Raw genomic sequence first — 144,179 nt, 5'->3', positions numbered from 1 at the left:
AGTAAATAAGAAAACCAAACAATTGTGAAATTGCACTTTTTTGCACTAATAATATTGGGCAGAGTGAATAGTGTCATTCAAAAGTACAACTCATGTGGGATCACTTCAAAGGTCCGAATGGAAAAGAACCCAGAAAGTCAGAGATGGTGAAAGCAAGTATGGAATCCTATGAGATGATCCACCAGGAGGGAGGATGTGAAAGGAGAAAAGAAGAATTACCATAGACATAATGGAGAACTTTTAGTTAATAAATAAATAAGAAGAAGAAATGCATATAGAAACGTGAAAAAAACCAAAACATTAGAATAATAAAATATATATTTGTTCGAAAATTATATATTACTGTGAAATAATAAAAAGGTAAATGTATGGTGGGAAATTATCAAATTTATTGAAAATAATGAATGAGGGATAAATAAATGAGGGATTCCCACCACCACAAAAGAGTACTATATATTGTAGAGAAGTCATGCATGCTCCATTGAATCTTACAAGTACCAAACACCATCTGAATACGTTGGAGCTCTGGTTTAACCACACATTAACCTTTTTATTATTTCACAATAGTATACCATTTGCAAACAAAATATATTGTATTATTCAAATAGTTGTTTTTTTCACATTTCTAATATGCATTTCTTATTATTATTAATGTGAATTAACTAAAAGTTCTCCATTATGTCTATGGTACTTCTTCTTTTCATCTTTCACATCCTCCCTGGTGGATCATCTCATAGGGTTCCACACGTTCCTCCTGTGACTGTCTGGTTTCATTTCCCATTCAGACCTTTGTAGTGATCACATGTACTATATAAATATTTTTTAACGCTCACTCTTCACTAAGTACACTGATGTTTTTGTTTGATTTTAAACAGTGAACTCTATCGTTGTGACAATACACACACGCACACACGCACACACGCACGCACGCACACACACACACACTATTAATTACCCTGGATGTATACACCATGTGCAGAATTATTGGGCAAGTTGTATGTTAGAGGGTTTTTTATTATTGATCAATAACTATGTTCTCAATCAACCCAAAAGTCTCATAAATATCAAAGCTTAATATTTTTGGAAGTTGGAGTGGGGTTTTTTAGATTTGGCTATCTTAGGAGGATATCTGTTTGTGCAGGTAACTATTACTGTACAGAATTATTAGGCAACTTAATAAAAATCAAATATATTCCCATCTCACTTGTTTATTTTGACCAGGTAAACCAATATAACTGCACAAAATTTGGAAATGAACATTTCTGACATGCAAAAACAAAACCCCAAAAAATTAGTGACCATTAGCCACCTTTCTTTATGATGACATTGAACAGCATACCGTCCATAGATTCTGTCAGTTGCTTGATCTGTTTATGATCAACATTGCATGCAGCAGCCACCACAGCCTTCCAGACACTGTTCCAAGAGGTGTACTGTTTTTCCTCCCTGTAGATCTCCCATTTTATGTGGTACCACAGGTTCTCTATGGGGTTCAGATCAGGTGAACAAGGGGGCCATATCATTATTTTTTCATCTTTTACTGGCCAGCCACGCTGTGGAGTAGGTGGATGCATGTGATGGAGCATTGTCCTGCATGAAAATCATGTTTTTTCTTGAACGATACTGACTTCTTCCTGTACCACTTCTTGAAGAAGTTGTCTTCCAGAAACTGGCAGTAGGTCTGGGAGTTGAGCTTCACTCCATCCTCAACCCGAAAAGGTCCCACAAGTTCATCTTTGGTGATACCAGCCCATATCAGTACCCACCTCCACCTCCACCTTGCTGGCGTCTGAATCGAAGTGGAGCTCTCTGCCCTTTACTGATTCAGCCTCTAGCCCATCCATCTGGCCCATCAAGAGTCACTCTCATTTCATCAGTCCATAAAACCTTTGAAAAATCAGTCTTAAGATATTTCTTGGCCTAGTCTTGACGTTTTATCTTATGTTTCTTGTTCAAGGTGGTTGTTTCTCAGCCTTCCTTACCTTGGCCATGTCCCTGAGTATGACACACCTTGTGCTTTTTGATACTCCAGTAACGTTGCAGCTCTGAAATATGGCCAAACTGGTGGCAAATGGCATCTTGGCAGCTTCACGCTTGATTTTCCTCAATTCATGGGCAGTTATTTTGCACCTTTTTTTGCCCAACACGCTTCTTGCGACCCTGTTGGCTATTTGCCATGAAACGCTTGATTGTTCAGTGATCATGCTTTAAAAGTTTGGCAATTTCAAGACTGCTGTATCCCTCTGCAAGACATCTCACAATATTGGACTTTTCAGAGCCCGTCAAATCTCTCTTCTGTCCCATTTTGCCAAAGGAAAGGAAGTTGCCTAATAATTAAGCATACGTTATATAGGGTGTTGATGTCATTACACCACACCTCTCCTCATTACAGAGATGCACAGCACCTGATTTACTTAATTGGTAGTTGGCTCACAAGCCTATACAGCTTGGAGTAGGACAACATGTATAAAAAGTATCATGTGATCAAAATACTCATTTGCCTAATAATTCTGCACACGGTGTATATACCCTCTCTGTTTGTGCCTGTATCCCAATGTGTTTTTTGGTCCTAAAGAAGGAGAATAATCTCTGAAACGTGTAGACAAATAAAGATCATGATTCCTATCCATTTGGTTTTGGATTTTCTTCAATGGCAGCACGGAGTTTAACCCTTTCTTTGATTTGCATCTATCATCTTCCACCAGTAGCTGCTGCCGGTACACATTTTAACAGTGTTTGTGACTTTACAACTACTACAAGTGAGCCTTCCTGATCCCTTCATATCCACTACTGTTCTCGGGTAAGACTCTGTCTGCACTTTTTGTCTCCCTCAATTTGTTTTCATGGTATGGCTCTTGGAAGGGGAGGAATAACAAAACAAAAAATGGAAAATCATCGAGAGCTGAAGGGGTTAATTATGCAAGTGTAGGAATACTTCTCAAGCGTCCTAGTTCTTGCTTTCACCTTTCTTATCCACTACTATTACTACAGGTGCATCTTCCCCTGGTGGAATTAGAAACTACTACCGGTATATTCCAGGACTGGGGCTATCATGGTACCTTTGTAGCCCACTCTTTCTACCTGCCTTTGGAAAATATGCCTCCCACAGCTCTGTAATGATACTGTGGCACCCCTGAGGCTTCAGTCGCCACAGGGTACTGCACCCCACTTAAGGTGCGGTACTCATCTTGGATCCAGAGGAGGTCAGTACCCGTTCCACAACACACAAACTCACACACCAATATGTTGCCCTCCCAATGGAGACTGGGCTAGGGTTGGGTCTTAATGCAATCACCAAACATGGGGGGCTGCCACCCACTAGTGACAGGGAACTGAGGGAGGAGCAGCCATCAGGGGGAGTGAGGAGCAAAACAACAGTTAGAGAGTTCTCCAGCTAGAGAGGAAGAGAGCATATGGGTTTACCGATGTCTCTGGTGGGACGCAGGAGTTAAAACGGTCGCCAAGGGGAGAGCTTCATTGCGCCCTCGGAACCGGCGCAGAGCAGGGTGCAGAATCCTAGGGTGGAACAGACTTCAAGTTGTATCACCAGAATCTGCAGAACAGGTGGATTGTATGTCCTTCTAGCCACCACAGTTCCTGGAGCACAGTGCTATATAGGGTCCGGAGTCGTGATCTAAGTCAGGCCCCACCACTGACCCGCGGCTCCTGCATATGGGACAGGAGTTAAGTTTTCAAGAACCAGATTCCCCAAGTAGCTAGGCCATGGGGATTCATCTCTAAAGGCGCAAGGAGAAGGGCCTACCATCCACTATACCGGTTCTGACCTCCAACAGATCCGAGATCGACTGGGGCCCATCACGGCGATGACCAGTATCTCCCGGGCAAGTTAGAACTGTGAGTAAAGAAACCTTGAACCCGCAGAGATTGTGTCTGCCTGTCCTTGCCGGCACTGTCACCCCGTGCTTTGGCGCCAACGGCCACTACTCCCCTCATCATCCTCTCCGGGGCCTGCTCCACCTGTAGGGAGCAGAAACATATTAGCTGCTACAACCATTTGCCCCTGGAGGACAGTGACAGCAGCAGCGGCTGATCCCTGGCCGCGTACAGCAGGTTGCGTCACGAGGCAAACTATCCCCTTCATCTCCACCATCAACCCCCCCCCCCCTTTTTTATTGTATGCATTGGGGCCACGAAGCCGGGCAGGGCCACCTGTGACATCCCCAGACCTGACATCACCAGGCCCGGTGATGAGTAAATATTTAACCCCTTGCCCCGTGGGTGCTACAACTTGGCGTCACAAACAGCATAACGTGCCCAGGCTAAATGGGTACTGTGCTCCTTATAGACTGAATGCTTAAAGACTATTTAATTAAAAAGGTTGCACACGGTGGCCATTGCAGTACAACTCACAGCAAGTTGGGCTGTAGTGTGTACATCGCCCAGGCCAAAAGCTAATGCTCTACCAGGATACAGCTAAACCCCCACTAATGTGGAAGCGTCACAGGTGCAGGAGAAGCAGATCACACACACACACCTCCATGGAATGGAGGGGAGGCGAATGCTAGATGATAAAACTGCACACAAGTGGCTTGCATAGAGCGCTGTTCACATGCAGATGGCACAGTCACAAACCCGCAGCCTATTAGGTGACGCCCTTCTATTAGATCAGGCGGGCTGCCAAGCCGTACCCCACTGTGTATCATGCACGGACAGACACTCTACAATGCAAGGCCCAACAGAAAGGGGCCTGGCTGTATCCTGTAAAAACAAAAAAATTTGAGGTTTTTGTTGGTATTTATGGCCATAAAACGTAAGCCTACACCCTCGTCACGGGACCTCATGTCTGTAGGTCCCTACACTAAATATAAAAATAGCAACAAAAAGAGGACAATGTCCTCCAAAAATTAAGTATTACTCACAGCAAGTTGGGCTGTAGTGTGTACATCGCCCAGGCCAAAAGCTAATGCTCTACCAGGATACAGCTAAACCCCCACTAATGTGGAAGCGTCACAGGTGTAGGAGAAGCAGATCACACACACACCTCCATGGAATGGAGGGGAGGCGAATGCTAGATGATAAAACTGCACACAAGTGGCTTACATAGAGCGCTGTTCACATGCAGATGGCACAGTCACAAACCCGCAGCCTATTAGGTGACGCCCTTCTATTAGATCAGGCGGGCTGCCAAGCCGTACCCCACTGTGTATCATGCACGGACAGACACTCTACAATGCAAGGCCCAACAGAAAGGGGCCTGGCTGTATCCTGTAAAAACAAAAAAATATGAGGTTTTTGTTGTTATTTATGGCCATAAAACGTAAGCCTACACCCTCGTCACGGGACCTCATGTCTGTAGGTCCCTACACTAAATATAAAAATAGCAACAAAAAGAGGACAATGTCCTCCAAAAATTAAGTATTACTCACAGCAAGTTGGGCTGTAGTGTGTACATCGCCCAGGCCAAAAGCTAATGCTCTACCAGGATACAGCTAAACCCCCACTAATGTGGAAGCGTCACAGGTGCAGGAGAAGCAGATCACACACACACCTCCATGGAATGGAGGGGAGGCGAATGCTAGATGATAAAACTGCACACAAGTGGCTTGCATAGAGCGCTGTTCACATGCAGATGGCACAGTCACAAACCCGCAGCCTATTAGGTGACGCCCTTCTATTAGATCAGGCGGGCTGCCAAGCCGTACCCCACTGTGTATCATGCACGGACAGACACTCTACAATGCAAGGCCCAACAGAAAGGGGCCTGGCTGTATCCTGTAAAAACAAAAAAATATGAGGTTTTTGTTGGTATTTATGGCCATAAAACGTAAGCCTACACCCTCGTCACGGGACCTCATGTCTGTAGGTCCCTACACTAAATATAAAAATAGCAACAAAAAGAGGACAATGTCCTCCAAAAATTAAGTATTACTCACAGCAAGTTGGGCTGTAGTGTGTACATCGCCCAGGCCAAAAGCTAATGCTCTACCAGGATACAGCTAAACCCCCACTAATGTGGAAGCGTCACAGGTGCAGGAGAAGCAGATCACACACACACCTCCATGGAATGGAGAGGAGGCGAATGCTAGATGATAAAACTGCACACAAGTGGCTTGCATAGAGCGCTGTTCACATGCAGATGGCACAGTCACAAACCCGCAGCCTATTAGGTGACGCCCTTCTATTAGATCAGGCGGGCTGCCAAGCCGTACCCCACTGTGTATCATGCACGGACAGACACTCTACAATGCAAGGCCCAACAGAAAGGGGCCTGGCTGTATCCTGTAAAAACAAAAAAAATGAGGTTTTTGTTGGTATTTATGGCCATAAAACGTAAGCCTACACCCTCGTCACGGGACCTCATGTCTGTAGGTCCCTACACTAAATATAAAAATAGCAACAAAAAGAGGACAATGTCCTCCAAAAATTAAGTATTACTCACAGCAAGTTGGGCTGTAGTGTGTACATCGCCCAGGCCAAAAGCTAATGCTCTACCAGGATACAGCTAAACCCCCACTAATGTGGAAGCGTCACAGGTGCAGGAGAAGCAGATCAGAGACGCTTCCACATTAGTGGGGGTTTAGCTGTATCCTGGTAGAGCATTAGCTTTTGGCCATTGCAGTACAACAAGCAGTTGAGGAATTCCCGCCCTTCGTGGGTTGGCGGGGAGACTGGCGCGAAAGTCGAGGCCCGCCCCCTCCCATGCAAGGGGAAGGAAAAAACGAAACTAACAGAAGGAGAGTCAGATTGCAAAGCCCAAGCAGTGCAGACATACCGGGACCACCTGAGGCGCGGGGTGTCAATCATGGCAAACCCTGCCCGTCACAGGGCAACATCGGTGCGCCCTCTATTCTGGATCTCCAGAGAGATGGAGTTGGAGGTGGCTTGAATGAGTCAGATGCTGGGGAGGATGCAGTTGAACGCCATCCATGACTGGGAGGCATCCATGATGGGGATGGTGGGAGCCATGCAAACTCACGAACAACGGGAGCCACCAATCCTGGAGGAGGAAGAACCTGTGATGGATGAAGCAGGGATCCTGGTCACCCCCTCCATCGGTGACATCCTCCAGGCCCCACCAAGCTGTCAACAACCCCCGGTGGCAGATCCACCTGACTTGGACTCAGACCAAACTAGAGGCAAAGAGGCTACCGACTCACAGGCAGCCAAAGACCCGGCTACCAATCCCCAGGCAGCCGAAGACCCAGCTACCGACTCCCAGGTAGCCAAAGACCCTACCGACCACAAGCAGCTGAAGACCCAACCGCCATCACGCAGGCAGCCAATGTACCAGCCGACTGTGCACCGACAGTGGAGGATCCAGCTGCCCTTAACCTGGCTGCCTCTGACCTGGAACCAGGGACTGAACTCAGACCAGTGAGCTGGAAGACACCCTCCCAGGGATAACCTGGGGGAGTGCCATGCTGTCCTTGAGTTCCCCTCCGCCATGCCAAGTGGTACGAGGGACAACTGTGTGCCAGGCCACTATTGCCCAGCTGGCTGCCGAGGATCGGCAGCACCAGACACGAATGGCGGAAGTGGAGGCCCGTAACCTGGCGGCTAAACAGCCGCTCTAGAAGGCCAACCCATCGGACAGGGGACCGCTATGGGTGGGCATCGTCACCCGATTTGATTTGGAGCAGGGGTGGGGCTTCATCTCGGAGGATGGACTGGCCAAGGAGGTCTTCGTGTCCCGCTGAGATGTAGAGTCCCACCTCCGTAAGGGTCATCCTGGACGGAACTTGTATCCCGGGGACAAGGTGACATACACCCGGCACAAGGGAGAACGGGGCTGGTATGGTCTGGACATGGGACTGTGTCGCCTGGAGGTGGCTGTTGCAGTACCAGAACCCACTTTAGAGATATGTCCTTAGCCAGTTCCCGTTTCCCGCCAAAACTTATTCCACCGGGAAAGCAGGATAAATGTACACAAACCTTGGGGGACAACTATCTGAGACCAGCCAGTCAGGAGTTCTCTTACCCCCAGTAACTGTGTTGTGCCTGCTGTTCTTTTTCTTCGGTTGATTTTTGCATTTGATGGACAAGCGGACCATGGAACTGTGAGTGGTCGAAACTGAATTGTAAATAGTTGTACCTGTTGTGCACCCTACCAGAAGTAGGTTGACTTGTGATCTTATAGTACTAAGGAGGATGTCTGTTAACCGGGAGTGGTGCACCGATGGGTGGCACAAAAGGACTCCGTCGTTAAACATCCTTATATCGTGTAATAGTAAGAATGTTTTGCATGTTTGATATTTGAACAAATTTCATAATGTTGACAAGATGGTTTTATGTGTTTGTTAATCGAACAAGTTTTATAATGTCGGTGATCTTTTGCTGCTAATGACCAGTACTTGAAAAATGCTTTGATTACCATGTTGAAACATTGAACTGTACAGAGTTAACATGTTTGCAACATTAATGTGATGATGCCTCCCATAAAGGGAAGAATGTTTACCTGTTTATTGCATACTAAAAATATTGCGGTGTTCTAACTTTGTTTGGTTGCAGCCCGGGAGTACTGCCACTTGCTGTGGGGGAATGTGGCACCCCTGAGGATTCAGTCGCCACAGGGTACTGCACCTCACTTAAGGTGCGATACTCATATTGGATCCAGAGGAGGTCGGTAACGGTTCCACAGCACACAAACTCACACACACCAATAGGTTGCCCTCCCCAAGAGGGACCGGGCTAGGGTTGGGTCTTAAGGCAATCACCAAACATGGGGGGCTACCACACACTAGTGATAGGGAACCGAGGGAGGAGCAGCCACCAGAGGTAGTGAGGAGTAACACAACAGTTAAAGAGTTCTTCAGCAGGAGAGGAAGAGAGCAGACGGGTTTAACGGTGGCTCTGTTGGGACGCAGGAGTTAAAACGGTCGCCGAGGGGAAAGCTTCATTGCATCCCTCAGAACTGGCGCAGAGCAGGGTGCAGAATCGGGTTGGTTACCCAATACTTACCTTAGTTACCAAGCGCAGCATCGCTTCCACGCCTCGCTGCTGGCTGGGGGCTGGTCACTGGTTGCTGGTGAGATCTGCCTGTTTGACAGCTCACCAGCAACCCATGTAGCGATGCTCCAGCGATCCCTGCCAGGTCAGGTTGCTGGTGGGATCGCTGGAGCGTTGCTTAGTGTGACGGTACCTTAAGTGTTACAACACAGATAATGTAAAACCTCATATAAAACAGGTCAATGCATTACATTCAAGTAAATGTTTTTCAGAAGGGGTGATTACAGGTCGTCCACTTCTTTACAAGTCATTACACTGTCTCACACTGGTAACACCCCCTCAATCTGGCCCGCAGATCTTAATAACATATTTGCATATAAGAAAAACATGGATTTGCCTGGAATAAGTAATTGGATCACGAACATCAAGGTATCATTTTTTTCAGCTTCCTATGACCTACATGCCCATGTAGAGGGCTTAGGAGGGGTTGATCCTACTGATGGATTAACTTTAATAGTGCTTTTCGACTTACAAACCAACACCCTAAGGCTACTTTCACACATCAGTTTTTTCCCATCAGGTACAATCCGGAAAAAAACAGGTAAACCGGATCCGGTATCGCATCCGGTTTATCCCCATAGACTTGCATTGTAACCGGATTGTACCTGATGGCTTTGCGGTGCATCCGTTTTTTTCCAGATGCGGCAAAATTAATAAATGCGGCGGCCGGATAGAACGTTCCCTGCAACGTTTTTTGCTCCGGCAAAAAAAAACCGCATCGCGCCGCATCCGGCTGCTGCGGCGCATTTTCAATGCATGCCTATGGATGCCGGATGCGGCGCGATGCGGAAAAAACCGCATCCGGCCGCCGCATGCGGTTTTTTCCACTGCGCATGCTCAGTAGCGTGCCGCAACCGGAAAAAAACGGACCGGCCGCATGTAAAAACTTATGCAAAGGATGCGGTGTTTTCACCGCATCCGTTGCATAGGTTTCACAGCCGGATTGAGCAGCACGGCTCAAACCGGATGTGTGAAAGTAGCCTAAGATCACTTGATTCCTGACAGACGATCCAATCTCTGTTACAGTTATTACAACACATGGACCATTCATGTGACATCCGTTTTTTACTGGTTCATTTACATTCTGTAGCATAAGACACCGCAAATGTTCCTGTAAATGATTGTAGAATAATAGTTTCTAAGAAAAATAATGCATTACGTACAGATGACATACGAATCTCATATAAATGGTAGTTGAGAAAAAATTCCCACACTTGCATAGTACTTATATGATAAAAGGATAGCCATATGGATTCCACCCATTCAACATTTCAGGAGCAGTATCGAACCAGATTTTTACATGCCAATGTGAGAGTACCCTTAGAGATAATTGTCTCCGGAAACTGCCAGACAGGCTGTCATCTGGGTGTGGTGCACGGACTATGAACTGCTCCGACTTCACTGTAAAATAGCTCTTATTGGTACAAAAGGGGAATTTCTCCAGCACCAAAGGAAAGTAGGTAAACCTTAGCCTTTATTCATATAGGATAAAAGAAATTGGCAGAATGTGTAAAGATTTTTTAAAAATCCCATAATGCTTAAGCGTTTCTCGAAGACAAACCTTACATTTAATTTTCCCCAAACCACTAGCCGATACGTACAACAATCTATATGTATGGATGTCTGAGGGTTTCAGTGAGGTTTTTCAGATACTATATCTCATGCTATTGTTGCGGGTTGGGAGGACGTCGCTGCTGCGCGCTCGCTAACGCTCGGGTCCGGCGCTGCTGCGGCTGCTCGGTGGCTCAAGCGGTGGGCCGGATCCGGGGACTCGAGCGGCGCTCCTCGCCCATGAGTGAAAAGGGTGGTTGGTTTGGGGGATTAGGCCGTGACGCCACCCACGGGTCGTGGTAAAGATTGGCACCACCGCTGCTGGTGACGGGGATCCCGGGAGCGATGGTAGGGAGCAGCTGTGATGTTGTTTTCCCCCTCCGTGGGTAGGGGTCGATGGTCCCGGGGCCCGGTGATGTGACGGGGAGGCTGGGTTGGTGAGGTGCAGGGTTGCAGGGACAGCGCGACGCGGTGCCGGATGGCACGGGTGCACTCACAGTAAGAGATGCACAAAGTCCTCGGTAAACCAAACGGCTGGATGGATGGGTCCAGCAGCCGGCTACAGTGTCTCTCCCCGGACAGGTGATGACGGCTGTCTTTCCCTGCACCTTGATGTACTTAGTTGACTACTATGGATCCCCAACGGTAGTCTGCTCCCCGGTGTATGGATGCCGGAGGAGCCCGTTTGCCTGCAGGCGCTGGCCCTTGGGTCTCTAGCCTTAGGCGGTAGCTGTATACCCTCACGGTGTGGGCGGTTGCCTTCTATCGGGTCTTTGGCTGTTAGGAAACCCCTGGGGTTCCGGTCACACTTGGATATGACTATTGTCGGCGGCTCCAAGCCTGGTCGGGGTCCGATGGCCCTGCCTGTGTGTGCTGGCTTCACTTCGCTCCCCGGTTGGTAACGGCAGGCCAACACCCGACCCCGGTCCTACGGTTCCATGTTGCTTCACCACTCCTGCAGACGGCCACCACCGTCTGCCAACCTTGCTGTCAGTGCCTGGGCCACAAACCCAGACACCCAAGTGCTTGCTCCTCTCACTTCAACCTCCTAAACTGTTCTGTCACTTTTCCCGCCTCCAGGCCTGTGAACTCCTCGGTGGGTGGGGCCAACCGCTTGGCTCCGCCCTACCTGGTGTGGACATCAGACCCTGGAGGGAGGCAACAAGGGTTTTGTGTTTGGCTGGTGTTACTGTCTAGTGGGGGTGGGGGTGTGTGAGTGTTATCTGTGACGACCTGGCTAGTCCAGGGCGCCACATTCCCCCTTGGTGAAATGCAGACCATCCGCGGGCTGCCCGTCCATCACCGGTTTTATTTTTTTTCAAAAACTGTAAAACATAAATAACATGTAAACATTTCAAACATATAAGCATTTTTGTTAGGTCACTTAAACGTTGCACATATAAAAACATTTTTAATACTGACGGACAGATGTCTTCCGCTCTCCCACCCAAGCAACCTAGCCCTGATGCTGCCCCTAAGAAGTGGGCAGCATCCCTTGACCCCAGTTCAGGTTCAGGCTGCCCGAGCGGGAACGGGTATGGTAACTTGCACTCGGCTGTCACTTCAGGGGACCCCACGTCCAAGGGGGACCCCTGACTCCCGGAAGATGGCCACCGGTCCTGGTGGTGGCCGGGCCCCAGCCTGCTCTGCTGCGGGCCCTTCTTCCAATCTGCCTCTCCGGAGGCGGCAACGGTTTCCATCCCACAAAACTATTTACAAGCCCACCAGTTCGTGGGTGGCCTGCCAGTTCTCGGCCATGTTCATGAGTAGTTCCTCATGTGGGTGGTGAAAACACAGAGAGTCCTTCCGGGGACAACTTGCTGGCAACGGCCGGAGTAATCAGGTAGACAATCAGATGATCTTCTCGGTTGATTTTTGTCATTCATTTAAACTGCTGGGGGTCCCAACGGGGGACAACTTGCTTGCAACGGAGGACCGCTGCCTATTCCACCTCTTCCTCTGAGGTGGCCTCGCCCTCCGCTGTTAATATTGCAAACATCCGGTGGCAGGCCTGGTGGGAGAGGGCCGCCCGGTATCCGTTCCCTCCACCGCGCGGGACATAGAAAGCTACTGGCGCATTGCCATTGGGAAGGCTCTCACCCGCTTCCTCGGACTCCGAGACCGGCTCCGTGTCAGCCCCCGAGCTGCTGTCATCTGACTCCAGGGAACTAATGGTGGGACTTGGCAGGTCGGTAACGGTTTCCAGCTGAGCCCAGGCTCGTGGCTCCTCCATGGCAAGTGATCCGTCATTGGCCGGTGTATGGAGGTCTGCAATCGGTTCTTCTAAGTCACCCGCTCCAGCTATTGGTGGGTGGGCGTCCTCTCGGGCCTCCGGGCCCCGACGGGGCAACACGGACTCCGCCACCCCATCGGGGATGGCGGCCTGAGCGGGGTTGTACGGGCGGTCAGCACAGGCGATGGAGCGGGCCCTGCTGGGGCCAGGGGTAGACCGAGTCCTTCAGCCGCAGCGGCCAGTCCTTCAGGGACACAAGGGCGTGGGTCACTCACCAGCTCCTCTAGCATGGCCTCTATTTCATGCACCCGCACGACCGCAGCCAGCTCCTCCATCTCAGTGGTCCAGCAATCCAGCAGGTCCCATACTTGGGCCCGGTTACCACAGCACAATAGCATCACTTGGGTATTCAGCCAAGCCGCAATCCCGGGGGCAGGCTCCGGAGACTCAGGCCTCTCAGGTGGTGCGGACATGTTGCAAGCTGCTTCCAGGAACCGGGTATCGTTGCAGAGTCCTGGCGTCCCCGCTTTTATAGCCTCGGCTACATTAGGCAGACCTACACCCGCCCCCCCTTGGTTCTCTTCAGCACTTCCGCTTGTTGGGGGCTTGTTGGGGGCGGGGCTTCGCTTTCGCGCCTTCACTGTTCGGAGAAGACGCTTGAGCGGGAGATTTTCGCGCCAAGATGGTGGCGCTTCGAAATTTTCGGCCGGACACCGCCGGCGGAGATCACAAGGCACACTTCTACTGGTAAGTAGAGGGGTTCAATCCTGTTCGTGACGCCAAGTTGTCGTCACTGCTCGGTGGCTCAAGCGGTGGGCCGGATCCGGGCACTCGAGCGGCGCTCCTCGCCCGTGAGTGAAAAGGGTGGTTGGTTTGGGGGATTTAGTCCGTGACGCCACCCACGGGTCGTGGTGAGGATGGGCACCACCGCTGCTGGTGACGGGGATCCCGGGAGTGATCGTAGGGAGCAGCTGGGATGTTGTTTTCCCCCTCCGTGGGTAGGGGTCGGTGGTCCCGGGGCCCGGTGATGTGATCGGGAGGCTGGGTTTGTGAGGTGCAGGGTTGCAGGGACAGCACGGCACGGTGCCGGATGGCACTGGTGTACTCACTCAGTAAGAGATGCACAAAGTCCTCGGTAAACCAAACGGCTGGATGGATGGGTCCCGCAGGCGGCTGCAGTGTCTCTCCCCGGACAGGTGATGGCAGCTGTCTTTCCCTGCACCTTGATGTACTTAGTTGACTACTATGGATCCCCAACGGTAGTCCGCTCCCCGGTGTATGGATGCCAGAGGAGCCCGTTTGCCCACAGGCGCTGGCCCTTGGGTCTCTAGCCTTAGGCGGTAGCTGTATACCCTCACGGTGTGGGCGGTTGCCTTCTATCGGGTCTTTGGCTGTTAGGAAACCCCTGGGGTTCCGGTCACACTTGGATTTGACTATTGTCGGCAGCTCCAAGCCTGGTCGGGGTCCGATGGCCCTGCCTGTGTGTGCTGGCTTCACTTCGCTCCCCGGTCGGTAACGGCAGGCCAACACCCGACCCCGGTCCTACGGTTCCGCGTTGCTTCACCACTCCTGCAGACGGCCACCACCGTCTGCCAACCTTGCTGTCAGTGCCTGGGCCACAAACCCAGACACCCAAGTGCTTGCTCCTCTCACTTCAACCTCCTAAACTGTTCTGTCACTTTTCCCGCCTCCAGGCCTGTGAACTCCTCGGTGGGTGAGGCCAACCGCTTGGCTCCGCCCCACCTGGTGTGGACATCAGACCCTGGAGGGAGGCAACAAGGGTTTTGTGTTTGGCTGGTGTTACTGTCTAGTGGGGGTGGGGGTGTGTGAGTGTTATCTGTGACAACCTGGCTACTCCAGGGCGCCACACTATCATTCTGTTGGTATATCCCACACAGACTACCCACAGAGGGATCACTAATATCTCTGCAGCACGAGGACGTCCACCCCCACCGGTGCACACTAAGAGATTGATTTTATTTCATTATTTTATTCTGAAGCCACAAATGCAATAGGACCCAGTGTAGATGTGTTATCATTCCTACTCATTAACCATTCATACACTCCTTTAGCTCAACCTAGCAACCCCCCCTTTAACTCTTTGTTTTCTGCAGCTTCCGTTTGGACAGGGATACAAATCCTAATTATTAGATTCCACTTGTAGATGGTGAACCAGCTTTGCAACCATGCCTCCAACAATATACTCTATCCAACTATATACTCTATTCCCTTACAGTGATACACCACATTGGACCGGCAACACTAAAGCCCTTATAGGAATGAATCATATTCTACTTACAGTGGGTACGGAAAGTATTCAGACCCCTTTAAATTTTCCACTCTTTGTTTCATTGCAGCCATTTGGTAAATTCAAAAAAGTTCATCTTTTTTTCTCATTAATGTACACTCTGCACCACATCTTGATGGAAGAAAACAGAATTGTTGAAATGTTTGCAAATTTATTAAACAAGAAAAACTGAAATATTACATGGTCAGAAATATTCAGACCCTTTGCTCAGACTCTCATATTTAAGTCACATGCTGTCCATTTCCTTGTAATCCTCCTTGAGATAATTCTACTCCTTCATTGGAGCTCAGCTGTGTTTAATTAAACTGATAGGACTTGATTTGGAGAGGCACATACCTGTCTATATAAAACTTCACAACTTACAGTGCATGTCAGACCAAATGAGAATCATAAGGTCAAAGGAACTGCCCAAGGAGCTCAGAGACATAATTCTGTCAAGACACAGATCTGGCCAAGGTTACAAAAGAATTTTTGCAGTACTCAAGGTTCCTAAGAGTACAGTGGCCTCCATAATCCTTAAATGGAAGAGGTTTGAGACCACCAGAACTCTTGCTAGACCTGGCCCTCCAGCCAAACTGAGCTATCGAGGAAGAAGAGCCTTGGTGAGAGAGGTAAAGAAGGACCCCAAGATCACTGTGGCTGAGCTCCAGAGATCCAGTAGGGGAGAGAGTTCCACAAAGTCAGCTATCACTGCAGCCCTCCACCAGTTGGGCCTTCATGGCAGAGTGGCCCAACGGAAGCCTCTCCTCAGTGATAGATATATGAAAGCCCGCATAGAGTTTGAAAAAAAAACACATAAAGGACTTCCAGACTATGAGAAATAAGATTCTCTGATCTGATGAGATGAAGATAGAACTTTTTAGTGATAATTCTAAGCAGTATGTGTGGAGAAAATCAGGAACTGCTCATTACCTGCCCAACACAATCCCAAGAGTGAAACGTGGTGGTGACAGCATCATGCTATGGGGTGTTTTTCAGCTGCAGGGACAGGACAATTGGTTGCAATTGAAGGAAAGATGAATGTGGCGAAGTACGGAGATACCCTGGAAGAAAACCTCTTCCAGAGTGCTCTGGACCTCAGACTTGGCCGAAGGTTCACCTTCCAACAAGACAATGATCCAGAGCACACAACTAACATAAGAAAGGAGTGGCTTCAGGACAACTCTGTGACCATTCTTGAATGGCCCAGCCAAAGCCCTGACCTAAACCCAATTGAGTATCTCTGGAGAGACCTGAAAATGGCTGCCACCAACGTTCACCATCCAACCTGACGCAACAGGAGAGGATCTGCAAGGAAGAATGGCAGAGGATCCCCAAATCCAGGTGTGAAAAACTTGTTGCATCATTCCCAAGAAGACTCATTGCTGTACTAGCGCCAAAGGATGCTTCTACTCAATACTGACCAACGGGTCTGAATACTTATGACCATGTGATAGTTCAGGTTTTCTTGTTTAATAAATTTGAAAAAATGTCTACATATCTGTTTTTTTCTGTCAAGATGGGGTGCAGAGTGTACATTAATGAGAAAAAAAATAAACTTTTTTTGAATTTACCAAATGGCTGGAATGAAACAAAGAGTGAAAAATGAAAAGGGGTTTGAATACTTTCCGTACCAACTGTATGTCAGATGTATGCTCCCCATCTTGAATACTCCCCTTCAGACCATTTGAGACATGCAATAGAGGTATACTGCACTATTTTGTGAGACTAATCTAGTTTTCAACTATATCCTCAGGCGATTACAGACTTTTATATCTTTCATGGTAACATCTACTGCCCATTGTACTCTCTTAGGTATGTGCTCTCTAATTCTTCCTCTTCCCCAGGAAATTATCTGAACTTACCTGAACTTATTATTGACAACTCTTGTACATTGTATGAAGTCACCCAATGTCCTTTGGAAATTACCTACTTCAACACCATAAACTATCTCCATTTATGCATATGTTGTTAACAAATCAATATGTGTTAACATGTAAAGGACTTTGCATTGTATATATTTTCACCTCACTGATGTCACTTATTTTTGTATTCCAACATGCAGATAATTAATCCTTGATAAAGGCCTATTTACAGGCCAACACGTTGGATGGACTATGAGGGGCTGCTGATAAGTCTTTGGCTTTGTGATATTTTTTGTTTCTATGGTAATGAATGTTACATCACATGAAAGCCTTATGTGTCTAATATATGTTTTCAAAATTTTGTGTTTGTTGCTAATGGTAACAGTGTCCTACACATGCTGGAAAACAAAATGGCCGTGTCTGATGCAATATTCACACCAACTGAGAGCAGAGGAGTGATAAAATTCTTGTTTCTGCAAGGAAAGTCCACGAAGGATATTCATGGTGATATGTCGCAGACATTGGGGGATCAATGCCCTTCATATTCCACTATTAAGAACAGTGGGGGCACAGTGGTTCTCCTTGTCCAAAGAAGTTCAGGGTGCAAAAATCAGCCACTATGGTGCTGGCGTCTGTGTTCTGTGTTCTGGGATAAGGAGGATGTGTTGCTAGTGGACTACCTTCAAAAGGGTTCCACCATCAATGCAAGGTATTACATTGAACTTTTGGACCAATTGAAGGCAGCTCTGAACGCCAAAAGGCGTGCCAAGCTGTCCATAGGAATCTTGTTCCTGCAAGACAAGTCTCCGCTCACACTGCCCAAGCGACCACGGCTAAACTGGCAGAGCTGGGCTTCCAGCTGGTTGACTACCCACCTTATTCACCAGATCTAGCTTCTTCCGACTATCATCTGTTTCCAAACCTAAAGAAACACCTCAAGGATACCAAATTTCACATCATTTCTGATGCCATGGCTGCTATGGATGCCTGGATTGAGGAACAACCGAAATCCTTCTTTTTGATAGGCTTACAGAACTTGGAATACCGATGTAAGAAGTGTGTTGACATCAGTGAAGAGTACGTGGAATAAATGTAAAGTTTAATTACCCTATCTAATTTCTTTCTGAGTAAAGCCAAAGACTTGTACAAAGCAATATTTGATTTTTGATTTGATTCTGTTTGATTCTGTTTTTATAAAAAATGTCTTCTTTTTCTCATATTTTGAGTGCCGAAGACTTATGCTATTATTAGTGGCATCCAATAACAGAGACTCTGCTGCCCTAACTGCAAGCTTGAAAAAAGTCTCTGCAGATTCCACAATGTAGTTTTATTCAGAATGAAGCCATTCTGGTCTGTATGCATTTTCCAATAATTCATCATTGTCATATTTAGAAACTAGATAAGTCTATGGGATTCCATCACCTTAGTATCACTGCCTTTGTTAAGAATCAAACTAATGATACCCTCTAACACTAAACAAGGCAGATTCACTTTCTTGATCGTGGACTTCTCTAGTCTTAATTCCAGTTCATCGCTACGTTGATTTAGTAGTGACCCAGTGGTACGGCCATTCTTCCAGTGTCCACGAAGTCATTTTTTACCCAACACCATGTGTTAAAGGAATCTGCATGGCCTAAACCTGCTACCATGGCCTACAGGGTCACTGGACTTGTCTCCCATTGAGCCCTTTTCTGACATCATTGTTGGTAATTGCCGTGAAAGCTGCCAGCAGTGGATCAGGGCAGATAAAAGTGCGCCTGCGCAGGACCTCAATGTCACCTAGTGTAGATGACGTAGAACATGTAATCAACACTAGCTTCAGAAGGAGGACAAAGATGTCTGAAAGAGGAGGCACGGGACCTGGAGAACGGAGATGCCCATCCAACTAGTCTGCTCCGCACCAACCGTTAGGTATTATGAACATTCGGTGACAGGTTCCCTTTAAAATAGTATTTTGCATCACCACGCTTTGATTCACATTTATATATTCCCAAATAACACTTGAAGGCTTAAAGCACTACTCCAGCATTTTTTTTTTTATTTCAGTGCTGGAGTGGAATTATAAATGTAAGTCCCCTGCCTCAGTTTTGTACTGATCTGTTTCTGTCTTCATCTGTTTCCAGCATGGCTCAAGTTGGTCTCTGGAAGTTTGTGACCTGCCATTAGCTTCAAGTCTATGAGAGCCTCATTTTGGCTCTCATAGAGTTGCATTGAGCACTTTTGAAATAACTTCTGATTTCCTTGCCAGGCAAACGTTACGGGCACAAGATGGCTCCGCGGGAGCAGATCGGTGTTGAAAAAGGATGAAGCAACCGGAGGGTAAGTATAAGAATGGAGGTAAAGGACTTAAATTTAAAGCAAAAAAATAACACTGGAGTGGTGCTTTAAAACACAAGAAGTATTATAAGGGGTTACAAGCCTCAGCCAATTGATGCTGTTTGCGGCATTAAGCAGCAGAACCTGTCTTCCTACATTTAGAGGCACAGAATTTCTGAGAGCATGTGAGTTTATATTGGGGAGGGGTAGCAAATAAGTTAATTGTTCTCAGCGGTGCACCATCTGGTGTAAACAAGACTCCCGCTGCGGAGAAAACTGGCAACCTAAAAGCCCTGAACGATCTATTGATGATCGTTCAGTGTGTATCGTTAACCAAGGTCTGCCTGCGTCATCTGGCCTGGGATCAGCAATGAAGTTGCTGCTCTTGATCTGTGATCGTTCAGTGCCACCGGTCGCTCAGATTAAACACACCATCAGATTTTATAGGGCATAGCTGTACAAGGCATGACATAAGAGGAAACATACATATTACACATTATTCAATTTTCCCATCATCATTACTGGTATGTTAACTCAACAAATCTTATTTTTTAACAACAGAACACAAGAGTATATTATACCAAATATTTTAACATTTTATTGTTTAAAAAAAATCAAATACACAAACTTACATATATTTTTAGAAAATCAAAGACAATGTCACACCAAAAAGTGAAAAACGTGAAAAAATGTGGGGGATTTCCTGATTAAAGTATGTTACAAAATTTTATCAGGGTGGGACTAATTATTTCTTGTGGTACTTTCATATCATCATTTATTTGTGAAATATTAATTGATAAATGACTACAAAACCACATCAGGAGATTCCCACTTACTTCTCTGTGCTGGCACAAAAATCCATTATAACCGGCATAGTTTATATAAATACACATTGCTTCATCTTTTCACCATAAATAGCCCATAACATATATAAAAAATTGTTTGTCCAAAAATATATATCTTTTTTTGATTAGCATAAATTTGTGAAAAAATAGGATGGAGCAATGTGTAAAAATCAAAAATATATATATACTTTTATTTAACCTATTATCTACCAATGTCCTTTTTTTGGGACGCCTAATCTTTTGCTTCTAGCAACTAAGATTTTATAATTAGGTCCAATTTTTTGTGTTGTATTTGTAAAAAGAATGTTTGCAAAACAGGAAATAATTTCATTGACATTTTTAATTGAATATTCTTCCACCCAGAGAGCTTTCAAAACACCTATTTTGGAGGTTTTTTCAAAGTTTGGCAAATTATGTTTCTGATTCATTAGGACATAAATCATTAAAAATCTGTCATTTAATAAAAAAAATGAAAATTGCTAATTTGGCAAGTAATGGGTTAAGAATTAATAGAGGTTTAATATATTGCACAAGCGGCCCTAGAAATATAAAGTAAATCGCTGCTGAAATACCAACTATATTAAAGTGCAAAAAACCACAAAGCAATATATTATTTAATTACACCAGTCCAGCTTTTTGGTCAAACGGCCAGAGTGCCAATAGATTTATACCATGGGGTTTAATACATTGCTCAAGCGGCTTTAATACAAATAAATTATATCACCGCTAAAATACCAATTCCATGAAAAATACAAATAACCATAAAATGATATATTATATTATTCAATTATCCTGATCTGAACTATTGCACAAATGGCCATAGTGCAAGATGAATATAGCTGCCCTAGAAGTAACAATAGCATTTTAAAGGGCACTTATTCACAGAGTTAATAATAAACTTACAAATCCACAAAATCAGGAAAGCCCTCCACCGCCTCGACGCACGTTTCAAGTAAAACCTTTTCTTCAGGAGGCTACATCCTGATATAGTTTTGTAACATACTTTAATCAGGAAATCCCCCACATTTTTTCATGTTTTTCAATTTTTGGTGTGACAATTTCTTTGATTTTATAAAAATATATGTAAGCTTGTGTATTTGATTTTTTTGAAACAATAAAATATTAAAATATTTGGTATAATATACTCTTGTGTTCTGTTGTTAAAAAATAAGAGGAGACATGCACAGCAGTGTAGTTTTGACATGGCTGTATTAAGTTTATCTCAGGGGGCACTTTTTTTAGGTGAATTCTGGATGGAATTAGCCTGAAAAGAAGGCTGTGTGCACACATCATAAAGGCAGCAGGTGTACCCAAGCATACATGGCACATGGTAGGTAGCGGGCCCTGTTGTTTTTTTATTTTGCATTGTTATATAGTAACAAACTTTATTGTAAAATCCAAAAGCAATATATTATAGGTGTAGACAAGGTTTTGTTACTGACAACACTAGGAGAGGTATTGTGTTAGTTTTTCCAAATTGTAATTGCTTTTGACAGGGACATCGTTAAAAGTACAAGTAGGAGGAGGAAATTATAAAAAAGAAAATAAGTTAGAAATAACTGACTTACAGTATATTACAAAAGTGAGTACATGCCTCACATTTTTGTAAATATTTTAGTATATCTCTTCATGGGACAATGTAAAGTTGTCAGTGTACAGCTTGTATAACAGCGTAAAGTTGGTGTGCCCTCAACTCAACACACAGCCAGTAATGTCTAAACCACTGGCAAAAAAGTGAATACACCCTAACAGAAATTGGCTAAATTGTGCCCTATTAGCCATATGCCCTCTGGGGAACAAAAGTAAGTACATCCCAAATTATGCCCAAAGTGTCAATATTTTCTGTGGCCATCATAATTTTTCAAGCACTGCCCTGTCTTAGGCATGGCCTTCACAAGAGCTTCACAGGAGTCACTGGAATTATCTTCCATCCTCAATGATGATATCATCGAGCTGTTGGATGTTAGAGACTTATGCTTCTACACCTTCCATTTGACGATGCTCCACATATACTCAATAGGGTTTAGGTCTGGAGACGCTGGGCCAGTCTAGCACCTTTACCTTCAGTTTCTTTAGCAAGGCAGTGTATGTTTTGGAGGTGTGTATGGTGTCATTATGTCGAAATTCTGCCCTACAGCCCAGTTTCCAATGGGAGGGGATCATGTTCTGCTTTAGTATGTCATAGTACATGTTGGCATTCATGGTTCCCTTAATGAACTGTACTGTAGCTGCCCACAGTTGACAGCACTCATGCAGCCCTAAACCATGACAATCCCACCACCATGCTTGACTTTTAGTAAGACACACTTCTCTTTGTGCTCCTCATCTGGTTTCCACCACACACGCTTGACACCATCTGAAACAAATAAGTTTATCTTGGTCTCAACACACCACAGCAAATTGTTTGCGGGCTTTCTGGTGCATTATCTTTAGAAGAGGCTTCCTTCTGGGACAACTGCCATGCAGACCAATTTGATGCCGTGTGCAGTGTAGCGGGCGGCGGGGCGCTGCGCTCACCACGCTCGGGTCCGGCGCTACTGCTTCTGCTGCTCGGTGGCTCAAGCGGTTGGCCGGATCCGGGGACTCGAGCGGCGCTCCTCGCCCGTGAGTGAAAGGGGGTGGTTGGTTGGTGTTTGGAATGTCGGTTTGTGACGCTACCCACGGTGTGTGGTGAGGTTGGGGCACCACCGCTGCTCTGTACAGGGATCCCAGGAGCGATGACAGGGAGCAGCTGGGATGTTTTCCTCCCCTCCGTGGGTAGGGGGATTTTGGTAGTCCCGGGGCCCGAAGTTGTTGTCTGTAAGGTGGATTGCGGGGCTTGGCCAGGTGCAGGGTCGCGGGGCAGCGCAGTGCCAGACTTCACGGTGGTACTTACTCAGCCAGTAACGTACACGGAGTCTCTGGTAAAACAAACGGCTGGATGGACGAGTCCCACAGACTGCTGCGACGGTCACTCCCGGTAGGTTGGCGGTAACTGTCTCTCCCTGCACCGGTGTTATGTTCTCGGCCCCGATGGCTTCCCACCGGTAACCCGCTCCCCAGCGGTATGTTTGCCGGAGGAGCCCCTTTTGCCGGCAGGCGCTGGCCCTGGGAACTCTAGCTGTGGCGGTAGCTGTATTTCCCTTCACGGTTGAGCGGTTGCCTTTAGTCGGGTCTTTACTGCAGGGAAACCCCAGAGGTTCCCGTCGCTGACGGATTTGACCGGTTTTAACAGCGACTCCAAGCCTGGTCAGGGTCCATAGGCCCTGCCGGATGGTGCTGGCTCCTCTTCGCTCCCCGATCCGGTACCGGCGGGCCACCGCCCGTCCCCGGTCCTTACGGTTGTGCGTCAATCGGCCTCTCCTGCAGACGGTCACCACTGTCTGCCAACCTTGCTCTCAGGTGCCTGGGCCACGTATCCGGACACGGTCAGTCTGCTCCTCTACTACCACTTCCCTCCTTCCTTTCTCAACTCCACTTCACTCTCTTTTTCCCGCCTCCAGGACTGTGAACTCCTCGGTGGGTGGAGTCAACCGCCTGGCTCCGCCCCACCTGGTGTGGACATCAGCCCCTGGAGGGAGGCAACAAGGATTTGTGTCTGACTTAGATGTTCCTAACCGGGGTGTGGGGTGTGTTGTTGCAGTACCTGTGACGTCCTGGCTTGCCCAGGGCACCACAGCAGCATATGGTGTACCGGCGCTGTTCAGGGTGCAGAGCCCTAGGGTGGAACATACTCCACTTTGGACCACCAGAATCTGCAGGACAGAGGGATTCCACGTCCCTCTAGCCACCACCGGAGCACAGTGGCACATAGGGTCCGGAGTTGTGATTGCAGTCACGCTCCACAGCAGACCCGCCCCACCTGCATAAGGGACAGGAACTTTAACAGTACACCGGGGTCCCCAAGCACTTAAGGTCACAGGGATCTACACTAAAAAGCGCAAGAAGGAAGGGCCCACAGACTACTGCGCCGGTTCTGCCCATTGACTTACCCGGGATCAGCTGGAGTCCATTGCAGCGGAGACGGTGCCTCTGGGCAGCCTATGAACTGTAAGTAAAGAGACCTGGAACTGCAGCAGCTGACTCTGCCTCTTATTGCCGGCGCCGGCACCCCACTCTTCAGCGCCAATGGCCACCGTCTCCCCCATCAACCCTCACAGGCCCACTCCACCTGTGGGGAGCAGAACCACCCTTGGTGCGACACCATCAGCCCCGGAGGACATCACCCGCAGTGGCGGCAAATCCCTGGCCGCGCACAACAGGTGGCGTCACGAGGCACACTTTCATCCGACATCGCCATCCATCCCCTTTTATTGTACATCTCGGGGCCATGAAGTCGGGCAAGGGCCATCTGTGACATCCCCAGACCCGACATCACCGGTCCGGCGACAGGTAAAGTTAACCTCCTTCCCCGTGGGTGTTACACTCTCACAAAACACTCAAAATATTTGGTCTTATTAAATTCTATGGAAAGAAACTAATTGTTATTCAGAGTTTTAGGCTTTTGAGTGTACAGTGGGTACAGAAAGTATTCAAACCCCTTTAAATTTTTCACTCTTTCTTTCATTGCAGCCATTTGGTAAATTCAAAAAAGTTTATTTTTTTTCTCATTAATGTACACTCTGCACCCAAACTTGTCAGAAAAAAATAGAAATGTAGAAATGTTTGCAAGTTTATTAAACAAGAAAAACTGAAATATCACATGGTCATAAATATTCTAACCTTTTGCTCAGTATTGAGTAGAAGCACCCTCCTTTTGATCTAGTACAGCCATGAGTCTTGAGAATGATGCAACTATTTTTTCACACCTGGATTTGAGGATCCTCTGCCATTCTTCCTCGCAGATCCTCTCCAGTTCCATCAGGGTAGATGGTGAGCGTTGGTGGACAGCCATTTTCACATCTCTCCAGAGATACTCAATTTAGTTTAGGACAGGGCTCTTGCTGGGCCAGTCAAGAATGGTCATAGAGGTGTTCTGAAGCCACTCCTTTGTTATGTTAGCTGTGTGCTTAGGGTCATTGTCTTGTTGGAAGGTGAACCATCAGCTAAGTCTGAGGTCCAGAGCACTCTGGTAGAGGTTTCCTCCCAGGATATCTATGTACTTGGCTGCATTAATCTTTCCTTCAGTTGCAATCACTCATCCTGTCCCTGCAGCTGAAAAACAACCCCATAGCATGATGCTGCCACCACAGTGTTTCACTGCTGGCATTTTATTGCGCAGGTGATGAGTAGTGCCTGGTTTTCTCCACACATACCGCTTAGAATTATCACCAAAAAGTTCTATCTTCATCTCATCAAACCAGAGAATCTTATTTCTCATAGTCTGGGAGTCCGTCATGTGGTTTTTGCAAACTTTATGCGGGCTTTCATATGTCTTGCACTGAGGAGGGGCTTCCGTTGAGTCATTCTGCCATAAAGACCGACTGCTGGAGGGCCGCAGTGTTAGTTGACTTTGTGTAACGTTCTCCCATCTCCATACTGCATCTCTGGAGCTCAGCCACAGTGATCTTTGGGTTCTTCTTTACCTCTCTCACCAAGGCTCTTCACCCACTATAGCTCAGTGTGGTTGGATGGCCAGGTTTAGGAAGAGTTCTGGTAGTACTAAACTTCTTCCATTTAAAGATTATGGAGGCCACTGTGCTCTTAGGAACCTTGAGTACTGCAGAAATGTTTTTGTAACCTTGGCCAGATCTGTGCCTTTCCACAATTCTGTCTCTGAGCTCCTTGGGCAGTTCCTTTGACCTCATGATTCTCATTTGGTCTGACATGCACTGTGAGCTGTGAGGTGTTATATAGATAGGTGTGTGCCTTTCCAAATCAAGTCCTATCAGTTTAGTTAAACACAGCTGTACTCCAATGAAGGAGTAGAACTATCTCAAGCAGGATCACACGGAAATAGCAGCATGTGACTTAAATATTAATGTCTGAGCAAAGGGTCTGAATACTTATGACCAAGTGATATTTCAGTTTTCTTGTTTAATAAATTTGCAAACATTTCTACATTTTTGTTTTTTTCTATCAAGATGGGGTGCAGAGTTTACATTAATGAGAAAAAAATGAACTCTTTTGAATTTACCAAATGGCTGCAATGAAACAAAGAGTGAAAAATGTAAAGGGGTCTGAATACTTTCCATACCCACTGTACTTTAAGTGCTTCAGGTTTTCATAACCGCCAAGTGTTTAAAATCTAAATGTGTCCAATTTTCAGGTGCTTTCTGCTAGGAAGAAACAAATTGCAGTCTATGGGAAGGCTAGGTAAGTGCCTGGGACCGGGTGTCTATTTTTAAGAGGTTTTCCAGGACGCCTCATGACAGCACGGTAGGAGTTGCTCCTTTGACCTTTACAAGGACAGGAAACGCAAGAGGTTAAAAGCCCCTCCCCATCCCCCTCTCCTTAGTGTTTTTCCTGTCCCTGTACAGGACGGACGCAAGTCTTACCGTCGGGATGTACGGGGTCCAGGCGGATCGGGGGGGCTTGCTCTCTCGTTCCGGCCTGTCAAGCAGCCCCTGGCCGACACCTCTAAAGGAGAGGTCCCTCAGCCGGCCGGTGGAGCAGGAGTTCCCGGCAAAAGCCGCTTCCCTCAGGTGAGGGCTCTCGGCATCCCGCTGTCTGCCGCGGCCATGTGGCGCTTCCGGGTGTGCGCACGCCATGCGTTCCAGCCTGACACGCACGCTGACACATGTGCAGTGCAAAGACTTCTGCATTTCCTGGTCGGAATATGGCGGCGCCCTGGAAGGCGGCGTGTGATCCGGGACGGAACACTGGAGGCGGGAACGGGCCCTGACGTCGCCCAAACAGGTATAAAACCTTGGGAACAGGGAAATGTGCACACTATTTTCTGTATAACGACCTACTCACTGCTTATTACAATGGATGAAGGTGACAGGTCAGATGCTAGCCCCCCTGACAAAAAAAAAAAAAAAAAGTTCAGAGGAAGTCGGGCAGAATAAAAAAAGTGCGCAGTCCGTCATTCACATCTGTCAGAGTCCTGCACTAAAATTAGAAATTTAGCCTTGGAACTTTCTAAGTAGATTATGCTGCATGGTGAGGTTGCTGCCTCATGTTTTGCTGGGATCAGCAGACCTCATGTTTAAGTTCAGAATTTACCTGTTGATGGAACCTTATGTGGATCCTCCTGTTGTGGTTTAATAACACATTTGATTCCACTATTCTCTCACCAGACTTGGTTCTGTCTGATTTACTCCTTCTATAGGAGGGAAAATTGTGGATATAACACATTATCTCGCATTTGGAACTTGCCCTCCAGCTGAACCTCAAGGTGTGTTAATTGGTTCAGGTGTGACTAATTTGGCATTTAGGATACCACTCATGCAGTAGGTGTATCCTGATGTTCACAGGTGAATTACACTCTTAGGGGTAACTCTGATGGGGCCTCACAACTCTGGCCTCGCGCCTCAGGGTTCTGGCCTCGTGATGACTCTGGCTCACGCCTCACTGCTCCGGCCTCCTGGCTCCGGCCTCCTGGCTCCAGCCTCACGGCTCCTGGCTCCGGCCTCGCGCCTCCTGGGGCCTCGCGCCTCCTGGCTCGTGCCTCACAACTTGGGGCTCCGGCATCGCGCCTCACGGCTTTGGCCTCGGCCCACACGCCACACAGCTCTGACCACACGCTGGCTTGGCACCTTGGGACTGTCAAGGCCTCACTGCTTGACGTCTCTGGTCTTACTGTTTCTCAGCCTTGCCCTTCATGGCTTGGCTTCACTGGCTTTTGGGCCTCTGGGCTTGTGCCTTGGGCCTCTGGGCTTGGGCCTTGTGCCTCTAGGCTTGTGCCTCTGGGCTTGTGGCTTGTGCCTCTAGGCTTGTGCCTCTGGGCTTGTGCCTTGTGCCTCTAGGCTTGTGCCTTTGGGCTTGTGGCTTGTGCCTCTAGGCTTGTGCCTCTGGCCTTGTGCCTTGTGCCTCAAGGCTTGTGCCTCTGGGCTTCTACCTTGTGCCTCTGGGCTTGTGCCTCTGGGCTTGTGCCTTGTGTCTCTAGGCTTGTGCCTCTGGGCTTGTGCCTTGTGTCTCTAGGCTTGTGCCTCTGGGCTTGTGCCTTGTGTCTCTAGGCTTGTGCCTCTGGGCTTGTGCCTTGTGTCTCTAGGCTTGTGCCTCTGGGCTTGTGCCTTGTGTCTCTAGGCTTGTGCCTCTGGGCTTGTGCCTCTGGGCTTGTGCCTTGTGTCTCTAGGCTTGTGCCTCTGGGCTTGTGCCTTGTGTCTCTAGGCTTGTGCCTCTGGGCTTGTGCCTTGTGTCTCTAGGCTTGTGCCTCTGGGCTTGTGCCTTGTGTCTCTGGGCTTGTGCCTCTGGGCTTGTGCCTTGTGTCTCTAGGCTTGTGCATCTGGGCTTGTGCCTTGTGCCTCTGGGCTTGTGCCTTGTGCCTCTGGGCTTGTGCCTTGTGCCTCTAGGCTTGTGCCTCTGGGCTTGTGCCTTGTGCCTCAAGGCTTGTGCCTCCGGGCTTGTGCCTTGTGCCTCTGGGCTTGTGCCTTGTTCCTCAGGGATTGTGCCTTGTGCCTCCGGGCTTGTGCCTCCGGGCTTGCGCATTACGCTTCATGCTTCTGACCTTGTGCGTCTGGCATTGCGCCTTGTGCCTCTGGCCTTGCGCCTCTGGCATTGCGCCTTGTGCCTCTGGCCTTGCGCCTCTGGCATTGCGCCTTGTGCCTCTGGCCTTGCACCTCTGGCATTGCGCCTTGTGCCTCTGGCCTTTTGCCTCTGGCCTTGCGCCTCTGGCATTGTGCCTCTGGCCTTGGGCCTCTGGCATTGCGCCACTGGCCTTGCGCCTCTGGCATTGCACCTTGCGCCTCTGGCATTGTGCCTTGCGCCTCTGGCATTGTGCCTTGCGCCTCTGGGCTTGCGCCTTGCGCTTTATGTTTCCGGCCTTGCGTGTCTGGCATTGCGCCTTGTGCATCTGGCATTATGCCTTGTGCCTCTGACATTGCGCCTCTGGCATTGTGCCTTGCGCCTCTGGCCTCTGGCCTTGTGCCTTGCGCCTCTGGCCTTGTGCCTTGCGCCTCTGGCCTTGCGCCTCTGGCCTTGCGCCTCCGGGCTTGCGCCTTGCGCTTCATGTTTCTGGCCTTGCGCGTCTGACATTGGGCCTTGCGCCTCTGTGCCTTGGGCCTTATGCCTCTGCGCCTTTAGCCTTGCGCCTCTGCGCCTTGGCCTTGCAGTGGCCTCGTCCCTTGCGCCTCAGGCTGCATACTTCGCATCTTGGGTCTCTAGCATCGGTTTTGGTTAGAGGGGCCTTACGCTTCTGGACATGCACTTGGCTTAGCGTGATAGGCAGCCATGTTTGAGTTGGCCTAGTAATTCTCCTTATTACGGCTTCAGAACAGGAATCTGAGTTCAGCTACGGTCCTTCCTTTCTAATCAGTAGTATTCAGCTGTGCTTAGTTGCTTTGCTCTGGTCTCTCAATTATAACTTATGGTTAAAGAGAAATGTTTATCGAGTTCATCCTATAATAGAAAGAACGGAATTTAGCCGATTATGGTAATAGCCCCGTTTTACTGTGACGGGGCCTTTGATGGCAATCGGACTAGTTTTCTGGACCATTATTCAACATCCAGAATCTCGTAAATAACCTGTGAGGTTTTCCAACATCTTGTGGCAGGGAGCTCCATAGTCTCCCTCATAGGCTCACTGCTCTCACGAGGTAAAATCCAGGGTTCACCGCTGTCAAATGAAATATCACTCTGTGATTATTAGAGGCCCTCATTCCTCTAGAAGATGTTCCCTGGTCACTATGGAAGACTGTGTGGTATGTTTACGCTAGTGTACGATATAGTGGTAATTACATGCTAATGGAGTATAGTGCATTTCTAGTTGGGTAGTCTGCCCCAGGTGGTAGTGGTTTCTTTACACCAGCTCAGGGCAACACTAGACTCCTGTATTAGCTGCCACGGATATGACAAACCACTTCTTTAAATTCCAATATATATACTGTATACAATGTATCTATGAGGTTTGGCCACCTACATTTCTGGGACACTTTCATCACATCCAGATTCCATACCCCGCTGTCCTTGGCATCTGCATCTTGGGAACAATGCTTCTTTCAAGTGGTCGGATGATGTACTTGGCTTGATACTTTCGGGAGACGTGCCTTCCAGACTCCAACTCTTCATGTCTTTAGTTTTCATGACGGTCCGTCTCATTACTCGAGATCCAGTAGTTTATGCATTGACATCTTGGGCTTCTGGAGCCAGAATGTGAACTCTGGTGCTACGGTGGGCTGGTCTGTGACCAGGGGTAGTCGTTTGAGCCTAGGAGAGCTGATGACAGTACTGACCTGGTTTATTATGCACGGACAAGTTTATTCTTGATCCAAGACGGTGGTCATTCTATCGGGCTGTGGTTTATTCATTCCTTGATAGGCTGTTAAGGACTTTAACATCTAATCTATAGTTGCAGTGTTAAGACTGTTCATTTAACCCATTTTTCGGGTATATCTCTCTATATCTGGTCTCTGTAGTATAAGCTGTCTATCTCATTTATTCTCATTCCCAACATGAAGAGCACCTTCACTCTCTGGACGTCAGACGAGCGGTTCTGGCATATTTGGAGGCTACCCGGAGCTGGCGCATAGATTCTACCCTCTTTGTGCAATTTGCGGGAACGAACCGAGGGAAGACGGTGTCTAAGACACCTCTGTCTCGGTGGGTTCGGTCCACTATTTCAGCTACTTACCAGTCCGCGGGTCGGGACCCCCCAACTCGCATCAGGGCCCACTCCACCAGGACTCTGTCCACTTCTTGGGCGGAGAGGGCGGGGGTTTCCTTGGAACAGATTTGTCGTACGGCAACGTGGTCGGGTCCCCACACGTTTTGTAAGCATTATAACCTGGGCCTTCTCAACGATCAGCACACGTTGTTCGGTAGGAGGGTTTTACAGGCTGTGGTCCCCTCCTCATAGGGATTACTTTGGCATTCTCCTACCGTGCTGTCATGAGGCGTCCTGGAAAATAGGAATTACTACTTACTGGTAATGATGTTTCCAGGAGCCATCATGACAGCACTCTTGTTTCCCTCCCTTCTTGTTATGTGTCTATTGTAAGATTATGCATTAATAAAATGGTGTTATCTCCCATCCTGGTGTGGTACTTGAAAAATCACTGAGGAGAGGGGGATGGGGAGGGGCTTTTAACCTCTTGCGTTTCCTGTCCCTGTAAAGGTCAAAGGAGCAACTCCTACCGTGCTGTCATGATGGCTCCTGGAAACATCATTACCGGTAAGTAGTAATTCCTATTTTTTAAGCCTTTCCATAAAAAGGTGCTAGTATTTTAGTCACTGGATATCAAAAAAATCCATAAATTGCCCCTAAAAATCACTATAAATTACAGAAAACAGTATAAAAGTATCAATGAAATTACTGAAACGTCTTCTACTTGAAAGGCGAATGTTCTAAACCCCTGAAAAATAATGTAGTATGAACATACTCTAAGGGGTACTTTACACGCTGCGACATCACTACCGATATATTGTCGCGGTCATGTCGTTAGTGACGCACATCCGGCGCCGGTAGCGATGTCGCAGCGTGTAACACAAATGAGCGACGATCAACGAGCGCAAAAGCATGCAAAATCATTGCTCGTTGACATGTCATTCATTTCCATAATATCGCTGCTGCTGCAGGTACGATGTTTGTCGTTCCTGCGGCAGCACACATCGCTATGTGTGACGCCGCTGGAACGACAAACATCTCCTTACCTCCGTCCACTGGAAAAGGAGGAAGGAAGGAGGTGGGCGGCATGTTTCGGCCGCTCATCTCCGCCCCTCCTTTTATATTGGGCATCCACACCCATTCAGCACAAACACGCAGGCAGCCGGCGGGCCTCCAGCACGGACACGCAGGCAGCCGGCGGGCCTCCAGCACGGACACGCAGGCAGCCGGCGGGCCTCCAGCACGGACACGCAGGCAGCCGGCGGGCCTCCAGCACGGACACGCAGGCAGCCGGCGGGCCTCCAGCACGGACACGCAGGCAGCCGGCGGGCCTCCAGCACGGACACGCAGGCAGCCGGCGGGCCTCCAGCACGGACACGCAGGCAGCCGGCGGGCCTCCAGCACGGACACGCAGGCAGCCGGCGGGCCTCCAGCACGGACACGCAGGCAGCCGGCGGGCCTCCAGCACGGACACGCAGGCAGCCACAGTGAGGCGGCCGGTCGCCTTCACAGACAGGCGGCCGGCCGCCAGCACGGACACGCAGGCAGCCACAGTGAGGCGGCCGGTCGCCTTCACAGACAGGCGGCCGGCCGCCTTCACAGACAGGCGGCGGGCCGCCCGCACAGAGAGGCGGCCAGCCGCCCGCAGAGAGAGGCGGCCGGCCGCCCACACAATGAGGCGGCGGGCCGCCCGCACAGACAGGCGGCGGGGGGCGCCCGCACAGACAGGCGGCAGGGGGGCGCCCGCACAGACAGGCGGCAGGGGGGCGCCCGCACAGACAGGCGGCGGGGGGCGCCCGCACAGACAGGCGGCAGGGGGGCGCCCGCACAGACAGGCGGCAGGGGGGCGCCCGCACAGACAGGCAGCAGGGGGGCGCCCGCACAGACAGGCGGCAGGGGGGCGCCCGCACAGACAGGCGGCAGTGGGGCGCCCGCACAGACAGGCGACAGGGGGGCGCCCGCACAGACAGGCGGCGGGGGGCGCCCGCACAGACAGGCGGCGGGGGGCGCCCGCACAGACAGGTGGCGGGCCGACCGCACAGACAGGCGGCCGGCCGACCGCACAGACAGGCTCCGGCCGGGGGTGAGGGGGGAGGGAGGGAAATCAGCGCTGGGGAGATTAGTTTACTGTACCAGCAGCAGCACAGGCAGCGCTCCTCTCTATGCCACGTCTACTAGGATGGTAGGAGGGAAAAGCAGGGAGGCGGAGAGAGAGTGGGTGGGCGGAGCCCGGGAGCCGGCCGTCCCGCCCGTGGCAACGGGACAAACAACGTAAAGCGTGAAAGTCCCGCTGTATCCGGGACGGTTGGGAGGTATGCAGCATGTTAGAATGTGTACATAAGATCCCGCTGGTGGTGGCCGCAGCTTATAGGCCCCAAATCTGGTGACAGGTTCCCTTTAAAGTGAACCTGTCAGGTGCAATATGCACTCAGAGCCAGGAGCAGTTCTGAGTGCATATTGCTAATCCCTGCCTAACCGTCCCTGTATACACTAGCATAGATAAAGAGATCAAGAACAAATATTTTTAAAGATCTTATATCTTATGCTAATGAGCGCGGAGACTAGTCACAAGGGCGTTACTTCACTTGGCTAGTCGGCTCGCATAGCATGTTAGCATGTTATTACGCCCCTGTGTGAGTACGAACACGCTATATGAGCCGACTAGCCAAGTGAAGTAACGCCCTTGGGACTAGTCCCCGCGCTAATTAGCATAAGATATAAGCTCTTTAAAAATACTTTTTCTATAGATGCCTTTATCTATGCTGGTGTATACAGGGACAGTTAGGGAGGGATTAGCAATATACACCCAGAACTGCTCCTGGCTCTGAGTGCAGATTGCACCTGATAGGTTCCCTTTAAAGGGAACCTGTCACCAGAAATTTAGCAAAAAAAATAAAAGATTCCCCTCTGCAGCTCCTGGGCTGCATTCTGGAAAGGTTCCTGTTGCTATTGTGCCCCCTTTGAGACCTAAAATAATACTTTATGAAGTCTTACCTTTTTGTATGCAAATCTGTTTTTATGGTCACGGGGGCGGGCTGCCTGGCGTCCGTTATTCCCCCTCCTGCCGCTGTACGCCGTCCCCCATTGCTCATTTCCATACATGAGGACGCCTTCCTCATGTAACTGTCCTCCTGAAGTTTTGTGCATGCCCAGTGCCACTCTCGCGGGAGTAAGCACTGTGCAAAGTGTGAACGCTTTTGAGGTGATTGCGCAGGCGCGAGATTATGGGCGGGTACTTGGTTAACGCTGCTGATGACAATCACAGCGCCGCCCATAATCTCGTGCCTGCGCAATCACCTGAAAAAGCGTTCACATGCGCAAAACTTCGGGAGGACAGTTACATGAGGAAGGCGTCCTTGTGTATGTAAATGAGCAATGGGGGACTGCGTAAAGCGGCAGGAGGGGGAATAACGGACGCCAGACAGCCCGCCCCCGTGACCATAAAAACACATTTGCATACAAAAAGGTAAGACTTCATAAAGTATTTTTGTAGGTCTCAAAGGGGGCACAATAACAACAGGAACCTTTCTAGAAGCAGCCCAGGAGCTGCAGAGGGGAATCTTTTACTTGTATTGTGAAATTTCTGCTGACAGTTTCCCTTTAACTGGTAGGGGAGCCAGGATAAAGCAGAGCTGAAGCTGTTGGGAAGCTAGGACCCAGCAGCTCTGCTCCACAGGCAGGAGACCACTGATCGGTAATAGAAGCCTGCAGATGTCACTCTGCATAGGTTATTGTCACTGCTATCTGCAGGAGATAAGTGCTGATTGCACGGTCTCCTCAGCGTCCTGACTCCCCGCGTGTCTGCAGCAGTGAGAAGCCGCACACGGGGGAATCAGAGAACAGCTGCAGACAAACGCAGGCTCCGGGACTGGGGGGGGTCGGCTCTGGTGCAGGGGGGGGGGGGGCTCTGCTGCAGGGGGGGGGTCGCTCTGCTGCAGGGGGGGGGTCGCTCTGCTGCAGGGGGGGTCGCTCTGCTGCAGGGGGTGATTCATACCTCAGCAGCAGTCACAGGAGTAGGTGCGCGCTCGGCTCTGTAATGAATAGTAGAAGGGAGAAACAGCGAGGCGGGGCTACAGTGGGTGGGTGGAGCCGGGATAAACAGCCTCACGGGCGGGACCCGGGATCAAAGGCTCAGAAGAGGGACTGTCCCGCTGTATCCGGGACGGTTGGGAGGTATGCGCAGCTGATGTATGCTGCGTCCAAACCGCTGCAAATACTGATTGTGGGCACGTACCCTAACGCTTGCTCAGAGCTTTACCCCCACATATTCCTGATGGTAGCAGCAGTAATCCACAGCATAAGGATTAGGGTTACAAATCTGCGGAGTCTAATATGTTCATGGTTACTTATTGGTGCATAGTTTATGAATTTGGAGGATGTTGACTATTACCAGGGTCAGTTATTCATGCATTAATGAGATTGATATTTGATATCCTGGTAAAACATTGCCTGGTATGGCTGCTATTGTAGAGGAGACTTCCTACTTTAAAAACCCCTCCCTGTTATGAAAGTCTGGTGTTTACAGCAGCCACCAGCAGAACAGACCTGTCTGGTGGGAATCAGAGGCTAAGAAATACTGACTGCGTGTGAGCTGAGCGAGGAGGGTAAGTGCCTGCGTGTAGCGACTGGACAATGGAGCCTTATGAGAGAACACACATAGGCGTATTCTCAGATAACATGCAAATCTGCAAGAAAAAACAAAATGATGGTATATTGTATTATAATGCAGGTATATGGAGCGATAATCACGATGAATGTTCTTATTCCCGATTATCAGCCATGTAGTCACAACGGTGATCATCCGATAAATTAGCAGAACGCTCCTGTGTCCGGTGATTGGATTGTTTATTCCAGCAAAAAAAAATCATTGTTATGTTTAGAACATCTCCGAAGAGCCGCAAAAAAATTAAAGGGATATTTACATGATCCAAGTTTTGAGTATTTTAGGCTATGTGCGCATGCTGCGGACGCTGCGGATTTGTTGCAGAAAATGTGTCTAACATTTCTGCAGTCATTCCCCAGCAAAACCTATGGGTATAAAAAAATGCTGTGCGCACACTGCGTTTTTTTATACCTGCGGATTTACCTGCTGCAGAATGAATGTGTATGTCACTTCTTTTCTGCAGGTTCCTGCGATTTTGCCATTAATTATTGGTAAAAACCCGCAGGGACCAACCTGCGGAAAAATCACAGAAATTCCGCACCAAAACTGCACCAAACAGCGGCAAAACCGCATGCGGATTTCGTTACAGTTTTGGTGCGGGATTCTTTCAGAGTCCGGTTTTTCCTTAAGAAAAAGTCAGTTTCTAGTGCGCACATGGTCTAGGAAGGATTTTGAGTGTTTCTGCTGCAAAATATATGTGAACACACAAACTTAAACAGAGTTTTTGGAAACTCAATTAAATCCTCTTTTTTCAATTTTCATTTTTCAATTTTCATTTTTCAATGTTAACATGAAGCACGTTATGGATTGATACATGACCAGAACTACCGTCAGTACAGGAATACATCGCCAAGGTTAGTACAGTGATTAACTGCAGTTCCAGATCAGCCCCATGATACACTTGTCTCACAAAAACGTACGACTCCCAGTATACCCTTAACAATGGTAAGGAGATACTGGGAGTTGTTGTTACCAGCCATGACCAGTCTGCGAAATATGCAGGAATGAGAGTATTGATAAGATGGAGTTAGTATCACAAATAAACATTTATATCCTGGTGCCTTATAGGTGACATCTTCTTTGATCATTCCCAACCGTTTTGTCTCCACGTAGCACAGATGCCATGATGAAACTTCATACCCAGAGCTCATTTCTGGAAACTTCCCTTATCTCCAGCCCTCAGCAGCACATCCCAACACTGTGCCTTTAAAAATAAAAGTATCATTATACTGCCCCATAAATAAAGATATCTCCCATGCTGCAACCTTGTATAAATAATTGCCCCTTACTGTGCTTCCCACACAAAATATCCCTCCCACACTGCCTCTCTCCATCACCTCCTCCCCACACTGCCCCTCTCCATAATGTCTCTCTCCGTAATGTCCCCCCACTCTGCTGGTTTACATAATGCCTTCCCCCCACAACTCCTCTGTGTAGTATTCCCATCCACACCGCTTCTCTCCATAATGTTGACCCACACAGCTCCTCTCCAAAATATTACCCCCACATAGCTCTTCTCCGTAATATCCCTCCACAGCTCCTCTCTAATATTCCTCCCCACCCAGCACTGCTCTGTAATATTACACCCCACCCAGCTCTTCTTTGTAATATTACCCCCACACAGCTCCTCTCTGTAATAGTTCCCTATATACACAGCTACTCTCCATAATATTCCATCCCGCACACAACTCCTCTTCGTAATTCCCCCATAGAGCTCCTGTCCATATTATTCCCCCCACACAGCTCCTCATCATAATAATCCACCCCACACAGCTCCTCTCTCCATAATGTGGCCTCATAGTAACAGCAACCCCCTCCTCCTACAACATAATGTTTAATCTTCGGCTCCTCCTGGAGAGCTTACTGTTTCTGACGCATCCTTGCCCGCTCTGTGCTGCAGCACCAGCAGCACTGGGATGAGGTCACAGTATGGTGTAATGACCTCATCACCCTGCGGCGAGAGCAGCAGTGTGATGAGGTCACAACATGGCGTGATGATCTCATCCCGCCTGCTGCTGAACATCTGGGTGGGGGTTGAGGAACACTGCTCTGCTCTACCCCAGTCCCAATGCCAAAGTGTTTAACTGTATTTGCGTCTGAAAGACGCAAATACAGTTGAATATAAGGGGGGTGGCAGCCATAGTCTCCCGGTTCTCAACGGGCTGAATAACATCCATTTATGCCATACTCAGCCAACTGCAGTAGCTTCTTTAAAAGTGTACAGAGCTAAACTGAGAGGGCTTGTGATGCCCCCCAAAATTCTTCATAATATGCACCTTAAAATCGGCGTAAATTATGTCAGAAATGTTCTCCAAAATCTGACTGTATACATTTTTTGGAGTGGCGCTGAAGAAAATGCTCAAAGTTCAGTAAATGACCACAGCTCTTAAAGTGGTCAACTACTTTCTCTTATTAGTGCAGCTTGCCTCACAAACTGATTAGCACGTCTGTCTATAAAATGCTGAAGGACCATGTGACCAAACCAGTCAGTCTCCTCCAATAGAAAAACAGCTTCCCATGTGAGGTATTTTGTTTCTGGAGGAGGCTGATGGACAGGTTTGGTCACATGACCCTCCACCAGTCAGTTTGTGAAGAAGGTTTACTAACAAATACTGGCCAATCTCTTTTAAGAATTTGGCTCATTTTACTGTACTGCTTTCTTCATTAAAGGCAATCTGTCTGCAGGTTTTTGCTATAAAATCTTTAGACAGCACACTGTAAAGGGTGCTTTACACGCTGCGACATCGCTACCGATATATCGTCGGGGGTCACGTCGTTAGTGACGCACATCCGGCGCCGGTAGCGACATTGCAGCGTGTGACACCAAGGAGCGACGATCAACGAGCGCAAAATCGTTGAAAAATGGTGATCGTTGACACGTCGCTCCTTTTCATAATATCGCTGCTGCCACAGGTACGATGTTGTTTGTCGTTCCTGCGGCATGACACATTGCTATATGTGACACCGCAGGAACGATGAACATCTCCTTACCTGCGGCCACCGGCAATGTGGAAGGAAGGAGGTGGGCGGGATGTTACGTCCCGCTCATCTCCGCTCCTCCGCTTCTATTGGCCGGCCGCTTAGTGAGGGAGGGATTGTTCGGCGGTCACAGCGACTTCGCTGCCAAGGTATGTGCGTGTGACGCTGCCGTAGCGATAATATTCGCTACGGCAGCGATCACCAAATGTCGCACGAGCGACGGGGGCGGGTGCTATCGCTAGCAATGTTTCAGCGTGTAAAGCACCCTTTAGAGTTATCACAGACATTTCAAAGAAGCTGTCTTATTAGACTATGTGCAGTTGTGTACCTGCAATGTTTTTTTTTAGCTTCAGGATATTATAAAGGCCTTACTAGGTCAGCTAGTCTGGCATCCTCCTGCTGTAATCAGCTCAATGTCTATAGACATTGTATACAGAGAGCCTGTTGTGGGGAGAGTCAGCTTTCTGTGTTCTTCTACATGCTAAATCTAAAAACTCTGCTTGTTTCAGAATAACAGCACCCAGTAATCTAAGTGATGTATTGTTAGATTCAGAATCTCTTTGCCTTCATCATGCTGCTCTCAGATGAGGTAGTAAAATCCAGCTGACAGATTCCCTTTGAGTATAAAATGGCAGTCTGCTTGAAGCGGGCCTATATTATTGACGCTGTACTACAAATCTGGCACATGCTCATTTTGTGTTGACAATACCTTGGATTTTAACATCAAATGTCACAGTTTACAATGCATCAATTCTTGGCAAAAATACCTTCCAGTGCGTGGATATGGTGTAAGCCTCAATAGTAAGGAGCTGCACTGGCGTGTTTTTAATGTCGCACTTAATAGTTGTTTTTTTTAACTCTGTGAAGAGGACATCACTGTACTGTCGTAAAATCAGCAAATGGTATCGACTCATCCCCTTGCATGGTCTCCGTTACTGACTAGGCCTCAGTAAAGCTCCAAGAAAAGAGGAATAAGTCCAGCATCTGAGGGGTAAAATGGCGTCTCTTGTCCTATCTTAAGAAAAGCCATCGCGCACTGTGAATTTCAAGAGCTGCCCCATAAAAAAAGCAGCACAAGGGTTAAAAACCAGTACGCCTCTGCTATTTGTGTGTATTTTCTTAGGGATGACATCCTGCTCAACAACATATTCTCTGATTAAAAATGCAGCTGCCCTAAGAATAACCTGCTGACGCACACTGCGGCTTTACTGAAGGTGGATTACTGATTTCTCTTTTTAACCCTTCCATACTGGATCTATTCCTATTTATCTGAAGCCTCACATTACTATACATGCAGACAGCCAATTTTATAGGAAGTTTTTCTTTTTTTTAATAAAGCGTATTTTTGTTTTTCTGATCCATTTTAGGAACAGAGATATGAAAATAATGGCAGTGTTTGTACACAAGCAATCTTTGATAGATCCCATTGACTTTAATGGGGTCAGTCGGGTTTCAATCATGGTAACCAGCATTTTACTAGAAGAAATACGACTGTATGCTGCTCTGTTTGTTCCAAATACAAAACTGACACCCACTTATATGGTGAGCAGTAGTGAGAATGCCACGATTCAGCAGTCTAATAGAATGACTGTCAATTTTCCTCTAAAGCGGGCTTTACACGCTGCGACATCGCTAATGCGGAGTCGTTGGGGTCACGGAATTGGTGACGCACATCCGGCCGCATTAGCGATGCCGTTGCGTGTGACACCGATAAGCTATTTTGCATCGTTGCAAAAACGTGCAAAATCGCTAATCGGCAACATGGGGGTCCATTCTAAATAATCGTTACTGCAGCAGTAACGAAGTTGTTCCTCGTTCCTGCGGCAGCACACATCGCTGCGTGTGACGCCGCAGGAATGAGGAAGCTCTCCTTACCTGCCTCCCGGCCGCTATGCGGAAGGAAGGAGGTGGGCGGGATGTTACGTCCCGCTCATCTCCGCCCCTCCGCTGCTATTGGGCGGCGGTTCAGTGACGCTTCAGTGACGTCGCTGTGACGCCGCACGGACCGCCCCCTTAGAAAGGAGGCGGTTCGCCCGTCACAGCGACGTCACCAGACAGGTAAGTATGTGTGACGGCTGTTGTGCGACACGGGCAGCGATTTGCCCGTGTCGCGCAACAGATGGGGGCGGGTACCCACACTAGCGATATCGGGACCGATATCGCAGTGTGTAAAGTAGCCTTAAGGCTGAAAAAAAACATTTAAGTGGAACCTGTCTGAAGCTTTAAAACCCCTAAATTATTTATATGACTGTGTATCCCTTTAAAAAGATAAGCCACTTGATCTCTGATTTATCTGAAAGCACTGGTCCAGCAGCCAGAAATAGCATTTTGAAGTTATCTGGAAGTGTATTGAGGTGTGAGGATGCACTTACAGCTTCTCAGCCTCATGCTGTATGCTTACCCAGCATCACCCTTCCCTGGCTGATTGTTAGGTTAATGGACACTTACAGCTTCTCAGCCTCATGCTGTATGCTTACCCAGCATCACCCTTCCCTGGCTGACTTTTAGGTTAGTGGCCACACACTAGAGTAAACAACCTATCAATCAACCAGGGGAGGCTGCCACTAGGTAGTGAATACAGTGTGAAGTTGAGAAGCTGTAAGTGCATTGTCACGCTCCAGTGCACTTCCAGACAGACACAACTTTAAAATTCTGATTTCTCACTACTGGAGCAGTGGTTTGCGGTTATAATGGGATCAACTGGCTTATCTTTTAAAGTACTACACAATCACAATCATATTAATATGTAAATGTTTCATTTAAATATTTAGCAATTCCATTAATATGTTATGGGACAAACAGAATACCAAACAGACAAGCATATTAAAGACCTGATGATCCAATAATGGAAAGTCTGGGAGGAGAAGCTGACATTACCTATCTTACAAGGAAGTGGTCCTTCAGGAAAACATACAGTGTATACTTCTGACCAATCCCTGTAGTCCATCATTCCAGGAATAACAAGCCGCTAAAGGACCCAATGTCCACTGTGGACTTGATTGTATCTATATGGCTCTAAGTGCGGAATATAACAATAGACCCACATTTCCTGTAAAACAGCACCTTTTATTGTATATTTTCCCCCCAAAGTCCTGTTTTCACATTACATCTGACGTCGACGTTTGGCTTCATTCACTCATTATTTTCTTGCTCCATGTACCTCAAAAGTAAAACCCCAAAAGATCACCACACAGAGCCCCCAGAGATTATTAGAAGGGAATTTCTGTATTCACCTGATACCTGTGATCTGTCAGAAGAACGGAGGTGACGCATGCTGATGAGGTCACTCTGCAAGGTATCTGGAAACAGCTGAGTGGTCACCTCCATGAAATTATCTCCCTTTCTAAAGGGGGTGTTACACGCAACGATATCGCTAGCGATATCGCTGGAGAAAGCATCCGCCCCCGTCGTTTGTGTGTCACGGGCAAATCGCTGCCCGTGGAGCACAAAATCGTTTGGAGCCGTCACACGTACTTACCTGCCTATCGACGTCGCTGTTGACGGCAAACCGCCTCCTTTCTAAGGGGGTAGTCCGTGCTGCGTCACAGCGAGGTCACTAAGCGGCCGCCCAATAGAAGCGGCGAGGCGGAGATGAGCGGGATGTAACATCCCGCCCACCTCCTTCCTTCCGCATTGCCAGCGGCCGCATTGAGCCTGTGTGCTCAACAATTAACGATTTTTTAAAAAGGAACGACGTGTCAACGATGGACGATAAGGTGAGTATTTTCCATCGTTAACGCTCGTTCCTTGCTGTCACACGCAATGACGTCGCTAACGATGCCGGATGTGCATCACGGAATCCGTGACCCCGGCGATATATCGTTAGATCTGTCGTTGCGTGTAACGGGGCCTTAAGTCCTTTTCAGTGTGTGGGTCAAGTGTACAGTCACGTCATGAAAGTAGCAAAATCGTTCAAATGAGTTGTTAAAAATACAGTTTAATTATTAATAGATACATGACTGAGCAGAAACCACTATGTGGGAATGTACTATACCCTAAAGTGATAACTAAAATTACTGTTTACACTGCAATACAAAACTGGTCTGCAGTCAAGTGATCAGTTACCAGGTCCCTAAGGGGCACACAAAAAATATGTATTTTCAAAAGATATATTCAAATAGCTTTAATGTAACATGGCTCGGGGCGGTAGCCGTGGGCGAGGTGCGTCCCTGCACTCTACAGAAAAATAGAATCTTCTAAAGGAAATCGGGGATCATCGCCGCGCTTGTCACCATTCAATCCAAAAGTTAATATTCCATGTCATTTATAAAAGGAGCATGAACAAGTCTACGTGTTTCAGGGGTCTCTGCCCCCTTCCTCAGGACAATATAATAATGACACAGAAGATATCTACAGAAAAATAGGAATTCTTGGTTTCCTTGTGTGACAACTTCGCATTTTGCTTCTTGTGTGGGGTGTGAACTGTTCTTAATTAGACCAAATGCATAGGTCTTTTGTTATATCAAGAGAAATTAACCTGTCACGCTAGGTATGAGGAAATACCAAGTGCATGGCGAAAGGGAAGGGAAACACTGTGTCTAGGGAAGTGGGAGATGGTGACCCCTGACCAAACCTACTGCTGGTCGCGGGGGTCTCTCACTATCCTAGGTAGGTCCAGCACCTATGTGCCGAGCTGGATACCCGACCCTAGGTATCCCTAGTGCTGGACCCTAAATAGGGAATGTGTGGGATGAGCTTTTGTCAACCCTGCTAAACAGTAGAGAAGATACAAGGAGGCCACACAGGGGCAGAATGCATGAACTACTTTATCCACAGTTGACTCAGGTAGAGAAGTTCAGCAAAGTTTCAGAAATAATTCTACAGATGACTACAAGCCACCTGCTTGCAACCAGAGCTTGAATGAACTGAATAATATCGCCAGCACAAGTCCAGGGAAGATGGGACTATTTAAGAACAAGGGGAATACTGATAATCCGCAGCTGGATGGAATGAGGGCTCTGATGGGTTCTAAAAGGGAAGAGATGAAACCCAGTAGGAAAGCTACCTAGTACAATGAATACTAACAGCAGGACCAATAGAAAGTGAGGGAGCATTTTGCGCAACCAAACGCTGTCACCTTCTATCTCCAGAAACCACATGACTGTCTGTCACCGGAGAAACACCCATGACAGTACCCCGCCTTCAACGAGTGGTCTCTGGATACTCAGTACCAGGCCTATCTGGATGGGCAGCAGGAAAGGAATATACCAATTTTGTGGCATTCACATCCGATGCTGGGACTCACATTCTCTCCTTTGGTCCGTAGAAAACAAGAGTCAACAATTTTAGCTATTTGAAACTTCAAATTACCATCAACCACAATCGGGGCCAATGACAAGGGGGATGGCTGCAAAGGTTCCACATACTTTTTGAGTAGTGCCCTGTGGAACACATTGTGGATCCTAATATCCTGAGGTAACTCCAGACAAAATGCTACTGGGTCAATGACAGCGGTTATTTCATAGGGACCAATAAACCTAGGCCCCAGCTTCCAGTTAGGAATCTTCAACTTTATGTTCTTATTGTGAACCCCTTGCCATACAGAAGAGAGCGATGAGGCAAAACGCTCCTCTTTAGGAGCTCCCGAAGCACCCCTACCACTAAAGTCACCAAAGTGCGGATGAAAACCATATGCACCAAAAAATGCACCAAAAAATGGTGACTTGCCAGTAGACTCCTGGTGACCATTATTTAAAGCAAATTCAGCCAATGATAAATAAGATGCCCAATCTTCTTGGTTCTCGGAGACAAAGTACCTAAGGTAAGTTTCCAAATTTTGATTTACGCGCTCGGTCTTCTCATTCGACTCAGGATGGAAGGCAGAAGAGAAAGACAACTGCACCCCCAATCGAGCACAAAATGCTCTCCAAAATTTGGAAACAAACTGGGTTCCCCAATCTGAGACCACATTGGAAAGAACCCCATGAAGCTTCACAATCTGATTGATGAACACCTGAACCAGTGTGTTGCCGTCAATGTGATGAAATACGTCATCTTATTGAACCTATCCACAAACACCAAAATCACAGTCTTTCCCGAATATGAAGGCAGGTCATTAATGAAATCCATGTATATATGCGTCCATGGTCTATTCGGAATAGCCAATGGCAGGAGAGATCCCGAATGATGAGTATGCGTTACCTTGAAACGTGCACAAATACTGCATGCAGACACATAGTTAACCACATCCTGATGCAACCTAGGCCACCTAAAATGATGAGAAAGGAGGTCCAAGGTTGCTTTACTATCTGAATGACGCGCAAGTACAGAATTGTGATATTCCCCAATTAGTTTACGGTGCAAATTGCGTGGCACGAACAACCTCCCTAAAGGGCAAGAGGCTGGGGTGTCCCCCTGAGTCTCCATCATTTTCCCCTCCGGGTCTGGTCACAAGGCCGAGATGACCACCTCCTTCTGCAGAATGGGTACCGGTATCACATGATCATTATCATCAGGGAAGCTCCAGGATAAAGCATCTGCCTTGGTGTTTTAAATCCCTGGACGGTAAGTGACTGTAAAATTAAACCTGGTAAAAAACAAAGACCATTTAGCCTACTTGGGATTGAGATGTTTCACGGACTCAAGATATGACAGGTTTTTACGGCCTGTAATTTTGGTTTATAATTATTATATATATAGCACCAAGTATAGTGCAGTGATCAAATATTGTGTCGTGTCAGCTCCATAACATGGATTGCTTGAATCTACAATTCCCAGTATATCTTTAACAATGGTAAGGAGATGCTGAGGTTTTTTGTTACAAGTCATCATCAGACTGCGGACCATACAGGAACCACAATACTGAGGAGAAAAAGTCAGTATCATAAAAAAATGTACACCCAGGTGCTTTATAAGTGACATTTTCCATGTCATTGTCATCACTTTTGTCTCCATATACTAAAAACGCTGTGATAAGATTTCATGTCCACAGCTCTTCTCCATAGACTTCCCTCCTCTCTGACTTCATCATCACTTGACGACATGGAGCCCTTAAAAATAAAAGCATCATTATACTGCCCCATAAAAATAAATATCCCCCATGCTACACCCCTGAAAAAATAAATGCCCCTCACTGCTTCCTGAACAAAATGTCCCTCACACTGCCCTTCTCCATAATGTCCCCCCCACACAGCTCTTCTCCATAATATTCCTCCCACACTGCCCCTCTTCATACTGCTGCCACACACTGAGCTCTCTATAATATCACCCTCCCCCAGTGCATTTCTACATAATCCCCTCAAGATTACCACCATCCATACTATTTCCCCACAAACTGAACCTCTCCATTATATCCCCCCACACACTGAGCCTCTTTATAATATACACCACACGTATACATCCACACCCTCTGGCAGAATACCGCACTCGCGGCAAAAACCGCGGTAAAACCGCACCCGCGTTTTTGCCACGGTTTTGCCGCGTTTTTTTCCGCGGGTTGGTCCCTGCGGTTTTTTACCATTATTTATGGCAAAAACCACAGATACCTGCAGAAAAGAAGTGACATGCACATTCTTTTTGCTGCAGAAATTCTGCAGCAAAACCTGTAGGGGAAAAAAAACGCAGTGTGCGCACACCATTTTTTTTTTACCATAGATTTTGCTGGGGAAGGACTGCAGAAAGGTTATGAACATTTTTTGCAGCAATTCATGCAGTAAAACCGCGGCACGTCCGTGGCAAAAACCGCAGTGTGCCCACAGGGCCTAAGGCCTCATGCACACATTGAGTATTTGGTGAGGGTTTTTTTACCTCCAGTATGTGTAATCCAAAACTAGAAGTGATAAAAAATGCAAAAGTGGTTCACGTGTTTCTATTACACTTTTCCTTTAATTGTTCCTCTCCTGGTTTTAGCTAGAAATAATGAGGATAAAAAGTCAAACCAGAAACTTCATTTGTAGACATGTGTTTCAGGGATGTTTTCCCCTCTTCAATGAAAAGCAGGAGATATGATTTTGCTAGGTAAGAGCACTGGGGGTTTAAAGGGAACCTGTCTGGTGAAATATGCACCCTGAACCACGAGCAGTTCTGGGTGCATATTACTAATCCCTGTATCTACTAGCATAGATAAAGTGTTCTTTAGAAAAAATATTTCTAAAGATTCTTTATAATATGCTAATGAAGCCAGGGACTAGTCGCAAGGGCATTACTTCCCCCGACTAGTCCGCCCTCTTAGGATGACAGCCCGCCCACAGGGGCATGCTAACATGCTACTCAATGTGTCACGCTCCCCGGGTCCTCGGCTCCCCTTCCCGGGTCCTCTGTTCCGCTCCCCGGGTCCTCAGCCCCGCTCCCCGGCTCACCTGCCACGCTCCCCGCTCTCCAGCCTCCGGTGCCCGTCCTTCCCAGGTCCCCTGGTCTCCGATCCCGGCGCCCGACGGCTTCCCAGGCCCTGGCCGGCTCCCCTGCGTCCTCCTCTCAGCTTCCTTCCCTGGCTTCTGGCACCCGGGCCGCGCTCATGCGCATTAGGGCGCGCGCGCGGTCACTGACCCTTTCTTAAAGGGCCAGCGTCCATTAACAGGAAATGAGGCTAAACAGGTACAGGGTATAAAGGGGTTTATTGTCCAAGGGGCGGGGCCTGATCTTCGTGTTTCCTAAGCTAGGAGTCAGGTCTCCTGGTGTCTCTGTGCATATACTCACCTATCTCTCTTGTAGAGCCGTGCCTGCCTCGCCATCCAGTCCTGCCGTATCCTGAACCCCGAACGCTGTCCATCTGCCATCCTGACAGTCCGCACCATCTCGGATCCCTGCGGTGACCCGTCATCTCGCTCCAAATGTTCCGGACCCCGCCTGACATCATCTCGGCTTCCGAACCTGAGCTGCGTCACCCGGACTACCACCCTTGACTCCGTGGTCCCAGGGACTTCTCCGCTATACTCGTGTGCACGGACTGTTCTGCTGTTTATAGTGTTCCAGCTACCGGACTCTTTACTACCATCTAGGAGTTCGGCCCAATGGATCCACCTCCTGGGTCTGCCCGTCCACCTGGCCGTGACAGTAAGATCAGGCCATGGATCCCGCTGCAGCACTAGCAGCCGTACAGGAGGAACTCCAACGCCAGCGTGAGACTCAGACCCGCATGCTGCAATTCATGTCTTCTGTGGACGCCCGCCTGAACACGCTACAAGCGGCAGTCACGTCTTCAGCATCTCGGGCTTCCACTACTCAATCCACGGATCCAGCTCCTGTGGCGACTTCTTCAGATACCACCAGACTTCGGTTGGCTTCACCACCCCGGTACGCCGGAGACCCCAAGACCTGCAGGGGATTCTTAAACCAATGCTCCCTCCATTTCACGCAGCTGCCGCATTTGTTTGCCTCCGACCAAGCCAAGGTCGCCTTCATCATGTCCCATCTAGGGGGTGAGGCACTGGCGTGGATGAACCACTTGTGGGAGAAGGGGGATCCTGTGACCACGAACATCCAGGACTTCCTGCAGGCATTCCGTGGTACCTTTGATGAGCCCGGACGCGCCTCCGCGTCTGCTTCGTCTCTTCTCCGGTTACGTCAGGGGACTCTGACGGTGGGTCAATACGCGATCCGGTTTCGCACCCTGGCCTCAGAACTCGGGTGGAACAACGAGGCCCTAACCGCCGCCTTCTGGGAAGGACTCTCAGGGCGAATTAAAGACGAGCTGGCGGGTCGTGACGTACTGACCACCCTGGATGCCCTGATTGCCCTAGCGACTCGAGTGGACATTCGCTTTCAGGAGCGATCCAAGGAAGTGTCCCGTGAGAGACGTCCGGTACGGCATTCCTCTCCTCCGCAGAAACCCTCCGTACTTCAGTCATCGACAGCTGGGGCTCCCGTCCACGAGCCCATGCAGATCGACCGAGTGCGTCAGTCTGAACAACGTCGAGCAGAGCGGCTCGCCAAGGGTCTCTGCTTTTACTGCGGTGAGGGCACACACCTGCTACGCTCCTGTCCAGAGAGGCCGGGAAACTCCAAAGCCTAGGGTTGGTAGGAGAGGCCACCCTAGGTGCTGGGAATCTCTCTGACCCGGTTACATGGACAGTGCAAGTGACAACGGGAGAGACGCGGTTCACGGCTGATGCCTACCTCGATTCCGGGGCAGCAGGCAATTTCATCCAGCAGGCCACGGTGGACAAGTACCGGGTGCCTGTTATTCCACTCGACAAGCCCCTAGTGATTGCCTCGGTGGATGGGAGACCCCTCTCTGACACCATCTCCTGGATCACCAGGCCGGTCGAACTGCGTATCGGTGCCCTTCACACCGAGAACATCGCTTTCTACGTCCTCCCACACATGTCCCACCCGATCCTGCTGGGACTTCCATGGTTGCGGACACACGAACCCTCAGTTAGCTGGGGCACTGGCGAAATCACCCGATGGGGCTCTTCGTGTCATGAGAGGTGCCTAAAGTCCATACAACCCATCCGACGACCTCCGGTTCCAGAGAACCTACCGGGGCTGCCCTCGGCCTATTGGTCCTTTGCAGATGTCTTTGATAAAAAGGAATCCAAGGTACTGCCGCCACATCGTCCATACGATTGTGCCATCGATCTGCTCCCAGGAACAACACCACCACGAGGACGGATATATCCTTTATCTCCAGCCGAAACAAGGGCCATGTCTGCTTACATCTCAGAGAGCCTGGCAAGGGGGTTCATTCGGAGATCCTCCTCTCCTGCTGGAGCAGGTTTCTTCTTTGTCAAGAAGAAAGAGGGCGACTTACGCCCATGCATAGACTACCGGGGTTTGAATCAAATCACCGTAAAAAACAAGTACCCTCTGCCGCTCATTCCCGAATTGTTTGACCGGCTTAGAGGAGCTCGTGTGTTCACCAAGCTGGATCTTCGGGGTGCTTACAATCTGGTACGCATCCGCTCTGGTGACGAATGGAAAACCGCGTTCAATACGCGCGATGGACATTATGAATACTGCGTGATGCCCTTCGGCCTGTGTAACGCTCCTGCCGTCTTTCAAGAACTGGTGAACGACGTGTTCCGGGACCTTCTCTACATCTGTGTGGTAGTGTATCTAGATGACATCCTTGTCTTCTCTCCGGACCTCCAAACCCACAGAGAAAACGTACAGCTGGTTCTACAAAGACTGAGAGAGAATCGTCTGTACGCAAAGCATGAGAAGTGTGTCTTTGAGCAGTCTTCTCTCCCCTTTCTGGGGTACATCATCTCTGATACTGGCCTGCAGATGGATCCCAAGAAGGTCTCCGCCATTCTCAACTGGCCTCCTCCTTCTGGACTGAAGGCAATCCAACGCTTCCTGGGATTCGCCAACTACTACCGCCAGTTTATCCCTCACTTCTCTGCCTTGACTGCTCCTCTCTCCGCTTTGACTAAGAAGGAGGCTAATCCAAAGGACTGGTCACCTGCGGCTGACGCCGCGTTTGGCTCTCTGAAGCGGGCTTTTGCTTCCTCTCCTGTACTTCACCGTCCGGAGTTAAACCGCCAGTTCACCTTGGAGGTGGATGCCTCCTCCTCAGGAGCCGGAGCAGTGCTCATGCAAAAGTCCTCCTCCGGGAAGATGGTGACTTGCGGATTCTTCTCCAAGGGCTTCTCAGCGCCTGAACGCAACTACACCATCGGTGACCGAGAGCTCTTGGCAGTCAAACTGGCTTTGGAGGAATGGCGCTACCTCCTGGAAGGTGCAGTGTACCCCGTGATTATTTACACGGACCACAAGAACTTGGAATACCTACGGTCCGCTCAGCGTCTGAACCCACGGCAAGCCAGGTGGTCCCTATTCTTTGCCAGGTTTGATTTCCAGCTTCACTTCCGACCCGCGGACAAGAATGTACGCGCTGATGCCTTGTCCAGGTCTTTCATGCCCATGGAGCAGGAGGAAGAGACTACCCAACCCATCATTTGTCCTAGTAAAATCATTCCGGTGGCCCCTGTCACCCTGGCCCAGATACCGCCCGGGAAGACCTATGTCTCCGAGGTAGACAGGAAAAAAGTGTTACACTGGGGTCATGCCTCGAAAACAGCCGGTCATGCTGGTCAGAAAAAGACATGGGGTGCGATTGTACGTCATTATTGGTGGCCATCCCTTCGCACGGACGTCGCTGCTTTTGTATCCGCCTGTTCCTCTTGTGCCAGGAACAAGACGCCCAAACACCTCCCATATGGCCGTCTTCTGCCTCTGCCGATACCCTCAGTTCCGTGGCAACACATAGCAATGGACTTTATTACGGACTTGCCATTGTCCTCCGGACACACAGTCATATGGGTCGTGGTGGACCGGTTCTCTAAAATGGCCCATTTCGTCCCTATGGCTGGACTGCCCTCTGCTCAGGAACTCGCGGACGCCTATATACAACACATCTTCCGCTTGCATGGCTTTCCATTACACATCGTATCCGACAGAGGAACTCAGTTCACCTCCCGCTTCTGGAGGGCTCTCTGTAAACATCTGGGAGTGACTCTGGACTTTTCATCTGCATACCATCCTCAGTCTAATGGCCAGGTAGAGAGGGTCAATCAAATCTTGACCTCTTTCTTACGTCACTATGTTAACGCCCATCACGACGACTGGTCCGCTCTTCTTCCTTGGGCTGAATTCTCCCACAACCACCACATCAGTGAGTCGTCCTCCAGCTCCCCCTTCCATGTCGTTTACGGACTTCAGCCTTCCATCCCATTGCCTGTATCCCCTTCTTCGGATGTCCCTGCTGCAGATACAGTAGCCCGTGACTTTGCAACCATTTGGGACTCTGTCAAAGCGTCCCTTGGGCGTGCTTCCCTGCGGATGAAAAGACACGCAGACAAGAAACGTCTGGACCCTCCGTGTTTCTCTCCTGGAGATCTCGTCTGGCTTGCTTCCCAGTACGTCCGCCTGAAGATACCATCATACAAGCTGGGTCCTCGCTACATTGGGCCGTTTAAAGTCCTCAACAAGATCAATGAGGTCTCCTACAAGCTACAGCTCCCGGCCACGATGAGGATACCCAACTCATTCCACGTCTCCCTGCTCAAGCCGGTTGTCCTTGGTCCCTTCTCCGCTGCTGCCAGTCCGGCTCCTCCACCTATTGCCGATGACGACATCTATGCGGTAAGGGATATCGTGGCCATGAAGACCGTACGAGGTCGACAGTTCTTCCTGGTGGACTGGGAAGGGTATGGTCCTGAGGATAGGTCCTGGGAGCCCAGGGAGAACGTAGGCACTCCTCTGATCCGTGCCTTCATGTCCCGGTTGCGGGGAGGGGGGCGTGGGGGGGGGGGGTACTGTCACGCTCCCCGGGTCCTCGGCTCCCCTTCCCGGGTCCTCTGTTCCGCTCCCCGGGTCCTCAGCCCCGCTCCCCGGCTCACCTGCCACGCTCCCCGCTCTCCAGCCTCCGGTGCCCGTCCTTCCCAGGTCCCCTGGTCTCCGATCCCGGCGCCCGACGGCTTCCCAGGCCCTGGCCGGCTCCCCTGCGTCCTCCTCTCAGCTTCCTTCCCTGGCTTCTGGCACCCGGGCCGCGCGCATGCGCATTAGGGCGCGCGCGCGGTCACTGACCCTTTCTTAAAGGGCCAGCGTCCATTAACAGGAAATGAGGCTAAACAGGTACAGGGTATAAAGGGGTTTATTGTCCAAGGGGGCGGGGCCTGATCTTCGTGTTTCCTAAGCTAGGAGTCAGGTCTCCTGGTGTCTCTGTGCATATACTCACCTATCTCTCTTGTAGAGCCGTGCCTGCCTCGCCATCCAGTCCTGCCGTATCCTGAACCCCGAACGCTGTCCATCTGCCATCCTGACAGTCCGCACCATCTCGGATCCCTGCGGTGACCCGTCATCTCGCTCCAAAGGTTCCGGACCCCGCCTGACATCATCTCGGCTTCCGAACCTGAGCTGCGTCACCCGGACTACCACCCTTGACTCCGTGGTCCCAGGGACTTCTCCGCTATACTCGTGTGCACGGTGTTACGGTTGCTGCGAGCACTGGAGACTATGTCCAGATTTCTTGCTACTGCACATGTGCGAGCGCTGGAGACTAAGTCCAGATTTCTTGCTACTGCACATGTGCGAGCGCTGGAGACTAAGTCCAGATTTCTTGCTACTGCACATGTGCGAGCGCCGGAGACTAAGTCCAATCTTGGAGCCATTGCACATGTGCGGGTGACATCATCGCTGACACGAGGTCACATGTCTCTGACACCTTCTATGCCGATTGGTCGCTGGTCATGTGCTTGTGACGTCTTGCTCGGTGATAGGCCAGCATGACGTCACTCCTGTCGTTCTGGCAGCGGATTGGCTCTGGTGTCCTCCATCTTGGATGAGGCACAGAGTCTATATAAGACCCTGACACACGCCGCATGGTGCTCAGTCCTCTTGGTTCATGCATATGAGTAGACGCTCTGTGCGCGTTCCTCTAGGCATTCCTCTGTCTATGCTAGGTGAGCGCTACCGGCAGGGTAGCGTTCTTATACCTTACAGCTTCGGCTGCTGTCCGTATCCTTACCTCTTAGGGGAGCGGACATAGGCAGGTGCCTGAGGCACATGGTCTGGCTGGGCCTTGTGATTCTACTCGTAGGTGGACGTTGCCGCTAGGGTAACGTTCCTTATACTGCGTCTGGCAGTTGTTCGTATCCTCGCACACTAGGGGAGCGAACAGAGGTAGGAGCTTTGTGCGGCTTACGCTGCTGTTCGTCTCTTTTGCACCACTAGAAGAGCGGACCTAGGCAGGTGCCATATCTAGTGGTTCGTGTCCTCGCACACTAGTGGAGCGAACGCAGGTAGGAGCTTTGTGCGGCTTATGCTGCTGTTCGTCTCTTTTGCACCACTAGAAGAGCGGACCTAGGTAGGTGCCATTTCGCACACATTGCCTTTGTCTCTGTGATTATTAACAGAGATCATTCCACACACCCTCCAAGTAAGGGAGGAATTGCTTTACTTACTTATTATATTTACTTACTTATTATATCCTTCTGTGAGTTAACAGAGGTATTGCACTCTGCCATAGTCTGCAGCAAAGTCTTTGCACGGTGGACCCTGACTGTCTGATACTCCTTTCGGTTATTATCAGACAGCCCCCCGTAACATTAGGACTGAGCCAAGGGTCTGGCAGTTATGGCAGAATATCAGCAGTTACACCGTTACATACAAGTACTTGAGTCACGGCTCAAGAGTATAGAGGATAAACCTCAGACCATGGTGACATCTGCACATGATCCTCGACTTGCTCTGCCAAACAGATATTCTGGCGATGCCAGATCATGTCGTGGTTTCATTAGTCAGTGTCAGATACACCTAGAGGTCAACTCTTCTCGCTTCTCTACGGAGAGGTCCAGAGTAGGCTTTATCATCTCCTTACTTCAGGACAAAGCCTTAGAATGGGCGACTCCCCTATGGGAGCGCTCTGATGTGGTTACTCTGAGACATCAAGACTTTCTTGATGCTCTTAAGGCGGTATTCATGGGTCCGCAGGTTACCCATGATGCGGCCCTGAGACTGTTAGATCTATCTCAGGGTTCGTTATCCACTAGTTCTTATGCCATTGCTTTTAGAACTCTGGTGGCAGAACTAGATTGGCCAGAGAAGGTGTTGATTCCTATCTTCTGGAGAGGGTTGGCAGGCTATGTCAAGGATGCCCTTGCTACTCGTGAGGTCCCTGCTTCTCTGGAGGACTTGATCACAGTAGCAACGAGGATCGATGTACGCCATAAGGAACGTAGACTCGAGGTCTCTTCCTCACGCCCTAAGCATCGGGCTATTCCAGTTGTTGAGGGTCCACTACCATCTTCCTCAGCATCTGAAACATCTCCCACTCCTATGGAGTTAGGTCATACGTTCTCCAGACTACGCAAGTCTGGTCCTCCTATATGTTACGTATGTCGTCAGGCTGGGCACTATGCCAACAAGTGTCCTAGTCGTCAGGGAAACTCCCTGGCCTAGTAACCATTAGAGGGGGGTTACTAGAGACGTCTTCTGCACCCTCTAAGTGTTGTATCCCAGGTCAGCTCTCGTTATCTGAGAATACATGGCCTATTATGGCTTTTGTGGATTCCGGAGCTGACGGGATTTTTGTGTCCTCAGCATTTGTAAAGGGACACAATATTCCCTCTATCATGTTAGAGGCGCATATTCCTGTCCGTGTTGTTAATGGAACTATGTTGTCTGACTCCATTACATTGAGGACAGTTCCCTTGCGCCTTTCCCTGTCTCAGGGTCACATAGAGGAGATTTCTTTTCTTGTTTTGCCTGAGGGTATAGACGACGTCCTTCTGGGTCTTCCATGGCTTCGGACTCATGCTCCTCACATTGACTGGGAGTCTGACAGCATTATTAGTTGGGGTTCAAAATGTCAGTCCCGATGTCTTCCCTTACCACCTAAGGTCGTTGCGGTTGCATCAACTGATCTCTCTCCCATACCTACACCCTATTTGGATTTCGCTGACGTGTTCTCCAAACAGGGTGCTGAGGTTCTTCCACCCCATAGGCCGTATGACTGTGCCATAGACCTTATCCCAGGTTCGGTTCCACCTAAAGGCAGGGTTTACCCCCTGTCGATACCTGAGTCGGAGGCCATGTCGACCTATATAAGAGAGAGTTTAGAGAAGGGGTTCATTCGTAAGTCTGTCTCTCCCGCGGGAGCTGGGTTTTTCTTTGTTCGGAAGAAAGAGGGTGATTTGCGTCCCTGCATAGATTACAGGGGTCTCAACGCAATCACAATAAAGAACAAATACCCATTACCTTTAATTTCGGAGCTCTTTGACAGACTGAGAGGAGCTCAAGTTTTTACGAAGTTGGATCTGCGGGGTGCGTATAACTTGGTACGAATTCGAAAGGGTGACAAATGGAAGACCGCTTTTAACACCCGAGACGGTCACTATGAATACCTCGTCATGCCTTTTGGGTTATGTAATGCACCCGCAGTATTTCAGGACTTCGTAAACGATGTGTTCAGGAATTTACTGTTATCCTCAGTAGTGGTGTATCTAGACGACATCCTGATTTTTTCTCCTGATCTGTAGACTCATCGTCAGGATGTCGTTCGTGTCCTTTCCCGTTTAAGGGAGCACTCATTGTTTGCTAAACTCGAGAAATGTGTATTCGAGCAGTCCTCATTGCCTTTTTTGGGTTACATTATCTCACAAGAGGGTCTGGCTATGGATCCTGCGAAGCTCTCTGCTGTCCTGCAATGGTCCGAACCTCATTCCTTGAAGGCGGTGCAACGCTTCTTAGGATTCATAAATTATTACAGGCAGTTCATACCCCATTTTTCTACTTTGGTGGCCCCTTTGGTGGCCTTGACTAAGAAAGGTGCTAATCCCAAAGCCTGGTCTACTGAGACATCTCAGGCTTTTGAGGCAGTAAAAAGACACTTTTCAACTGCTCCCGTTCTTCAAAGACCCGATGAGAATAAGCCCTTCCTCTTAGAGGTTGATGCCTCTTCAGTGGGTGCTGGTGCGGTCTTGTATCAAAAGAACGGTGCAGGTAGAAAAAGGCCGTGTTTCTTCTTTGCTAAAACCTTTTCACCGGCAGAGAGAAACTATACCATTGGGGATAGGGAACTGCTCGCCTTGAGATTAGCCTTGGAGGAGTGGCGTCACTTGCTGGAAGGAGCGAAACATCCTTTCCAGGTCTATACAGACCATAAGAATCTGACGTACTTACAAACCGCTCAGCGTCTGAATCCTCGCCAAGCCCGCTGGTCCTTGTTTTTCTCCCGCTTTCACTTCTCCATCAACTATCTGTCTGGGAGTAAGAATAACAAGGCAGACGCCCTGTCTCGCTCTATGCTTTCTACCCAGGAAGAGATTGACGAACCTCGTCTTCTCCTTCCCTCCAGGGTTTTTCATACGCTCTCCCCTGTGACGTTAGACCAAATCCCACCGGGCAAGACCTTTGTTCCGCCTGATCGACAGAATGATATACTGTCATGGGCCCACACCTCAAAGGTGGGTGGGCATTTTGGTATTAGGCGGACACGAGAGTTACTGGAGAGGTGGTATTGGTGGCCACACTTAGCCAGCCACGTCAAGAGATATGTCGGTTCCTGCTACTCGTGTGCTCGCAACCGTCCATTACGGCAGAGACCGGCTGGGCTCTTGCATCCTTTACCAGTGCCAGATAGACCATGGGAGGTGGTAGGCATGGACTTTGTGGGTGATCTTCCATGTTCACAGGGACATAGATTTGTGTGGGTCATTACGGACCATTTCTCCCGGATGGTTCATCTCGTACCGTTATCGAGAATCCCATCTTCCAGGGTACTAGCCAAACTATTCCTCAAGCATGTCTTTAGGCTTCACGGGATGCCAGATCGTATCATTTGTGATAGAGGCCCGCAATTTACTTCCCGTTTCTGGCGAGATCTTTGTAGCCTTCTGCAAATTGAGTTGAATCTCTCTTCGGCATACCATCCGGAGACTAATGGTTTGGTTGAACGTACCAATCAATCTATGATTATATACCTTCGACACTTTGTTGCTAAGAACCACGATAACTGGTCCTCCCTCCTACCCTGGGCAGAATTTGCCCTTAACAATTCGCTGGCTGAGGCCACTGGGCAGACACCGTTCGTACTCAATAATGGGCAACACCCTAGGGTACCGGTACCGTTTCCCGCTGCTGCACCTCCTCCTCTTGTGGCCGACTGGGCAACTAATGCCAGAGAGGTTTGGGATCGGACTCAAGAGTCGATCCAAGCAGCTAAGGACCGTATGAAGACGGTGTCCGATCGGTTTCGTCGCCCGGCTCCTGTCTTTTCTCCAGGGGACTTTGTGTGGCTCTCTGCAAAACACGTGAGACTTAGAGTGAGCTCTGTCAAATTTGCTCCTCACTTCCTGGGTCCTTATGAGGTTCTTCGACAGGTAAATCCTGTAGTCTATCAATTGAAGTTACCTGTCCATCTTAGGATTCATGACAAATTCCATGTCTCACTGCTAAAGCCGGCTATTTTACCTCACGCTCGTGAAGTGCACTCTCCTGCCTCTGATTCCTCTCGCTCTAGCTATGAGGTCCGAGCCATAGTTGGTTCTAAGATGGTTAGAGGGCGCAGGTTCTTCTTGATAGATTGGGAGGGCTATGGCCCGGAACATCGCTCTTGGGAGCCTGAGGAGGCTGTCCATGCTCCCGACTTAGTTGCCGATTACCTGCGTCGCCGGGAGGGGGGCCCTTGAGGGGGAGGTACTGTTACGGTTGCTGCGAGCACTGGAGACTATGTCCAGATTTCTTGCTACTGCACATGTGCGAGCGCTGGAGACTAAGTCCAGATTTCTTGCTACTGCACATGTGCGAGCGCTGGAGACTAAGTCCAGATTTCTTGCTACTGCACATGTGCGAGCGCTGGAGACTAAGTCCAGATTTCTTGCTACTGCACATGTGCGAGCGCCGGAGACTAAGTCCAATCTTGGAGCCATTGCACATGTGCGGGTGACATCATCGCTGACACGAGGTCACATGTCTCTGACACCTTCTATGCCGATTGGTCGCTGGTCATGTGCTTGTGACGTCTTGCTCGGTGATAGGCCAGCATGACGTCACTCCTGTCGTTCTGGCAGCGGATTGGCTCTGGTGTCCTCCATCTTGGATGAGGCACAGAGTCTATATAAGACCCTGACACACGCCGCATGGTGCTCAGTCCTCTTGGTTCATGCATATGAGTAGACGCTCTGTGCGCGTTCCTCTAGGCATTCCTCTGTCTATGCTAGGTGAGCGCTACCGGCAGGGTAGCGTTCTTATACCTTACAGCTTCGGCTGCTGTCCGTATCCTTACCTCTTAGGGGAGCGGACATAGGCAGGTGCCTGAGGCACATGGTCTGGCTGGGCCTTGTGATTCTACTCGTAGGTGGACGTTGCCGCTAGGGTAACGTTCCTTATACTGCGTCTGGCAGTTGTTCGTATCCTCGCACACTAGGGGAGCGAACAGAGGTAGGAGCTTTGTGCGGCTTACGCTGCTGTTCGTCTCTTTTGCACCACTAGAAGAGCGGACCTAGGCAGGTGCCATATCTAGTGGTTCGTGTCCTCGCACACTAGTGGAGCGAACGCAGGTAGGAGCTTTGTGCGGCTTATGCTGCTGTTCGTCTCTTTTGCACCACTAGAAGAGCGGACCTAGGTAGGTGCCATTTCGCACACATTGCCTTTGTCTCTGTGATTATTAACAGAGATCATTCCACACACCCTCCAAGTAAGGGAGGAATTGCTTTACTTATTATATTTACTTACTTATTATATCCTTCTGTGAGTTAACAGAGGTATTGCACTCTGCCATAGTCTGCAGCAAAGTCTTTGCACGGTGGACCCTGACTGTCTGATACTCCTTTCGGTTATTATCAGACAGCCCCCCGTAACACACGGACTGTTCTGCTGTTTATAGTGTTCCAGCTACCGGACTCTTTACTACCATCTAGGAGTTCGGCCCAGTGGATCCACCTCCTGGGTCTGCCCGTCCACCTGGCCGTGACACAATGCAGCATCACCAGTGGTGACGTGCGTACCTGTGTCTGTTGTCACCGTTGTTCAGAAGTTCCTGGCACTTCCGGTCATACGCAATATTAAGACAGGTGTATGCATCACGACTTCAGTAATGTCTAGTGCGCATGACCGGAAGTGCCGTGAACTTCTGAACAGTGGAGACGGCAAACACAGGAACGCACGCCACCGTTGCCGCTGGCCTCATCAACATATGATAAAATAACTTTAGAAATACTTTTTCTAAAGATCTCTTTATTTATGCTTCTATCGGCTGGGACGGTTAGGCAGGGATTAGTAATATGCATCTAGAATTGCTCTTGGTTCTGGGTGCATATAGCACCTAACAGGTTCCCTTTAAGCGGTAAAGTTTTTCCTTGTGGAGAGTGCCATAAAGTGGTGTGGGAAGGCTTATAAGCTATGCAATGATCCCCTGTGAGTTTAAATATGCAAATAGCCTCTTTAGAGATGAAGAGACAGGAACTCTAGTGCCATGGATATGTGAATGTGCCCCACTATTATGGGTATGTGCTCTATCTGTGAAAAACATACATAGAAGAGGTACATCTGCATGAGACCTTATGAGGCCTTGGGAGACCATCCACCATGATACTAAAAAAGGACCATAGATTTCTACCTGGTGGCCTCTCTTTGCCTTTGCCTGTCTCCTCCACTGAATTTGGCACTATGGTTTCTCGGATGGCCACCAAAGTTGCATAGGGAACTATAAGTCTAAACCACACATTCACAGCAATAGAAAGGCAGGAAAGGCATGATTCTAGCTTACCAATACACTCCCCATGCCACTGAGGTAGCCATCTTGAATGCATGAAGACCAAAATACCAGTTTAAGCAGAGCAGGTAGCAGTAACCAGCAGAAGGCAACCCCTTCCATGTTTTTTTTTCTCACCACCTACAAAGTCCTATCATTTTTTAACTTCAGTCCCCCATTTCCCTCTCTACAGGATGCTGCTGCTGAGTATATAATTAAGTAACTAATGAACTTTCCTTTAATTATTGCTTTAATGTTGAAAAAAAATTCAGGCAACTTTGATACATTGGCTTTTCTCTTAATTGTATTTCCCATAAGTCTGACAAAATGACCACCAGCACAGTAAAGAGTGAAAATGGCAACGTCTCCTGTGAGACCCCTGAGGGAACTGTGGTGCACATTAATATCAACCAGCGTTCTGCCTTGGACTGCTGTCTGGATACTTTCCGTTTCTTCCGGGACATGAAGAAAAGTGGGCAAAAGGCAAATCCCTCCCCAACGCCTGGTTCGGCAGCATTTCTAGGATTTGGGGTATGCTTTATTCTTACTCTTCTCATAATAATATAGTCATTACATTTACATGGAAGAAGTATATTAGCAGCCATAGATATATTATAAATAGAGAGACCAGAAGAAACATTTCATATGGTCTACAGAACGTATGAGGCCTTCAGATTTCTTGATTGTAGTATACTGTGTGTATGAGTATGTATAAACAAATATGTATATTTATATCATGTGTTCTCTTTAATATAGGTCGCTTTTATCTCCTTGGGTTTGGTCTCTGTCATGCTGGCCATTATCTTAACCATAATAAGCCCAAGCTTGATCATCTTCTATACAGGGGTCCACTTCTGGGTAGGATTTCCGGTAAGTGCCACTAAATTATATCCTTCTGGGCCTTTGTTTCCTGGATATCATCTGATCTATAATCCAGGTTGATGCTTTTTAATGTTGAAGCACACTCAACCTATACTGCCCCAGTAGGTCACACAGAAAATCACAGATCATCTGTGAGAACTCTACCCTTTATTAGTGATGAGCGAGCACTACCATGCTTGGATGCTTAGTACTCATAACGAGCAATAGGACACTCGGAAGGGCTCATCTCATGTATCAAGTATAATGGAAGTCAAGGGGAACTCAAGCATTTTTCCAGAAGATTTTCCTACTCTGTATTTCTTTTTTGTCAGTTTTGAAAGGAAAGGAAAGACCTAAGGACTAGTAGTTAAATAAACTACCTTTAAGCACTTGTAAAGCGCCATGCAATAAATGGCGCTATAATAATAAATAACAATAATAATAATAATAATAATAATAAGAGAACCTAGGGGTATATTTTAGAGATTTTATGTAACTAACGTAGAGTTAAAATTGATTTGCTGGGGTTTTTGTGCAGAATTTTTGCTTAATAAACATACCGTATATCTTAAAATTGCCAAAAATATCTGGCGGGGGCAAGAGAGGAGGAACCATTATAAATAGCAACCAGTCAAACTGTAGCCATCATTACCTAAACATAATCTGTTGCTAGAGTAAGTTTTCCCTTAAGCCTCATTCAGATAGGCATTGTACACCCAGACCAATGAAAAGGTTTTAAATAATGCTCTTGTGTTACATGTATGTAAAAAAACAAATTGGCATATTTTTTTTTTGTTACCAAAAAAATTGCATTTTTGAAATCTTCATGTCATCCACTGGGGCTTTTTTGGATTCATAATTCTTCCAGAAAAAAAACAGGAAGTATCAGTCAGTTCAATATTATAAGTGCTAGATTAAGATGACACCTAACACCTCCATACACACAAGATAACACAAGATCCAGCAATCACAATTGGTGATATCACAGCTGACCCTGCTCCCCTTGCCTTTATAATGACCTTTCTACAGGCTGATTAGATGCTTCAATACAAAAGACAGAGCCAGGATCAGATCATTGTGACTATGTACATGTGTTATTTCCTGAAACGATAATGACTAAATAAGCCCTATTGGCCAGTGTGAAAATTGCAAGACTTCTTTTTTTATTTTAAATATGGGGGGGAAATTTATGCGAAGAATATTTAAAGAAAATACATCTAACATAAAAATCTGATTTAACCAGCTCAGGACCTGACCATTTACCCCCATTCCTGACCAGACACCAGGATATTGATGTAATTTTTGTGTCTTTATTTGATGATCCATGGGGTTTATTTTTATATCACTGTCATAGTCTCTTTTTTTTGTTGATATTGGACTACATCAGTGGGAAAATAGGAGAGATAAGTGCCTGTTTTCCCCATTTTTTTTAACTTATGAACATAAAGAACTACCAAAATACATTTAAACATGTGTTCCCCATTCTATAACTTTTTTATATACAGTGGATACTTTTTATATTTGATCTCCTATTTTTCATGTATTAATTTATATATTTTTCATTTATTTTTACGCATTGTGACTTCACCTTCATCTTATTTCCCTTTTTACTGGGGCTGGTATATAAGCCCAAGTTTCAAGTTTAATGTAGCCATCTGGATGCATAGGAAATCTGATTGGGTCTCCTATGACCCAGCATCTCCTGCCCTCTTCCTATACACAGCAATCATATGACCCACTGTGTATGAAGCAGGAAGAAGCTTTGTCAGAGCTTCCTATTAGGCTGGGACCACACGGGGACTACTGCGATCCTCGCATGACACTCATTTCACGCTGGCAGCACAGCAGGAGCCGAGTGTCATGCGAGTGTCATTGCAACTGAGGTCTGATCATGCCAGCACTGAGGAAGGGCAGGCCAGCGCTGAGAAGGGGAAGGCCGGCGCAGAGGGAGGTATTTTGCTCCCTATCTCCTCCGTTGCCGGCTATTGCGATTCTCGCACTGCAATCGCATTACACCGGTATAATGTGAGTGCAGTGTGATTCGCCCCATAGACTTGAATGGGTGCGAGATAAAAAGGATTGCATTGCACCCGCAGCATGCTGCGACTGTTTTCTCGGTCTGATTAGTGCTGAAAAAATAATCGCTCATGGGTACTGGCACATAGAGTAATATTGGTCCGAGTGCAATGCAATGTTTTATCGCATTCCACTCGCTCTGATTTTTACGCCGTGTGTCTTAACGTCTACGTCATACACACTCGTGCCGGCATTGAGGTCCTGCGCAAGCGGACTACAATGCTTTGATCTGCCCTGAACTTGCCTGCGCAAGACCTCAATGCCGGCGAGTGTGAATGATGTAGACGCGTCATGCACCCAGGCTTCAGAAAAAGGAAGACCAAGATGGCCGAAAGGGGAGGCGCCGGTCCCGGAGAACGGCGCCACCCATCCGACTGTTGTAGACCGGAGCGACCTTCTAGGTGAGTATTATAAAGTGTTTTTTACGTTCTCCGCAGTGGCATGGGCTCTTATATACAGCATGTTAGAATGCTGTATTATAAGAGCCCAGTGGTGAAGGCCGCAGCTTATAGGCATAAAAAGTGGTGTCAGGTTCCCTTTAACAGCTCTGGCTTCATAGAGGGAAAACAAGTTGGTGGGAAGTTACACTTAAAGGTTTGGCCCTGCCATGATGCACCGAGCGCCTGGACTTCTTTTGAATAGTCATCCTGTGCTGACAATCTGATAATCTTCAGCTTAACCACAGTCTTAAGACTGCTGAGACCCTGAACCCCCAACCAACACGTCCCATGTCCGATTAAACACCGACACCAATGTAACCAAAATATAAAACTTTATTGGAGAGCTTTATCAAAAAACACTCATATACTCTCATCTTTTTTTATGGAGGTAGGTCGGTCACAGCAAAGATAACCATAACTATTAGCAACTTCCAAAACGAAGCGTTGTGCCAGGCCGGACTCCCGGCGCACTTCAGCTTAACAAACATACCAGTTTTGGATAAATACCGCTGTGACTTGTAAAATTCACAAACATTAGGGAGGGAGGGTGGGACAGCTTAATCCGGTTCTCACGCAGTGAGGAGAAGCCGGAATCAGGAAGAGAGGGACTTTATATATGGGAAAAACTATGGAACTCTGGGAACGATCCCATTGGGCAAAATCTATAAGGGGAGAGGCAAAATCTATAAGGGGAGGGTGTGTTAAATCGGACATGGGAAGAATGCTTAACCCTGTACTGCCTGGGCACAGCAGTCAGGGTGCATCCAGTTAATTACTGACATGCCCTATAGACTGCTGAGACCCTGAACCCCCAACCAACACGTCCCATGTCCGATTAAACACACCGACACCAATGTAACCAAAATATAAAACTTTATTGGAGAGCTTTATCAAAAAACACTCATATACTCTCATCTTTTTTTGTGGAGGTAGGTCGGTCACAGCAAAGATAACCATAACTATTAGCAACTTCCAAAACGAAGCGTTGTGCCAGGCCGGACTCCCGGCGCACTTCAGCTTAACAAACATACCAGTTTTGGATAAATACCGCCACGGAGGAGCAAAGACTTTAGACTGTGCTCCGACCCCCACCCATCAAACACAGCGCTTGCTCTACGCCGTCTTGTAGGCCAGACAAGAATATGTCTAAGCCAATTTCGTTCAAATGAACGCCATCCGTAATCATGAGGGGCGAATTGTCCCCTTCTAATTGCCGATGTCGAACCACAATTCCCGCTTTAAAACGCACAAATCGCGATATACGCGAATTGAGCGTACGGCGAGAGCGCTCGAGCGCTGCAGCCCCCTAGGCCCTCCGCCATACAACCCGAGAAACGACCTCGGACCACACGATGACCAGCTCTGGAAAAAATGCATGAAACTTATTCAAGTCCGATCGCATGGTAGTAATGAGCTCCGCCAAACGACGAGAACCGAGGTCATTTCCTCCGGCATGGATGACAAGGACCACTGGTGACGGGGCTGACCTAGCGATCCCGACTACCTCAGGGAGAACCTGAGGCCAGATCAGACCTCTAATTCCTCTCCAGTTGACCTCAAAGCCACGGAATCCAAGGGCCCGTCCGCCAGGTCGATTCTCAGCTCGCTGTCCATCCCAGAAAATATAGGAATGGCCGAGCAGCCAAATCACCGGTTTAGCAGCGCCTAAAAGTAAAAAACCGTTAGTGCGGGAACAGCAACTGGCATTTTAACAGACAACCTGCAAAGGAAATTATCAATGAAGCAGTAGTTCCGGTCTGATATAGCGCGCAAAACAAGCCGAACGCCAGCGGCCAATACGCTGAATAATTTCATTGGGAAATCCCGCCCGGGCTGCCTCCGTTGCAGCCCTGATCCTAAAAGAATGAGTGCCAAACTCCAATGGAGAAAAACCCAAGGACCTGAGGCATTTCCGAAAAACCGACAGGAACTGGAATCTCGTCATAGGGGAACCATCTTCATGAACTAGGAAGGAAAATTCCCCATGGCGGACCGCCATATAATTATGAACTAATCTAACGGGGCACACTGGTCCGGATATGGAAAATAAGGGAATCCAGCAGCCCTTACCGGATTGGTCAGTCTTGGATTTACGTATGCGAATACGTAAACCCACATTAGTCAAAATAACATCATCATGCCAGAGGCCACCATGGGTGCCTTTAGAAGAAGACACCAACTCACCGATGCGTAATGCACCAAAAAAGGCCAACGCGAAAGAGGCGGAGAAGAGGGCGGACTCGAAAGGAGAAGGGCAGACGGAAGGTATGCCGTCAATGATGCAAGACAGGAGGCTAAAGGAAACTGGCCTCCTGCTCTCCTTGCTAGGTCGCCCTCTGCTCCATCCCTTGACTGCCTGCCGCACTATGAAAAATTTGGTAACATCAGACCATCCCTGTAGCTTAAAATGAAAAGCGAGGCCGGACAACCGGTTCCTAGCAACCGCGCTGGACAAAGTATTGTTATACATATTCATCAGATATTGGCAAGTCGCTTCCAACCTGGAATATTCAGATGTAGCGATCGGGTGGCCCGCAGCAAAAACTAACCATTCGGCCCATGCCTTACCGTAAGAACGCCATGTCACCGGGGCCACGGAGGATGTCACCAACGGCATCAACTGCAGTCCAGCAGGTCCCACATGCTGGATGGGCACGAGAGTCCCTCTGCTTGGGCATGAGGGTAAAGGTGTCGGAATTTCTGAAAGTCAAAACAGGACAAGGAATCAGCTATCATGTTACACGTATCCGGAACATAGCGAGCTTTTAACCAAATGTTGAGCTCCAAACATTTAAAAACCAAAAATCTCAGCAGCTTGATAACCGGCAGGGAAGACGAAGTCAGGTGATTAATCGCGTGGACCACACTCGAGTTATCCGAGTAAAATAAAATTCGCCTATTCTGAATAGCAGGGCCCCACATAGACACAGCTGCCACAATGGGGAACAACTCAAGAAGCGTTATATCGGAAATGAAACCGTTGGTATGCCAGGAGGAAGGCCAACGCTCCGCGCACCATTGGTCTTTAAAGATAACGCCAAAACCCAACGACCCAGATGTTTCAGAAAAAAGTGGTAGCTCTGTATTGGACACGAAACTGTCTTGAAAACAAGTGCGACCGTTGTACCTGGAAAGAAATTCTTCCCACACGGCCAAATCCTCACGCAAGCGGGAGGTAATCCGGATACGATGATGGGGGAGCCGAACACCTGTTGTAGCCAGTGAGAGCCTGCGGGAAAAAATTCTGCCCATTGGCATGACCCGACAGGCAAATACTAAGAGGCCCAGCAACGATTGCATCTGACGTAGGGTCACACTCCGTACAGCGCCGAACCCCTTTATCATGGACAGCAGCCTCGACACCTTGTCATCTGGAAGCCGGAAGACCATTACATTTGAATCGATCTCAATACCTAGAAAAGATAGGACTGGAGAAGGACCGATAGTTTTGTCCTCAGACAACGGAACGCCAAATCTGGCCATGAGGGTGCAGAACGTATCCAATAAGACTTGACAATGGGAGGAGCCTTGAGGGCCCACAAACAAGAAATTGTCAAGATAATGAATGACAGATTGGGAACGGGATTCAACCTTAACCGCCCACTCCAAAAACGAACTGAATAATTCAAAATAGGAACATGAGATTGAGCATCCCATAGGAAGGCAGGTGTCAAAGTAGTAATAACCATCTACGAAGCAACCGAGTAAATGGTAACAATCCGGGTGGACCGGCAGGAGGCGGAAAGCCGACTCAATATCTGACTTGGCCATGAGCGCACCCTGACCCGCCTTCCTGACTAACTCAACGGCTCTGTCGAAAGATACATAAGTCACCGACGCCTCACACTCGAGTATACCGTCATTAACGGAAGAATCTCTAGGGTGAGATAGGTGGTGTATCAAACGGAATTTTCCAGGCTCTTTTTTTGGTATGACTCCAAGGGGGGACACCCGTAAGTTGGAAAATGGTGGTGAACGGAAAGGGCCTTCAATTCTGCCTTTAGTTAACTCAGTGTTAAGCTTGTCTAGCAGGACGTCATGGAATTCATACGCGGACTTAAGATTCTGAGCAAAAAGAGGGAGTCTGGTAAAGTTGAAGGGGATGAAGAACCCGAAACTGAATCCAAAGCGCAACTGCGCGGCAGCCTCTTTATTGGGGTAACGGTCGAGCCACGGCCCCATCGCGGCTACGCTCACTGGGGTCTTTGTGGTCGGACGGAGTTGACGACGATTTAGCTGGCAATTTTGGAGAAGGTCGGGAGCACTTGACTGCAGCATGTGTGCCTCCACAATTGGAGCATTCATGTTTATATCTGCAGAGACCGAAGAATCGGCAATGACCCTCATTGAACAACCAGCACGTGCCGGGTCTACGCACGGCCACTGAACTGGAACCGGCGGAGTTGCCAGAGGCCGCAGACGGAAAGGGGGTTTTTGGCGTCATCATGAAACGCAACCATGAGTCCGTAGCTTTTACTCCCCAACCTAAATGGGGTTGGAGTGCTAAACGGCGCCGAAAGTCTTCATCATAGCGCCACCAGGCCGAGCCGCCATGCGCTTTGAAAGAGTTATAAATTGAATCGGCATATATAAAGAGCTCAGAACAACGTTCAGGGTGCTTTTGACCCATAACGCAACCCATGACAAAAAAGGCTTGCAGCCAATTGTTAATTGTTTTCGCGACTCTGGGTTTCCTCTCAAAAGGCCGATCAGCAGACCGCCGCTCTTTGTCAATCGTAAATTGTTCAGTGGATACCAGAGACCAAATGTCAATGTAGTCATTGGCCCATATTTTATTAGTAGTCTCGGTATCAAGGTGCGAACCCAAGGGGGAAATACCACAAAAAAACGTGTCCCTATGTATATCCGCACGGGGAGGGGGGTCGGGTCTCTTTTCAGGTTGCCGGCCAAGTAATAAAGGGTTAACTAATATCTTATTACCCGGGGTATTAATATGTGCTAGCAGTGTTTGTAATGACATAGCCGTTGTATCAGGCCCTGCCCAAGCCCCCGAATAATTGTACTCACCGACAGCAGGAGGATCTGTAGGATTAAGCGGTATCTGTGGAGCAGCTGAAACGTGCGCCTGGTCTATATATGTCTCGGCGTCCCTCTGGCGGCTGGTTCTGTGTCGAGAGGGCCTACCAGACACTCCAGACTCATCAGACGACTCCGCCGTGGTTGAAGGCGAACGCCATCTTGAGGACCGTGAACGATGACGTCGGCGAGAGGACCTGGACCGGCGCGTAGAATAGCCGGTATGTCGATCCTGATCCCTATCGTAGCGACTACGCCTATAAGGGCTTCGAGAATGCGAAGAAGCTGAGGAGGCAGCAGAGCGGTTACCGCGCCCACGGCGTCGCCGACCGTGGCCCGTGCTTCCAGCACCCGCTGCATAATCCACCCAGGGGGCAGATTGAGTAGGAGGGGGCTGGGGTACGTTCTGCGCTGTGGGAGGCAAGGCCATCATTGCTTGTGCTGCAGTAGGCAAAGCCATCGCCGCAGGGGCTGCAGGAGGCCAAGCCATCGCCGCAGGCGCTGCAGGAGGCAAAGCCATCGCCGCAGGCGCTGCAGGAGGCAAAGCCATCGCCGCAGGTGCTGCAGGAGGCAAAGCCATCGCCGCAGGCGCTGCAGGAGGCAAAGCCATCGCCGCAGATGCTGCAGGAGGCCAAGCCATCACTGCAGCCATAGCAGGATGAGCAGCCATCCCCCCTTGATTGTTAATGATTTGTGGCAGTGTTTGGGGTGCTACATTTGTGGCTTCTGCCACAGATCCCACCCTGCATACTTCTGAGGCATTGCAGGGTGTGAGGGAAGGATAAGCAACTGCCATTGGGGGCATTGATTGTACAGCACACTCCTCTGCTGAGGAGGAGGAGGAGCTGCTGCGGCTATTATGGCCTCCCATAGCAAAGGGAATAGGCCTTACAGGAGGTGGAGGAGGTGCAGAGCGCTGCAGTGTTTGGGGGACAGCAGACGGAAGCAGAGCCGGGAGCGTTAGTGGTAATGATGGCAGCGCCGCTTTGCCTGCAGGACAGGTAAGGCTTGCGGCCGCTGCATGCGTTGGAGCTGGGCGGGTGGGCGGGGCTTCACATGAGGGACGTGAACGCGCGCGTCCCGAGCGCGAGGCGCGCACACGCCCCCCGCGCCTGCGCTGAGACGCTCCTGCAGAGGGGCTCAGACGCTCCGGAGGGCGGATTGCACGGGCAGGCCGCCTGCCGACCGGTTGTAGTGTCTGTGCCTCAGGAGGGGGGGGGACGCTGCTCACCTAGAATTGCAGCAAGCCATGCGTCCCCTTCCCTCCTGATCCTGTCCCTGACAGCGTCACCAAGCATGTCAGTCATCTCTCACCAGCTTAATCCGGTTCTCATGCAGTGAGGAGAGGCCGGAATCAGGAAGAGAGGGACTTTATATATGGGAAATCTATGGAACTCTGGGAACGATCCCATTGGGCAAAATCTATAAGGGGAGAGGCAAAATCTATAAGGGGAGGGTGTGTTAAATCGGACATGGGAAGAATGCTTAACCCTGTACTGCCTGGGCACAGCAGTCAGGGTGCATCCAGTTAATTACTGACATGCCCTATATCACAGTTTGAAGCACCTCACGCTGTCGGGATTCTATGATATTGTCATTATATTTCAATATAAGTGAATTAATAATAATGTTTATTTCTATAGCGCCAACATATTCTGCAGCGCTTTACAATTCAGAGGTTCATAAACAAGCAAGTAACAGTTATAGAAACTGCAATAATTAGACAAAAAAAAGACAACCCTGCTTGTAAGAGCTTACAATCTACAATGGAGTGAGGTATGGGTGACATGGTACAGGTGCTTATTTACAATGACAATCCAGCCATCTCGCAGAAATGGGGGATAGATAAAGGTTTCATGAGCCGGTCTGTTACATAAGGGGGACGATTGGAGCAAAACTAATAATAGTTCAATTGTCTCCCGAGGTCCACCGGGCGGATGACAAAGCCACAGAGAGACAGGCGGCCGGACGGCACAACTTCAGAGAGACACAAAAATAAAAAACACAATCGGTGGTGTTAGCAGCACACCACCAAGTACAGGACCTCCCCTGTTAGCAGCACAGGGAAACATACGGGGATCGTCCGCAGGTGTAGGGGGCACCGTCGGACCGAGGACGCAGCCAGTTGACGTCACTGAGCTGCCTTGGTATGGTTGGAGGGGTAGGACAGGAGCGGGTTAGCTGACCCTGGGTGTGCTGTGCCTCGACGCAAATCTTGGCGCGACGGGCACCAGACACCTATTCCTGCCTACCGCACCTAATGACTCTTGCAGCCCTGTCACAAACATTACAGGGCTGATGGTGCTTGTGGCCGCTACAGACAGCTCTGCACCAATGTTGTCACAGAGCTAAATAGAAGCTCGTGCGGCCATGGGTGTCGTCCAAGATTCTTTATAGCCTAAGACCTGCCCCAAGCCAGACGCCAGATGGCAAGGGCACCAGCCGCGGCCAATCAGGGGCCACCACATCACTGCTGATGTCATCAACAGGCAAACAGCGGCCACCGCGTCACCACTTACGTCATCGACGGCCAATAAGCAACCACTGCGTCACCGGTGATGTCTGCAACGACCAATAAGGAGCCGCCGCGACGTCACGGTGATTGGTGACGTCATGCGCATGCAGCAGGAATCCCGCACTTAGAGCCTGGAGAGGCAGCGGTAGGGCAAAATAGGGACTTAGGCTCAAGATGAACCAAAACCCTGGACACCTGACGCCTAGCAGCCAAGCGCCTGGAGCGATGGACAGGTGGTGCAGAGGAGTCAGCCGACACCAATGTAAGGGATGAGGATGTTCAGGAGTGGTTCGAGGCTTGGGGGGAACCCTGAACTGTAACACAGTTATCAGTCAATCTTTGTGATGCTTTTGGGTGTGGTGGAGTTTGATGGAGTGTTATGTTCTGAGAAATAGTGGAGGGGCGCTATATGAATTGACTTTGATTAGTGAGTGTGAGAGGTCACACAAATAAGATGTGTTTTTAGGGAGCATCTGAATGTGAGTGAGTTGTGGTTCATCCTAGTTTCATGGGGTAGAGCATTCCAGAGGATTGGTGCAGATCGGGAGAAGTCTTGGATCCAGGAGTGGGAGGTTCGGATTAGTGTGGATGTTAGTCAAAAGTCACACTACAAGCTGTCGTATCTTGACAGCTTGTAGTGTGTGCACTGTGAGGATCAGAAATCTTCAGTAACGTAGAGTGACTGCAGTCTTTTATCAGGAGACTGGACAACCCCTCTAATTGCTTCAAGAATGAGAGATAATTAATTCACAGATTTGACTACCATGCTTCATGGTTTTTTATTGAAGCAAAAAAAAGTCAAACAAAATAATTAGGCCACGTGCACACATTGAGTATTTGGTGAGTTTTTTACCTTTGCATTTGTAAGCCAAAACCAGGACTGGGTAAACATTGCAAAAGTGGAGCCTGTGTGTCTATTATACTTTTCCTTTGATTCTTAAGCTGGGGTCACACTAAACGACAGCGACGTCGCTGTTACGTCACCATTTTCTGTGACGTAGCAGCGACCTTGTAAGTCGCTGTTATGATCGCTGCTTAGCTGTCAAACACAGCAGCCGAAGCAGCGATCATAACGACACGCGTCGCTGTGCTGCAACATGTGCAGAGAGCAGGGAGCCGCGCACACTGAGCGCTGGCTCCCTGCTCTCCTAGCTACAGTACACATCGGGTTAATTAACCCGATGTGTACTGCAGCTACATGTCACAGTGCAGAGAGCAGGGAGCCACGCACACTGCTTAGCGCTGGCTCCTTGCTCTCCTAGCTACAGTACACATCGGGTTAATTAACCCGATGTGTACTGCAGCTACATGTCACAGTGCAGAGAGCAGGGAGCCGCGCACACTGCTTAGCGCTGGCTCCTTGCTCTCCTAGCTACAGTACACATCGGGTTAATTAACCCGATGTGTACTGCAGCTACATGTCACAGTGCAGAGAGCAGGGAGCCGCGCACACTGCCTAGCGCTGGCTCCTTGCTCTCCTAGCTACAGTACACATCGGGTTAATTACACGATGTGTACTGCAGCTACATGTGCAGAGAGCAGGAGCCGGCGCTGGCAGCATGACGGCGGAGGCTGGTAACAAAGGTAAATATCGGGTAACCACCTTGGTTACCCGATGTTTACCTTGGTTACAGCTTACCGCAGCTGCCAGATGCCGGCTCCTGCTCCCTGCTCGCTTCATTTTGTCGCTCTCTCGCTGTCACACACAGCGATCTGTGCGTCACAGCGGGAGAGCGACGACCAAAAAATGAAGCTGGACATTCCGCAACGAGCGGCGACCTCACAGCAGGGGCCAGCTCGTTGCTGGATGTCAAACACAGCGACAGCGACGGGACGTCGCTGCAACGTCACAGAAAATGGTGACGTAGCAGCGACGTTGTTGTCGCTGTGTGTGACACCACCTTTACACTTCTAGTTTTGGCTATAAATACTAAGGTAAAATACTGACCAAATATTCAATGTGTGCACGTGGCCGTAGACAATGAAAGTTTGTTTCTTGCCTTGTTAGGGTTAGTGACTCACCCACAGGGGTCTGGGGGGTTACTCATTTACCGGCCTCCTCTGTACCCTGTGGCGACTGAAGCCTCAGGGGCGCCACATTAGTTCATACTAGGGTTATTTTTTTGCTTTTTTGCTGATTGTCTGGAACAGAAATTCTCCAACTCTCCAATCAAAACGTGTAGTTTTTGAGCTCCTTGTTATTTTTAGCAAGTTTCTACGTCAATGACCCAACAGAAGAAAAGCTCAGTGTGAAAATAACCTTAATTTGGAAATCTTAATAAAACTAATTTTACCTGTTTCCTCTTTCTTCCTAGTTCATTGTATCTGGAATACTGAATGTTGTGGCTTACAAGTTTCCAAAGCCATGCTTGGTAAGTATTGGGCTTTCATTACAGAATAGTTTGTACTCTGTTTATGCTTATCATATTCTGGGATGTTAAAGGTGTTTTTCAAGAAATGTATAAAAGGAATAAATAATGCACATTTAAATGTGAAACATATAAAATACCTATATTTATCAAAAAGGTTTGTTTTATGTAGTGCACTCTGTCAGGAATTCAAAGATGACAATGGCCATAAATCTATGCAGCTCATCCTAGATTTCAAAAACCATGCAGTAAGATGGGCTGCATGAAGCGTGATGCAGACGCACTAAAACTGTCAGGCTGACTGAGATGAATGTTCATTCTCAGTCAGGTAAAAAATGGTATTTATCTTCTCATTTAGTCCACTCCAGTCAATGTTCTTTGAGGGTGACTAAACAGAGGAATGTGCATTCATGATGGTTGAGAGGCACTGCTCTTACATGACCTATGTCTCAAGCAGAAATGATTTAGACAGCCAATTGTTGCTATGCTGGCCCTGCAACTGTGAGCCCTGCACTTGCCCTGACCCTGGAAGTACCCTTGATGGTAGGGAGTTCCAGGTCACCACCCTAAGCCCTGTCTTCTTTTCGGCCCTCTCCTTATAACACCAACCCCAGGATGGGCAGGACCCCAGGTAACAACCTCCCAAAGGCACAGACAAGGGGATAAAACTGAAATGACACCAGATGGAATAAACTAAAAGGGGAAAGAGTAATTCACACCAGGGAACTCTCAAATAGAGCAGACAACAATTAGCTGGTCACCATATAGAGGTATGCCACGGACGCCGGGATTTCATCACTGCAAGCAGAGACTATCTTTGGCGGTCTCCTACTACACACCTCAGCCTTAAATAGGAGGAGACCAGCTGTAAAAGGAACTTAGCAACCTGGCTCTAAGAACGCTGCTCTACAAGGATTAACTCCTGCATGACTGTTAGCAGTGAAACAACTGAGCCAACGCCCATCCGAGCTGAGCACTTAAGGCTAGGTTCACATTTCCGTTGTTTTGCATCAGTCACATGCGTTGCTTGATGTATGTGACTGATGCGTTGTATAACGGATGACAAAGAACAGAAATCATTGTCGGACTCCCTTGTGTGCGGGGGGCGGAGCGCGAGGGGGGGCGGAGCGTGAGGGGGCGGAGCCGAGTGAGGCCGTGGCGTTGAGGACGTCAGTGCCGCGGGGACTGCAGGGCTGGGGACAAGTGAGTGTGTGTGATTGGGAGTGTGTGAGTGTATGTGTGTGTGTGTGTATACACATGCGGAATGCAGGAGGGGGTGGAGCCGAGTGGGGAAGTGTCGGCCTCCTTGCACACGTATGCAGGATAAATATCGGGTAACTAAAAGAAAAGCACTTTTTGCTTGGTTACCCGATATTTATCTTGGATACCAGTGTACACTGCTTAGCGCTGGCTCCCTGCACACGTAACCAGTGTAAATATCGGGTAACTAGGCAAAGCGCATTGCTTGGTTTCCCGATGTGTATCCTGGTTACGGGTGCAGGGAGCCAGAGAGAGCATGCGCACCAAAATCATACGGATTGCGCTGCTCAAAAAGCGTTACAGGCTGCATTGCTCCCACCCGGCGGTCAGTTAAAAAATGACTGACCGCGACGCAGCGGATGCAACGCAGCATCATCAGTCACAATCCGTCACTAATAGAAGTCTATGGGGAAAAACTGGATTCCTGCAAAATATTTTGCAGGATACCGTAATTCCTCAAGGCGACGGATTGTAACTGATGCAAAACAACGGAAGTGTGAACCTAGCCTTAGAGAGACCAGGTTGTCTGTCGGACTCTGCAATGTGAACAGAGTCTGACGTCGTAGAAGTAATCTGAATGCGTGGATACGGACGACACATAACAGTTGTCATTGATGGAAGCTGCTATCTGTAAAATCTTGACAGAGTGCACTAAATAAAGCATACTTTTTTGCTAAATAAAAGGTATTTAGAAAAATGTTTAATATTTAAATGTGTATTATTTATTTTACTTATTTATTTTATTACATTTCTCAGAGAACCCCTTTAAATTTGTTCTAGAGAAGAGGTCTATAGCTTAGTCTCTTTAGTTGAAGCCTCCATAATGTATTAGTCAGGCTGACCCTATATGTTTTCTAATACTTACTACTTTGTTTTTTCTTATTTCCCCATACAGATGGGATTTGCCCTCCTTTCCCTTTTAATCAACTTCAGTGTGTCAATTGCGGGAATGGTCATGGCAGTTAATGATATTCAATATCGATGGTGGAATGGAGATGATGGACAAGTCTGTGATAATCTGCTTAACAAATCTAATGATTATAATTACTACAGAAGAACAACGCCTCCAAGCTACTACAGAGATACATATTATTCTGACTATGACCTGCAGAGATGCAAATATGGATTGCAAAATTACAAGGTTACTACCTGTTTCTGATTAACACTTATGATATTTACATAAATGCTACAGTAATATCCATTCTTGAAAATGTACAAAAAAGTATGTTTTGCAATTATGATTTTTATATTCCAATTTTGACACCAAAAGCAGAAATTATATAGTAAAAAGCATGTCCTTTACTACCGATATATTCTACAAAACCTATAATGGATGATTACCAATAATGACATATAAAATATGAATCTTTATTGAATAGTAGTGAAAGAATATACATAAAATAGTGATGCAAGGACAATGAAATAAAAAAATTATGCAGAAGTGATACATATGGAAGAAGACACTGTGAATGCAACAATGCGGAGCTGCAGCTAAAAAGGCCAACAAAATTTTCGGATGTATCAAGACAAGCATTGAATCTAGATCAAGAGTGGTAATTATTCCCATATACTCTGCCCTGGTCAGACCCCACCTGGAATACTGTGTACAGTTCTGGGCTCCCCAATTCAAGAAAGACATCGATATATTGTAGCAAGTCCAGAGAAGAGCAACCAAGATGGTAGAAGTCTGCACACCAACTCATATGAACAACGGCTAAAAGAACTAGGAATGTTTAGTTTGAAAAAAAGAAGGCTGAGAGGAGACTTAATAGCGGTCTACAAATATCTGAAAGGTAGTCACATTGCAGAGGGAATTACCCTAGTCTCATTAGCACAAGGAAGTACAAGAAGCAATGGGATGAAACATATAGGAAGAAGATTCAGATTAGACATTAGGAAAAACTTTCTGACAGTGAGGGCAGTCAGGGAGTGGAACAGGCTGCAACAGGAGGTGGTTAGCTCTCCATCAATGCAAATCTTCAAGCAGAAACTGGATAAACATATAGCTGGGATGATTTAGGAAAGCCTGCACTCACAGGGGGTTGGACCCGATTTCTCTTGAGGTCCCTTCCAACTCTATCATTCTATGATTCTATGATTCTATGAATGGTACGTTGGGCGCAACTTGGTAGTGTCACAGTGTCTTCTTCTATATGTATCACTTCTGCATGATTTTTTCATTTCATTGTCCTTGCATTACTATTTTATGTATATTCTTTTAATACTATTCAATAAAGATTCATATTTTATATGTAATTATTGGTAGTCATCCTTTGTAGGTTTTGTATTTTGCCCATTTTAGTATTTGCCTATATTATTTGGGGGTTTTTTCTATATACATCTACACTACTTAATAGGGCCCTTCCCCTTTTTTTGGTGTATTGGCAACCATATAAATAGGTTTTGTACTGATATATTCTACATTGCTGTAGGAAGATTGACAGTATTCACATCAGTCATCTATGACTCTGGAGTCTGGACACACTATAATTTCCGTCAGTCAGGTATATATACAATAGGGTTCCATTTATAGTTATCCAAATAACATGTTAGTATGTTTTCAGTTACTGTGCAAACTAGTGTGCTGCCTATAAAGAATCTAAAAAATGCATATTGCTACACTGTGTATAATTATTAGGCAAATGAGTATTTTAACCACATCATCATTTTTATGCAGATTTTCCAACTCCAAGTTGTGTAAGCTTAAATGCTTATTGGATAAAGCAGATCAGCTGACATGTAATAAGGAAGGTGAGGCCTAAGGCTATAACACGCTTTATCAAGGTGCAGAATAATTAGGCAATTTGTTTTCCTCAGATGAAAAAAAGAGATTTAACTGACTCTGAAAAGTAAAAAAAATTGTTAAGACTTAGGGATGCGTCATTCTAGAACTTGCTAAGATATTGGAGCATGATCACAGAAACGTTTTGTTGCAAATAGTCAACAGGGTTGCAAAAAAAAAAGTTGAGAACAAAAGATACACATTAATTGCCAAACACTTGGGGAGATCCAAACTTGAAGTGACCAGGGATCCATTATTCTCTAGTGCTTTCATAGTTTAGACCTGTAACCTCCCTGGAGGGCCCAGAAGTACGAGGTGTTCAATGCTCAGAGATGTGAGCAAGGTAAGGCAGGCTGAAACCTGACCACCAATGAGCAATCAAGAAGTGGAAATGTCAAGACTGGGCTAAGAATTGGCAAAAGACAGAATTTTCAAAGATTTTTTAGACTGAAGAGATGGGAGCGACTCTTGATGAACCAGGTGGATGGGCTGTGGATGGATCAGTAACGGCCACAGAACTCCACTTCGACTTAGACACCAACAAGATGGAGGTGGGGTACTGCTAGGGACTCGGTTTTATTAAAGATGAGCTAGTTGGATCTTTTCAGGCTGAAGATTGACTCAAAATCAAGTCTCAAACCTACTTCAGGTTTTTAGAAGACATTTTCTTCAAGCAGTGGTACAAGAAAGAGTCAACATCTTTGAAGAAAGCCATGATTTATATGCAGGATATCTCTAATGCTTGGTTGCCAGTAAATGCCTTAAAGATGAAATAATAATGATATGGCTCCTTTCTCACCTGACCTAAACCCTATTGTGAACTTGTGCGCCCAACATGAACAAGAGATTTAAAGCGAAGGGAAACAGTACAAATCTCTTAAAGTGCATGTGAAGCTGTGGTTGTTGCTGCCCAAAAAGGTAGTCAGATAAGAAACTGAGAAATTCCATGGATAGAAGGCTTATGATTAGTGATTGGAGAATCCAGACTGTAAAAGTCCAGATCTACACGAGTTGAAAAGTATCCAGGAACTCGGGTAATTAAATAAATGAAGGAAAAATAAAGAAAAAAAGGGAAAAGCAGGCATGTTGGCTGTAACACTACTTCTGGGGCGTTGAAACTACCTCCAGGGCTGCTCATTAACCTTCATACATATGCACTGCTTCCCTCGCTCACTGGCAGTCCCGGAATCTGTGATTGGTTGCAGTCAGATAGTTACCTCACTCTGTATGACAGTGTGTCTGACTGCTTTTAATCACACACGCTGTATACATGTCTATATTGCTGTAAAAATAAATAAATAAATAATGGAGTAGGGTCCATATTATGATACTCAGCACAAATAAAACATACAGCTACAGGCTGCAGCCCCCAGCCGTGTGCTTATCCTGACTGTGTATTTAAAATAAGATGGACTATATGCGGCTTTTTTTAATTATTTAATGAAATAATTTTAAAAAATGTTGTGCGGTTCCACCAATTTTGATATCCAGCCATGATAAAGCCAACAGCTGGGGCTGGTATTCTCTGGCTGGGGAAACTCATTGTTATTGGGCCCCCCAGCCTAGAAATAGCAGTCTGCAGCCACCCAGGATTGTTGCATCCTTTAGATGTGACAATCTCGGCACTTTACCCTGCACAGAACAAGACCACGCTGTGGGCTTCAGGCAGAGAATGACTGAGCCACAGCAATGAGCGGTGACATCACTCAGTTTAGCTAGTGGTTCCCTTGGTCCTGCACCTATGACAGCAGGTAACCTAACCTCAGTTGACCTCATTGAACTCAGTGACCTCACTGAGTTCACAGACCTGCATCTCCTGGCAGAAAACTGCAGTTTTTTTGCCAAGAGATGCAGATTTGGTGCTGAAATTTATACACTATATTCCTGCAGCAAATCTGCATCTTCTGGCAAAAAATTGCATCAAAACACAAACGGTTTTGATGCGATAGTGATGCGATTTTTTTGCCAGGAGATGCAAATTTGGTGCATGAATATGATGTAACTATTTAAGCACTAAATCTGCATCTCTTAGACAAAAAAATGGTTTTGATGCCGTCTCACTGTGCTTTTTAGGTAGGAGGTGAAAATTTGGTGCTAAAATGTCTGCACTAGATTTCAGCACCAAATTTGCATGTCCTGGCAGAAAACCTCACCAAAATGGTGTCAAAACCATTTTTGTGCATTTTTTGCCAAGAGATGCAGATTCATTGCTGAAATTTTTATACCTTGTTTGTGTACCATATCTACATCTCATGGCAATAAAATGCATTGAAACCACATCGTAACCCATGCGGTTTTGATGCCATTTTTTGCCAGGAGATTACAGATTAGATTTTTGATTACAGATTAGTAATCAAAAGCTAGAGCTTAGTGGCATCTGTGAGCTGTCATTAACCCCTTATTGTCCTAATTGCAATCAGCATGAGCCAGGTAAAGTGCCGGGATTGTCACATCTATTGGATATGACAATACTGTGTGGCTGAAGGCTGCTATTTTTAGGCTGGGGTCCCAATAACAATGAGTCTCCCCAGCCTGACAATACCAGCCCCCAGCTCTTGGCTTTATCATGGTTGGGTATCAAAATTAGGGGGAACCGCACGCCATTTTTTAAAATTATTTATTTAATTTATTTTTTTTAAAGCAAGCCGTATGTGGTTCCTCTTATTTTAATACACAGCCAAGATAAGCACACGGCTGCAGCCAGTACCCGTATGCTTTATTTGTACTGGATATCATAATATAGGGGGACCCTATGCCAATATTTTTGTTTATTTATTTTTACACCATGATAGGGACACACTCAACGTCTGTGATTACCGTAGTTGCAGTCAGACACGCTGTCACACAGGGTGGGGGCGCGGTCTGACTGCAACCATTCACAGACGCTGGCACTGCCGATGAACCCGGGAAGCAGTGCATATGTATAAGGGTAATGAGCGGTCCCGGAAGTAGTGTGACCTCCACGCAGGAGACTGGAAAGTATAACACGCTTGCTCTAATCCCCTTATCCCTTCTACTATCATTTTAAAGCCCCTGATTCAGATCCCCATAGACTTACATGGGGACAAGCATCCGGGCAGATATCCGGGTTAAATTCTTGGCCCGAATTGTTTTGTTTTTTTAACCCCTTTGGACCCGCTGATCCCGGATATCTGGGGGTCCGACCATCACTACTTATTTTTGTTACTGAAGATAAGAGGGGCTTTATCGGTTGCTAATATATTTTTACTTTAACTAAATGACAATAAACAATTGAGTTGAGAAAATTGACTGTTTTCATTTAGTTACATAATAATTCTGCAAACTAAAAGTTGTCCAATATTCTGTACACATAGATATTCTCTTAAGAAAGACAAAACCTCCCTTTTACTTTCCAAAATATTCAGGTTTCAGGTTTATTAATCTTTTGCCCAACAGCACTGCAGTTGTTTAATAATAAAAAATAATCATCAAAAATACAGATTGCCTAATAATAATCATGCACACAATGTAGATGATAATAAAGAAACTCTATAGGCCCCGTCACACACAGAGATAAATCTTTGGCAGATCTGTGGTTGCAGTAAAATCATGGACATATTCCATTTGTACACAGCCACAAACCTGGCACTGATTGTCCACAATTTCACTGCAACCACAGATCTGCCACAGATTTATCTCTGTGTGTGACAGGGCCTTAAGAGTACTGTATTGCATTTTATTGCAATGTTGTATTAAATTTATTTTATATTTTGATAGATCAGGTTTTTAAGAACTTTTCTGACAGTGAAAATATAGGGAAGCCATTAAGGTTTTTTTGTTTTTAAATTATTTAAAAAAAAATTTAAAAAAAGATGCGTGGGCTCCCGCCGTATTTTGATTGCCAGTCAGGTAAAACGGATGGCTACGGACTGGCACCCCCATCTGCTTGGCTTTACCTTGGCTGGCAATCAAAATACAGGGAATCCCAAGTTGTGTTTTTTTTTTAATTACTTAAAAAAATAATTAGAAAAAAATGCGTGGGCTTCTGCCGTATTTTGATCACCAGTCAGGTAAAACTAGGCAGCCGGGGGCTGGGATTCTTGGCAGCCCACAGCCGCCTCTGGAAATGGCGCATTGTTTCTTAGCGCCATTTCCAAGAGATTTACCTGGCTTGTCCAGTGGCCCTGAAGGTGGTGGCACGCTGGGTAATAAAAGGGTTAATACCAGCATTGTAATCTCAGATGGTAATAAGCCCGAAATTCATGGTGTCACGCCAAATTAGACATGGCCACCATGAATTTCTAATAAACAGTAAAAAAAACACAACACATAGAAATTTTTTTTTTATTAAAAATAAAACAAAAAAAAACATTTAGAGACATTTAGATTTAGATTTAGAGACATGTTTATTATGAAAAACTCCTTAGTCTGACATAATCCACAGGGAGAGCAATGTCAACTCCACTTCATCACTCTGTAAAGACAAGTGGCTTTACAGAGAGAAAAGCAGAGAGAGCATTGTCAGTTCTGCTACATCGCTCTGTACAGAGTGAGAAGCAGGCTGACAGTGAGGACCTTCAATAACGTCATAGTCTGTAAGCCTATGTTTGTACAACATTCACACTAGACTGGTCACATGGCTATGACATCACGGAAGGTCCTTTAAGCTAGGGGCACAGCAATGATCGGACTCAGAAGCAGAAGCAGCCAGGAGACAGAGTCTGCAGGACGCGTTGTGGGACCTGTAAGTATAATGACAATGTTTATTATTAACTATATTCTTTATTTTACAGTTCCCTTCCCCCGCCCCATCCCATAACTGTAAGCCCGAGTTTGGTGATCAGATGCAAGTGTGGCGCCCCTGACCTGGTCAGGCACCACTGAGTACTGCACCCATGCTGGGGACAGTACAACACAGGTAATCCAGAAGGCTGACCGGGGTGTGGAACACAGGCGCATAGTAATCAGCTCTCACACATGTACCCATGAGAGGACCCCTGGGGATCCCAGGAGGGGGAAAAGCCTTGACCTTCACTGGAATAGTGTAGGGGGCCAAAAGCCTCCATCTCCTCTCAAGGGGTGTGGTAAGAGAATCTGGTTGCTAGGTGGCGTAGGCAAGAACAGGAGAGGAGGGGCAGTGAGTCAGTTAGAGCAGAACTCCATAGGGCTCAGTGAGGAGCAGACCTGTGGGGCTGTTGCTGTCTAACAGCGCCCGCGCAGTGGCTACCGACGGGGGAGAACGGTCAACTAGGAGTGCTACCCGAAATCCATCTTCAGCTAGAGAGAGAGCAACGGAGTGGGAAGTAAGGAGACTGCTAGAGAGTACCAGGCCCAAACGGGCGGCAGATCCCGAAGCGGAGATAGATCCAGCTTTCTTTTGCTAAACCTGCCGGTGTGGGGCCCTCAAAGCCCACACCACAACACCACAAAAGCCGCAGCCACGTAGCCACAGTTAGGGCCCATAGCTCACAGGAGGCAAGCAGCTGGAGTGAGCTGGTCCAGGCCACAAGCAAACGGCAAACGAAGGGGAGTGAGGCTTCAGCAACTTCCCTGGGTGACCCCCATAGGGACTCAAAGTCGGGGTCACCCCAAACCACCAAGGGCTAAGGAAGGCGAGTTAGTAGTCACCCTCATAAGTCAGCCTGAAGGACACCTGGTTCCCGCCTGGTTCATCCCAGCTACGCCCGGGTTACTCACCCTGCCACCTGAAGTGAGTAAAAACCCTGAAAGACATTCTGCCTGTGTGGAGTTATTCTGCGCCTTGTGGTTCTACGTACCTACACAGGGCCCTGGGGCTTGCCTCACTCTCAGGAGGCTATTCCAACTAACTGCACTCACCATCAGCCCCAGGCGTCCCTCAACCTGCAGTGGCGGTCCCCCACTGACCGCAATACTGAGAGTGGCGTCACGACAAGAAGAAGATCTCCTACCTGTGACCAGATCCAGCTACGTGGAGTCCCTGAAGGTAATGCACCGACACTACACCTGTGGGGCTTCACATCTGGCGTCACGAACAGGATAAGGACTAGACCTGTCCAGACAGGTGACCATGTGCCTGGGCGGTCCGCTTGGAAAATTGGAAGCGCCGCCATATTGCCACCATGAAAAGCGCGCTGAAAAACAACAGTAGCCCGCGCTGGGAGAAGTTACCGCCCACGAAGAGGTGTGGCTACCCAGAGATCCCCTGCAGAGTTCTGACCTTGCCAGCTATGAGAGTGGAAGCGTCCAGAGACGTCGGGACAGAAAGGGAGCCAGAAGCCTGCTGCTGGGAGAGGAGCTGCTGAAAGAGGCAGAGCAGAAACTGAACAGCTTGCTATTAGAGGCAACGGCGAGTCCACAGCTGGAGAGTCGTGCAGAAGAGGGCGCAGAAGAAATGGCGTCTGACCGCAGAAATCCAGAACCGGGCTCCGCTGCCTGGTGGTATCGGGAGCTGGCCCAGTTCTGCGACCGACTGGAGACCCGGGTCGTGGAGCAGATCCGAGAAGAACGTATGGAACTTCTGGAGATGGCTGCCGCGGTTCAGGCCTATGAGAGGGGAACCGCACGACGAGTGCCAGACCGGACGGCGACGACTCAGACCCCGATGCTGCCACCGATGGGTGAGTCCAGTATTACCCCTGCCGGCCCGGATGCCCCGACCCCTGCTGCCACGCCCGCGGTCCCTGAAGAGGCGCCCGGCGCGGCGACGCTGAGCCAGGTCGCAGCCACGCCAGGTGCGGCCCGCCAAGACCCGGCCGCCGCAGCGATGCCCTGCTCGGCCCGCCAAGCCCCGGCCGCCGCAGCGATGCCCTGCTCGGCCCGCCAAGCCCCGGCCGCCGCAGCGATGCCCTGCTCGGCCCGCCAAGCCCCGGCCGCCGCAGCGATGCCCTGCTCGGCCCACCAAGACCCGGTCCCTGCAGCGACGCCCAGCCCAGCCTGCACCGATTCCATCGCGACAGCGACGCCGATCCAGGCCGCCGCCAAACAGGGCGCGGCCCGCCAAGACCAGGCCGCCGCCAAACAGGGCGCGGCCCGCCAAGACCAGGCCGCCGCCATGCCGGGCGCGGCCCGCCAAGACCAGGCCGCCGCCATGCCGGGCGCGGCCCGCCAAGACCAGGCCGCCGCCATACAGGGCGCGGCCCGCAAAGAGATTGCATCACTATTTACCCCGGCCTGCAGGGCCAGAGCAGACACCGCTCCCCAGTCCAAAGAGGTCCCTGCTAGGAAGTCCCTGATAGGAGAGGACCCCGAATACTGGAAGCTGAAGGCTGACCTAGAGGCCCAGTTCCCACGAGAGATGGTGGATCGGTATCTGCTCCCTCCGCACACCCCCAAGAGGGTTCCGGCAACCCCTGCAGCAACCACGCCAAAGAGTCCCCCGCCTGGGCCTGCTGAAGAAAGCCCATCCCCAGCACTGCCACCAAAGGAGTGCCAAGAAGAACTAAGGGGGAGAGGAGGCCAGGAAGCTGAGGAGCTGACTCCGGAGCCACCGGCAGTGGAGCAATACTCAGAGCCGGAGATGTTACCCTATTCCCGTTGGGATGAGGAGGACTTGACACCGTCTGCTGACGAAGACCAGCCCAGAAACCTCACCTGGGGCCCTGCAGGCATTGAGGTAACAGCCCAGCAGAACCCAGCCCGCAAGACCAGGCGTCGCAACAGAACAACGCTGTCCCCTGCACCACAGTCTCCAGAGCAGAGAGAAGTCACAGCCAGAGACCTACAGGAGAAAAGGTTCCTGAGAAGGTCCAAAGCCCAGGTCAGAGGACCCCTTTGCAGAGGAGTAGTGGAGGATTTCAATTTGAGAAGTGGATATGGATTCATTGTAGCACCTGGTGTGAAGGAAGGGATATTTGTCAACCGAAGAGATGTGAGCGCTCATCTGCCTAGAGGACACCCTGGCAGAAACCTAAAGATGGGGGATTCAGTACAGTTTACCATGCATCAAGGCGAAAGAGGACTGTACGCGCTTGACGTAGCACTATGTACCAGCAAACCTTACAGCCACCCCATGCTACAGGAAAGAGAAAGCAGAGACAAGGAACCTGCAGATGAGACAACAACAGATGAAGAAAGAGGCCAAGAAACCAACAGGTGCCGCAGCCCTACAGGCCCAAGCCCTGGTGAAGAGGAGTCTGCATAAGTTCAAGTAAAGTACAGCAAGTTTTGACCAGTTGGAAAGTTTGTTTTGCAACGTTTTAAAAGTTCAAGTATGTGCCCACATAAACTGATGTGAGAAATAAACCTTAAGGCTATGAACTGGCTATAGCCACAAACTCTCGCAGTGTAAATAGTTACACCAAAAGGGCACCACCACCACCAGAGTCAGCCTGTTTAGGGGCTTGGCTCGTCTGCAACCAGGGAGCCCGTCCGTATATAGGGCCTTGGCTTACCTGCAACCAGAGAGCATGCCTGTTTATGGGGCCTGGCTCTCCACCACAAAGAGGGTACCTGGTCAGCACCAACTGTGGAGGCCGCCTCTGCATCCTGCCAGAAGAGGCTGAAGGCGCGGATCCACCAGGCCAGGTATACCCTGAAACCACCAGCCCATGAAAGCCGCCTCTACATTCTGCCAGAAGTGGCTGAAGCCGCGGCCAACGTGAGAGGGTTTTGGGTGGGTTAACGGACTTGTGGGTGGAGGGTGGTGATGTATGGTACCTGGTGCTTTTAAAAATGTTTTACATGTTTTAATGTTTTATGCATTTTTAAAATGTTGTCTTGCAGCCCGAGGACGTGCTGGTGATAACTAAGGGGGAATGTGGCGCCCCTGACCTGGTCAGGCACCACTGAGTACTGCACCCATGCTGGGGACAGTACAACACAGGTAATCCAGAAGGCTGACCGGGGTGTGGAACACAGGCGCATAGTAATCAGCTCTCACACATGTACCCATGAGAGGACCCCTGGGGATCCCAGGAGGGGGAAAAGCCTTGACCTTCACTGGAATAGTGGAGGGGGCCAAAAGCCTCCATCTCCTCTCAAGGGGTGTGGTAAGAGAATCTGGTTGCTAGGTGGCGTAGGCAAGAACAGGAGAGGAGGGGCAGTGAGTCAGTTAGAGCAGAACTCCATAGGGCTCAGTGAGGAGCAGACCTGTGGGGCTGTTGCTGTCTAACAGCGCCCGCGCAGTGGCTACCGACGGGGGAGAACGGTCAACTAGGAGTGCTACCCGAAATCCATCTTCAGCTAGAGAGAGAGCAACGGAGTGGGAAGTAAGGAGACTGCTAGAGAGTACCAGGCCCAAACGGGCGGCAGATCCCGAAGCGGAGATAGATCCAGCTTTCTTTTGCTAAACCTGCCGGTGTGGGGCCCTCAAAGCCCACACCACAACACCACAAAAGCCGCAGCCACGTAGCCACAGTTAGGGCCCATAGCTCACAGGAGGCAAGCAGCTGGAGTGAGCTGGTCCAGGCCACAAGCAAACGGCAAACGAAGGGGAGTGAGGCTTCAGCAACTTCCCTGGGTGACCCCCATAGGCACTCAAAGTCGGGGTCACCCCAAACCACCAAGGGCTAAGGAAGGCGAGTTAGTAGTCACCCTCATAAGTCAGCCTGAAGGACACCTGGTTCCCGCCTGGTTCATCCCAGCTACGCCCGGGTTACTCACCCTGCCACCTGAAGTGAGTAAAAACCCTGAAAGACATTCTGCCTGTGTGGAGTTATTCTGCGCCTTGTGGTTCTACGTACCTACACAGGGCCCTGGGGCTTGCCTCACTCTCAGGAGGCTATTCCAACTAACTGCACTCACCATCAGCCCCAGGCGTCCCTCAACCTGCAGTGGCGGTCCCCCACTGACCGCAATACTGAGAGTGGCGTCACGACAAGAAGAAGATCTCCTACCTGTGACCAGATCCAGCTACGTGGAGTCCCTGAAGGTAATGCACCGACACTACACCTGTGGGGCTTCACACAAGATCGAGTTATCTCCCGTTCTCGATCTCAATCTTTACTAAACGATCGGCCAAGGCTCCCGATCCCGACCATCAGGGGGTTCGACCTTCACTACCCCTTAGGGCGCTTGAAGCTGTGATACTCCGATCACTTGTGCTCTACAGAGCGAAGCTTCAGCACCACTCTATACAGCAGAAATGCTGATCTCCTGTGAATGCCAGGGCTCAGCCGACGTTCACAGGAAATACATCATGACAGTGACAGGGGACATCAGATGACCCCCCCGGCTGTAATGGCAATCCATCGGCACTTCTTGATCCCATCTTGGAGCCGCCAATGGGGGCAGAGAATGACGCACTCCCCAGCGGCGCGCATTAAGTCTTGCTGTCAGAGATTGACACCGGGACTTGACAAGTAAACAAATCTAAGATCCACCCATGCATGTTAGGGGTATATGTTGGCTGATCAGATCAGCTGGCATGTGCAGGGAAAACATGCGGGCTCGTCGTGAGTGCCCACATCAAAATGAGTGACACAATCTATGACATACCAGTACGTCATAGGTCATGAAAGGGTTAAACTGTTGGTCACTTAGCATATGTATTCACAGTCTTTTTTAGGTGGATTTCACCAGGTGACCGCCTGAAAAAGTGCAAAAAAAAATACCAAAAAGAAAGAAGATATATGCACAGCAATCTCAAAATGACTTGCTGTGCATATGCTCCGTCATTTGTATTTTTTTTTAATCAATATAGGCTTACATTGCTATGTAGCAGCTAGAAGAAGTGACTTGTTTTTTTTTCCTTGGAAGTCACCATTGTTATTTATGAAATATTAAAAAAGACAGCCATAAATATTACAAAGAAAAAAAAAGGGAAAAAAAACTCTTCAGGAAAAACAAACCTGCTGTTTTTTAAAAATACAGTATGTCATGTGCACACACCCTTATTGAGATCACCGCTTTGCCTTCCAGAATCTGAACATATGAGTTCTCGGATGTTTATGGACACCTGTCACTTACACCAAATTTTCTGCCAATGTTGACACATCACAGCTGTTATGTACTTCTCATGTGTGTAAAATGTTTTCTCTATTCCAGACTTTAATTACCAGCTTGACTATTATGACTTTGCTGATGATGATTTGGGGTCTCTGCCTATCGATTTTTAGCCTGGGCTTCAGACTGAAGTCATGTTGCCGTTTCTGCAAATTGGAGGTTAGTTATACAATATCTGTATTCTATAATGATAGTCCTGCAGTGGGTGATAGAAATACCAGACCTGCTGTCTGGCTTGTAGATATCATCTTCACAACATGGAAACTATGTGATCATAGTGATACAATACTTGGAATTAAATTGATATTCATGTTACCTGCCACTTGCTAATTTGTTATATGTTTCTTAATGGATTATATTCACTTTCTTACCTTTCATCGCCAAGACATGATTAATTGTATTAATCAAGATTCTGCCCACCAGAGAAGGATTTTGTCATGCTAAGTACGGGGAAGTACCAAGTGAAAGAGAAAGGGGACATGGTGATCCCTGACCAAATCTACCGCTGGTCCCTGGGGACCCTCACCACCCTATATAGGTTCCACACCTATGCGCCGAGCCGAATACCTGACCTTAGGTATCCCTAATGCTGGGCCCTAAATAGGGAATGGATGGGATGAACTCTTCCTCAACTCCACTAAACACTATAGATGACACAAGAAGGATACACAGGGGGAAAATGCATGAACTACTTATCTACAGATGAAACAGGTAGAAGTTCAGCAAAGTTTTCAGCAACGACACCACAGAGGAGTATAAACCACCTGCTGCAACCTAGGCTTGAATGAACTGAAAATTATCACCAGCACCAGTCCAAGGAAGGAAGGGGTATTTAAGCACTAAAGGCTGCTTTACACGCAGCGACATCGCTAGCGATGTCGCTGGTGAAAGCACCCGCCCCCGTCGGTTGTGCGTCATGGGCAAACCACTGCCCGTGATGCACAACATCGCTAGGACCCGTCACACGTACTTATTTTCCTAGCGACGTCGCTGTGGGTGGCAAACAACTTCTTTTCTAAGGGGGCGGTTCGTGTGGCGTCACAGCGACGTCACACGGCAGCCGTCCAATAGAAGCGGAGGGGCGGAAAGCAGCCGAAAGAAAGTGACGCCCACCTCGTTGTCAGAGGACGCAGGAAAGGTGTTGTTCCTCATTCCTGGGGTGTCACACGTACAGTTAGGTCCAGAAATATTTGGACAGTGACACAATTTTCGCGAGTTGGGCTCTGCATGCCACCACATTGGATTTGAAATGAAACCTCTACAACAGAATTCAAGTGCAGATTGTAACGTTTAATTTGAAGGTTTGAACAAAAATATCTGATAGAAATTGTAGGAATTGTACACATTTCTTTACAAACACTCCACATTTTAGGAGGTCAAAAGTAATTGGACAAATAAACCAAACCCAAACAAAATATTTTTATTTTCAATATTTTGTTGCGAATCCTTTGGAGGCAATCACTGCCTTAAGTCTGGAACCCATGGACATCACCAAACGCTGGGTTTCCTCCTTCTTAATGCTTTGCCAGGCCTTTACAGCCGCAGCCTTCAGGTCTTGCTTGTTTGTGGCTCTTTCCGTCTTAAGTCTGGATTTGAGCAAGTGAAATGCATGCTCAATTGGGTTAAGATCTGGTGATTGACTTGGCCATTGCAGAATGTTCCACTTTTTTGCACTCATGAACTCCTGGGTAGCTTTGGCTGTATGCTTGGGGTCATTGTCCATCTGTACTATGAAGCACCGTCCGATCAACTTTGCGGCATTTGGCTGAATCTGGGCTGAAAGTATATCCCGGTACACTTCAGAATTCATCCGGCTACTCTTGTCTGCTGTTATGTCATCAATAAACACAAGTGACCCAGTGCCATTGAAAGCCATGCATGCCCATGCCATCACGTTGCCTCCCCCATGTTTTACAGAGGATGTGGTGTGCCTTGGATCATGTGCCGTTCCCTTTCTTCTCCAAACTTTTTTCTTCCCATCATTCTGGTACAGGTTGATCTTTGTCTCATCTGTCCATAGAATACTTTTCCAGAACTGAGCTGGCTTCATGAGGTGTTTTTCAGCAAATGTAACTCTGGCCTGTCTATTTTTGGAATTGATGAATGGTTTGCATCCAGATATGAACCCTTTGTATTTACTTTCATGGAGTTTTCTCTGTACTGTTGACTTAGAGACAGATACACCTACTTCACTGAGAGTGTTCTGGACTTCAGTTGATGTTGTGAACGGGTTCTTCTTCACCAAAGAAAGTATGCGGCGATCATCCACCACTGTTGTCATCCGTGGACGCCCAGGCCTTTTTGAGTTCCCAAGCTCACCAGTCAATTCCTTTTTTCTCAGAATGTACCCGACTGTTGATTTTGCTACTCCAAGCATGTCTGCTATCGCTCTATGGATTTTTTCTTTTTTTTCAGCCTCAGGATGTTCTGCTTCACCTCAATTGAGAGTTCCTTAGACAGCATGTTGTCTGGTCACAGCAACAGCTTCCAAATGCAAAACCACACACCTGTAATCAACCCCAGACCTTTTAACTACTTCATTGATTACAGGTTAATGAGGGAGACGCCTTCAGAGTTAATTGCAGCCCTTAGAGTCCCTTGTCCAATTACTTTTGGTCCCTTGAAAAAGAGGAGGCTATGCATTACAGAGCTATGATTCCTAAACCCTTTCTCCGATTTGGATGTGAAAACTCTCATATTGCAGCTGGGAGTGTGCACTTTCAGCCCATATTATATATATATAATTGTATTTTTGAACATGTTTTTGTAAACAGCTAAAATAACAAAACTTGTGTCACTGTCCAAATATTTCTGGCCCTGACTGTATATGATGCATGTTGCTTGCAGGTAAAATGGTTGTATGTCAAGTGGCTATTTCTCACAACTTCACTATAAATATATGTGATTGACTGTCTAGTTTAATGAGGGCATATGAATTTCTACCTATGTAAAGCTCTGTTCTCAGATTCCAAAACTGACAATACTTCTTTATCCTAATATTTGTCCTTGGTTGAGAGTCTGATGACGTTCATTTTCTTTAGTCTCAGTGTCACCAAGTGTCACCATGTGTATCTGTCAATGTTATTATTTGTGTAGTTCATGGAACAAGTGTGTCGATATGTGTATTCATCAGTCAATCAAAGCATCAATGTGTATGTCACACACAAGCATTATTAAATGAAATCTGTCAGAAGGTTTTTGCTATGTAATCTGACAGCAGCATAATGTAGGGGCCCTGAATCCAGCATTGTATTACTGAGTTGTAATAAAACCACAGTTTTCTCTGCTGCAGATCTACATTGCTTGGAATGTTGAGCCTTGTATAACCACGTCCACACCTCCGATAGGCAGCTTCCTGTGTATACTGTTTATTGAGAAAATGCTCCTAATCAGTGGCTGGACCAGGAGGCACGAGACACTTAGGGATACTTCTCACATAGCGAGATCGCTAGCGAGATCACTGCTGAGTCACGGTTTTTGTGATGTACCAGTGACCTTATTAGCGATCTCGCTCTGTGTGACACTGAGCAGTGATCTGGCCCCTGCTGTGAGATCGCTGCTCGTTACACACAGTGCGGGTTCATTTTTTTGACATTGCTCTCCCTCTGTGAAGCACACATCGCTGTGTGTGACAACGAAAGAGCAACGATCTGAATGTGCAGGGAGCAGGGAGCCGGCGTCTGGCATCCTGCGGTAAGCTGTAACCAAGGTAAATATCGGGTAACCAAGGGAAGCCCTTTCTTGGTTACCCGATATTTTCCTTGGTTACTAGCGTCCGCCGCTCTCAGGCTGCCAGTACCGTCTCCCGGCTCCCTGCACACGTAGCCGGAGTACACATCGGTTAAATAAGCAAATCGGTTTGCTTATTAACCCAATGTGTACTCTGTCTAGGAGTGCAGGGAGCCAGCGCTAAGAGGTGTGCGCTGGTAACAAAGGTAAATATCGGGAAACCAAGCGCTTGGTTACCCGATATTTACCCTAGTTACCAAGTGCAGCGTCGCTTCAACGCGTCGCTGCTGGCTGGGGACTGGTCACTGGTTGCTGGTGAGATCTGCCTAATTGACAGCTCACCAGCGACCATATAGCGACGCACCAGCCATCCTGACCAGGTCATATCACTGGTGGGATCGCTGGAGTGTTGCTAAAGTGTGACGGTACCCTTAGTCTTCTAGCGATAATTTGCTGCTGATGAAACACTGATTTTATTGAAATTGCAAAACACAGTCCGGTAAGTGACACATCACTTGAATCAGTATTTCTGCCCCTATATTATATCACTGTCAGATTACATAGCAAAAACCTGCCAACAGATACAATTTAAAGGGTTTGCAAACACGACCTTTGGCCAGCATTGACACATTGTGCAAATTTCACCATGTGTGATAAATGAATCATTTTTTTCCCTCAGATGTCATCACAGTTGCTATTGATTTTTTCACTGAAGAAGTATCCGTGTTCCCAAGCCAATAAAAAGATCCATGGAATTTTTTTATGATTTTATTCAAATTTATCATTAAGCAGCTATAACCACCACACTGTCCGCCCTTATAAACCAGAGTCTGTACCATCGCTGTTGCTTCTTCACTGTTTTCCCTTACACTCTGTATATCTCCACACTGTACCCCGAAATGATGACCTCTTTCCATACTGTGCCCCTCCTTTCACACTGCCCCATAGGGCAGCTTTTCACACTATGCCTTCATACTTCCAACCATGTTGTCCTCTCCAAACTGTACCCCTTCATCACACTGTTTCCCTACACGGTATGACGGTCACCACAGCCATCTAAACAACATCTTCTTCTTAGAGGTGCAATTTCAATGTTCAAAAACGTATATAAATAGGTGCAGGATAAGTACAAAGCTTTGATTTCCGCTTCAGAATCTCTCGGTTACTCATTCTCAAAGGTGATAAATATGCATTAGAATCTAAATTTTTGTTTTTTATATATTGTATATTCTCTTTCACTATTCAAAGCATTTTAGGGGAGAGGAAGTCATGCTCTGTTCTTGTGCAAGGACCTTGAGTTTTTTGTTCACCACCTACATTTTTGTGATGTTATTGATTTTGGTATGATAAGTCCTTAGATACTCTCTGTACTTGCCTTTGATATATTGTCATGGTAGTATAATGTTCATTTTTGTATTGTCTTTTACAGAAAACTGAGGAGAAAGATGAAAGTCTTCTAAAACCGGATCTTTGTGATGACATCATTATTGCATAAGGAGAAGACTGATGACTTCATCATTACCTGAGGAGAAAACTATCTGGTGCACCTAATCCAGAAATTTTGGGCTGATTATAAAATCATATCATGACAGGGGAACAATGATTGTTAGTTATTCATTCTATCTGAAATATCCAATAAAAGCAGAAATGATCTTATAGCTGCCTAATCACATCAACTTCCATACAGATCGATTTAAGAATCCTTGTAAAATGTGATTTAATAATGCTGAGGCCTGTTAGTGAAAGACCTCTCTAGTGTAAGTGCGCCCTCTTAGGAGTTATTCTACATTTTCTTTCACATTATTTTACAATGAATCTTTTTAATTTGTATACTCACTAAGGACAATTCAAAGTTACAAACTAAGTAGGTTCAGTAAATTGAATTGCGGCAAAACCACCTAAAATAACGTATTCTCACCCCATTACTAACCTCTGACCACTGTGACGATAATGTTTCGAGAGGAAACCTCAAATACAAGAAAATATATTGCCTTTCTATTATTCCAGAATCTAGGTGTCTAGTAATTCTCATAATTTGTTATGAGGCAAAAAAAAATACCCTTGTCAGATTATCAAGACTATAAAAATCCAACAAATGTGTTTAGGAGGCAGTCGAGTGTAGAACCAGACTGTACAGCTGCATTCAGTAATAGTCATATGACCATGCAATTTACATTGACCATGTGCCGCCCCAGCATCAGCAGCCAGCACTGCTCGAATCCGGATCCGCGGTGGCTCGAAGGGTCTCCAGACCCAGGAGGGGCCGATTTATCAAAACTGTCTATCTCTTCTATCCTGTACAATCAAATATATACTGTACTGATTTGCTTTTTGCGAGGCTATGTACTACTGTGTAACTGATATGTAGTTGCAATATATAATAAAGTGTCATCTTATCAAACACCCTTGAATTTTTATCATTTATTTCCAGCCAATGATCCAACTGCTTGTAATGAAAATTTATAAATAAATATTTATTCCAAAGTAAAGAACAGTAAAGAGTCGCGAGTTGCCAGATTTTTCTTTCCCTTAAGAAAAGCAACGGCTCCTTACTGTAGTACTGTAGAAAGATTAGCTCCAAATTGTCTCGTAAAAGTGAATGTCCAGCCAACATTTTAGTACAGCCTGCTAATTTATCTGAAGGATTGTCCTGGGCCGATTCTAGCTTTTCTGCCGCCGAAGGTGAAAATTTAAATGGAGCCTTGCACTGTTCCCTGTCCACCCCTCCCCCCAGCCCCCTCAACCCCCAAACAAAATGTATCACAACAATAGTATCTAAACCTGCCCTTCTCTAAATTGCATATCCATATGCAAGACTAATGCTATTTATTCCAGTGCCAAAATAAATTATTAGTGACATTAGTAAAAAGAAATCCCCACAAAAATAACATTTATAATTGTGTTGTGTTTATATAATTTAAACATCCATATGGGCTAAACTCAAGGTCTCAATGAATAAGCCGCACACAAATATATATATATATATATATATATATATATATACATACATACATACATACATACATACATACATATATTATATACGGTACATACCTCACAACTTTTGAAGAAAGGAAAGAGGGACAAAGCCTGCAGCGCGCGCAGCGCACCGCAGAAAATTTTGACCACGCACATAGCCTAATAAAATTACTAAAAATAAGGCTAAGTTCACACTTACGTTGTTTTGCATCAGTCACAATCCGTAGCCTTGAGGAATTACGGTATCCTGCAAAATATTTTGCAGGAATCCTGTTTTTCCCCATAGACTTCTATTAGTGACAGATTGCGACTGATGATGCTGCGTTGCATCTGCTGCGTCGCGGTCAGTCGTTTTTTAACTGACCGCCGGGCGGGAGCAACGCAGCATTTAACGTTTTTTGAGCAGCACGATCCGTAGGATTTTGCTGCGCATGCTCTCTCTGGCTCCCTGCCCCCGTAACCAGGATAAACATCGGGTAACCAAGCAATGCGCTTTGGTTAGTTACCCGATATTTACAGTGGTTACGGGTGCAGGGAGCCCGCGCTAAGCTGGTATCCAAGATAAATATCAGGTAACCAAGCAAAAAGTGCTTTGCTTATACCCGATATTTACCCTGGATACAGTGTGCAAGGAGGCCGACACTTCACCACTCGGCTCCACCCCCTCCCGCACTCCGCATGTGTACACACACACACACACTCACTTGTCCCCAGCCCTGCAGTCCCCGCGGTACTGAAGTCCTCAGCTCCACGGCCCCGCTCGGCTCCGCCCCCTCGCGCTCCGCCCCCTCCCGCACTCTGCATGGACACATGTATGTAGACACACACACACACATACACACACACACACACATACATACACACTCTCACTCACTCACCTGTCCCCAGCCATGCAGACCGCGGCACTGACGTCCTCAGCTCTGCCCCCGAACTCCACCCCCAGCACACAACGGAGTCCGACAATGAATTTCTTTCTTTGTCATCCGTTGTCATCTGTTGTACAATGCATCAGTCACATGCGTCAAGCAACGCATGTGACTGATGCAAAACAACGGAAATGTGAACTTAGCCTTAGAAGAAAAAAAAAAATCTCTTTTTCTTTCCCTCTAGGACACAGGACACAGAGACGCTGCTCTGTACAAAGGAACTCTATGTCCTGTGTGAGAGGCAGCATTGTAGATTCAGCTATATAAAATCCACTGTCTGACATTGTCATTCCTAGTGGCTCAACAGCTAGGAAAGCTAGGAGGGCTGCTGGACATATGTTCGAAAGTTGCAGGTTTGAATCCAAGGTGGTGAAAACAAAGAAAAAAAATGTTGTATATTTGTATTTTATCTCATTTCTTTATAGTAGTTTTATGGGAACAAATGAATCTGACTCTCCTTCACCTACAAAGAGATGCAGTATTTATCTATCTATTCATCTATCTTTGTAGCTGAATAATCTGCTTTTGGTTTCTCTACTGCAATACAGAGGTCAAGATTACCAAATCTTCCTATGTCTTTCAATACAGGCAGTAGCTCAGTGGTAGAGCTGCTGCCTATGGACACCAAGTTTACAATTTCGAGTCCTGGAAACCCAGTGCAGATGAGAATTTAATTTATTCACTGCATTGAGGTGAGGAGCTGGGACAACAGCTGTGAGCTGCAGGACCGCGGGAGAGAGCTCTCAAATCGGGACAGTCCTGCAGAATCCGAGATGGTTAGTAGGTATTTATATATATAAATATATATATATACACACAGTATATACCGACAGTGATTAGTTTACAGTAAGATATAGCAGGAGTTAATAAACCATACATATATTCTCTATGATGAGGCAGACAGGGTACCAAGTTTGTAATTAATGTCTATTGGTGTCCAACTTTTAAGGCAGCACTACAGTACATTTATATAGGACAACCCTTTAAACTACGCTAACAAACTTCAGATCGCCACAGTTGCAGCTTTAAATACAAAAATCACCTTTCCAAAGGATGTGTATGTTCTCTAGGCGTCCGACCTCTGAGAACCTCAGCCATCACAATAACGGAAATTCTGTTACACCTGTTTGAGTGGACCAGTGGTCATGTACAAGCGCATCTCAATAAATTAGAATATCATCAAAAAGTTAATTTATTTCAGTAATTCAATACAAAAAGGGAAATGCATCTATTAAATAGTCATTACACACAGAGGGATCTATTTCAAGTGCTTATTTCTGTTAATGTTGATGATTAGGGCTTACAGCCAATGAAAACCCAAGAATCATTATCTCAGAAAATTAGAATAATTACCACAAAACACCTGTAAAGGCTTCCTAAGCATTTAAATTAGTCCCTTAGTCTGGTTCAGTAGGCTACATAATCATGGGGAATACTGCTGAGTTGACATATGTCCAGAAGGCAGTCATTGACACACTTAACAACGAGGGTAAGCCAAAAAAGGTAATTGCTAAAGAAGCTGGCTTTTTGCTGTATCCAAGTAAATTAATGGAGGGTTGCGTAGAAGGATAAAGTGTGGAAGAAAAAGGTGCACAAGCAACCTGGATAACCACAGCCTTGATAGAATTGTTTAGAAAAGGCCATTCAAAAATTTGGAGGAGATTCACAAGGAGTGTCGTGCTGCTGGAGACAGTGCTTCAAGAGCCACCACACACAGACGTATCCAGGACATGGGCTACAACTGTCGCATTCCTTGTGTCAAGCCACTCATGACCAATAGACAACACCAGAAGCGTCTTACCTGGGCCAAGGACAAAGAACTGGACTGTTACTCAGTGGCCCAAGGTGTTGTTTTCAGATGAAAATAAATTTTGCATTTCATTTGGAAATCACGGTCCCAGAGTCTCGAGGAAGAGTGGAGAGGCCCCAATCTAAGCTGCTTGAGATCTAGTGTGAAGTTTCCACAATCAGTCATGGTTTGGGGAGCCATATCATCTGCTGGTGTAGGTCCAATGTGTCTTATCAAGATCAAAGTCAGCGCAGGCGTCTACCAGGAAATTTTAGAGCACTTCCTACTTCCCTCTGCCGACAAACTTTTTGGAGATGGAAATTTAATTTTCCATCAAGACTTGGCACCTGTCCACACTGCAAAAGTACCAATACCTGGTTTAATAACCACAGTATCCCTGGGATTGATTGGTCAGCAACTGACCTGACCTAAACCCCAGAGAATCTATGGGGTATTGTCAATAGGAAGAGGAGAGACACCAGAACCAACAATGCAGACGAGATGAAAGCTGCTATCAAAGCAACCTGAGCTTCCATAACACCTCAGCAGTGCCAGAGGCTGATCACCTCCATGCCACATTGCCGCATTGATGCAGTAATTTATGCAAAAGCAGCCCTAACCAAATATTGAGTGCATTTACTGTACATACTTTTAGGAGGCCAACATTTCTGAGTTTAAAATCAATTTTTTAGTTGGTCTTATATAATATTCTAATTTTCTGAGATAATGAATTTTGGTTTTCATTGGCTGTAAGCCATAATCATCAACATTAACAGAAATAAACACTTGACATAGATCGCTCTGTTTGTAATAACTCTATGAAATATTTTTGCATTGAATATGCATAAATTAACTTTTTGAGAATATTCTAATTTATTGAGATGCATTTGTATATATGGCGGCAAAAGATTAGGGAAATGCATAAACATACAATGAAAATACACAATTGCTCTTTTTTATAGATATGTAATTGACCAAACAGTAGTAACTAGTAGCATCTGAAAGAGTGCTATTTAAAACATGTATGTATGCCTGGGAAGTTTATAGTCATAGGTCGGCTAGTTAATGGAATGAATATTCACCCCCTCTTCTCACCCATAATCCCACCCACGTCTCTGCCAGAGTCAGTGAATGAAACTTGTGTTAATGAAATAATGAATATTCCCCCCTCTGTGCTGGGTGTCTGTGATTTTCTGTCATCACAGGATCGCAGTGCAATTCTCGCACTGGCTGGCAGCACTTCTCACCTGAGCGGGGCAGCTGCATAGAAATACATGCTAACACACTTGGGTCAGAAGAGCTGCCGGGCCAGTGCAAGCATTGTGGTGGTATCCTGTGATAATAGTATGAGTGAATCACTGACACCCAGGACAGAAGGGTGGGTGGGAAAGGGGGTGAATATTCATTATTTTATTAACATAAGTTTCAATCACTGAGGGGTGGGCGAGATTCTGGGAGAGAAGTGGGATGAATATTCATTCCATTAACTAGTCAGCATGTAACTATAAACTTTCAGGGCTTACAGCAATGTACATATTATGGGCAGAGGAAGGGGAGAATATTCATTTTTTCATTAACAGGCAAACCAATCACTGACACCAAAACAAAATATAAGCATCTTCTAAAAATAAGCTCATGGACATTTTTTGGAGCCAAAAATAATCTAAGACATTGTCTTATTTTAGGGGAAACATGGGTATATGGTACAGTATGTACCAAATAGAAAAAAAGCACAGTAGTAGAAGCATAATGCCACAAGAGGGAGCCATACGATAAGGAAAGAATGAAGGCAGTCTTAAAAGAAGAGCCAAAAGGTTCAAACATAATAGAATAGAAACTACGGTGGGCCAGAGGATAAAGAAATATAAGAATAAAAGTCAATGGATTTAATAGAATAAAAAAGAGCCATATTAACCCAGCTGGATGTGAAATGAGAGACGCACAGTAAAGGGATTTGATAGCATATACAACATACTTTGAGTCACATGGACAAAAGCTCTTAATAGGGATACCTTTCCCAGTTTGGGGGTGATAGATGGTATACCCTTTTTGGAAGATATAGAAAAGTTCCTTTTTTAAAAGTTTAAGGAATTGTTGTTGGAATGATTTGTTGAGAGCCTTCATCAGCTCTAAACAGCTGCATAAACATACACGCTGTCATTTTCACCTGACGAAAGTCGCTGATGATTTTGATGCGATATTCGGGCTGGCAGTACTGGTAATAAAGCAGCCAGTATACAGGTACAGTGCAGGACTCAGAGCAAAGATTATAGGAGTGGAGTGTGAATATTCATTATCTTAATTATCCATGTTCAGGTTTGCCAGCTTCAGCCGAGTTAAAAATATGTCTAATATGTCTGTGTGTGTGCATGTATAATGTGTATATCTATATATGTCAGTGTGTATGACTGTGTATATATTTGTCAGTTTATATATTTTTGGAGAATTTGGCTTTAAATATATGTGTGTATATATATATATATATATATATATATATATATATATATATATATATATATATGCCTGTATGTGCACATGTTTGTGTATGTGCGTGTCTGTGTCTCCATGGGCTCGTTGAGACTTTTTCACCCTGGGCCCACAATATCCTGGATCCAACCCTGCCCTTTGGTTGTGCTGAAGTTGGTCATTTAGGTTTTATGCTGACCAGATGAGGAGGAGATGGAGAAGGCAAAGAAGTGTAACGCCTGCCTGGATCCACAGAAACAGACGGGCTGTAATGGACAGGCTAGAGGGAAGCCACTCACCAAGCAGGACCCCCAGAACCCTGAAACTCTTTAACCCCTATACAGGGATTTGGAATTACACAGGGCCCTGGAGATCACTACCTGTGGAAGGTAGCAGTCAAAGAGAGTAGTCGACAGGCAGGGTCAAACCAGGAATTGCAGAACAGGGACAGAATCTGTAGGCAAGGACGTAATCAAAAACAAGCAGCAGTCAAAACCGGATCGGGCAGCAAAGTACAAAAACAGCAGGCAGGAGAGGTAGTCAGAACACAAGCAAAAGTCAGAACACCAGAATCACAAAACAGAACAGGAGCCAGAATATCAATAACTATCTCTGGCAGTGGTCAGCAGACAGGAGGGGAATTAAGAAGGGTGTGTTGTCTTCCCATTGGCTGTAGCTGAATGATGGTAACTTCAGCTGGAAGACACACGCCACCTATAGTCAGCCAGTGGTACTGCAGATCCCAAGATAACCCAGCCCAGTGGATGAGCGGAGCCTGCGCCCACCGGTGCTGCTGGCATCGACTCCTCTCCCATCACCAGCACCATCCACGGCAGGAACACGGCGTCGCCTGGTGATCGGAGTAGAAGTCACTGGAGCAGACTCCGGTGGTGACGTAACAAGAAGTAGGAGGAGGCAACATGGGTAGAGAAACGTACAGGAATCCTTGGTGTTGGTAGCACATGCTCAAGAATGCTTTCCTTCTCAGGCACAGCCAACAATACATAAACCCGACAGATCCTGTTTTAAGAGTTGACACACAGTCAAGGATTGTTACAGTTTCCCCACAAAGCAATAATTCTCAAAACAGCCCCTACAGAACCTGTTTCCAGAACCTCCCAGTTCACTCACACAGCTAAGATTGATAGAGTTCCCCACAGAGCAACCATTCTCAATAATGCACCTAAACAGCCTGTTTTCAAAGTTTACCCACAAAGCCAAGATTGTTAGCGTTCCACCACAGAGCAACAATTCTCAAAAAGGCCCTTACAGGTCCTATTTTTCCAGTTCACCCACACACTCAAGACTTAAGGCCGCTTTACACGCTGCGACATCGCTAACGATGTCACTAGCGATCACACCCGCCCCCGTCGATTGTGCATCATGGGCAAATCGCTGGTACGCATCACACGAACTTACCTTCCTAACGACGTCGCTGTTGCCGGCACACAACCTCTTTTTTAAGGGGGCGGTTTGTGCGGCGTCAAAGCGATGTCACACAGCAGGCCACCAATAGAAACGGAGGAGCGGAGAGCAGCCGCATGAACGTCACTCCCACCTCATTGCCGGATGACGCAAAAATGCTGTTGTTCGTCGTTCCAGGGGTGTCACACGTAGTGATATGTGCTGCCTCAGGAACGACGAACAACCTGCCTCCCAAACGAGCAACGATATTTTCAAAAAGACCGACGTGTCAACGATCAATGATTTGGTGAGTATTTGGGATTGTTAGCGGTCGCTCGTAAGTGTCACACGCAACAATTTCATTAACCGTGACCACAGCGACATCTCGTTAGCGGCGTCGTTGCGTGTAACGGAGCCTTTAGAGTTCCTCTACAGATCAACAAGTTTAACAAAAAGCCTCTACATAGCCTGTTTTCCATGTTTAACCACACAGATTGGTTTAATAAAGGCCTCTACATAGCCTGTTTTCCCAGTTGAACAGTCAAGATTGGCAAAGTTCCCACATATAGCAACAATTTTCAAAAATAACCCTACATAGTCCATTTTTGCAGTTCACCCACAAAGTAAAGATTGTTAGAGTTCACCCACAGAGCAATAATTGTCAAAAAGGCCCCTGCAGAACCTATTTTCCCAATTGACCCACACAGCTGGTTGGCAAGATTCCCTTATAGAGCAACAGTTGTCAAAAAAGCCCTTACAGAGCCTGTTTTCCCAGCCCACCTATACCATCAAAAATATTAGCGCTCCCCCACAGAGTACAATTCTCAAAAAGGCCCCATACAGAGACTGTTTTCCAAGTTGACACACACAATCAAGATTGTTAGAGTTCCCCCACAAAGCAACAATTCTCAAAAAAGGCCCCAACAGAGCCTGGTTTCCTAGTTAATCTACACAGTCATGATTATTAGAGTTTCGCCACAGAGCAACATGTTTGATAGAAGGCCCCTACAGAACCTGTTTTCCCAGTTCACCCACACAGTCAACATTGTTAGAGTTTCCTGCATTGTATGTCTGTTTGTGCCACACTAAGCATGGAGAACAGAAATAGGAGAAGAGAACTGTCTGAGAATTTAAAAACCAAAAGTTTCGAAAAACATCAACAATCTCAATGTTACAAGTCCATCTCCAGAAATCTTGCTGTTTCTTTGTCCAAGGTGCACAACATATTCAAGAATTTTACAACCCATGTTACTGCAGCTAATCTCCCTGGATGTGGATTGCAGAGAAAAATTGATGAAAGGTTGCAATGCAAAATAGTCTGGATGGTTGATAATCAGCCCGAATCAAAGAAATTCAAGCTGTCATGCCTGCTAAGGGTGTATTAGTGTCAGTGCAAACTATCCGTCAACATTGGAATGACACATAACATGAGAATGAGACATAAAAAAGCTAGACTGTAGTTTGCCAAAATGTATATGAGTAAGCAAAAATCCTTCTGGAAAGCATCTTGTAGACAGATTAGACCAAGATAGAGCTTTTTGGTAAAGCACATCATTCTACTGTTTACCAAAAAGAGAATGAGGCTTATAAACAGAAAAACACAGTACCTACAGTCAACTATGGTAGAGGTTCAAATATGTTTTGGGGTTGTTTTGCTGCCTCTGGCATTGGGTGTCTTGACTGTGAGCAAGGTATCATTAAATCTGAAGATTACCAAAAGATTTGGGTCAAAATGTAGTGCCCAGTGTCAGACAGCTGGGTTTGCATCTTAGGTCATGAGTATTCTAGCAGCACAATGACCCCAAACATGCTTCAAAAAGCCCCCAGAAATAAGTGGAAGGAAATAAAGTGCAGGAGAGCTCTGCAGTGGGCAGTAATGAGTGCGGATCTAAACCCCATTGAACACGTGTGGAGAGATCTTAAAATTGCTGTTGGGAGCAAAATATGAGAGATCTGGAGCTATTTGCAGAAGAAGGGGGATCTAATATTCTAGTTGAGAGGTGTAAGAAGCTTGTTGATGGTTATAGGAAGAGATTTTTTGCAGTTATTTATTTGCAGATGTCTCGAGCTCAGTTGGGTATATGGGCCGCATATAGGAAAAAAATAAATTTTGAGGGCCCCATTCTTTGCAGGACAAAGTGACATTTTTAATGCTACCATATTTTTTTCTATACATCTTTGAATCACTTTTTTTGAACATTTTTTACTAATTAATTTTCTTTTTTAAAAAGGCTTTCAACGTACGAGTCAAGGAATGGTTTTATAGCTTGGCTTATGGATGTTCACTTTTTATTTGGATTACTTTACCTTATATATATATATAAAAAAAAGTATTTTTAATAGTGAAAAAATATTTTATGCTTCATTTTTTTTTTTTTTTACATTTTATCCCCTTCTTATAATTAATATCAACAAAATGAACAAAATGTAATAATGCTCCCATCCTGGTTCCCATCTTGTATTAATGTGCCAATCCTTGTCCCGATCTTGTAATAATGTGCCCCATTCTTGTCCCCGTCCTGCAGTAATGTGCTCATCCTTGTCCTCATCCTGTAGTAATTTCCCACATCCTTGTCCCCATCCTGTAGTAATGTGCCCAACCTTGTCCACATCCTGTGGTACTGTACCCATCTTTGTCCCCATCCTTAAGTAATGTGCCCATCTTGGTACCCTTTTTCTAGTAACGTCCTCTTTCCTAGTTCCCTTCTGATGGCAATGTCCCATCTAATAGTAATGTACCCATACTTGTCCTCATCCTGTAGTAATGTGCCTCATCATTGAAGCCATCCTTTAGTAATTTGCCCATCTTTGTCTCCATCCTGTAGTATTTTGCCCATCCTTGTCCTCATCCTGTAGTAATGTGGGAGTTCTTACGCATATGACTAAATCCTTTAAAAGCATGATAATCAGTGCACGATACACAAACAATATATCAGACAAAAGATAATATAATCTCACAGGATACAGTGATCCTACAAATTAATTCTCAACGTAATCAATATACAATTTTCACTGCAATAGAAGTGACTTGCTACTACACACCACAATATCTTAAGGGCAAAGTATTTTTCAACTGACTATGCATGCATTTATTGTGACATATTTGATTATGTTTTCCTAGACAGTTCTGCATTATAAAACAATTGTGTGATACTGGTCTATATTGCTGCCATAGGAAGACATTTTGTATGAAATTGATTATTTATACTACAATTGCATCTTACTGTCCACATTACAGGCTTTTACGTCTGTTGTGGTGTGTAGTAGTAATCATACAATATAGCCTACTCATATTGCAAGTGCACTTTACTGCCTTGAAAGTATTTAATGAAAAAAATATGTTTTAGTCATATCTATAAGAACTCCCAGTTTTCTTCTTGAAAACTATGCCAATACTAGTCAGAGTTAGCATATAAGCATAACTGATATGCAAATCTGGAATAGTATAATAATCCCATAGTAATCTGCCCATCCTTGTTCTCATCCTGTAGTAATATGCCCATCCTTGTCCCTATCCTATAATAATGTGCCCATACTTATCTCCATCCTGTAGTAATGTGCCCATCCATGTCTCCATCCTGTAGTAATGTGCCCATTCTTGTCTCCATCCTGTACTAATGTCCTCATCCTTGCCCCCTTGTAGTAATGTGCCCATCCTGTAGCAATGTGCCCATCCTTGTCTACACCTGCAGTAATGTTCCCATCCTTGTTTTCATCCTTGTTTCCATCCTTGTTTCCATCCTGGTCCTCATCTTTTAGTAATGTGTCCATCCTTGTTCCCATCCTGTGGTAATGTGCCCATCCTTGTTTTAATCCTGTAGTAATGTGCCCATCCTTGTCCTCATCCTGTAGTAATGTGCCCATATTTGTTCTCATTCAATAGCAATTTGCCCATCCTTGTCCTCAACGTGTAGTAATGTGCCCTTCCTTGTTCTCATCCTGTAATAATGTGCCTAACCTTGCCCCCATCGTGTACGTGTTAATGTGCCAATCCTTGTCCACTTTTCATCCTGTAGTAATGTCCTTATCTTTTAATAATGTGCCCATCCTTGTTCCCATCCTGTAGTAATGTGCCCATCCTTGTCTCCTTCCTGTATTAATGTGCTCATCCTTCTCCCCTTGTAGTAAAATGTAACCATCCTTGTCCTCATCCTTTAGTAATGTGCCCATAGTTGTTCTCATTCTGTAGTAATGTGCCCATCCATGTCTCCATCATGTAGTAATGTGCCCATCCTTGTCCCAATCTTATAATCATGTGCCCATACTTGTTCCCATCCTGTACTAATGTGCCCATCTTTGTCTCCATCCTGTAGTTATGTGCCCTATTGTGAATACGTTTTCCAGTTTGGTGCACCCTCTTGTGGTCAGTGCTGACGATGCAGTTGACGTGTGGACCGAAAGCTACACCCCTGTGGAGGACTGGCAATCAGGGTCAGATTGGGCTATTTAACTGAGTAGTTTTCTCTGATTCCTTGCCGGTGGTCAATTGCTCCTGTGTGTTAAGGACATTCTGTAATCAGCTCTGCTCACTTCCAGAACTCCTCTCAGATAAGTGGTCGTTGTATCTCTGCTGTTTGTTTTCCACTTTCTTGTTACTTTCTCTGCTTTGATACTAATGCATGATTCCTATGTTGTCTGTATGGAGTTCGTGGTGGAATAGGATCATTCCTTGCTAGCAGTGTCTGTATACTTAGCTCCATGATTCTGCAAGGTTTGTGTTTGTTATGCTTGGTATCAATTCAGTCCCTTATCTGTATTAGTGTTTTTTGGATCCCAGTAATATTTGAGTGCTGGCACAGTGGGGGAGAGGTTGTGTGACCTCAGGATTTTTCCATATCAGAAGTGCTGGTATATATTTTACGGCTGCAGACAGTTGCTCTTTCCTATTCTTTCCTATAAAGATAGTTTGGGCCTCACCTTTGCTGAATCTGTCTTTTCTGGCTTTGTATTGTATTTTTCTATATCACCATAGCCTTTACATGTGGGGGGCTATCTATCTATCTTTGGGGACTACTCCGAGGCAGATTAGCTTTCTTATATTTCTATCTGTGAGATTATTTAGTTCCCCGGCTTTGTCGAGGCGTCCAGGTCATCGTAGGCACGTCCCACGGCTACTGTTAGTTGTGTATCAAATTAAGGTCTGCAGTCCATTAAGTTTCCAGCCACTCTGTTACTTTTTTGGGATTCCGCATTTTTTGATCCTCCTCGGTCCCTGAATTATAACAGTACCACCAGCCTAACCTTGATTCCAGGGTACTCAAAAGAAGGAAAAAAAGTGTGTCAGAATTTTTTTTTCTTGTTTGTTTTTTTTTTCCTCTTTATTTCTGGGTGCTGTGGAGGATCTTGTGCTGTCATGGATGTCACACAATTAGTCGATCAGCTTACTTCTCAGGTTAAGGATATATCTGATTATCTGGTCCAGACACCTACGTTAGAACCTAAAATACTTTTACTGGATTTGTTCTCTGGGGATCAGTTTAAATTTATGAACTTCAAGAACAATTGTAGGTTATTTTTTGCCTTGAAACCCAAGTCCTCAGGGTCTTCCAGGCAGCGAGTTCAGATTGTTATCTCTGCTGCGTGGTGGCCCCAAGTATTGGGCCCTTTTCCTGGCGCCTGAAGATCCTGGTCTTGCTGATGTGGATTCTTTTTTTCAGGCTCTAGGGTTGTTATACGATGAACCTAATGCTATTGATCAAGCTGAGAAAACTTTATTGGCTTTTATCCAGGGGTCAGGTCAGGAACCTGCAGAGATATACTGTCAGAAAGTTTGTAAGTGGGCGGTCCTTACTGAGTGGAATGATGCGGCTCTTGTGGCTCTCTTTCGGAAGGGGTTGGCAGAACCTGTTAAGGATGTTATGGTGGGCTTTCCTGTCCCCTCTGGTCTCAATGCCTCGATGTCATTGGCCATTCAGATTGATAGACGTTTACGTGAACGTAAAACCATGCGTGAGGTGTCGCTCTCAGAGCGGTCTCCGGAGCCTATGCAGTGTGATAGGGTCCTTTCTAGGGCAGAACGGCAGGATTTTAGATGGCATAATAAGCTATGTTTCTTCTGTAGAGATGTGTCGCCCTGGGCAAGCCAGGGGACACAGATAACAACACCACCACACCCCACACTCCAGGTAGGCACATCTGCTAACCAGAAACCCTTGTTGCCTTCCTCCAAGAGTCTGTTGATGCACACCAGGGGGTGGGCCAGGCGGTTGGCTCCGCCCACCAAGGAGCTCACAACTCTGGAGGCAGGAAGTTACCAGGCAGTCCAGTGAGGGACATGGAAGAGAACTGTCAGGGAGGAGGAGGTGGAAGGAGTGAAGCCCAGGCAGGGCAAGTGAGAGGAGCAAAAGTGAGAGTAAACAACCAGAAGTGAAAGTGAAGGAAAGGAAAGTGAAAAAGGAGAAAAGCAAGAAGTGGAGACAGGCAGAGAGTGTGCAAAGCCTGAGAGCCCAGCTGTGTGTAGGGCTAGAACAGCAAGGTCAGCGACGGCGGTGACTGTCCGGAGTGGGACGGTTCGGAAGTTCCTGGAAGGACCCCGTTGGCTGTGTGCCCGGTGGTCTGGAGCAGTGTTCCGAAGGACAGTCAGCACCAGGGCAGGGGCCTCTCGGACCCCGGCAAGGCTAGGAGTCGCCCAATTTGCCGAATCCGTCAGTGAAGGGGACGCAGATCCCCCAGCAACAAAGTCCCGATTGACGGCAACAGCCCGACCATTACCGGGGAGACACCGCCACCGCCAAGGCACCAGTTTCCCCAGGGCCAGCGCCTGCGGGCAAAGTGTAGAGCTCCTCCGACCCAGATTGCAGTCGGGGAGCGGGTAACCGGAGGGAATCCACCGATACCATCAGACAACACAGGTGCAAGGAAGAGAGACGTCACCGTCACCTACCGGGAGTGCAGGTGCAGCCGTCTGTGGGACCGTCCTACCAGCCGTTGGTTTACCGTACAAACTGTGTCCGTGTCTCAGGCTGAGTGAGTACCACAGTGCCGCAAGGCACAGCGCTGCCCCCACGTCCCTGCGCCCTCCAGGCCCTACACTTCACATCTCTTCACCGGGCCCCGGGATCACCAACCCCTACCCACGGAGGGGCAACACAACACCTGGCTGCTCCAATCACCATCCCCGGGACCCCCACACTGAGCAGCGGTGGTGCCATCACCACAACCGTGGGTGGCGTCACGAACTATAATCCCAACAAACAACCCCCTTTCACTCACGGGCGAGGAGTGTCGCTCGAGACACCCCGGGATCCGGCCCACGGCTCGAGCCACCAGGAGCAGCTGCCGGACCCGAGCAGAAGGGGTGAGCGCGGTGTGCTGACACCCTCCTCCCCGCCCGCGACAACTTGGCGTCACGAACAGGATCTTACCGCTCTGCCGTCAGGTAGAGGTGCGCCTTGTTACCGCCGGAGGTATCCGGCAGAAAAATTTCAGAAGCCGCCATCTTTGGCGCGAAAAGTTCCCGCTCGAGCGTCTTCTCGAGCAGTAGAGGCGCGAAGGCCAAAACTCCGCCCCGAGAGAGGAGGGGCCGAAAAGAGCTAAGGGGGACGAAATGGCGGCTGGCTGCATGTGAGAGCAGCTATAGAAGCAGGGACGCCAGGACCCTGCGGCCATTGACTGGTTCCTGGAAGAGGCCGCTGCTAAAGATGCTGAGTCCGACCAACAACACCGTGGTCCCCGCGCCCGGCATGGCGGCGTGGGTGGAAGTCCGGACCGCCCAGCTAAGCAGCCGTCTGCAGGTCCGCATGCAGCTCCTCCTGGAGGAGTGGGAGGCCGACATGGTGGAAGCGGTGGCTGCTATGCGGGGATGCGAGGTGGAGGAAGATTTGGAGGAACGGGTAAGAGACCCACGTCCCTGTATTCCCGAGGGATCGGCCGCTGCGGCTGAGGGGCCCGGCCTACACCCGTTCACCCTGCTGCCTCTCCCGCTACCCGCGTTAGCTGCTGCTGCCCCGCCACTAGGCCCGCTACCACCACCACCGGTAGCGGTACCCTGCCAATCCGCCCCGGCGGACCGACCTGCAGCAGAAGCTCATGACCACCCTGAACCGCTTCTATGGAAGAAGCCAAAGGCTGAGCCCGTCAGCAAAGATGCACCGGAGGCACGGCGGGGATGCAGCTGCCAGGAGGCAGAGGAGGCCATGTCACAGCGGGGTCCCTCATTACTGAAGGTGCCGGTCGTAGCCGACACGGAGAGACTCTGGCTGGGTCCGTCCCCCGCACACGCTGAACCGGAGCAAACAGAAAGTACTCCCGGCTGGGAGCGGCGGCAACAGCAGCTGCGCAGGGAGATCGATGCCCGAGAGGGGTGTAGAGCGGATGTGCATGCCCGCATGAATATGGAAGAAGATCGCCTGCAGCGAGCTACCATTGGGGTCCAGAGCGGTGCACCATGTGAAGGTGGCACTAGAGCCCCACGAGTGAGAATGGACTGTTAAGCCGCAAAAGGGCAGCGGATGCCCGTTGCACCGTCCCCCGTTGGGACCACCACTGAAGTTAAGTTTGTTGAAAGTTTTGAAAAATGATAAGAAGAAAATGATTGAACCGAGTTTTCACCAGATTTGCTTTGTGATTAACAACCGGCAGGAGCCGGCACCGTTGTCCCCGTGGGGACCGTTCAAAGTTTAAAAATGCATGGGAACTAGCTATGGACAAGCCCGTGAACTCTGCAGGGCAACCACAAACGTTAGTGGCTTGTAAATATGTTGGGTACCGTTACCGTTTCCGCACTGCCGCCTCCGGAGAGGCAGGTTGGAGGGAGGGCCCTGAGCAGAGCAGGCCAGGGCCCAGCCACCAAAGGGACCGGTGGCTACCCTCTGGAGGGAAGGACAGATCCCGCTCGGGTGACTTGTGCTGGACTGTGGGTCAAGGGGTGCTGCCTGGGCTTTAGGGGCAGCATCAGGGCCAGGTTGCTTGGGTGGGAGAGAGCGGAAACCGTGACCGTACACCGTTGTAACGTTAAAAGAAAATGTGCCTCCCGTCTTGGGAAGAGTTTATTAAAATGTCATGCATGTTTTGTTTAACCCTGTTATCCCCTTTTTGCAGAAAAATAAAACCGGTGTAGGACGGCAGCCCGCGGACGGTCTGCATTTTGCTAAGGGGGAATGTGTCGCCCTGGGAAAGCCAGGGGACACAGATAACAACACCACCACACCCCACACTCCAGGTAGGCACATCTGCTAACCAGAAACCCTTGTTGCCTTCCTCCAAGAGTCTGTTGATGCACACCAGGGGGTGGGCCAGGCGGTTGGCTCCGCCCACCAAGGAGCTCACAACTCTGGAGGCAGGAAGTTACCAGGCAGTCCAGTGAGGGACATGGAAGAGAACTGTCAGGGAGGAGGAGGTGGAAGGAGTGAAGCCCAGGCAGGGCAAGTGAGAGGAGCAAAAGTGAGAGTAAACAACCAGAAGTGAAAGTGAAGGAAAGGAAAGTGAAAAAGGAGAAAAGCAAGAAGTGGAGACAGGCAGAGAGTGTGCAAAGCCTGAGAGCCCAGCTGTGTGTAGGGCTAGAACAGCAAGGTCAGCGACGGCGGTGACTGTCCGGAGTGGGACGGTTCGGAAGTTCCTGGAAGGACCCCGTTGGCTGTGTGCCCGGTGGTCTGGAGCAGTGTTCCGAAGGACAGTCAGCACCAGGGCAGGGGCCTCTCGGACCCCGGCAAGGCTAGGAGTCGCCCAATTTGCCGAATCCGTCAGTGAAGGGGACGCAGATCCCCCAGCAACAAAGTCCCGATTGACGGCAACAGCCCGACCATTACCGGGGAGACACCGCCACCGCCAAGGCACCAGTTTCCCCAGGGCCAGTGCCTGCGGGCAAAGTGTAGAGCTCCTCCGACCCAGATTGCAGTCGGGGAGCGGGTAACCGGAGGGAATCCACCGATACCATCAGACAACACAGGTGCAAGGAAGAGAGACGTCACCGTCACCTACCGGGAGTGCAGGTGCAGCCGTCTGTGGGACCGTCCTACCAGCCGTTGGTTTACCGTACAAACTGTGTCCGTGTCTCAGGCTGAGTGAGTACCACAGTGCCGCAAGGCACAGCGCTGCCCCCGCGTCCCTGCGCCCTCCAGGCCCTACACTTCACATCTCTTCACCGGGCCCCGGGATCACCAACCCCTACCCACGGAGGGGCAACACAACACCTGGCTGCTCCAATCACCATCCCCGGGACCCCCACACTGAGCAGCGGTGGTGCCATCACCACAACCGTGGGTGGCGTCACGAACTATAATCCCAACAAACAACCCCCTTTCACTCACGGGCGAGGAGTGTCGCTCGAGACACCCCGGGATCCGGCCCACGGCTCGAGCCACCAGGAGCAGCTGCCGGACCCGAGCAGAAGGGGTGAGCGCGGTGTGCTGACACCCTCCTCCCCGCCCGCGACAGAGACGCCTCTCATACTATTTCGGTCTGCCCTAAGCACAAGACACGATTTGCACGTTCATTTACTTTGGGCGGTTTACAGTCTAAGTTTCTTTTGTCGGTTTCTTTGATCTGTTCCCTATCATCATTTTCGGCTATGGCTTTATTGGTTCAGGAGCTGCCCTGAACTTGATGAATTTTGGGTTTGCTGAGTGTTGTGGTTTTCCTATGGTGCCTTTGCATGCTCCTATCCCTTTGAGGGGTATTGATGCTACTCCTTTAGCTGAAAATAAGCCCCAGTTTTGCACCCAGGTGACGATGCGGGTCGTGCCTGACCATCAGGAGATTTGTAAGTTTTTGGTCTTGCATAATTTGCATGATATTTTTGTACTGGGATATCCTTGGTTGCAAGCTCATAACTAGAGTTGAGCGCGGTTCGCGGTTCGAGGTTCTCCAGTTCTAGGCTCGAGTGATTTTGGGGCCTGTTCTAGATCGAACTAGAACTCGAGCTTTTTGCAAAAGCTCGATAGTTCTAGAAACGTTCGAGAACAGTTCTAGCAGCAAAAAAACAGCTAATTCCTAGCTGGCTTTCCGCTGTAATAGTGTGAGTCACTCTGTGACTCACACTATTATGACATTTCAGTGTATAGTGTGCGTGAACAGCGCCTTCAGATCACTGCTGTTTGTATAATGGCGATCGCCATTTTTTTTTTTTTTCCTTGTCTTCCTTCCCTAAGCGCGCGCGTCTTGTGGGGCGGGCCAGCATGTCAGCCAATCCCAGACACACACACAGCTAAGTGGACTTTTAGCCAGAGAAGTAACGGCATGTGTGATAGGATGTCCATGTCACATGTCCTTGCATTATAAAACCGGACATTTTCCTCCAGGACGCCATTATCTCTTCTGCGTCCTTGGTGTCAGACATCACTGGCGCAGCTCCGTCCTGAGTCCTATTGCTGATACAGCTGTACGCGCTCCATACACAGCGCTGGACAGCATAGGGATAGCACTTTCCATCAGTCCTTTTAAGGGCTCGTACCGGCAGGGTCAGAGCCATAGGTGACAGGTCCTGAAAACAGCGCCAGCGTCTGTGTAGCTAAGGTCAGGGATTTCGTCGCTGCATTTCCCCATTAGGAGGGAATAGAAAGGCAAGCTTCCTTTCCTCTACCCAGAGCCCCACAATCCTGGCACTGTACCCTCCTGTCCTTTGCACACTCCAACTCATTATAACTAAGCCATTATACTAGCAAACACTCAGTGTACCTAGTGGCATCCTAAACGTGGCTATTGGACTTTTGTCTAGTCACACTAGTGAAAAGATATTTGCAGCACGTCTGCCTGCATTGCACACTCAAACTCTTTTTAACTAAGCCATTATACTAGCAAACACTCAGTGTACCTAGTGGCATCCTAAACGTGGCTATTGGACTTTTGTCTAGTCACACTAGTGCAAAGACATTTGCAGCACCTCTACCTGCATTGCACACTCCAACTCATTATAACTAAGCCATTATACTAGCAAACACTCAGTGTACCTAGTGGCATCCTAAACGTGGCTATTGGACTTTGCTATAGTCCCACTAGTGCAAAGACATTTGCAGCACCTCTACCTGCATTGCACACTCCAACTCATTATAACTAAGCCATTATACTAGCAAATACTCAGTGTACCTAGTGGCATCCTAAACGTGGCTATTGGACTTTGCTATAGTCCCACTAGTGCAAAGACATTTGCAGCACCTCTGCCTGCATTGCACACTCCAACTCAATATAACTAAGCCATTATACTAGCAAACACTCAGTGTACCTAGTGGCATCCTAAACGTGGCTATTGGACTTTGCTATAGTCCCACTAGTGCAAAGACATTTGCAGCACCTCTACCTGCATTGCACACTCCAACTCATTATAACTAAGCCATTATACTAGCAAATACTCAGTGTACCTAGTGGCATAATAAACGTGGCTATTGTACTTTCCTATAGTCCCACTAGTGCAAAGACATTTGCAGCACGTCTGCCTGCATTGCACACTCAAACTCTTTTTAACTAAGCCATTATACTAGCAAACAGTCAGTGTACCTAGTGGCATCCTAAACGTGGCTATTGGACTTTTGTGTAGTCACACTAGTGGAAAGATATTTGCAGCACGTCTGCCTGCATTGCACACTCAAACTCTTTTTAACTAAGCCATTATACTAGCAAACAGTCAGTGTACCTAGTGGCATCCTAAACGTGGCTATTGGACTTTTGTGTAGTCACACTAGTGCAAAGATATTTGCAGCACGTCTGCCTGCATTGCACACTCAAACTCTTTTTAACTAAGCCATTATACTAGCAAACAGTCAGTGTACCTAGTGGCATCCTAAACGTGGCTATTGGACTTTTGTGTAGTCACACTAATGGAAAGATATTTGCAGCACCTCTGCCTGCATTGCACACTCAAACTCTTTTTAACTAAGCCATTATACTAGCAAACAGTCAGTGTACCTAGTGGCATCCTAAACGTGGCTATTGGACTTTTGTGTAGTCACACTAGTGCAAAGACATTTGCAGCACCTCTACCTGCATTGCACACTCCAACTCATTATAACTAAGCCATTATACTAGCAAACACTCAGTGTACCTAGTGGCATCCTAAACGTGGCTATTGGACTTTGCTATAGTCCCACTAGTGCAAAGATATTTGCAGCACCTCTGCCTGCATTGCACACTCCAACTCATTATAACTAAGCCATTATACTAGTAAACACTCAGTGTACCTAGTGGCATCCTAAACGTGGCTATTGGACTTTGCTATAGTCCCACTAGTGCAAAGACATTTGCAGCACCTCTGCCTGCATTGCACAATCCAACTCAATATAACTAAGCCATTATACTAGCAAACACTCAGTGTACCTAGTGGCATCCTAAACGTGGCTATTGGACTTTTGTCTAGTCCCACTAGTGCAAAGACATTTGCAGCACCTCTGCCTGCATTGCACACTCCAACTCATTATAACTAAGCCATTATACTAGCAAACACTCAGTGTACCTAGTGGCATCCTAAACGTGGCTATTGGACTTTTGTCTAGTCACACTAGTGCAAAGATATTTGCAGCACGTCTGCCTGCATTGCACACTCAAACTCTTTTTAATTAAGCCATTATACTAGCAAACAGTCAGTGTACCTAGTGGCATCCTAAACGTGGCTATTGGACTTTTGTGTAGTCACACTAGTGGAAAGATATTTGCAGCACGTCTGCCTGCATTGCACACTCAAACTCTTTTTAACTAAGCCATTATACTAGCAAACAGTCAGTGTACCTAGTGGCATCCTAAACGTGGCTATTGTACTTTTGACTAGTCACACTAGTGCAAAGATATTTGCAGCACGTCTGCCTGCATTGCACACTCAAACTCTTTTTAACTAAGCCATTATACTAGCAAACAGTCAGTGTACCTAGTGGCATCCTAAACGTGGCTATTGAACTTTGCTATAGTCCCACTAGTGCAAAGACATTTGCAGCACCTCTGCCTGCATTGCACACTCCAACTCAGTATAACTAAGCCATTATACTAGAAAACACTCAGTGTACCTAGTGGCATCCTAAACGTGGCTATTGGACTTTTGTCTAGTCACACTAGTGCAAAGACATTTGCAGCACCTCTACCTTCATTGCACACTCCAACTCATTATAACTAAGCCATTATACTAGCAATTTTTGCTGCCAGTTTAAGGGCCGTAGTTGCATTGTCAGGGATATTTGTTCTTTATTATTCTGCTGTTAATAAAGCTAGACCACCACTGCAATCTACACCACCTCTCAATTTTTACTACCACATTTTCAGTGCACAATCTTGTCGCAATCAACATGAGTGGCAAAATGACAGATGCTGGTGGAAAGGGGAAGAGGCATGGTGGAAAAGGCAAAAAAGGTTTTGTCCGTGGGGAAGGTGGCAAAGCTCCATTATCATCTGCTGAAGATAGACCATCTACCAGCAAAAGTAAGATGTCTACTACTTACTGTGGACAATCCGATGTGCTCCCTTTTTTACGGACACAAACAACAGGAACAAAGGTAGATGATGGCCAAAAAAGGAAAATGCTTGAATGGATCTCAAGTGGTCCAACAAGTGCCCTCTCAGCCACTTCAAGTACCGCATCCAAAAAACACCAGTCCTCTGAGTTGTCATCCCAATCAAACTTGCTTTCTCCCAGCTCTGAAGTCTCCATCAGCCCTGCACAGTATGGTGGAACTGAGATGGCTGAGTCTGCAGAGCTGTTCAGTCACACTATAGCCTGGGAATCAGAGGTCTGCTCCCAAGCTACAGTGAGTACAGAACAGGAAATGGTCTGCAGTGATGCCCAGAACCTTTGTGACTCTGATTCAGGCCGTGAGGACCACGTTTCTGAGCATAATGTTGACCCTTTGTCACAAACTGTAACACCTGTGGTTATAGACAATGAGGAACATACTGATAAAGATGAGACGCAGATACCCGATTGGGATGACAACTTAAATATTCGGTCAGGGCAAGAAGAGGCTCGGTCTGAGGGGGAGGGGAGTGCAAACACAACAATTGATGATGAAGTTCTAGATCCCACCTACTGTCAACCCACAGTCAGGCACTCGAGGAGGTCAACAGAGGTGGTGGAGGAGGATGCAACTGATGACGAAGTTACCTTGCGCCTTCCTGGACACAGTCGGAGTACTGGTAGCACGTCTACAACTGCATCGTCAGCCACCACTCTGCCTCTGAGCATTATTCGGGGTGGATCAACAGGTCGCATGGCCTCTAAGCCTTGCCTAGCCTGGTCCTTTTTTGACATAGAAAAAGATCGCCCAAATTATGTGATCTGTAAAATTTGTCATGGTTCTCTTAGTAGAGGTCAAAACCTCAGCAGTTTGACAACTTCTTCCATGAATCGTCACATGAATAAATATCATATGGCCCGGTGGGAAGCTCACCGTGCTGCAATGCGGCCTAGCGGAGCGAACCATCCACCGCCTGCCCCTTCCAGTGCATCCGCGCGCTCGTCATCTTCTAGGACTGTGGGGACAGCTGTCACACCTGTTTTTCCACCCACAACTTCCACCACTGTAACCGCAACAGGCAGTTTGCTTGGTAGGTCGTCAGTTGGTTTGGAAGGGGAAACAAGTGAGTGAGTACAGCTCTCTCAGACATCGATAGCACCAACGTTGGATGAAGGCAACATCATGTCTCCGCCTGCACTTTCCTCACAAACCTGCATTTTTCCAGGGACACCCTACTCAACACCGTCTACACACAGTAGCCAGATCTCTGTCCCTCAGATGTGGTCAAATAAAAGGCCACTTCCTGCGACCCATGACAAAGCTAAGAGGTTGACTCTATCCCTCTGTAAGATGTTGTCTACCGAAATGCTGCCTTTCCGCCTAGTGGACACACAGGATTTTAGAGACCTTATGTCTGTCGCTGTGCCCCAGTACCAGATGCCTAGTCTCCACTACTTCTCTAAGAAAGGTGTGCCCGCGCTACACCAGCATGTCGCACACAACATCACCGCTTCCTTGAGAAACTCTGTGTGTGAACGGGTGCATTTCACCACCGATACTTGGACCAGTTAGCATGGACAGGTACGTTACATGTCGCTGACTGGGCACTGGGTAACTATGGTGATAGATGGTGAAGGGTCTGCTGCACAAGTCTTGCCGTCCCCACGACTTGTGTGTCAATCCTCTGTCTGTCCAAGTTCCGCCACTGCTTGTGCATCCTCCACCTCATCTAGCTCCTCCACCTCCGCCCCAAGCCTGCCTGGTCAGGCCACCAGCGTTCTCACTGCGCAGAAGGAATCACGCACCCCTCATTACTATGCTGGCAGCAGAGCGCAACGGCATCAGGCGGTCTTTAGCTTGACATGTCTTGGGAATAAGAGTCACACAGCTGAGGAGTTGTGGTCAGCTCTGCGGTCCGAGTTTAATAAATGGTTGTCTCCACTCAACCTGCAGCCTGGTAAGGCCGTGTGCGACAATGCTGCAAACCTGGGTGCGGCCCTTCGCCTGGGCAAGGTGACACACGTACCTTGTATGGCTCACGTGTTGAACCTTGTCGTCCAGCAATTTTTAATACACTATCCCGGCCTAGATGGCCTTCTGAACAGGGCACGAAAACTGTCTGCTCACTTCCGCCGTTCAAGCGCCGCAGCTGAGCGACTTGCATCGCTCCAGAAGTCTTTCGGCCTGCCGGTTCATCGCCTGAAATGCGATGTGGCGACACGCTGGAATTCAACTCTCCACATGTTACAGCGACTGTGGCAGCACCGCCGAGCCCTGGTGCAATACGTCATGACGTATAGCCTGGGCCAACGAGATGCAGAGGTGGGGCAGATCACCCTGATGGAGTGGTCTCAGATCAAGGACCTATGCACCCTTCTGCACAGTTTCGACATGGCGACGAATATGTTTAGCGCTGACAATGCCATTATCGGCATGACGATTCCAGTCATTTACATGCTGGAGCACACACTAAACACTATTCGGAGTCAGGGGGTGGAACAACAGGAAGGGGATGAACTACAGGAGGATTCATATGCGCAAGACACAACAACATCACCAAGGTCCAGACGTTCATCATCACCAAGGCGCCAGGCATGGGACCATGGGGGACAGGGATCAACAAGGGCGCATGGTAGCAGGCGAGATGTTGAGGAAGGTGCAGGAGAACATGAAGAAATGGAGGACGAACTGTCCATGGACATGGAAGACTCAACAGATGAGGGAGACCTTGGTCAAATTTCAGTTGAAAGAGGTTGGGGGGAGATGTCAGAGGAAGAAAGAACGGTTAGCACCTCTATGCCACAAACACAGCGTGGACTTGGTCCGCATGGCTGCGCAAGACACATGAGTGCCTTCTTGTTGCACTACCTCCAACATGACCCTCGTATTGTCAAAATTAGAAGTGATGATGACTACTGGCTTGCCACACTATTAGATCCCCGGTACAAGTCCAAATTTTGTGACATAATTCCAGCCATAGAAAGGGACGCACGTATGCAGGAGTATCAGCAGAAGCTGTTACTCGATCTTAGATTGGCTTTTCCACCAAACAACCGTGCAGGTGCAGGGAGTGAATATCCCAGTTGTAACTTGACAAACATGGGACGGTCTCGTCATCTTCAACAGTCTACCCGTACCAGTAGGACCGTATCTGGTGCTGGTAACAGCAATTTTATGGAATCTTTTCATAATTTTTTTAGACCCTCCTTTGCAAGGCCACCAGAGACAACAAGTCTGACACATAGTCAACGGCTGGAGAGGATGATACAGGAGTATCTCCAAATGAACATCAATGCCATGACTTTGCAAATGGAGCCTTGCTCCTTTTGGGCTTCAAATCTAGAAAAATGGCCAGAGCTATCCAGTTACGCCTTGGAGATTTTGTCGTGTCCAGCTGCCAGCGTTGTCTCTGAACGTGTCTTCAGTGCTGCTGGGTGTGTGCTGACAGATAAGCGCACGCGTCTGTCCAGTGACAATGTGGACAGACTGACGTTCATCAAAATGAACAAGTCATGGATCCAGAAGGAATTTACTACCCCTGTGTCATCCTGGGGAGAGTAAATGCTTGTGGATTTGGAATGTGCTTGATGCAAATCTAGCTGTGAAGTGTACAACTAGGGCACAAGTGCTGCCACTGAATGGGTGGGTGTGTGTGGGGCCCAATTTTTGGAAAAAAGGGAGACTCCGCTTGGAGTAACCCTTGCTTACATTGTTTTTAAAAGAAGCCAAGATGAACAGAGCTGGGATCAGGAAAGACTTTGCTACCTACCCCGGTGTCATCCTGGGGACGGATAAGAATGGCGTATTTTTGATTGTGCTTGATGCAAATCTAGCTGTGAAGTGTACAACTGGGGCACAACTGCTGCCACTGAAGGGGTTGGTGTGTGTGTGGCCCAGTTTTTGAAAAAAAGGGAGACTCCGCTTGGAGTAACCCTTGCTTGCTGTGTTTTTAAAAGAAGCCAAGATGAACAGAGCTGGGATCAGGAAAGACTTTGCTACCTACCCTGGTGTCATCCTGGGGATGGTTAATTAGGCCGTATTTTTGAATGTGCTTGATGCAAATCTAGCTGTGAAGTGTACAACTGGGGCACAACTGCTGCCACTGAAGGGGTGGGTGTGTGTGGGGCCCAATTTTTGGAAAAAAGGGAGACTCCGCTTGGAGTAACCCTTGCTTACATTGTTTTTAAAAGAAACCAAGATGAACAGAGCTGGGATCAGGAAAGACTTTGCTACCTACCCTGGTGTCATCCTGGGGACGGTTAATTATGGCGTATTTTTGAATGTGCTTGATGCAAATCTAGCTGTGAATTGTACAACTGGGGCACAACTGCTGCCACTGAAGGGGTGGGTGTGTGTGGGGCCCAATTTTTGGAAAAAAGGGAGACTCCGCTTGGAGTAACCCTTGCTTACATTGATTTTAAAAGAAGCCAAGATGAACAGAGCTGGGATCAGGAAAGACTTTGCTACCTACCCCGGTGTCATCCTGGGGACGGTTAAGAATAGCGTATTTTTGAATGTGCTTGATGCAAATCTAGCTGTGAAGTGTACAACTGGGGCACAACTGCTGCCACTGAAGGGGTGGGTGTGTGTGGGGCCCAATTTTTGGAAAAAAGGGAGACTCCGCTTGGAGTAACCCTTGCTTACATTGTTTTTAAAAGAAGCCAAGATGAACAGAGCTGGGATCAGGAAAGACTTTGCTACCTACCCTGGTGTCATCCTGGGGACGGTTAATTATGGCGTATTTTTGAATGTGCTTGATGCAAATCTAGCTGTGAATTGTACAACTGGGGCACAACTGCTGCCACTGAAGGGGTGGGTGTGTGTGGGGCCCAATTTTTGGAAAAAAGGGAGACTCCGCTTGGAGTAACCCTTGCTTGCTGTGTTTTTTAAAAATGATCCAAGATGAACAGAGCTGGGGTCAGGAAAGACTTTGCTACCTACCCCGGTGTCATCCTGGGGACGGATAAGAATGGCGTATTTTTTAATGTGCTTGATGCAAATCTAGCTGTGAATTGTACAACTGGGGCACAACTGCTGCCACTGAAGGGGTGGGTGTGTGTGGGGCCCAATTTTTGGAAAAAAGGGAGACTCCGCTTGGAGTAACCCTTGCTTGCTGTGTTTTTAAAAGAAGCCAAGATGAACAGAGCTGGGATCAGGAAAGACTTTGCTACCTACCCTGGTGTCATCCTGGGGACGGTTAATTAGGCCGTATTTTTGAATGTGCTTGATGCAAATCTGGCTGTGAAGTGCACAACTAGGGCACAAGTGCTGCCACTGAATGGGTGGGTGTGTGTGGGGCACAATTTTTGGAAAAAAAGGGAGACTCCGCTTGGAGTAACCCTTGCTTGCTGTGTTTTTTAAAAGGAGCCAAGATGAACAAGTCATGGTTCAGCAAAGACTTTGCTACCTACCCCGGAGTCATCCTGGGGACGGTTAAGTATGGCGTATTTTTGAATGTGCTTGATGCAAATCTAGCTTTGAAGAGTACAACTAGGGCACAAGTGCTGCCACTGAATGGGTGGGTGTGTGTGGGGCCCAATTTTTGGAAAAAAAGGGAGACTACGCTTGGAGTCACCTTGCGGTGTTTTACATGATTTTAGAAGGGCGTGCCATGCCTATATCTGTGTGTCCTCCTCTTTTTCCTTGTCCAGCTGTTTTGTTTTCGCATGAGTATATGTCCTTGTCACTTTCCCATGTGTTTGTGTTGTGTTGTGAGTTGTTTGTCACCTTTTGCACACCTTTGAGGGTGTTTTCTAGGTGTTTTTATGTGTTTGTGATTGCCTGCCATTGTTTCCTATGCAGTTCGAGTTCGGTTTGTCGAACATTCGACGAGCCGAACTCGAACGGGACCTCCGTTTGGCGAACCGACCTCGAGCCGAACCGGGACCGGTTCGCTCATCTCTAATTTTTTGTTCAAATTCTGCCCATAAAGTTAAAGCGAACTTCTGAGGAACAATATACACCCAGGACCACGAGCAATTCTGGGTGCATATTTCTAATCCCTGCCTATCCATCCCTGTATCTAGTAGCATACAAAAGATATCAAATAATACAGTATTTCTAAAGATCCTTTATGATATGCTGATGAGTACAGTTACTAGTCTCAAAGGCATTCATTCCTGTGGTCATTCCGCCCTCTTAGCATGTTAGCATGCGCACAGGGGGGGGGCTAACATGCTATTCAATACTCATTGCCCAGCGTCCTCAGTGGTGACACGTGTACCTATATCCATTGTTACCACATCAGACACCGAGCAGTGCGCATGATCAGAAGTCTCGGCATTTCTGGTCATGAGCACTATGAAGCTCTGTATACATGTCCCAGCTTCAAACTGGTGTACTGCACATGACCGAAAGTGCTGGGACTTCTCATCATGCGCAATGAGCCGAAAACCAGTGGTGGTAGCAGAGAGGTGAGAGTGTCCATGCCTCTGACGCTGCACATTCATTAGTATGTTAGCACGCCCACGGGTGTGCTTACATGCTAAGGGGGCCGAATAGCCAAGGGAACTAACGCTTTGCGACTAGTCCCTGGCCTCATTAGCATATGATAAAGATCTTTGAAAATACTTTTTCTAAAGATCTCTTTATCTATGCTAGTGTATATAGGGACAGTTAGGCAGGGATTAGCAATAATCACCCAGAACTGCTCGTGGTTCTGGGTGCATACAAGACCTGACAGGTTCACTTTAAACATCTGTGGCTAGTGCAATAGCAGTTCATTTAAAGGGAAGCTGTCACCAAGTTTTCCCCATATAAAGTACGGCCATCACCTGTATGCCCTAATATACAGGATCCTAGAATGCTGTATATATGCCCAGAAGCTGATCTGCAGAACATAAAAAAGAGCTTTTATTATACTCACCTACGCAGCAGTCTGGTCCGATAGGTGTCACTGGTGCTGATCTGGCGCCTCCTCTCTTCTTGCGATCGCCTTCGAGGTACTTTGCACACTCCGACATCGCAGGTGCGATGTCGGTGGGGTCAAATGGAAAGTGACGCACATCCGGCGTCGCTGTCGACATCGGAGTATGTGAATCCTTTTTACTATGATTAACGAGCGCAAAATCGTATCATCGGTGTAGCGTCGGTCATTTCCATAATTTCGGAAGGACCGATGTTACGATGTTTTTCCTCGTTTCTGCGGCAGCACACATCGCTGTGTGCAAGGAACATCGCCTTACCTGCTTCCCGGCTGCAATGAGGAAGGAAGGAGGTGGGCGGGATGTTTCCGTCCCGCTCATCTCCGCCCCCCGCTTCTATTGGCCACCTGCCGTGTGACATCGCTGTGACGCCGCACGACCCGCCCCCTTAGGAAGGAGGCGGTTTGCCGGCCAGAGCGACGTTGCAGGGAAGGTAAGTGCATGTGAAGCTGCCGTAGCGATAATGTTCGCTACAGCAGCTATCACAAGATATCGCAGCTGCGACGGGGGCAGGGACTATCGCACTCGGCATCACTACCATCGGCTTGCGATGTCGTAGTGTACAAAATACCCCTTCCTCCTTCTCTGTATGGATGATGGTTCTTATGTCATCCACACAGTACCTTCCATTGCACTTCTGCGCATGCGCACTTGTCTTTGCCCCGCCAAGGGCAGAGCAAAATATTGTAAAGTCCAGTAAGTCGCACATCTCTGGAATAATTTTTTGTCTCTAGAGATACAAAGAGTAGCAAAATCTATAATAAAAAATGAAATAACAAAAAAATTCAACCGTTTGGTTCATCTTCCTGGTATCCATAGCAAGTATCAATTTCTGCATTTCAATTCTAATGTCATGTTTGCCATAATATTAAAGTGAACTAGAAACCCCCCTAAACATGACAATGAGGTCCCATGCTTGAGAGCTACAGTACGTAACATTACTTCTCACGTGCAGCTGAATTGGAAATGAACAACTATAATAACAGGTAACAGCTGATTGTCGGAAGTTACATGTGAACTTACTGCTTCGATTTCAGAAGGAGCTTTCACAATCAGACAGATGTTTTAGAAATCCCATAGTGAGCCTGGCTGCCTGATTTGCTAAGTTGCTTTTTCACATTTTTAGCAAAACTTGGTATTTTTTTTAACTCACCATATTCTTTCTGTTGACTTACTTTATTAAGAAGCTTAAATTATCACAACACTCCCCTACACAATGATATCATGGCCTTAGTTTACTCTTCACGTAAGGCGTTTACATGTCTAAATTTATGAGTAATAATACATGTTAAGTGGCAGGCTAAATTTTCTATAGTAAAGTCTGGTCAGTGTTGATCATTGGAGGTTCGACAACTCGGTGTCTAGGTAAGTCCACACTAGAGATGGGCCAATGTCTGAGAGGTGAATTGAATGCTACTCAAGTTTTCCAAAACTCTCCATCCTAAAGAACGCAGATTTTTTGTAATTCACTTCTTGCAAAGTCAGCAAAATGGCAACCAGTTGTGACCACCATCTTATTCACTAGTAAAGGGCTGGTAAAAGGAAATCCCGGCCCAGCGTGATGTGATGACTGTGGAGGTCACGGCACATGCCATTGCATTGCATCCCATTGCCCAACAACTCCAGTTCAAAACCATAACCATGACCTACAAGGCCATCCACAACCTGTCTCCTCCCTACATCTCTGACCTAGTCTCCCGCTACTTACCTGCACGTAACCTTCGATCCTCACAAGATTTCCTTCTCTACTCCCCTCTCATCTCCTCTTCCCACCATCGCATCCAAGATTTCTCCCGTGCCTCCCCCATACATTGGAACGCTCTGCCACAACACATCAGACTCTCACCTACTTTGACAAGCTTCAAAAGGAACCTGAAGACCCACCTCTTCCAACAAGCCTACAACCTGCCATAACCCTCAGTCTGATACAGCGCCGCACAATCAGCTCTACCCTCACCTACTGTATCCTCACCTATCCCTTATCGACTGTGAGCCCTCGCGGGCAGGGACCTCTATCCTCCTGTACCAGTTTGTGCCTTGTATTGTTTATGATTATTGTACTTGTCCGTATTATGTATACCCCTTTCACATGTAAAGCGCCATAGAATTGATGGCGCTATAATAATAATAATAATAATAATAATGCTGGAAGTCCCGGCATGGAGTGAACACTAGGCCAAAGATGTGCTGTGATGAGGTGTGGAAGACAATGTAGAGAGAATAGGGGACGGACGGAAAGGTGAACGATGAGGTATGTCTTTTTTTTTCCTTTATAACCTTTCACCACTTAGCTTTCTAGCCACCTTTGCTATTCCTTGCCTGCTGTCAGGTCCTCTGTGCCTCAGTCACACTGCATTTCAGACCTCGTGTTCACTCTAGGCTATGGCTTCCAGCTGTGAGCAGACCATGGAGTTCACTATGCATGATCCGAGGCCTACGGCTTTCAGCTGTGAGCAGACCATGGAGTTCACTATGCATGATCTGAGGCCTACTCACTGGGCTGCAACTTCTCACACTGGGAAGGTGTAGTTAAAGGGGTATTTCTTTCCCAATATTTAGTAGGTGTAATAATAATAATATTAACAAATACCTCCAATTAGAAATTAGTAGTCTATTATAATTCTCCTGATATAGCCATGTCTCTTACCTCATGTGCAGAGTATTTTAGCTTAGGTATCCATGGTTACAACCATGAGCAATTAATTGATTAAATAACTGTCACTATATGAGTAGACGAAACCATGAATACCTAAGCTGCAATGCCCTGCACATAAGGTAAGAGACATGGCTATATCAGGAGAACTATATTGCATTTCTAATTGGAGGTATTTGATAATATTATTATTATTATTATTATACCTACTACATATTGGGATAGGATCTTAGAGATGGAAATACTCCTTTAATTCTGAAGCCAACCTGGTGTGAACACTGAGATAGAGATGCAATGTGATAGGGGAATGGAGGACTGGACAGCAGGCAGGGAGGGAGCAACAGGAGTGGACAAAATGATGAGCCGTGAGGTAAAATTCAGATTTTATTTTATTTTTTTATATTTTATTAATAAAATTTAGTTTGGTAATAAAATTAAATTTCCACTCGTGATCTATCACATTTTGATTACACATCTTTTTACTTTTTCTTTAGAGATACATTATGAGTGTTTTTTTATATTGCATCAACCAGAAGACGCCAATGGTAAACTTTATTTAAAAATCTTTCTCGACGTACACGCAATTGTAAGCAAAAATCCTCATCTCTAGTACAATTTTATTGAATACGCCAATACTGTATGGATTGTTCTTTAACCATTTGTGGAAATAGCCACTCCCAAAGTCAAAGTAACTATTCAAATCCACATTTATAAATGTTTGATATTAGCAATATGGCCAAATACTTGTCTCTATTTCTCTGTCTCTTTCCCCGTCTGTCTCTATCAAGGTCTGTGTCTTTCCCCATCTATCTTTGTCTCTCTGGTTGTCTCCTCCTTCCCTGTCTGCCTGTCTCTGTCCCTGTCTGCATGTCTGTCTGTCTCTTTCCCCATCTGTCTCTTTCCCCATCTGTCTCTTTCCCTATCTGTCTCTTTCCAGGTCTGTCTCTTTCCAGGTCAGTCTCTTTCCAGGTCAGTCTCTTTCCAGGTCTGTCTCTTTCCAGGTCTGTCTCTGTCTGTCTCTTTCCCTGTCTGTCTCTGTCTGTCTCTTTCCCCATCTGTCTCTGTCTGTCTCTTTCACCGTCTGTCTCTGTCTGTCTCTTTCACCATTTGTCTCTGTCTGTCTCTTTCCCTGTCTATCTCTATCTCTCTTTCCCTGTCTGTCTGTCTCTGTCTGTCTCTGTCTGTCTGTCTTGCTCTATCCATCTCCCCACCGACATCTTATTACCTCACATATAAGCTTCTTATACTATGAATGTCTTTTGTTCCTATAGCAACCAATCACAGCTCCTACTAATAACCTGTAGTTCCAGGCTCCATTTACTTTAATGGAGCCATGTTTTTTGGAGAGTAACTGTAAAGCACGGGGTTACATTTTCCTGTCAAAACATAGTCTATGACGTTCCCTGGGTCACATGAGGTGTCTGTGAAAAATTTCGTGATTGTAAATGCGACGGTGCGGATCCACTTTTCGTTTCACTTTTTCCCCATGTAGATAGGGGCTAAATTGATTGGTAAATTGGAATGCGCGGGGTTAAAATTTCCCCTCACAACATAGCCTATGATGCTCTTGGGGTCCAGACATGTGAGTGTGCAAAATTTTGTGGCTGTAGCTGCGACGGTGCAGATGCGACAGTGCAGATGCCAATCCTGGACATACACACAGACACACACGCACACGCACACGCGCACACACACACACACACACACACATTCAGCTTTATATATTAGATAAACGAGACCTCTATTTCTATAATGGTGACTGTTGTATAAGGGAGGTCACTGCTGTCTTCAGGCATAAAATTTTAGGTGCTCGTAATCTGTTGCAGAAGTACATATTTATAAGGAATTTAGATTTTTCAGAAAAAATAAACTTATTTTTCTTTTTGTGAACTCAATCACCTGCTCCTCACAGCCTTGATCCTCACCAATATGGTCTACCATATAATTACTACTTTTTATCAATGTTAACAACAGGAGATGTCCTTCATGGTTACATATGTGACATCATCTGATACAGGCGGCCATTGTTACCGCATCGCGTGATGTCACAATGACTGAGAATGTATAGAACTTGGTGTACAGGGGACAAATGCTCATTCCAGAAGATGAAGAGGAGAGAGAAGGATCGAAGACTCAGATGGACATCTCAGAAAGTGAATAGAAGAGCAGAGGACCATGGATCGAGGACTCAGATGATCATCTCAGAAGATAAAGAGAGCGGAGGATCCAGGATTATAAATACATTGTCATGTCTGGAGGTGACGACAAGAGTGGAGGATCAAGGATCATGAACTGAGAGGTTCAAGTAAAGAGGTGAAGACAAAGAGGGCGGTGGATCCAGGATTGATGACTCCATCATCTCTGACGGTGAAGACAAGGAGAGCGGAGGATCCGGTATCAACCACACAGGTAAATGAGGAACTTCACAGGGTTTTCAATCAGTTAAACTTGTGCCAACATGTACGCTTAGGCTATGTTCACACAGGGCATTTTTTGCTGCACTTTTTGTGGGGGGGAGGTTTAGCAGCAAAACCTGATCTCTTGGCAGTAAAAAAAGTTTTGTTTTTGTGCTGAGAGTTTGCCGCGTTTTTTACTGGATTTTTGTTCTGTCATTTGTTTACAGAACATGTTCATTCCCCAAAAAAAAACAAAAAAAACAGCAAAAACGCAACAAAAAAATGCACTGCTGTTTTTTTTCACTCTCATGGCTTTCAATGGGGAAAAAAAGCAGCAAAAACAAATGCTGAAAAAAAAACCTGCAGCATTTTACAAGTTCAGAAAGGAAAAAAAAAGTAGTTGTATGTGTCTGTGCGTACATAAGATTTCTGGAATCTGATAGATTTTGCTAGTATGGTAAAAAGCAGTTTTTTATTTACATGTATTTGCAGAGAACCAATAAAAAAATGCAAAAAAAAAAACCCACCCCAAAAACAACCTGTGTGAACATAAACTGACCCTCCAAATGTCCTGATTGTGGCTGTACAGTACTATATTGTGTCAGTCTTTGCGGTTAGAATCTGTAGACTCTGGTGATGAAGGTTCTATGTGAGGTCACAAGGCGGAATGTTGGACACCGAGAGTTCCATGCAGCAAATATGGAGACATCCACATGGAGATGTAAGAGCAAAGATGGCGCCTGGGATGGAGACACTATAGTGGGGACTTCAGTCAGTGACTCTACAAGTGGTGACTGTGGTTGGCGAAGATTGTTGGTGATTCTGTTACCTAATTTCAGATTTTGTGGGACAAAAAAATGTTCATTATTCCATCATATATATGTAAGAGGGGTTTGTATTCTCACATTTGGGACCATACTATATATAGTACCATTTGCTTCATTTTATTTATGTTTTTGCAAATTGCAACATTTCATTGTTATAAATAATTTTCCACTGCTTTAAGCCATTTATTACACCATTTTTAAACACCTTTTCTAAAATTTAAATATAAAAGAAAGGACATAGGTAACTTTTTGACAGAAAATATGACATTTTTAAACCCTTTACCCAGGGGCAATATTCCGTTTTTCCAGTGTTATTTTTTTTTCCTCCCCTTCTTCCAAGAGTCGTAACTTTTTCATTTTTCTGTCAATCTTGCCATATAAGGGCTTATTTTTTGCGAGACGAGTTGTACTTTTAAATGAAATTATAAGTTTTACCATGTACTGAAAAACAGCAAAAAAAATTCTAAATGTGGAAAAATTGCAAAATAAAAAAGTGCGATTGCATAATTGTTTTTGGGATATTTTATTCACAGTGTTCACTATATGGTAAAACTGATGTGTGGGTGTGATGCCTCAGGTTGGTACAAGTTCGTACATAGCAAACATGTATAGGTTTATTATTATCTAAGGGGTTAAAAAAAATTCTTAAGTATTTCCCAAAAAAAGTGGCACAATTTTTGCACCATTTTCCAAAACCCTAAGCGTTCTAATTTTTTGGGCTCTATGGCGCAGTGATGGGGGATTTTTTTGCGTCTCGAGCTGACATTTTTAACGCTACCATTTTTGCACAGATGCTACATTTGTTCGCCTGTTATTGCATTTTGCGCAAAATTTGCAGCAACCAAAAACCGTAATTTTGGCATTTAGAATTTTTATGCCGCTACACCGTTTACCGATTAGATTGATTTTGTATTTTGACAGATTGGGCATTTCTGAACTCAGCAATACCGAATATGGGTATATTTGTTATTTTTTTAACCTTTTAATCTTTAATGGGGCGAATGGGGGGTGATTTGAACTTTTATGGGTTTTTTTGATTTTTTAATTTTTAAAACTTTTTTTAACTTTTTTTTATTTTACTACTTCCCTTAGAGGGCTATAAGGATCAGCAGTATGATTGCTGGTTCATTTTTGTAGATCGCAGATGCACAGTTTTAATCTGCTGCTCTCTTCTCACACATGGTGCTCTGCTGGCTGTAAGAGGAAGTGACTCATGATACCTACAGGTACATGACCCTTTGCTACCATGGAAACCATTGGCAGAACGTGATCATGTCACGTGACTTCTGATGGCAGCGGATGATTACAAGCTTACCGTGCCGGGCATTTACATTGCGCTCACATTTTAAAAGTACGATCTAAGGGGTTAACAGGCAAAGGTGGATTGTGGATCCACTCCAGCCTCCAAGACACACGTGTCAGCTGTTCAAATCAGCTGACATGTGCGGAGATCTCAACCGGCTGCCCACAGCAGCTGGCGGTGATTAACCTGACACAATCCATGACATATCCAATATGTCATGTGTCGTGAAGAGGTTAATACTGCACTTCTATATAAAGGTAACACATAATGTAGACAGGTAATACCTGTGTTAAAAATACATCAATTAAGTTTCTGTTGGTTGCAACCATTCTTAGCATGATTAAAAAATACCAGTTTTCTCCAAAAAATGTTTTTTACTTGACTTGAAAAATGTGAAACATTGATCTCATTTAACATTGGGCAGTGTATTACCATGCTTGCACTGGCATAATCTGCCCCACATTTATCATTAAGGTGCAAAATTGAAATAATACGGATTGACAGATTTTGTAGTGAGTGATACTGAAAAATGTGGAGCAAATTCCACCATTTTGGATCACTGGGACCATTACATTTGGAAGGTTGTAATGTATGCATTGTAATATGTGATTATAATATGAAAAAATTGGTAGATGGGGGATTGTAATAGATTATTTGTTCTCACATATGTGCACATATGGGGCATCTAGTCACAATCTCATTTAAGGACCTCAGATAAGATATAAACACAACCAACTGAAGCCCATCTTCAATTTTTACATTAGTCTTCAGATTTCTAGGCCTTTGCCTGACCATTATTTTTTTTTTCTTTCTAGAAAGTATATCTGGATCCAGAAAGGAAGGCTGAAGAATGTAGAAAGGGCCAGGATATAGATTAGTGTTAGATTATAGGACTATCGGTTTATTATATTTGGTGCCTTATGTGTCATCACACACTGACTATACAGAACAAAATAACTTACACATTGGAACCATACGAATAATGACACTACAGCTACAGAGGTGACCGTCTGATAGCCCAGCTCGACTACCCATCTCTACTGAAGACCCTAACAGCTTTTTGAGAGTTGGGTGGAGGACATCATCTCTGGTATAGGGTCCCACAGCTACACCCCATCACCTTGAGCATGATTCTTATAAGAGGCAATGCCTTGAGACCACAGGTTGGCACGACGTCCCTCACTTCGTCACTTAGGATGATTTCATTCTTCAGGGATGGAGTGGTCTTTGTGGTGGGATGCAGGTCTGGAGAGCTGTTGTCATCCTATTATATAGATAAGAATAATGTATGTATTGTAGAAATGTCCCCTATCATGTTCCCTATTTTGTTTTTTTTGTCCACATTATGGTCCCCATCTTGTACATTATAACAAAGGTGCACTTTTTTTAATATACACATTGGGACCATACGAATAATGACACTACAGCTACAGAGATGACCGTCTGATAGCCCAGCTTGACTACCCATCTCTACTGAAGACCCTTACAGCTTTTTGAAAGTTGGGTGGAGGACATCATCTCTGGTATAGGGTCCCACAGTTGCACCCCATCACCTTGAGCAGGACTCTTATAAGAGACAATGCCTTGAGACCAGAGGTTGGCACGAAGTCCCTCACTTCGTCACTTAGGATGATTTCATTCTTCAGGGATGGAGTGGTCTTGTGGTGGGATGCAGGTCTGGAGAGCTGTTGTCATCCTATTATATAGATAAGAATAATGTATGTATTGTAGAAATGTCCCCTATCATGTTCCCTATTTTGTTATTTTGTCCACATTATGGTCCCCATCTTGTACATTATAACAAATGTGCACTTTTTTTTAATTTACACATTGGGACCATACGAATAATGACACTACAGCTACAGAGGTGACCGTCTGATAGCCCAGCTCGACTACCCATCTCTACTGAAGACCCTTACAGCTTTTTGAAAGTTGGGTGGAGGACATCATCTCTGGTATAGGGTCCCACAGTTGCACCCCATCACCTTGAGCAGGACTCTTATAAGCGACAATGCCTTGAGACCACAGGTTGGCACGAAGTCCCTCACTTCGTCACTTAGGATGATTTCATTCTTCAGGGATGGAGTGGTCTTTGTGGTGGGATGCAGGTCTGGAGAGCTGTTGTCATCCTATTATATAGATAAGAATAATGTATGTATTGTAGAAATGTCCCCGATCATGTTCCCTATTTTGTTTTTTTTGTCCACATTATGGTCCCCATCTTGTACATTATAACAAAGGTGCACTTTTTTTTAATATACACATTGGGACCATACGAATAATGACACTACAGCTACAGAGGTGACCGTCTGATAGCCCAGCTCGACTACCCATCTCTACTGAAGACCCTTACAGCTTTTTGAAAGTTGGGTGGAGGACATCATCTCTGGTATAGGGTCCCACAGTTGCACCCCATCACCTTGAGCAGGACTCTTATAAGAGTCAATGCCTTGAGACCACAGGTTGGCACGAAGTCCCTCACTTCGTCACTTAGGATGATTTCATTCTTCAGGGATGGAGTGGTCTTTGTGGTGGGATGCAGGTCTGGAGAGCTGTTGTCATTTTATTACATAGATAAGAATGAATGTATGTATTGTAGAAATGTCCCCTATCATGTTCCCTATTTTGGCTATTTTGTTTTTTTTCTCCACATTATGGTCCCCATCTTGTACATTATAACAAAGGTGCACTTTTTTTTAATATACACATTGGGACCATACGAATAATGACACTACAGCTACAGAGATGACCGTCTGATAGCCCAGCTCGACTACCCATCTCTACTGAAGACCCTTACAGCTTTTTGAAAGTTGGGTGGAGGACATCATCTCTGGTATAGGGTCCCACAGTTGCACCCCATCACCTTGAGCTTGACTCTTATAAGAGTCAATGCCTTGAGACCACAGGTTGGCACGAAGTCCCTCACTTCGTCACTAAGGATGATTTCATTCTTCAGGGCTGGAGTGGTCTTTGTGGTGGGATGCAGGTCTGGAGAGCTGTTGTCATCCTATTATATAGATAAGAATAATGTATGTATTGTAGAAATGTCCCCTATCATGTTCCCTATTTTGTTATTTTGTCCACATTATGGTCCCCATCTTGTACATTATAACAAATGTGCACTTTTTTTTAATTTACACATTGGGACCATACGAATAATGACACTACAGCTACAGAGGTGACCGTCTGATAGCCCAGCTCGACTACCCATCTCTACTGAAGACCCTTACAGCTTTTTGAAAGTTGGGTGGAGGACATCATCTCTGGTATAGGGTCCCACAGTTGCACCCCATCACCATGAGCAGGACTCTTATAAGAGACAATGCCTTGAGACCACAGGTTGGCACGAAGTCCTTCACTTCGTCACTTAGGATGATTTCATTCTTCAGGGATGGAGTGGTCTTTGTGGTGGGATGCAGGTCTGGAGAGCTGTTGTCATCCTATTATATAGATAAGAATAATGTATGTATTGTAGAAATGTCCCCTTTCATGTTCCCTATTTTGTTTTTTTGTCCACATTATGGTCCCCATCTTGTACATTATAACAAAGGTGCACTTTTTTTTAATATACACATTGGGACCATACGAATAATGACACTACAGCTACAGAGGTGATCGTTAGATAGCCCAGCTCGACTACCCATCTCTACTGAAGACCCTTACAGCTTTTGAAAGTTGGGTGGAGGACATCATCTCTGGTATAGGGTCCCACAGTTGCACCCCATCACCTTGAGCAGGACTCTTATAAGAGACAATGCCTTGAGACCACAGGTTGGCACGAAGTCCCTCACTTCGTCACTTAGGATGATTTCATTCTTCAGGGATGGAGTGGTCTTTGTGGTGGGATGCAGGTCTGGAGAGCTGTTGTCATTTTATTACATAGATAAGAATGAATGTATGTATTGTAGAAATGTCCCCTATCATGTTCCCTATTTTGTTTTTTTTCTCCACATTATGGTCCCCATCTTGTACATTATAACAAAGGTGCACTTTTTTTAATATACACATTGGGACCATACGAATAATGACACTACAGCTACAGAGGTTACCGTCTGATAGCCCAGCTCGACTACCCATCTCTACTGAAGACCCTTACAGCTTTTTGAAAGTTGGGTGGAGGACATCATCTCTGGTATAGGGTCCCACAGTTGCACCCCATCACCTTGAGCTTGACTCTTATAAGAGTCAATGCCTTGAGACCACAGGTTGGCACGAAGTCCCTCACTTCGTCACTAAGGATGATTTCATTCTTCAGGGCTGGAGTGGTCTTTGTGGTGGGATGCAGGTCTGGAGAGCTGTTGTCATCCTATTATATAGATAAGAATAATGTATGTATTGTAGAAATGTCCCCTATCATGTTCCCTATTTTGTTATTTTGTCCACATTATGGTCCCCATCTTGTACATTATAACAAATGTGCACTTTTTTTAATTTACACATTGGGACCATACGAATAATGACACTACAGCTACAGAGGTGACCGTCTGATAGCCCAGCTCGACTACCCATCTCTACTGAAGACCCTTACAGCTTTTTGAAAGTTGGGTGGAGGACATAATCTCTGGTATAGGGTCCCACAGTTGCACCCCATCACCATGAGCAGGACTCTTATAAGAGACAATGCCTTGAGACCACAGGTTGGCACGAAGTCCTTCACTTCGTCACTTAGGATGATTTCATTCTTCAGGGATGGAGTGGTCTTTGTGGTGGGATGCAGGTCTGGAGAGCTGTTGTCATCCTATTATATAGATAAGAATAATGTATGTATTGTAGAAATGTCCCCTTTCATGTTCCCTATTTTGTTTTTTTTGTCCACATTATGGTCCCCATCTTGTACATTATAACAAAGGTGCACTTTTTTTTAATATACACATTGGGACCATACGAATAATGACACTACAGCTACAGAGGTGATCGTTAGATAGCCCAGCTCGACTACCCATCTCTACTGAAGACCCTTACAGCTTTTGAAAGTTGGGTGGAGGACATCATCTCTGGTATAGGGTCCCACAGTTGCACCCCATCACCTTGAGCAGGACTCTTATAAGAGACAATGCCTTGAGACCACAGGTTGGCACGAAGTCCCTCACTTCGTCACTTAGGATGATTTCATTCTTCAGGGATGGAGTGGTCTTTGTGGTGGGATGCAGGTCTGGAGAGCTGTTGTCATCCTATTATATAGATAAGAATAATGTATGTATTGTAGAAATGTCCCCTATCATGTTCCCTATTTTGTTTTTTTTCTCCACATTATGGTCCCCATCTTGTACATTATAACAAAGGTGCACTTTTTTTTAATTTACACATTGGGACCATACGAATAATGACACTACAGCTACAGAGGTGACCGTCTGATAGCCCAGCTCGACTACCCATCTCTACTGAAGACCCTTACAGCTTTTTGAAAGTTGGGTGGAGGACATCATCTCTGGTATAGGGTCCCACAGTTGCACCCCATCACCTTGAGCAGGACTCTTATAAGAGTCAATGCCTTTAGACCACAGGTTGGCACGAAGTCCCTCACTTCGTCACTAAGGATGATTTCATTCTTCAGGGCTGGAGTGGTCTTTGTGGTGGGATGCAGGTCTGGAGAGCTGTTGTCATCCTATTATATAGATAAGAATAATGTATGTATTGTAGAAATGTCCCCTATCATGTTCCCTATTTTGTTATTTTGTCCACATTATGGTCCCCATCTTGTACATTATAACAAATGTGCACTTTTTTTTAATTTACACATTGGGACCATACGAATAATGACACTACAGCTACAGAGGTGACCGTCTGATAGCCCAGCTCGACTACCCATCTCTACTGAAGACCCTTACAGCTTTTTAAAAGTTGGGTGGAGGACATCATCTCTGGTATAGGGTCCCACAGTTGCACCCCATCACCTTGAGCAGGACTCTTATAAGAGACAATGCCTTGAGACCACAGGTTGGCACGAAGTCCTTCACTTCGTCACTTAGGATGATTTCATTCTTCAGGGATGGAGTGGTCTTTGTGGTGGGATGCAGGTCTGGAGAGCTGTTGTCATCCTATTATATAGATAAGAATAATGTATGTATTGTAGAAATGTTCCCTATCATGTTCCCTATTTTGTTTTTTTTGTCCACATTATGGTCCCCATCTTATACATTATAACAAAGGTGCACTTTTTTTTAATATACACATTGGGACCATACGAATAATGACACTACAGCTACAGAGGTGACCGTCTGATAGCCCAGCTCGACTACCCATCTCTACTGAAGACCCTTACAGCTTTTGAAAGTTGGGTGGAGGACATCATCTCTGGTATAGGGTCCCACAGTTGCACCCCATCACCTTGAGCAGGACTCTTATAAGAGTCAATGCCTTGAGACCACAGGTTGGCACGAAGTCCCTCACTTCGTCACTAAGGATGATTTCATTCTTCAGGGCTGGAGTGGTCTTTGTGGTGGGATGCAGGTCTGGAGAGCTGTTGTCATCCTATTATATAGATAAGAATAATGTATGTATTGTAGAAATGTCCCCTATCATGGTCCCTATTTTGTTATTTTGTCCACATTATGGTCCCCATGTTGTACATTATAACAAATGTGCACTTTTTTTTAATTTACACATTGGGACCATACGAATAATGACACTACAGCTACAGAGGTGACCGTCTGATAGCCCAGCTCGACTACCCATCTCTACTGAAGACCCTTACAGCTTTTTGAAAGTTGGGTGGAGGACATCATCTCTGGTATAGGGTCCCACAGTTGCACCCCATCACCTTGAGCAGGACTCTTATAAGAGACAATGCCTTGAGACCACAGGTTGGCACGAAGTCCTTCACTTCGTCACTTAGGATGATTTCATTCTTCAGGGCTGGAGTGGTCTTTGTGGTGGGATGCAGGTCTGGAGAGCTGTTGTCATCCTATTATATAGATAAGAATAATGTATGTATTGTAGAAATGTCCCCTATCATGTTCCCTATTTTGTTTTTTTTGTCCACATTATGGCCCCCATCTTGTACATTATAACAAAGGTGCACTTTTTTTAATTTACACATCGGGACCATACGAAAAATGACACTACAGCTACAGAGGTGACCGTCTGATAGCCCAGCTCGACTACCCATCTCTACTGACGACCCTTACAGCTTTTTGAAAGTTGGGTGGAGGACATCATCTCTGGTATAGGGTCCCACATCTGCACCCCAACAGTTTGAGCAGCACTCTTTCCCGGGAGTCTATACTCTGAGATCAAAGGAGGCGCTTAGCCCCCTCACATTGTTACTGAGGATGATTTCATTCTTCAGGGATTAGACAGGAGTGGTCCTTGTGGTGGGTTGCGGGTCTGGAGAGCTGTTGTCATCATATTAGATAGATAAGAATAATGTATGTATTGTAGATATGTCTTCTATCATGTTCCCTATTTTATTATTAGTCCACATTCTGGTCCCCATCTTGAGCATCATAACAAACGTGCACTTTTTTCGTTTAATTTACTCACTTAGTTACTAAGGATGATTTCTAGGGATGATCGAATACCACAAATATCTGACTTTGCGAATATTCGCAAACAGGTTGCCGCTATTTGACTATTTGCGAATATTTGATGTGCAATGTAAGTCTATGGATAACCCGAATAACAATTATTTGGGCTTCCCATAGACTTACATTGGGTATCGAATATTCACATAGCAGTGACCTATTGGTCGGATATTCGCGAAGTCGGATATTTGTGGTATTCGATCATCCCTAATGATTTCATTCTTCAGGGATGCGATGCTCTGAAAGGTAATAAAATATAAAATCTGTCCTAGTCTGGGGCAATAGCGAAGGCTATTTCTGGTCTTCAAACAACAGGCCTAAACACATCCCATACTACAACCGGCCTAATTCCATTTCTTCTGTTTGCCAGTTTATGAATGCCACATAAGGGTTCTTATATGATATAACCGTCCTATAATTCTGTTAGTTAGTTGTAGTATAGCCTTGGTCCAGGGTTCTTGAACTGATCGCCTTTTCTTGGGGTCGAGAAGGAATTTTTTCCCTGTGGCACAAATTGGCTGAATGTGTCCAGGTTTTTTGCCTTCTTCTGGATCAATGGCTTTAGGTATAGGTAGAGACTGTATTTAATAAAGAGTTCAAAACTGATTTGTCTTCTCATTTTTTTATAATATGTAATACTTAATTATTTGTATAAATTAGTTATCAATTTTAGGACTTATGGCTTCTGCAATAAATCAAACCGAAATACAAGGGTAGTAATTATGTCTGATCATAGATGGTCATGTAGGTTAGCAGCAAATAGAGAGTAAATTGGCCACTTATTATCTACCTGATGGGTTTGGTGTGGATCCTAAATATGGGAACTTCCACTGCTTACACATTTAATTCTTACTAGTAGATAGCCCATGCCAATACCGTGACTGTGGTATAAAATGCATCCAATTGAGGGCAGAGTGCTTGTTCCAGGGCAACAAACGCAATCTATATATAAATATCCATGTTCATGAACATTACTTAGTGGAATTAGAAATTATAGTTGTAATGCAGAGATGTCATGGGAGTACCATGACGGAGAGTGATCTCTTTTTCAAGTGTCAGGAGATTGCAGCGCATGACTGAAGCAATGGTGCCCGGGGCAGTAGCCATAGGGGAGAGTGTAAAGTTCAGCCTCCCGACACACGGGTTTTAAATGAGAGTTCTGGGTCTGTGTGGGCGAGAGTGTAAAGTTAAGCACCCCGAGACACGGGTTTTAAATGAGAGTTCTGGGTCTGTGTGTGCTGATAGTGTTACTTGGAGCGATGCTGTTACACTCTTAATCAGGTCCATAGGACTTCCAGATAAGGGCGACAAACAAATTCATAACAGCAAAGTAGTCTTTACTTGGCACAACACTTGGTCACAGAATACAGCAGGCAGCACACTTCATGGTATCTTCTGTATAACTCAGACACACAATCATTGCAGTTTCCAATGACGGCATATTACTTGTGAACATTCTTTTAGCCAGGAAAGTTAAATAAGCCCTTCATCTCTATGGCCCTGGAGTCCAAGGGTCAATATGTTTCGCTGAGTATCCTGCACCCACAGCCATAGGCAGTGATCCCTTACGAGAACTGTTCTTAGAGCCGCTTCCTGTTCCTTGTCTTCTTAGTGGGGCAGTGTCGCGGGCGGGGAGGACACCGCCGCGCGCTCGCTAACGCTCGGGTCCGGCGCTGCTGCTCGCTGACTTGAGCAGTGGGCCCGGATCCGGGGACTCGAGCGGCGCTCCTCGCCCGTGAGTGAAAGGGGGTAGTTTGGTTTGGGGATTTGGTCCGTGATGCCACCCATGGGTTGTGGTGAGGTTGGGCACCACCGCTGCTCGTGACGGGGTCCCGGGAGCGATGGTAGGGAGCAGCTGGGATGTTGTTTCCCCCCTCCGTGGGTAGGGGTGGTCCCGGGGCCCGGTGAGGTGACGGGGAGGCAGGGTTGGCAAGGTGCAGGGTCGTCTGGACTGCGCAGCGTGGTGCTGGACGGCACGGTTGTAATCACTCAGCCACAAATGTACACAAAGTCTCTGGTAAACCAAATGGCTGGATGGACGGGTCCCGCAGCCGGCTGCTGTGACTTCTCCCGGACGGTTGGTGGTGGCTGCCTTTCCCTGCATCTTTGTGTATGTTCGGTCCTGATGGATTCCCACTGGTAACCCGCTCCCCAGCGTGTATATGTGCCGGAGGAGCCCTTTTGCCCGCAGGCTTGGGACCTTGGAACTCTAGCTGTGGCGGTAGCTGTATTTCCTTTTGCTGGTCGGACGGTTGCCTTCAATCGGGTCTTGGCTGTTAGGAAACCCCTGGGGTTCTGGTCACTGACGGATTTGACTTCTAACGGCGACTCCAAGCTTGGTCGGGGTCCGCAGGCCCTGCCTGTGTGTGCTGGCTTCACTTCGCTCCCCGGTTCGGTACCAGCGGGCCACCATCCGTCCCCAGTCTTACGGTTCCGCGTTGATTCGCCTCTCCTGCAGACGGCCACCACCGTCTGCCAACCTTGCTCTTAGTGCCCGGGCCACACACCCGGACACGGTCAGTTTGCTCCTTCTCACTCCTCACTTCCACTTCCCTAACTGAACTCTCTTCCTTTCCCGCCTCTAGGACTGTGAACTCCTCAGTGGGTGGGGGCAACTGCCTGGCTCCACCCCACCTGGTGTGGACATCAGTCCCTGGAGGGAGGCAACAAGGATTTTGCGTCTGGCTGATGTGCCTGTCTCAGGGTGGCGGTGTGTGTTGTAGTACCTGGGATGACCTGGCTAGTCCAGGGCGCCACATTCCCCCTTGTTTAAATGCAGACCGTCCGCGGGCTGCCCGTCCATCACCGGTTTTATTTTTCTTTTTTTTTTTTTAACTGTAAAAAATATAAAAACCATCAACAGTTTAAGCATTTTAAACTTCCCTTACGGGAGGCAGGTTACTTAAATGTTACAAACCACATATACACACACTTTTAATAATAACGGACGGACAGCTTCCGCTCTCCCACCCAAGCAACCTAGCCCTGATGCTGCCCCTAAGAAGTGGGCAGCACCCCTTGACCCCAGTCCAGATCCAGGCTGCCCGAGCGGGAACGGGTACGGTGACTCGCACCCGGCTGTCACTTCAGGGGACCCCACGTGCATGGGGGACCCCTGATCCCCGGAAGATCGCCACCGGTTGTGGTAGTGGCGGGCCTGGGCCATCACTTTCCTTCAGGCCCATCCTCCAAATCTGCCTCTTCGGAGGCGGCAACGGAAAACATGCCCCAACTTATTTACAATCCCACCAGTTCGTGGGTGCCCTGCAAGTTCTCAGGCATGTCCATGAAGAGTTCCTCATGCCAACGGTACAAAGGGTCCCTGCGGGGACAACTTGCCGGCAACGGCCGGGTCAATCACGGTGTCAATCAGGTTATTTGCTCGGTTGATTCATTCATTTACTTATTTACACACTCAACGTGTAAGACCCCTAAATGGTAGTTTCCCTGTACCTAAGCGGGGGTCGACCTAGGTTGGGGCGTGTGGACCTTCGGGGCCCAATGTTAGTGGTGACAGGCAGTGGGGCGGAGGAAACAACTGGTTCCCCTTCCCGTCTATCATGTGGGGCAGGCGGAGACGCAGGGGGGCTGGGTATAGGTGCATCCCTGGGCACTGGTTCATTGGCGGCGACTTCCATCTCTTTTTCCTCCATAGGTTGTGGGAACAGTATCACAGGAAGAATCACTGCACCGTTCTGCATAGGCCAATCTGCCGGGAAATCGCCCATCATGGTGTGGATACCTCTTTTTCTTTCTCCCCAGCCGGTCTGGGGGCCGGAACTTCAGTTGCCACCCTCAACGGTGGTGGGCACCTCTTCAGGTGGTCTCTGGAAACCATGGCCGAAGTCTTCCCCTGGTCACGACTGATCTGGTAGTCCTTCCCATTCTCCCACTCAGTGGGTTGTATAACATACGGAGTCTTCTCCTATTGGTCATCCAGCTTATGGGTTCTTCTCTTTCGCTTCAGTACTACATCCCCAGGCTGAAAGGGACCTGCAGGAGCCTTCCTGTTGAGGCACTGTTCTTGCTGTCCCCGACTCCGGCACAAGTTCTTTTCTACGTATTCTTGGACCTGTCGGTACTGCGCCCTCCGCCGGGCGTCTTAGTCAGCAGTGGAAGGAAGGGCCTCTGGAGCCTCCAAATCCATTTCTAGGTCCACTGGCAATCGGCCTGGTTGGGCTCTCATTAGGTACGCGGGCGTGCACTTGGTGGAGCTGCTAGGAATGTTATTGTCCATGTCTACCAGATCGGACAGCTTTTCCGGCCATAAGTTCTGCTCTTCCAACGGCAGGGTCTTAAGGAGGTCCAAGACCAGATGGTTCATCTTTTCACACATGCCGTTAGTCTGGGCATGGTACGGGGTGGTCCGGATCTTTTTACAGCCGTATAACTGGCAGAATTCCTGAAACACTTCTGCTTCAAAAGCTGGACCCTGGTCGGTCAGCACCCTCTCCGGGTACCCATGTGGTCGACAAAAGTAGGCCTGGAAGGCTCTGGCTGCAGTGCGCCCGGTCAGATTTTTAACTGGGACAACCACCATGAATCTCGAATAGTGGTCTACAATGGTCAGAGCATAGGTGTACCCACTTCGGCTAGGGGTGAGCTTCACGTGGTCGAGGGCGACCAGCTCCAGCGGCTGATGCGTAATGATTGGGCGCAAAGGGGCCTTTTGGCTGGCCTCATCCCTTCTTCTCAGTGCACAAGGACCACATTCTCAGCACCAGGCCTCCACAGACTCCCGCATCCCACTCCAATAGAATCGCTCCCTCAACAGCATCTCCAGCTTCTTCCACCCAAAGTGCCCGACACCGTCATGGTATGCCTGCAGAACAGTGGGCACGATAGTCTGGGGAATCACCAGCTGGCGAACCTTCTCATGGGTCTTCGGGTTGATAAATTCCCGATACAGCTTCCCCTGGTGCAGGTACAGCCGGGCTCGTTCCCTCCACAGTCGTTGGGCCTCGGCGGGGGCGGCAGGGTCTATTCCGGCAGAGCCTTGTTTCACCAGGGTCTTGACTAGAGATGAGCGAACCGGTCGCGGTTCAGCTCGAGTTCGGTTCGCCGAACGGAGGTCTCGTTCGAGTTCAGTTCGGCGAACCACTCGAATCCCATAGAAAACAATGGCAGGCAATCACAAACACATAAAAACACCTAGAAAACACCCTCAAAGGTGTCCAAAAGGTGACAAACAACTCACAACACAACACAAACACATGGGAAAGTGACAAGGACATATACTCATGCGAAAACAAAAGAGCTGGACAAGGAAAAAGAGGAGGAGACACAGATATATGAGTATATGCAAGGAAACATCGATGCCATTACTGTGCAACTTAAGCCCTGCTCATTTTAGGCTTCCAATCTGGATAAATTGCCTGAGCTTGCCACGTACGCCTTGGGGATCTTGTCGTGTCCTGCAGCCAGCGTTCTCTCGGAACCTGTCTTCAGTGCTGCTGGGGGTCTGCTGGCAGATAAGCACACGCGTCTGCCCACTGACAATGTGGACATGGCTCTCAGAGGACTTTTCTTCCCCTGGGTCATCCAGGGGAGGCGAAAGGCACACGTATTTTTGAGAGTGCTTCATGCAAAGCATCTTTTTCATTTTGAAAAGGGGGATTAACTGATGCCAGTCAAGTAGGGTGTGTGTGGCCCAATTAGTGGAAACGAGGGAGACTGTGGTTGGAGTCCCCTCGCTGTGTTTCTAAAAGAACCAAGATGAACAAGTCATGGCTCTCAGAGGACTTTTCTTGCCCTGGGTCAGCCAGAGGAGGCGAAAGGCACGCATATTTTTGAGAGTGCTTCATGCAAAGCATCTTTTTCATTTTGAAAAGGGGGATCAACTGATGCCAGTCAAGTGGGGTGTGTGTGGCCCAATTAGTGGCAACGAGGGAGACTGTGGTTGGAGTCCCCTCGCTGTGTTTCTAAAAGAACCAAGATGAAAAAGTCATGGCTCTCAGAGGACTTTTCTTCCCCTGGGTCAGCCAGGGGATGCGAAAGGCACACGTACTTTTGAGAGAGCTTCATGCAAAGCATCTTTTCATTTTGAAAAGGGGGATCAACTGATGACAGTCAAGTGGGGTGTGTGTGGCCCAATTAGTGGAAACGAGGGAGACTGTGGTTGGAGTCCCCTCGCTGTGTTTCTAAAAGAACCAAGATGAACAAGTCATGGCTCTTAGAGGACTTTTCTTGCCCTGGGTCAGCCAGAGGAGGCGAAAGGCACGCATATTTTTGAGAGTGCTTCATGCAAAGCATCTTTTTCATTTTGAAAAGGGGGATCAACTGATGCCAGTCAAGTGGGGCGTGTGTGGCCCAATTAGTGGCAACGAGGGAGACTGTGGTTGGAGTCCCCTCGCTGTGTTTCTAAAAGAACCAAGATGAACAAGTCATGGCTCTCAGAGGACTTTTCTTCCCCTTGGTCAGCCAGGGGACGCGAAAGGCACACGTCTTTTTGAGAGTGCTTCATGCAAAGCATCTTTTTCATTTTGAAAAGGGGGATCAAATGATGACAGTCAAGTGGGGTGTGTGTGGCCCAATTAGTGGAAACGAGGGAGACTGTGGTTGGAGTCCCCTCGCTGTGTTTCTAAAAGAACCAAGATGAACAAGTCATGGCTCTCAGAGGACTTTTCTTCCCCTGGGTCAGCCAGAGGAGGCGAAAGGCACGCGTATTTTTGAGAGTGCTTCATGCAAAGCATCTTTTTCATTTTGAAAAGGGGGACCAACTGATGACAGTCAAGTGGGGTGTGTGTGGCCCAATTAGTGGCAACGAAGGAGACTGTGGTTGGAGTCCCCTCGCTGTTTTTTACATGATTTTCGAAGTGCATGACATGCCTAAGAGGTTTAGTTTCGGCATCTCCAACTTTTTGGCTACAGAAAGGCTGCCTTTACACCCTTTTGTCACCGAGGATTTTCGAGACCTTATGCCCATTGCAGTGCCCCAAGAGCCGATGGCCATTTGCCACTCCTCCGAGAAAGGGGTGCCCGCGCTAACACAGCAGGTCGCACACAACATCACCGCTTCCTTGAGAAACTCTGTGTGTGAATTGTAAAGCGCTGCGGAATATGTTGGCGCTATAGAAATAAAGATTATTATTAATATTATTATTAGTGTGTGACAGGGTGCATTTCACCACAGATACTTGGAACAGTAAGTATGGATAGGGGCGTTACATGTCGCTGACTGGGAACTGGGTAACTATGGTGATAGA

General features: G+C 47.2%; 1 protein-coding gene across 2 annotated transcripts; it reads left to right on the top strand.

Annotated features, from left to right (window-relative positions):
* The first annotated feature begins 35,184 nt into the window (after positions 1-35,184).
* Positions 35,185-93,822, top strand: LOC142309960 (uncharacterized). Of its 2 annotated transcripts, XM_075347433.1 has the most exons (8): positions 35,204-35,292; positions 36,148-36,205; positions 59,785-59,997; positions 60,223-60,336; positions 72,711-72,767; positions 74,920-75,165; positions 87,733-87,849; positions 92,849-93,822. In XM_075347433.1, exons 3-8 carry the CDS (start codon positions 59,794-59,796, stop codon positions 92,912-92,914), a joined length of 804 nt encoding a protein of 267 aa, XP_075203548.1. In that variant the 5' UTR covers positions 35,204-35,292; positions 36,148-36,205; positions 59,785-59,793; the 3' UTR covers positions 92,915-93,822. The 2 variants fall into 2 exon arrangements, with proteins under 2 accessions (XP_075203547.1, XP_075203548.1); XM_075347432.1 differs by lacking the exon at positions 36,148-36,205 and having other exon boundaries at positions 35,185-35,292.
* Positions 93,823-144,179: the final 50,357 nt, after the last annotated feature.

This window comes from Anomaloglossus baeobatrachus, chromosome 5 (assembly GCF_048569485.1).
Source record: "Anomaloglossus baeobatrachus isolate aAnoBae1 chromosome 5, aAnoBae1.hap1, whole genome shotgun sequence".
Taxonomy (NCBI): domain Eukaryota; kingdom Metazoa; phylum Chordata; class Amphibia; order Anura; family Aromobatidae; genus Anomaloglossus; species Anomaloglossus baeobatrachus.
This window is presented reverse-complemented; position numbering and strand designations above follow the sequence as displayed.

Bases quoted from the DNA above. Each gene is read 5' to 3' on its own strand.
- LOC142309960 (XM_075347432.1), top strand. From the start codon at position 59,794: ATGACCACCAGCACAGTAAAGAGTGAAAATGGCAACGTCTCCTGTGAG. The intron at 72,768-74,919 runs GTAAGTATTGGG...TTCCCCATACAG, and splicing joins AGTTTCCAAAGCCATGCTTG to ATGGGATTTGCCCTCCTTTC. The intron at 75,166-87,732 runs GTTACTACCTGT...TCTCTATTCCAG, and splicing joins ATGGATTGCAAAATTACAAG to ACTTTAATTACCAGCTTGAC.